The 144,179-nt window shown below is 40.5% G+C and overlaps 1 protein-coding gene across 2 annotated transcripts; it reads right to left on the reverse strand.

The window, feature by feature from the left end:
• Positions 1-31,057: 31,057 nt before the first annotated feature.
• On the reverse strand, positions 31,058-101,238 carry SLC38A1 (solute carrier family 38 member 1). Of its 2 annotated transcripts, none has more exons than XM_045466609.1 (17): positions 100,854-101,238; positions 87,948-88,062; positions 83,779-83,992; positions 72,383-72,458; positions 71,979-72,094; positions 51,101-51,174; positions 49,592-49,684; positions 49,204-49,285; positions 48,101-48,183; positions 46,125-46,183; positions 45,886-46,002; positions 44,418-44,497; positions 42,702-42,802; positions 40,262-40,380; positions 38,911-39,052; positions 38,715-38,812; positions 31,058-36,982 (listed from the first exon to the last, which is right to left on the reverse strand). In XM_045466609.1, the coding sequence occupies exons 3-17, from the start codon at positions 83,898-83,900 to the stop codon at positions 36,881-36,883; spliced, it is 1,464 nt and encodes a 487-aa protein (XP_045322565.1). In that variant the 5' UTR covers positions 83,901-83,992; positions 87,948-88,062; positions 100,854-101,238; the 3' UTR covers positions 31,058-36,880. The 2 variants fall into 2 exon arrangements, with proteins under 2 accessions (XP_045322565.1, XP_045322564.1); XM_045466608.1 differs by having other exon boundaries at positions 100,517-101,215.
• Between the last annotated feature and the right edge of the window lie 42,941 nt (positions 101,239-144,179).

Below are 144,179 nucleotides of genomic sequence, written 5' to 3' on the forward strand. Positions count from 1 at the left end.
GGAAAAAATATCACCACATATTTACTTAAATTAGATAAAAGCCAAAAGTTTCTTGGGAAAGATCTTCAGCAGTTCTGTGAATCTGGGCAGGGGCTGGTCTCTAGTGCGGAATTTGTTACCGTGGTAGAAGCCCGTATAAAAATGATTGAATGGAACACTTACTGTAGGAAAACCAGCCACTCCCTCTCCAGGCATCAGATTTCCCATGCCCCTTCCTTCTGTCAAAATGTCCTGAAAGTTTTGGAACTACTTTCTGTTTTTAGGGGAGTAGACAGCACAGTGGACTCAGAAAGGAATCCAAAGACTTGGATTCTAGAATCTCATCAACTACTATTGTTTGGTCTTGGGCAAGGTGCCTCACTTGTCTAAACTGTTCTTATAAATAAATAAAAGAGTTGGACTAGAATATAGATGACCTCCAAGACCACTTCCAAATCTATAATTCTGGTCAAAGACAATAATAGAGATGTAAATATATATTAACTATATGTTAATTATGCATATTGAACATATATTTAAATACTAAGCAAAGTCTATTATCTCATATAACAGGCAAGGGGATAGGGTGATTACAGGCTTGCTTAATTTAGTAGTCAGTGACATTATCAAGAACGTAGATTGTTTTCTATCTTTCTGCTCTGTCATCTTCACTATCTTGGCTTTTCTCCTTAGGCTTGTTCTTCACATGGTTGCAAAATGACTGCTTTAGTTTCTAGGTGTGGCATGGAGGCATGACCTCATCAAACAGAAGAAGAGCCATTTCATTCTGTGATCTCCTGTTATTAAGAGGGAAAATCTTTCCTTAAAGCACCCCTACTCCCACCCCAGCAGACCTGCTTTCACATATCATATATCATTAGCCAAAATTATACAACACATGTCCATGCCTAAACCATGACTGGCTTAGACCAATAAAAATTCACTTTCTGGGGGAAGAAAGGACTAGATATCCATATTTCAGTGAAATTAGGGTTTATTAACAAGAAAGAGTTGAAGGAAGGAATGACAGGTAGGCTACCAACAGGGCCAGCCACACTGCTAAATAGGGCTTGTTTGATGTCACCAGTCTATAGGCTAAGGTCAGAAATATATCACATGGGTAGAAATATCCTGTACCCATGATAGATATCATTAATTAATAATGGTATGACTGTTTAATGAGTCACATATTCAACATCATATGTTAATTTTGGGGTGGGGCAAGAAAAATAACTCCACCCCACCACCATTTAGTCTTAAATTGCCAACATGATGCCCCATTACTCACAAATACTTTACAGTATAATTCCTACAAACATGGATATTCTCCTACATAATTACAATATGTCCATCAAAATCAGGAAATTAACACTGATACATTACTACCACCTAGTTCTCAGAAATGATTCAAGTTTATTTGTTGTCCCAATAACATTCTTCAAAGTTATAAGATCCAATTCAAGATCATGTGTTGCACTTAGTTGTGTCCTTCAATTTGGAACAGTATTCCTCCGTCTTTCTTTGAGTTTCATGACCTTGACACTTTTGAAGTTTGTAAGCCAGTTATTTTGTAAAGTACTTTTCAGTATGGGTGTGTCTGATGTTGCCTCATGATTAGATGCAGGTGATGCATTTTTGGGACAGAATTCATTTTTTTTTTTTCAAAAAAAAAATGTTTATTTATTTTGAGAGAGAGAGCAGCAGAGGGCCAGAGGGAGAAAGAAAGGGAGTCCCAAGCAGGCTACACACTGTCAGTGCAGAGCCGAATGTGGGGGTTGAACTCATAAAGTGTGAGATCATGACTTGAGCTGAAATTAAGCGTCAAACGCTTAACCAACTGAGCCACCCAGGCTCCCCTTGGCAGGATTATCATAAAAATAATGCTGTAAATCTGAGAGAGACAAAGAATGAGAGAGAGTGAACAACTAAGTGAGAGCTTGATTGTAGGCAATTCTTAAAGTTTCAATATAATTTTGTATCCAAAGTTTAAAGAGAAAAGCAGTTGCTCATTAGTTGTATCCATAATAGTGGTATATATTATATCCACTGTTGGCCAAAATTCTGAGCTTCCCAAGAGACAAACTGCTTAGCAAGAGAAATAAAAACAAGTATATATGATTCTCTTCTTTGAGAAGATTGTGACACATACCTTTTGCAATAGGAATAGATCTAACTGAAGTGGTGAAAAGGTAGAAGTATATTGAGAAGTAATATATCTATATGTAGATGTATGTTTTTTTTCAGAGAGTAGTACTTAGCATACAGTAAACTCCCAGTAAATATTTGTCAAATAACATTGAATTTTAGGGTAGAGCAATGTGAAAAACATCAAATTAAAAGAAACAGGAATAGAGAAATTGCTGTGGCAGAGATCAAAGAATTACTGGCCAAATGGAAGGAAGAGATGATGTGTTCCTACTGCTGATTACAAAACCCAAACTAAGGCATGATATTACAGAAATGATGAATAGGATACACTTTTTCAAGCTTCTCTTGCTAGCCAGCTTTGTCTCTTGGGAGACTCCAAAGACCATCCTGGCCTGAATTCTGACCAGGAAAAAGGAACCTGTGCACGAAGGTGATGCAACAGGAACCTTGTGAGAAAGCAATTGCACCATCTCAAAGTTTTGATGATCAAATAAGGGGTTTCTCTGCATGGTTAGTTGGAATGCATACAAAGCTTGAAGAAAGTGGATTTCATCATCTTCAAAAAAAAATTCATCATCTGAGACATGTCAAAAATAAGGTAGAACTCTGACAAAGTGAAATGTTTCCTAGGAGTGTTCAACCTTGCATTTTATGGAAGAGTGTCAAACTGATAATATTTAGGAACATCAAGGCCCAGTGACTGGGGAGAGTTACTAAAGAGAGCATTAGCAGAATTATGGAATCTGGTAGAAAATCCCACAAAGGGGCAGGTTTCTGGTTAGCAACACCATTCTCTAGGGAAAGAAGAGAATAAGTATCACACTTATCAGAATTCAAGCAGAGTTCTGCTTTGGAATACAAAATTATTTATTCATAGAATGAGATGTGTATACAGAAGGAAAATTAATTTTCATTGAAGAACAATACATTACAGAAGAAATTTTGATCTGTTGGGAAACTGGTCATCAGCAAAGAATCAGTAAAACTTGGGTTATGGGGTTTTACTGGAGCTTGTCCCCCAAATCCTAAGGTACTCCGATTTTTGTAGTGAGACACAGTATTAAAGAATCATGACAACAAGGTTTATTCCATGGGTCACTACATACCTTTCTTTCACAATATCTCTAACCTTTTCAACCAGAGCTGGAAGAAAGCAAAGGGACCACAGCTGAACATATCACATTACCCCACCCAAGCCCAGCAGGCCCCTTTCCCAACTCCCAGGCTGTTGTGTGACAACACTTAGAATATAAATTGTAGTGGATCATAGATCTAAATGTAAAAGCTAAAGCTATAAAAACCCCTAGAGCAAAACAAGAATAAATCTTCATGACTTTGGGTTAGGCAATCACCTCTCAGATACAACACCAAAAGTATATATCTTAGATGATTGATAAATTTGACTTCATAAAAATTAAAAATATTCATGCTTCAAAGGACAATTAAAGGACAACCACATAGGAGAAAATATTTGAAAGTCATATACCTAATAAGACCCTTGTATCTAGAATATATAAAGAACCCTTACAACTCAATAATAATTTAAAAAAATAAATAACCCAATTTAAAAATGGGCAAAGGGCTAGAGTAGACATTTCTCCAAAGAAGGTACATGAATAGCTAATAAGCACATGAAAAGATCTTATCATTACTCACAAGGGAAATACAAATCAAAACCACAATTAAGATACCACTTCAAATGTACTAGAATGTCTGTAATTAAAAAGACAGACATAACAGATCTTGATGAGGATATGAAGAAATTAGAACCCTTGGGGCACTTGGGTGGCTCAGTGGGTTGAGTGTCTGACTTCAGCTCGGGTCATGACCTCATGGTTGGTGAGTTCGAGCCCTATGTTGAGCTCTGTGCTGACAGCTCAGAGTTTGGAGCCTGCCTCGGATTCTGTGTCTCCCTCTCCCTCTGCCCCTCCCCCACTCACGCTCTGTCTCTCTCTGCCTCTCAAAAATAAAGAAATGTAATAAAAAAAATTTTTTTAAAGAACCCTTGCACACTGCTGACAGGGATATAAAATGGTCCAGCCACTTTGGAGAATGAGGGAACAGAGGGTAGAATAGGAATTGACTTAATGGATGAAAGGTTTCTTTTGGGGGCGATGAAATGTTCTAAAATTAGGTTATAGTGATGACAGCACAACTCTGAAAGGATACTAAAGCCATTGGATTGTACACCCTAAATGAGTGAAATTGGTAGTATATAAATTATATCATAATAAAGCTTAAAAACATGTGCATCCATATATGTATACATGTGTATATGCACATACACATATACCTATCTATATAAATTCTAAAGTAGCATGGAGGTCCTGTGATAATTCCTTGGCATTATACCATTGTAGCATGATCTTAGAGCTGTCACATGCATAACATGTTGTAGGAAGGTGTGATTCCTATGAGAAGGAAACGTATGAATATGCAAAACAGTAATCTGATTTTTCAAGTGTCTGGTTTTGAGGCAGGTACTTTGGACAGGACTGGGATCGATATTATCCTTTACTGGAACAAAAGTTATAAGACCAAGGGGTCCCTCCATCTAGGTTGACTTATTCTGAAATAAAACATCCTTCTAAGGGCTTATTTTCATTGCTTTCAATATTTCAGGTAAATTTATAAAAAATGTATAATCTTTGCTTTCTGAGCACAAGCTTCTTTATATATATTAGACCTGCTTTCTAACCATGGTTCAAATCATATGCAATTTACTTTTGGCCAACTTGCTTTATCCATCTCTAAGAGAAGTATGTTAGAGATTTCCACTATAACTGAGGAGTTTTTTGACATCTCTTTGCATGCCCACCAGTCTTTCCCTTATTTATGAATGCTGTAATGTTAGAGACATAATGGATTTATGACTGCTCTACCCTCTTTGTGAATTGTTCTTTCTACTAATGTGAAATATCCCTTGTTCTTCTTCTTGGTACATTGCATCTTGAATGCTATTTTGCTTTATATGAATGTTGCTATACTTGCTTTCTATTTCTTAGTATTTGCCTGGAAAATGCCTTTATTTTCCCTTTTTGTTTCAAATGTGTCTCTTACAAATAACACATAGTTGAGGTCTCTTTCTTTGTTTTATTTTGCTTTGTTTTAGACCAGCCTGAGAATCTCTGCTTTTTAATAAAGGAACTCAATCCATTCAGATTGCTATGACTATTGATTATTATACTCCTTTCTGCCCTATAACTTTATTATTTATTTTTTGTAATAGTTTCATACTTACAGAATACTTGTAAGAATAGTCCAAAGGACTCCAATATACTTTTCACCCAGATTCACCATCTGTTAATATTTTGCCACATGCTTTATCATTCTGTCTCTTGATATATACGTAGCCCTATGTCATGGGTATGTATTATATATTATATAGTTATACATACATCGTTATTTTTCATTTATGAACCATTTGAGAGTACACTGCAAAGATCATATCCCTTTATTCCCGTATACTTCAGTGTGAATATTCTAAGAAAAGGAAAATTATCCTACAGATCACAGTACCATTATTAAAATAAGGATATTAAACATTGTTATGTTACTATTCTCTAATTTACAATCCATCTGCAAATTTTTCCCAGTAATATGCATTATGGCAATTTTTTTCCACCCCTGCTTCTATTCCAGGATTGTGCATTGCATTTAGTTATCATGTTTCTTTAATGTCCTTTAATCCAGAACAGTTCTTTAGCCTTTCTTTTAATTTTCATTATTTTGACATTTTATTTATTTTTTAAAGCTTATTTATTTTGAGAGAATGCGTGTGCACACACGTGAATGGGGGAGGAGCAAAGAGAGAGGACAGAGAGGATCCCAAGCAGGCTCCACACTGCCAGCTCAGAGCCCCACATGGGGCTTGAACTCATGAACCATGAAATCATGACCTGAGCTGAAACCAAGAGTTGAACACTTAACCGACTGAGCCATTCAGGTGCCCCAATTTTGACATTTTGAAGAGCACAGGTCAGTTATATCCTAGAATGTGCCTCGATTTGGATTTCCTATCACATTGTTTTGTGGGTTTTGTATTTTCCATTGCTCGTTTTCTCTTCTTCTTGGTCTTTTATTCAATTGTTGAAGTTTTCTATTTGTTTTGGTTTGGTCTCATTTACATTTAGTTTCTCTAGCTGCTTGGAAGTTAGAAAATCTATTTCTACTTTTCTAATGGTTATTTTTATATGTTTAATATGCCTATTCAGCATAGTTTTAATCTACATCTGGTATGAGGCAGCATTTAACTTTGCCCTTAAATGAGATGAACTTTCATTTACTAGCTTCCTCTGCTCCAGCACTGAGATCATCTGGGATTTTCATTTCTGATGGTTATTTTTTTTATTGCTCCTCCAACAATTATTAAGGTTTAAGTATAATTTATTTTGGTTTCTTAACACACCACCCTTTCTTGTTTTATCTATCCTATAGGTCTTCTCTTTGGGTTTATTTTTCATTATTTGCAATTACATTCTTTACTAATTTTTTCAGAAATGATTTATGGTTGATAAATTTTTTGAGTCTTTACATTTACAAACATGTCTGTGCTTTCAAAGTGAAGTTATACTTTGACTAAGTCAAAATTTGGGGGTCAATTGTTTTCCTTAGAGCTTTGAAGTTGTATAATATCTTCTTGATTTCAGTATTATTGACAAGGTCTGATGTTAATATTATCTTTGTTCTTATGTAGGTTATCTGTTTTTTACTCTCTAAAACCTTCATTATTTTTTTTTTAAAGTAAGCTCTATGTCCAGCATGGGGCTTGAACTCATGACCCTGAGATCAAGAGTTGCATGCTCCACTGACTGAGTCAACCAGGTGCCCCAACTCTCTAGAGCCTTTAGAATGCCTTCTTTATTATTTTTGTTCTGAAATTTCCCAAGAATGGATCTAGATGTAAAGTCTTTTTTCATTTTTCCTGTTTAAATCCCATTAGACACCAATATGAATTTTTTTCTGAGAGAAATTTTATTTTATTAATTCTTCAATTATTTCCTCTCTATGTTCTCTGTTCTCTTTCTGGAATCCCTATTAAATGGCTATGGGAATCTGTGACTCAATCTTTATGTCTGTTAACTTTTCATTCATATTCTCTTTGTCGTTTCCCACCGTGTTTTTTTTTTTTTTAAGTTTATTCATTTATTTTGAGAGAGAGAGAGAGCATGTGAGCAAATGAAGAAGAGGCAGAAAGAGAGAATCCCAGTCAGGCTCCACACCGCCAGTGCAGAGCCTAATGCAGGGCTCAAACCCATGAAGCACGAGACCACATTCTGAGGCGAAGTCAGATGCTCAACCGACTGAGCCATCCAGGCCCCCCTCCTACTATGTTTTGAGACAATCTTCAGCTTGGTATTTCAAAATGCTACTCATTGTGTGTCCATTCTACTATTAACTCCCAAACTGATCCTTTTATTTTAATTATCAAATTTTTTATTTCTACAATATTCAGTTAATTAACTGTTTTAGTTACAGTTTCCTACACTTTTCCAGAGATATTTTTACACTTATTCTGAAACCTTGTGAGTTCTCTTACATCTTATTCTTCAAAATTCTTTATTTGTTGAATTTTGGCCTTTGTTGCAAGGTGTTAACTTTTCCTGAAATGTTTGCATAATCTTGGTTGTTTGTTTGGCTTTTGAGAATCAGTACATTTGTCTGTTCTGTTCAAACGCTGTCTGTGTGGGACAGGCAAGATGTGCTAGGGGTTCAGGTTGGTGCTGGTAGCCTGTCTTCTCCCACCCCTAGAGGGTGCTCTTTTTGGTTTCTTGCCCTGCTTCTCCAGCTCCAGGGCATAGCTTTCTGATTTAGCCAATGGATTGATACTACTACTTTTGTCCTGATTTTGTACATTTCCCTGTATCTTTCAGACCCTTACTTGGCTTGCCCACTGCCCCTTTCCCGCTATTGGCTGAAATTTCCTGAGACGAAGAGAATTGGATGATGAGGTCTTTGCTACCCTCAGATTCATTGTTGTTGTTTTAGCATCTCTTAGGAACTCAGGGAGTTACAAATCTCCACAAACTGGAAGAAAAAAAGAAAGTATGTTTAACCAACAAAGTTGGGATCCCTACCTCAGACTACGTAGTGCTGACTTCTTTAGCCTCCAATGCTAGTTAAAATGCAGGATATGAAATTAGGACAACTGATAGGAGTTTCACTTCTGCCACTTTTTCTAGGTGTTGTGACCCATTTCTGAACCTCAATTTCTTATTTTTTCTTCATCAAGACATTGAGGATAATAAGATTATCTGCTGCATGTGTTCTGTGAGGATGAAATATGGCAGGAAAGTGAACATACTTTGTGAGTGTCAAAGAGCTACTGAAAAGCCATTATTCATTACACTAAATAATGCCTCCTCAGACTCTGGGGTGGGGAGGAGTAGGAAGTACTACATGAAGGAAGGAGAAGAACATGAGAAAGTAGGAGAGCATGAGAAATGACCAAAACAACCAAGATGGGAGAGGAGGAGACTGCCACAAGGTCTTGGCCCAGACTTCTGTTTTATAATCACTACCCTCGATTCCATAGACTTTTTAAAACTAAAATTTTCCATGTGTCAAATCCAGAAAGCCTACTTTCTTTATGGTATAAAATGTAGTCAAAAGAATCACTGCGAAGATTCTCATTTAATCAGAGTTATGGGGGAGAAGAGGGGAAGGGATGGCTATTGATAATAATCCTAGTAGATAGGATTATAAACTCAGATTAACTTTTCCCTAGGACTTTTTCAAAGTGACAGTTTTATATATATCTTGCTCTCTGTGTAAAAGAACTTGGAATTATCTAAAATATGGATCTGAAAATATCTTCTATGAAGTGAGGACTTTGTAGTGGGGTTTTTTCCCCTCAATGATGAAAAACTGGATAGAACCATAAACACTTCAAACAATCTGAAATCCTTGTGGGCTGGACTCATAACCAGAGTCCCCACGAGGATCTCTCTCCTCAGAGGATTCTCATGCTCTTCCTTTCTTTAGGGAATGCAATTTCTTAGGCAGTTCAGCCCAAGATGTGCTACAGTTACAGTACTGACTTTGGGGCTCAATGTTAAGAGGTCCAATGAGAATCGATAATACTACAATGCAATGGATACAGAGATTTCCTTCCAGTGTGCTTTCATTTGGGTTATAACAGATGGCCTTAGCTAAGATTGGAATTCTGTGTTTTACTTCTTGGTTAAAATAATTCTTTGCCAAAACGTTTTCTTTACTAGTGTGAAAATGTCTAGCTGAATCAAAATGATGCTGCCTGCATACAGATTTCTTATGTTGGCTGATTATTGTTTTTTTATTGTTTTTTTTTTTCTTTAGGAAGGAGAGAATATTTGAATATTTGTTTCCCTTCATTTTCATTCAGGGATTATTTTGTCATACAGGTTTCAGCATGGTTTACCCAGCCCTCACTCACTATTCATAAAGGATGAGTTTGGTCCAAAGTTTCCTGTATTTTAAAGGGTGCCTGGGTGGCTCAGTCAGTTAAGTGTCCGACTCTTAATTTCAGCTCAGGTCATGATCTCATGGTTTGTGAGTTCGAGCTCCACATTGGGCTCTGTGCTGACAGTGTGGAGCCTGCTTATGATTCTCTGTCTTTCTCTGCCCCTCCTCTGTTCTCTCTCTCTCTCTCTCTAAGTAAATAAATAAACTTAAAAAAATGGGTTTTTTTAATTAAGGAACCTAGTGATGGTCAGGATTCAGGGAGGGAGTGGATTTAATAGACCAGAAGAATGACAAGAGACTGGACTCCATCTGGGGTCATTTTCAGCCAGATCAGCCAGATTGTTATTAACCTAAAGCTGGCAGCTTTTCTGTGGCCTGCACAGTATGAATATACTGAGCTCAGCCAATTTTCAACTGACTGACTCTCATGTTTCTAGGCATTCCAGCAGTGGTTCCCAGAATGTAGATTACATGGACAAGTGCAATTAAAAAAATAAAAGAAATATGGAGATAAATAGAAGACCAAAATCTTGGAATAAAAGTCAGCCCTTTAAATTTCAAATATATAAAAATTTTCACTGTATATCTTCCATTTTCTCATTTTTTTTTCTTGACCAATGAAAATCAGATCTTGGGTCAGTACTGAGACACACAAACAGATGTGTGAAAACCCCTGTCCCTAGTCCATGGAGTAGCTTGTAACTTTTCAATCTGCAAATCCATTCCAGATGTTTAAACAGCACCTACTATGTGGGAATATGAAAGTGAACAAAAGCTCTCCATTGTGAATACACTTGTGCAACTAATTACTCAGAACACTTCACCAGTACTGTCTTATTTGAGTACACTATTCTTTCAAAAATATTTGTGCAATTATAATCACTCAAATAGCTGTTTTTGGCTATTACTTCAATCACAAATCTGAATGATGCTGAGGTGAATAAAAGGCTAATGTTTAAAAGTTAAAAGTTTTTTGGGAGCGCCTGAGTGGCTCAGTCAGTTGGGCATCTGACTTCGGCTCAAGTCATGATCTCATGGTTCCTTTTGGCCCCGTGTCCTGCCTGAAATTCTCTCTCTTCCTCTCTCTTTGCCCCTCCCCGACTTGCACTCGCTCGCTCTCTCTCAAAATAAAATAAGTAAACTTTAAAAGACAATTAAGAGTGTTTTTGTATTTGAGCTGATGATTTTAAATATCTGCTTGCTGAAAAAGCAAGAAAGGGGAAGTCTGAAGAAGCATGAAGTATGAAAATGAGTATGTATATCTAAGTGAGCTAATTTCTTTGGTGTTAAGTCTGCGTGCCTAAGAAGCTAGAATTTAGATAAATGAATTGCAGTCTTAATAGCATGCTCCTGGAAAACCAAAACTGCATTTCTCTTTTGTCAGGAATGGAAATATGCGTTGTTGCCCAATTAAGGAAAGGTTAACTGAAGGGGAAGAAGTTTTCACTCTTCTGCCCTTACTGCTCAAGGAGCTTGTTTAACAAGCTAAATGCAGAGCTGGGGTGGGGGGACTGCTTCACTCTCAGTATTATTGGGCAGTTGCCAAACACAGTTTAAAAAATAAACTGAAATAAAATTGCTCAAGCATCTAATGCCGTGGAGTACAAGATTGACGTGTTGGGGCTCGCAGTTTTAGTTACAGCCAACTAATTACCACATACGTAATTTCTAGTTATGGATAAGTGGCCATTTGCACAGCATCTAGTACTTTTCATATTATCTCACCCAGGCATCTGCAAATTAATAGGGGTAATATATTATTATGGGAAAAGATTGAATCTGACGATGATCTCAGGCACTGAAGGAACAGGCTGTCCTACAGCACATGTGAATTTTTCATGTTTCTTGGAGACTAGTGTCCTTAAACTTCCACTGGCATTAATTTTTACTGTTAAGCTTTTGCTCTTGTGGCCCTGTTTCTATGGCTCAGCAGACCACAGATCTGATGTTACAGTGTAAGTCTCCCTGTCCTCTGCCAGGAGTCTCTGCTCTGTGCACACTTTCCCAATAAGATTCCACACTGCTTTGACTCTTGACTGCATCAGTCTCTGCCAATTACCCCTGTGAAAAGAACTCCTTCAAAGCGAGCGGTGTGTTTGGCTTTTATACAATGGTCTAGTCACAAACTGTGACAACTCTACCTTGAGTAGCCCATGTGGGAATCCAGAAGAGCTAGGGCTGCATTTGGACTCTCTTTAACTACAACATTCTTTTGGCTTTTCTTCTGGCCTCAAACATGGTATACACAGTGATTTTGTTCTTGCTGAGTAGAGTTTTCTCACTGATTTCTGCCAAAACGTGGAATGCAGGCCCTCAGATAAGATCATCACAATGATAACAGGTAACCTTTGTTACAGGCTTACTATGTGACAGGTACTGCACTGAGCAATGTACAATGTCCCCTCTCTTCCTCACAACCACTCTGTGGAATGGCTATGATTATTCCCATTTTATGACTGAGGAAATTGAGACTGAGAAAGATTAAGGAAACCTGCCCAAAATCACATCGCTTGTATGTGGTAGAGGCCTGATCCCAGCTAAGGTCAGTCTGAGTTCAAAGCCATGTACAGTTTTTCCAAGGCAAGACATTTGTCCTTGTTCTGTGTGGGTAATTCTGGAAGAGAAGATCAGGTATCACACACACACACACACACACACACACACACACACACACACGAGTCTAGGTTTGCTCCCAATCCAACATGGGATTAGTACTTGTACAGTTGACTGAGGGGGAGTCTCCACTCTGCTTAGGGCACCAACTCTCTCCAAAAGACATTCCTTTCCTGAAGCCTCTGCTGGTGGTGGGTGGCCCTGATACACCATTTTGTTCAGGGCAGTTCTCCACCCCAAGAATGAAGCTTTTCTCCTACCCAAACCACCTAAGGACCACTTTCCAAATGGGAGACCCAAGCCAGTTTTCTAAAAAGCAGGGTCTCATGGATCCCTCTTTGGCAACATGGAAGACATGTTTCCTGTGTTATTCTCATTTTCTGTAGAGGTTTGATCTAAGGCTTCTTTGGAGGCAGTATTATAGTACTGATATGTAGGCGACACTGCCTTATGAGGACAACCTCCTTTGTCAATTAACAATTCTCTTTACCAACTTGCCATATAAGATGGACCCTGCCTACCAAATTCCTCTCTGTAGTAACTAGTGTTATGCAACCCTAGATTTAATAAATTTACAAAGTATTCGACCACCTCTCCCAAAGAGAGGAAAATTTTGAGAACTCACAACTAAAACGTGGTACAGAAATAGGGATGCCTGGCTGGCTCAGTCGGTAGAGCATGTAACTCTTAATCCTGGGGTTGTGAGTCAGAGCCCCACCGTGGGCGTAAAGATTACTTAAATAAATAAATAGATAGATAGATAGATAGATAGATAGATAGATAGATAAATAAAATACTAAATAAATAGGAATTCCAAAATCGCAAACATTTCAGTGTACTCTTCTGAAATGGTGATAAAGAGAGCTTTTCTTTCTCAAGACAACTGGGTTCTGCAGAAACAGGGTATGTTGAAAGTTTCCTATTCTCTGAAAGGGTTTTGGCATTCTGCTTGATTGCCAGAGGTAGTTGGAGTATGATTTAGATAGTGAGATAACTCAACACCAAAAATGGGTCTGTTTGGAATTATCCCAGAATCTGCTAAATTCTCTTCAGCCTCAAGGATAAGAGAAATGAACTGGGCAAAAAGAGCTTCCTTTGAATGTCTCTTTGATGAAAGCTGACTTGTTTTATTTTAGAGAAAAGCTAGAATGATAGGAATTTTAGTACATAAATTTCTTCTATTGAACTTCTCTTAAGAATATTTATTCTGGAGGATCTTAAGATTATCCAATTATTTGCTAAAATAAAATTGAGTGTTAGCTTTTGGAGGAACTTTCTTAGATATGACCTTATATCTGTGCTGCTCAGTCCATGGGTTGGTCTGCAAGGGAAGCATAGCCAAGGACTGCGGTTCATGAATACATTGTCGTAAATAATGGATGATGTCACAGATGACAGGCTGCCTAGCATAATTTGATCTTGAGCTAACTGATATCTGGAGTCATATTTTAGCTTTAGTTTCTTCTGTGTTCTTGTATTTGGTGTGAAGCTGTCCACTTTCTCCAAGAGGCAATCCTTAAATTCAAAGGAAGTATTGGTCTGGAGTTAGGGGCAAGGCAATTTAAAAGTTCAACCAGAAGAAAAGAGTAATTTGTATGCCTGGTTAGTATATGGATTGGTGCTTCTACTCCTCCACCTAATAGTAAGCAAAGCAGAATAAAATGGGTCACAGAAATTATTGAATCAAGTCAATTTCATCCGTTAAGCTCCTAACTAATCCCAAACATGGGTTCTTTTCAAAATAAATTCTTCTTTTTTATGTTTTTAAAAGTGAAATAAGAAGTGTGAAACACCAAATAAAAAATTAAACAGCCTAGACACATTAAACTAGGGCAAAATAATCCCCTTCATTTATAGCAGTGTTTCTCAAACTTCAGTATGAATCAAAATTATGTAGGGAGCTTATTGAGTGTACATGTTTCTGGCCTTACCACATGATTTAATAAGTTTGGGAAGAACTCAGGAATTTACATTTTTAAGAGACATCCAACTATTCTGATTCAGGCAACCACAGATCATACTTTGAAAGACATTGAAACAATTCAAGAAAAGATTAATGTCTGTAGATGCTAATATAGTCCTTCAGGGAGAGAAGCTTCAGGGAGAGAAGGCTGAGCAGAGAATCTTGGGAGCAGAGATTTAGATTCCTACTCTAAACCAGCAGGATTAGATTCTTGGGAACCGTCTTTGGTTCATTCCCTCTGGATTAGATAAACCACATCCAGGAAAAAATGGGAGCAACATCAATACACACACACACACACACACACACACACACACACACACCCCTACAATTTCTAGACTTATTAATATTTTCTACAAATATATTCTAAGGTACTTATTTCATCACTAGCAAAGTCTTTCTTTACATTGAATAAACCTTTGACCTTTCTTACTTTCTTCATATCTGGACCGTGTAGAACTCTGCAAACTCCAACCAGGACTGATAAGGGACCTCTCAGCTAACACTTCCACTTCTCCAAGCTTGTGGGGGTGTAAGGGAGCTGCTGACCTTTTTTTTTTTTCCTTTCTGTACACCTACTCCTTTCTTTTTTTTATAAATTTTTTTAATGTTTATTTATTTTTGAAGGAGAGAGAGACAGAGTGTTAATTGGGAAGGGGCAGAGAGAGAAGGAGACACAGAATCTGAAACAGGCTCCAGGATCTGAGCTGTCAGCACAGAGCCGGACACGGGGCTGGAACTCATGAACCACGAGATCATGACCTGAGCTGAAGTCAGATGCTTAACTGACCGAGCCACCTAAGCAACCCTCCTTACACCTACTTCTGCACTGATTAGACTCTCTTGTTCAGATCTGTCAGGTAGACTTCATCTATAAGCTCTGACCTGGCCCAGTTCCCGATCCCATTTTGTCTGAAATAAGCAGGATGTTAACAGATTTAGGTTCCTACTCTAAACCAGCAGGATTAGTTTTTAAATCACTTTCAATTCATTCAACAACATATGAGTGCCTACTCAATATCTGACTGCCTACTATGTGCTAGGCATTGTTCTAAACATTTGGGATACATAGTGAACCCAGCAGAAAGATCGCTAATCTTGTAGAGTTTATATTCCAGTACAGGAGACAGACAGCAAACAACATAATTAAGGCAAGAAGTGCTATGAAAAAATGAAAAAGTAGAGCAGGAGGTTCGCACATGTGTGTGTATGTCTGTGTGTTTTCACATGTTTTGCATGGAGTGATGTGGGTCAGCCTTATTGAGAAATTGAGAATTGTGCAAGGATTAAAGGATGGGAGGGAGTTAAAGGATATGTGTGAGGAAAGCACTGTAGTCAGAGGGATGAGCTAGGGCAAAGACCCTATGGCAGGGGTGTGCCTGACCTGCTCAAAGAATCGTCAGGAAGCCAGTGTCACTGGAACAGATTGAATAAGAGGCTAATAGAAGGAGACAAAATAAGAGATAATGGTAGGGAAAGTCAAGAAAAACGTCAACTGTTTTCTGCCAGTTGCTAGAAGACTGGAGTTGACATCAGCTGACGCAGGGAGGGCTATGGGTAGGAGGGCTGACCTGGAGCGAGTTTAGGGAACAGGGAGAAATCAAGAGGTTTGTTTTGGAAATGTCAGACCTCCAAGTGGAGACTTTGAGTAGGCACTCGAGTTCTTGAGCTTGGAGTTCAAGAGCAATGTAAATATGGAAATCATTAGCATATAGTTTTTATTTAAAGACATGGGACTGATTTAAATTATCAAGATAAAGATAAAGAAGAGGTTCAAATTCTGAGCTTTGGGGAATTCAAACATTAAGAGGATAAACTAAGCAAAGCAAACAGCAACAGAAAGGAAGCAATCAGAGAGATAGGACACAATGAGAAAATGTGGTATGCCAGGAGAATATTAACAGAGAGAGAGCACCATAAGCTGCCAACGGGTCAAGGTCTGAGGTCTGACCATTATAATTAACCACATGAAGGTCATTGATAACGCTGCCGAAAGCAATTTCTGCAGAGTAATGGGGGTAAAACCTGATTGGAGGGGGTTCAAATGGAATAAAAGTAAGGTAAGTGGAGACAAATAAATATACACAATTCTTTCTAGGAATCCTGCTACAAATGGAAAGGAAAAGAAATGAGGTAGGAGCTCATATGGGGTTAAGAGAGGTGTTGTTATCACCCTTGTTTTCAAGTGGGAGAAATATAAATATGCCTATATGACTAATAAGAACGATCCAATAGAGAGAAAAGGGTTGAAAGTGTGGGTGAGACAAAGTAAAATTGCTAGAGTAACATCCTTGATTAGATGAAAGGAGTAGGAATCCCAAAGCCAGAGGGACTGGCTTTGTAAGAGAGTTCACGTAGTTCATCTATGGTAATGGGCAGGAAAGCCAAGCATGTGGGAGATGATGCCATTTGGGCACATGAGATGGTATGAGTTTGGGGAAGTTCTCTTCTGATACTTCCATTTTCTCAGTGAAGTAGGAAATAAAACCATCTATTAAGAATGAAGATGAGGATGAGGTTTTTGGGGTTTAAGAAAAGAAGAGAAGGTGTGAAAATGTTATCTGAGCGGGAGAATGAGTGATCTTGACATATATGGTATGATTGCCTGTAGGTGTCAGGGGCCCAGTTGTGGTTTCTGGGTATGAGGTTAAAGTACAACTTGTCAGGAGTTTGTGGTTTTTCTCCAGTCATATTTAGGTACACAGGTGTAGGCATAGAATAGGCTGATGATTGGGTTTAACCCAGGGAGAAAAGGGAAGGCACTTTCAAGAGGAGTTGATTGAAGAAAATGTAACGGAGGGACAGTTTTCAAAGGCTCCAGCAATGTCAAGGAAATCAGCAAGGGTGGTGCAGCACCTCAGGGTTGACAACAGTAGGAAGCCATTACCACCTCCAGGCTGAAAGGGCAAGAGATGAGTAGTTATCTGAACCCTGTGAGATGTGCAGTTGCAGCAGAAGGACCTGTCAACCCAGGGATGCGGCCTTAGAGAAACACAGCCACTGCTGAACTGCAGCCTGACCTGGAGGGAGCAGAGGATTAATACCTCTTCTCCTTTTTCTCCTCCCCTTTCCTGCTGGCACCTCTCATTGGCTGAACCTAACTGGTAGCTAAAGGGTAAAGGAGCCTCATGGACCCATCTGTAAAGAGCAGCTCTTAACAGACAGAGCAGAGTGGAGAAGGATGGAGAGTGGATCTGGAGGAGCAAACACAGCTGGACCAGAGTTGTGCTTTCGCTGAATGAGTGCACTGGACTAAGAGAGGGGCAAGTGAGTCAAGCCAATATGCAAGGGAGTGATTTTAAGAGTTGGCTATGGAATTCAGATGGGTAAAGAGGGAAAGGAGGACATCAAGGGCATGAGGAATGGTGAGAATACAGAGGAATTGCCATCAGTGAGAGTAAAAGATAGCTGGCCTCCAGGTAATAGAAGGAGTAAAGACAGGAAGTAAAGGTAGAAGGTGGGTGGCGTTCAAAAAGGTCAAAAGTGAGATCATGGAGGTATTGCAGGTATTGACAATGAGATGATCTGGATATTGTGCTGTGAGTGAGTGGTTAGGGTAGGGTGAAAGACGAAGTCATCAAGGGTGGGGATGTCAAGGAACTAAGAGGTCAGACCTGGGATCTGGCGTTATATTGGCCACTGGGCTCAAGAGCTACTCCCAGACCACTGCTTGGTATTATCAGATATGACAGAGAGGTCCTCCTGTTGCTCTGCCTGCTTGCTGCCTCAACCAGTGTCACCTGTTTTTGCCTAAGTACTGGTTTCTAAGTTCCAACGAGTACCCTGTTTAGTACTCTGGTCCCTTCTTGGAGACTTGCCCTGAAGTCCAGGACAGTTGACTCTGGCTCTGTTTTCTTTGGAAAGTTTCCTGGCCAATGCCCATAGTTGTCCTGACCTGGGAATCACTTCTGATTTGCTGTTGTAGAGTTGCACCACTAGGAGGAACCTAGCCACTTTCTTCTTGGACTCCGTAGCTTTGACAGATAGCTGATCATGACTGAAACTGGTACAACACTCCTTCTGGGCCTCCCTCACCTCCCCAAACCTTCGGAGTCAGTTTTGGCAGCTGGGTGTGTTCCCTCAAGAGCCTATCCTCACGCAGAACCTCTTAACCTCCCTGCCTGTTCAGAATGCTACCAGGCCATTTTATAACTTGAGTCAGAGGACTGAGTTATGAAATACTACCAAAGGGGGGATCTATAAATGGACACAGGAAAAATGGCAGGTACTAAACACATAAGTCTTTTTCAGAGGAATCCTAGATCCAACTCCAAATCCTCCACACCTAGAAATCTTTCTCATAAATATTTGGATCACATAACATTCCTTTAGTCCATGGCTAAAAACTAAGCACTATGTGAAACCTTTCTGGTAAAGGAAAATCATATGAGTTATATATAAAGCACGTAATATAAAGCAGAAATAGCTTACCAAATGTACTATAGATTTTCAGATCTAGAATAATGATAATGCTAAAAAGAAAAAAAAATGTCAGTGATAATTTGACAATGCTGGGACTGAGGTGCTTCTAACTGACATAATAAAACAAAGCATCTGGAGTCTGCTAATAATCAGAAATAAGGACAGAAAAATACTCAGTTTAAAATAGTGACAAGGACTATAAAATTCTTAGGAATTAACTTTTTTAAAAAGGAAGGTACAGGACCTATATGAGGCAGACTAGAAAATCCTGCTGAAAGATATAAAATAAGATTCACATGAATTGGGAGATATTTTTGTTCTGGATGGGAGGGAGACTTACTATAAGAAAAATGTCTATTCTTCCCAAATAAATAAGAGTCAAGTATTGGCATTCCAGCTTGAATCCCAGTAAGTTTTTAAAAAGCTGGGCAAAATAATTTAGAGTGAAAATAGAATCTAAAAGTGACCAATAATGTTTTTATTTTTTTCTTTCTTTTTAAATATTTTTAATGTTTATTTATTTTTGAGAGAGAGAGAGTGCGCTAGAGTGAGAGCAGGGGAGGGGCAGAGAGAGAGGGAGATACAGAATCTGAAATAGGCTCCAGGCTCCAAGCCGTCAGCACAGAGCCCAAAGCGGGGCTTGAACTCACAGACTGAGAGATAATGAACTGAGCCAAAGTCGGACACTAAACCGACTGAGCCACCCAGGCGCCCCATCCAATAATGTTTTTAAAAGAAGGACTGAGGGGGCATGCCTCACTGGTTATTAAAATACAATATGAAACAACTGTGACTGTAGTTAACACTGTATTGTGTAATTAAAATTTGCTAAGAGAGTAGAAATTAAATATTTTCAACAACAACAAAAAGATAAATATGTGAGTTGATGGTTGTGTTAATTAACTAGATGGGAGGACCCCTTGTGCAAAGTATATACGTATCAAATCATCATGTCGTACACTTTAAATATCCTACCATTTTGTCAATTACAACACAATAAAGAGGGGCACCTGGGTGGCTCAGGCGGTTAAGTGTCCCAACTCTTGGTTTTGGCTCAGGTCATGATCTCATGGTTCCTAAGATCGAGCCCTGTGTTGGGGGCTCAGCACTGACAGCACAAAACCTGCCTTCAGTTCTCTCTCCCTCTCCCTCTCTCTCTGCCCCTTCCCTAGTTGTGCTCTCTTTCTCTTGATATAAATAAACAGACATTAAAAAAAAAAAAGTACATTAAGTCAATTGAAAACCAAAAAATAAAAATTAAAAAAAGACTGTAATTCAGAAAATTTTAGCACAGGACTACAAACATTGATAGGAAGAATAGAGTCCAGAAACTTCATAAAAAATGGACAAATCGTGGTTTATATAATAAATGGTGCTGAGTTAATTACATATTCATCTATAAGAAAAGTTCTAGTCCCATGTCACATACACAGATATACTACAGATGGATTAAAACCTTGAATATTATAAATAAAATGATAAACATGTTAAATGGAATTAGGAGGATATGTTTATTACTACTAAGAGAGAATTTCTTATAAAGACTATAAATATAGAAACAGGAAAACCAAAACCCGTACAGTAAAGGTAGCTTTATTTGACTGTGTGAAAGCAAAAAAAAAAAAAAAAAAAGGATTCCAGATATCATAAAGTCCCAAAACAAACATGATAGACTGGGGAAAAATTAATATTTTACAACACATGCTGTGAACAAAGCATTCTTTTGTCCCTTTTACACAAATTAATAAGAAAAAGACAAACAATCCTATTGGACAATGGATAAAGAATTTGAATAGGCATTTCATAAGAAAGGAAATGAAAATGGCAATGAATAGGGGGACCTGAGTGGCTCAGTCGGTTAAGTATATGCTTGATTTCCACACAGGTCCTGATCTCATAGTTTGTGGGATGGAGCCCTGCATTGGGATCTGTACTGACAGGTCGGACCTTGCTTGGGATTTCTCTCTCCCTCTGTCTCTGCCCCTCCCCTTGGTCATGCACCCTTTTTCAAAATGGAAAGGTAAACTTTAAAAAAAAAATAAAGAAAATGGCAATAAATATATGAGGACAATGATCAATTTCATTGGTAGTTTAGCAATTTAAAATAAAATAAAAGCAATATCCCATTTTTGGTCATCACTTGACAAAAACTTTCAAAGTGGCACAACTTCCATTTCTAGTGAAGAGGCCGAAAAAGGGGCAGATTGTATATGATTTGTGGGTGTGTGGATTACTACTAATAGTTTAGAAAGTAATTTGGTAATTTCTATTAAAATTCAGTAACAGACCTTTTGGTCCAGCAATCTTAGCTTTGGGATTTTTATCCTAGAGAAATAATACACCAATTTATAAGGTCCTACAGTCATGGATATTTATTGTAGCATATATACTGTAAAAATCTTATGTCTATCATAGGAAAAAGATTGAAAAAATACACATCCCTGGCTAATTCATACCACGGAATGCTAATGTACCTATTCATAGAAGGAGTTTAATCTGTAGGTACTGTGTTGGAGAGATATCCAAGATCTATTGTTAAATGGGGAACAAACTAGATCATTTGCTTAGCATTTACATTATGATGTATACTATTGTGAGTTTCTGTTCCTATTTTAATTAAGTCAGTTAATCCTCACAGCAATTCTCTGGAGAGGTTCTGTTACTACTTCCATTTTACAAAGGCAAAATCAGGCATTAAGATACTAAAGTAACAAGTCTGAGCTCGCAGATCTGATAAGTTTGAATCCACGCAGTCTGACTTCAGAATCCGTGTGTCCAACCACCATGCTGGAAGTCATATTTTGGATGTTTAGTATATCAATCTAGTGTTCCAAAAGGAAACAAACAAAGCCAGTCCTACATCTATGTACATCTGTATGAGCATAGGGAATAAAGGTGATAATTTTGGCTACCTCAAGGTGTGGGATTATGAGAAGATTATTACCCATTTAAAAATTTTGAGTTGATTTGATTTATTTTTCTTTAGAGAGAGATAAAGAGAGTGTGCACCCATAAGTGAGCATGAGCAGGGAAGGGGCAGAGGAAGAAGGAGAGAGAATCATTAACCATTTCTTTTTTATTTTATTTTATTTTATTTTATTTTATTTTATTTTATTTTATTTTATTTATTTTATTTTACTTTATTTTACTTTATTTTATTTTATTTATTTTATTTATTTTACTTTATTTTATTTTATTTTATTTTATTTTATTTTATTTTATTTATTTAGAGAAAGAAAGAGGGCACAATCTGGGAAGGGGAAGTGAGAGAGGGAGACAGAGAATCCCAAGCAGACTCTGTCCTGTCAGCACAGAACCCTGTGCGGGCCTTCAACTCCTGAATTGTGAGATCATGACCTGAGCCAAAATCAAGAGTCAGACACTTGACTTAAAATCAAGAGTCATACTGAGCCACCCAGGCACCTGTCATTAACCATTTCTTAATACATCTCTGTAATGTTTGACTTGTTGCAAGGAGGGGTTTATAAGTTTTTAAAACCCTTATAAAGAAAAACATCTTAAAATTAAACTAAAAAATTTTAAAGGCTTTTAATTGCTATTTTGTACACTTGAAACTAATATAACACTGTACATTAACTAAGGGGAATTAAAATAAAAACTCAAAAAGAAAATTAAAAAAGGGAAGAAAGGGGCGCCTGGGTGGCGCAGTCGGTTAAGCGTCCGATTTCAGCCAGGTCACGATCTCGCGGTCCGTGAGTTCGAGCCCCGCATCAGGCTCTGGGCTGATGGCTCAGAGCCTGGAGCCTGTTTCTGATTCTGTGTCTCCCTCTCTCTCTGCCCCTCCCCCGTTCATGCTCTGTCTCTCTCTGTCCCAAAAATAAATAAACGTTGAAAAAAAAAATTTTTTTTAATGATTTAAAAAAAAAAAAAAAAAGGGAAGAAAAACAAATCTGGGAACATGATGTTGAATCCTGCATCTAATTATTCCACTTACAGAGGGAAAGTAACTTAATGTAAACCCTTTTATTTATTCATTCACTCATTTAACAAATATGTTTTGAACACCTACCCTGTTCCAGGTACTGGGGAATATAGCAGTGAAGAAAATACACATAGACCCTGCTCTGACAGAGTTAAATTCTAGCTAGAAATATACAAATAAACAAGCTACCTAACACATTTCCGATGGAAATAAGGGTTCTAGCAACAAAAATAAAACAAAATAAGGGGTATTGGAAGTGAGGTATCAGTGAGTGCTATAGGTAGGTGAGCTGCTGTCTGTTGTAGAATGGTCAGAGAAGGTCTTAGGGATAAGGTGGTATTTGGGAAGAGAACTGAAGGCAGTGAGGCTAACTGCCATGTAGATAACTGTGGGAATAGTGTGACAGGAGAAAGAACAGCAAGTGCAAATGCTCTGAGGTCAGTGTGCTTGGTATATTCAGGGACTAAGAAGATCATTTTGGGGTGGGGGTGGTAGAGAGGAAGAGATCATGGGAAAACCATGTAAATAAAGGATTTAGCTTTTTCTGTGAGTGGTATGGGAAGCCAATTGGAGGATGTCGAACAGATAATGACATGATGTGACTTACTAACCAATGATGGATATTAGTTGGTCATTTCAAATTTGAAGGTAGTACCGTATTTGCCATTTGCACACACAAATGCTGCAGTGATTGTCTCCTGAGAGCATTATTTGAAAAGAGAATTTTCGAATGGCCTGGGAATGTTTTCAGGGAAGCCTGAGAGGGCAACCAGGTGGGATCCCAGAGAGCGACTAGAAATCCCACCCTCATTTGAATGGGCCCTACTTGACAGAATGTGATGTCCTGTGGCTTGTTTTGTGGTTATCCCATTCAGAGAAAGAATCTTGGAAAATTGATAAGGACATTTTATTCCAGAAGGAGGATTGTTTGTTTGTTTGTTTGTTTGTCTTTCAGCAAAGGTGAGATGGCTTCACAGGACTTATCTAAGGCCTGAATTCTTCCCCCCAAAACGAAAACAAAACAAATAAAACCCCCAGGATTTTGATTTGTCAAGAAAGCTCACAACAATATGGGGGAAATGATTATTTCAAATATGTTTTACACACTGTAGGCCCAGGCAAGCTTAGTGTCTTAGGTTGGGTTCCCCAGAAGCAAATCTTGAGGCTGATTTGTGTAGAAGTTATTTATTGGGGAGTGTTCCTAAGAAGAGCTACAAGAGTGGGGCTGGGAAGGGATGGAACTAAGCAAGGAAACATCTAGTATCAAGTCTGAGGGGAAACAGGCACCATGGCACAGGAGAGTTCTGCAGACAGGAGGCACACCTCCATGTTGGCCCCATCAGGGCAAGTTTGCTGCACTATTTAGCTCACACCTTAACATCAGTGATACCTTATGTCATCATTGGTCAAGTGCTGTAGGAAGGGAGGAAATGCTAAATCCTAAGGCATACAGATCACAGAACGGACTCCACTGAAAATCTCTGAGAGAAAAGGTCCAGGATAAAGACATCATTTGACTGCCATAGGAGTCTTTGAAAACTATTAGTGGAAAGTATATCTCAATCTTTTCCTTTCATGCGCTTCCGAACCATCATGCTTCCACAGGAAAATAAACCTTTGCCTCAAACATCAACTTAGATGTTTGAAGAGTGAAAGCAAGATGCTTCTCTAGCAGAAAAGACAGCTTTTTTTTTTTAACTACTTAGGAGAGCTGTCTTTTCAAAAGGTATAGACAGTATATAATACTTTCTCTGATGCCCAATATCCAAGTTCATGCAGACTTGGTTGCCAATTGCCTGACTGAGGAAAAAGGCACCCACTAGTGGTCAAGAACCTATCCTGCTCTCAGACATGCTTTGTTTGGCTGCTTATGTTTAAAAATTGGAATTGCAATATTTGTCTGCATGTATCTTGCCCCCAAAGAATGTATCAATTTATTCTGTGTTCAGAGTGTTCATATTATGAATAAAAGGCTGAGAATCAAAGATATAAAAGAAGCAATGCTGGTCTGGGTGGCTCAGTCGGTTAAGTGTCTGACTCTTGATTTTGGCTCAGGTCATGAGCCCTCAGTCATGGGATTGAGCCCCAAGTGGCGCTCTATGCTGACAGCATGGAGCCTGCTTGGGATTCTCTCTCTCTCTCTCTCTCTCTCTCTGTCTGTCTCTCTCAGCACATGTGTGTGTGTGTGCACACATGCTCTCTCTCAAATAAATTTTAAAAAAAATCCTTTAAAAAAAAATAACCTATGCTAGGGGACAGTGAGTATGGCAATATAAAATATCACAACAGAGATAGGAATTTCACATCCTTCTGATAGTTTCCTTAAAAAACATAATAAGCCAAAGGTAACACACAGCCAACCTGGAGTAAGATGGTGAAACCAATTTAAGGGGCATTTTGAGGAACTGATTGTTTATTGGCCTTTTAAAAGGGGTGATAGAATAAGATTGCTAAAGTAAATACTAAGTTTTTGAGGTTGTATTTCACTTGGACAAAATCATTTGCATCTCTATTAGACAAAAAACGAGAAGTAAACATTTAACATGCAAAGTACACATCCTAACATGTAATATTTACATAAAAACGTATATGTAATTACGTTATTACATATTACAAACCACATATGTAAATATGTAATTACATATTACATTTAAGTATTACAATATGTAATATCACAACATATAGGTTTATCACAAAACCTGGGCCTTTAGTCAATAGTAAACAGTGCATCAAACAAAAGTACATTACTCTAGGGGAGCCTGGGTGGCTCAGTCTGTTAAGGGTCCAACTTTGGCTCAGGGCAGGATCTCACAGCTGGTGAGTTCGAGCCCCACATTGGGTTCTGTGTTAACAACCTGGAGCCTGTTTCAGATTCTGTGTCTTCCTCTCTCTCTGCCCCTCCCCTGCTCGTGCTCTCTATCTGTCTCTCAAAAATGAATAAATGTTAAAAAAAAATAATAGTAAGTTAAAAAAAAAAAAGTACATTCCTCTAGATGATTAAATAATGTATGGGTGGGATTGGTAAATAATGTCCTGGTCCAATATTATATCCTTCCTTTGTCTTATTTTTAAATTTGGGGGTAGTTTTTAAAACATTTCTGGCCATGCCACTGGAGATTATAATTTAATTGGTCTGAAGAAGGACCCTGGCATAATTATTTTTTAAAAGCTATCCTAAATTCATAAAATACATAAAACCCTACCCACCACCATTTGGAACTGACTATGAAGAGCCAAGCTGTGGTTGAGCAGGGATCTACCAACAAAAATTTTCTGATGCATAAGGCCAGGAAATGTCTCCAGTTTCTATCTATGATATGGAGCTAAGCTAACTGGGAGTCTGAGTATGGAAAATAAGGGCTGGGGGCTGGGTTTATGTGGGGGGAATGTTAACATACGGACTGTCCTAGGGCTTATTAAGAGAAGAGATGAAGAAACAGAATAAAGGACAACAGAAACAGTAGAAGAAAGACCGGAGTATGAATTGAGATAAAGAGAGAGGAAGAGAATCTGACAGTATATTGTTCACATATTTTTGTACCTTCTGAGTTAGAAAAATTCACAGACAGAATTGATAGGGCAAAAGTTAAGAGCATTTACAATATTAATAGATTTTGCCAAGTTTCTCTCCAAAAAAGTTGTAACAGTTTACACTCCCATTGGCCAAATATGAAAATGGATGTTTCTTAAATCCTTACCAGAACTATAAGAGCAACTGTTTTGATTTTTGCCAATATGAAAGGAATAACTTTAAAAGGCATACACAGATGTTCTAATTTTCATTGATTTGATATAAACTTTTTAAAATGTTTGTTTATTTTAGACAGAGAGAGAGAGAGAGAGAGAGAGCAGGAGAGATAAACAGAGAGACGGAGACACAGAATCCAAAGCAGGCCCCAGGCTCTGAGCTGTCAGCACAGAGCCCAACGTGGGGCTCAAACCCATGAGTGTGAGATCATGACCTGAGCTGAAGTTGGACATTTAACCAACTGAGCCACTCAGGTGCCCCCTCTAATTTCCGTCTGTTTACCTATGACTTAGACTGTTAGATTGAATATCTTTTCAAGTGTTTCTTTTTCTGTCAGCTTTTTATATCTGTGGATCCCATTTTTCTACTGGGCTTTAAATTGCTTTTTTCTTAGTGATTTTTAAAACTTGATTTATTAAGGAGATTAGCTCTATGCTGTGTAGTCAAGGACTGTGTGGGCAGAACCTTGAGAAGCTTCTCAGTACTTCTTTTTGAAGACAATTTAGTCACTCTTAAACAAGGAAGACTCAACTGAATGGCACTTCTTAAGTTCTATATAGGAGCCAAACTGGCAGGCATCACCCCTAGGGAAAGATGTAACTGGAACATTTTGTGGTTTAACTATGACTGTCCAAAACCACACATCCCTTGGTGTGTTGACACAGGAACTGTTGAAAGGGTCAGGCAAATTTGCAGAGGCACCAGGAAACCTCCTGGGAAGATAGTTTTGTATCTTCTACCCAGTTCCTTCCCTTTTGAGTTTTACTAGTTTTCAAACCCCTCTTATAGATTGAGATGGTCTCAGAAGGGGCAGGAAACAGTCCTAAGAGTCTCAAAGGGAAACTCACCATAAGGAACATTTGGAATTGAGACCTGAGATCAATATCAGGTTTAAATGCCCATGGATTCCGAAAGGGGAAGGGTTGGCTCTGATACAGTGAGCAGCTCTAATTGGAGCCCCTTTTGAGCCAGATGGCCTGGAGGGCATGAACTGGGAGGAGATTTCTGGCAAACTGAGGAGCTATTCATTGCTTGAGCTCTCAAGGTGACAGCTACCATAGCACTGCATGGATTAAAACCATCCTTCCTCCTTCCTATGAGGTGATGGAAGGTGACATTGTTGCAGTAGACACATGTAACAAACTGTGCAGTGCTGGTGTTCAACAGTGACCCCATGTGGCAGCAACAGAAGCTGCACTGCAGTGGGGAAAGGGGCCTGATGTGAACGGATTAAATTCACCAGTTCTCTTTTGCCTGGAATTTGGAAGCAGGCAACTCTGGGATCAAATGCCTCAAGGGTTTTTAGACAATTTGGAGGTAGGAATATCAAGAAAGAGATGTTGAATAATCTGGTAATTTGACCGAGGGAATATTTCGAATAATTTTGACCTTAAACTTGAGAGACGTCTTACCTAGTGCAGCATATGTGTGGCGAATGTGTTTCACCTCTAATCTGGGATTTTTGTTTTTGTTTTTGTTTTTGCACTTTGGCACTTTTATAATCGTAGAGAGTTTTAAAATATTTATTAGTCAGTTACTTCCTTTGTGACTCTTGTGTTTTGTACCAAGAAAGGCCTTCCCTTCTTCTAAGATTTTATATATATGAGATACAGAATGATAGTGCCAGGAAAATTGTGAAAGACCTTGAAATGAGTAAAAAAGATTACTGAATGATCTTTCAGTGGCACATTGCCCGGCTTTTCAAGGTGATGTGGAAGAATACCTATGATAGAATCGATGCCCATTAATTATCATAGTATGTTAGCCATAGCATTCAGTCTCATTATCAAATAGGTTTCTGCTTCCTGAAACTTTGCCTGAAGTTCTGTAACTAACTACAGGCCAAAATCTGGTTCTCAAGCAAAGACAGACTCCCCCAGAATCTCATGGAGTTGGACTGTACCAAGTACATTAAATTATTGATGCTTCAAAGAGTAGACCCTTGGGTACAAGCTTGAGCAGCCACAGCTCTGACAACTTTCAGTCTGTACCTGTGGCAGGAGTGTGGACATCCAGGACTCTATTCCAGAAGCGGACAACTTGAGCAGAATGCTGAACCCAAGATCCCACGGAATAGAATTTCACAGGATGAAATGAGCTGATGAGGGAAATTTTATTGTGGTTGTGTTGAGGCTGTTTCAATGCTCTATTTTCTGTATATATGAGGAGGCCATTCCTCTTCTTAAGAGATTTTTAATCTACAATCCAGTAGACTCAGCTTTTGTAAAGTGACATTAAAATTTTTTTCTGCCTCTCACTGAACTTCTTACCACTCCTAAATTAAAAAGCTCTGAGTTCCCTTACTTTTTCACAGCAATACACTTATTTGCATAGGTTCAACAAGAATATTTTCCTTTCTACTGGTACATAATTGGAAAAAATTGATGGTATAACCATGGCCTTTCTTGGAATGTCATTTTTGAGAATGATGCACATGTAATCAGTTATGTCCAACAACTCAAAGGAACAAAGGTTGATTTTACTTATGGAGCCAATGCCTACAAAACCATTCCGGGAAAACTGGCCCAGTACCGCCCTTAAAGGTGGTAAGAAGTAGGGGGGTACTTTTTTGAGGGACTCAAGTAGAGAGGAATTCACCCAAATTTACAGATACTGCAAGTGAAATATGGTAGAGTTTCTTGGGCTTGCTTCCCAAGTCTTGAGCTGGCAAACAATGGAAACTTTTAAAAATGCAATTAGCTGTAGCTCCAGTAGCTGTTCAATACTGCATTGGCTCTCAGTTTTCAAAGCAAAACCAGGGAATCCTATATGATTAATTAATACTTGTTGCACCTATGAAAATTATCAGGCCAAACCAAATGAGTCCAGCCTTTTTTTATGACCAAAAATAATCTTTGGGATTTTTATGGTCACAAAAGGGGAAGTTGTTAGGAAAATTGGAGACTTTGAAAGGGGCAAAAAAAAAAAATTACTGGGAATACTTTGATGGTATACCAGATATCTCTTCTCTCTTCTGGGTTATCTGATTCTATACACATTTTGCTTTTTTTTTTTTTTGGCCTTTAAGTTATTTTATAGCCCTGTAAATTACAGAAAATTGATGTAGAAATGAGCATTGCCCAGAGAAGTAAAAGAATTCTGCTGGTGGAGATACAATTGATTTCACTGTGGAGGCCTGTTTTGCATCTATTAGCAAATTCATTTCAGCTCCTGATTGCTTATGTATGTGTCTGTTCTTTGAATTCTCCTTTGAACCATTTTGTTAAACATCTTGTTCCTTCATTAATAATGAGCTAAATAAAATTTCCAATACATGGCTGCTTTATGAGAGTCATAGATTTACACTTGTGAAAAGACATATTTAATGCATGTGTTGTGTTTAAAGTCTTAAATATATTTGAGCTCTTTAGATATAAGGGGTAAAACAGGGACCTAGATTTACTTTTCTTCTAAAAGCTAGTCCTTTTTTCAGTATTTATTGAGTAACCCTTACTTTCCCTATTGATTTAAAGGCCACTGTTCTGATGTTATTTGGGCCATTTATGTGCTGTTATGACCCAGTCATTTATTTCCACATCAGTAAAAATCTGTTGTAAGTGCAGTAGCTTTATAATATGCTTTGATAATCTGACAGGTTATTTTGATGTTGCACTGAGCCCATAGAGGAAGAAGAGATTACCCTGCCGATTTGGATTAGTCTAAAATGTAAACCATTTAAAGATAAAACGTTGGTATACAAAAAGTTGGCCCAGTTATTTGGGCCTCATAACTCCTTCCAGACTATCCTACTCAGACAGAATACAACTAGAGGTCCAGAAGGTAGGCGAACAGGTCTTCTGAGTTGCAGGGTTAGTAAACCCGTAGTTTATTCCCTAGGGGAGGTAGAGAATAACTCTTACCCCAACAATTATATATAAAACAGAGCAGACTAGAACGGTAATGGCAGACATTCATGGATAGTGGAAGAAGTCAGAACTATCAAAACCACTAGTGGATTAGACCTTTTGATTTAGAACAAAACCAGCTCGTGCACTCAATGGCCTTTTGGGTGTTCATACTTTTAACGACTGCTTGAGTTTGAAAAGTAATAATTACTTACACCCTTTACCTTTGGAGTTTTGATCAATTAAGATATAGAGACAAGAGGCTCATATGCATAAAAATATCAACTTTATTGTTGATGAAGCTAAATTGGAATGCACAGCTTGGACTCCTGTGCCCCAAATTTCCACCTTGAGATCCACATGTGCTCTGCAGAATTGGCTATCAACCAGGCAGCTCAGGGAGAGTCAAGAAGGGCCTCATACCCAGTCATATGAGGTTGTTTTTGCCGTAACCCTGTCCAAAAATGGAATTTGGGTACCAGACTCTGGCCATGTTGCTGATCTGATAAAACTTTCCTAAGATCATGGAGAGGAGGAGTAAGTGATCGACAAAGCAAAGGCCAGGCTGCAGAAGCTTTTCTCTTAATAGTTCCTGGAGAAATGGAAGTACTGATAGAAGTTTCTGTTTTATGGTGGCTACAATATGAGTAGAGGAAGACTAAAGTCTCGATTACAACATACCACAGAAATTAATATTCATAAAGAAGAACCTGAGTTTAAAAAGAAAGAATTATGTTCAACCTACTCTGATTACAAGGAATGGAGAAATATGTAATGTTTCAGATCAGATAGATTTCTATCAGAAGTACTTTAAGTTTGGGGAGGTAAATATAAGCTCTCATGAACATACAGTGTTCTAGAACACTGACGAATGTGTGCAAATCTGTCTCCAACAACCAAATGCCCCCCCATTTTAGTATTGCATCCCAAAAGAATGAAGGCAAGTTCAAAAATACTTTTAGTTCACATTTTTAATGTTTAAAAACTATGTTAACAGAACAATTATAGAACAGAACTTCTTATATTTCTTTATTTACACCACATCCTGGGGGGAAAATAAACTATTTGATTAACCATGAATAGCAAAATTTTGTGACTTGTGACATTCACTTCTATCACCCATCTGAAAGTCATTTACAAGTTTTTACATTAATAAAACTGTGGTGTGCTACATATATTGGACTTATATGAAGTCTAAAATACAACTGGACTCTGGAGAGTGGATTAAGTACCAATGATCAAGATTCAAATGTTTTGGGTGAAAATGGCTTCAGACAGTCTATGTTGGCGTCAACACTGAAAATGAAAGGCAGACATGCGAGATTTTCAAAAACTTGATAAAATGGTCCTTCCCCCCCCCGCCCCTTCAAATTCATGTTCATAGTCAATGTGCAGGTTTTTCCCCCCTTTCAAAGATCCCAAAGTTTGGGAAATGCAGCAATTCAATTTTGGAAAAAATTCTCCCCAACTTCTGTTTTTATAAACACTGTATAGTGGTATCAGTGTTAACAGTGAAAGAGCAGTATGAAGAAACAATTTGTCATTTTGAGTATATCTATATGACAATAACTTGGGTATAATTATTCCTTATTTGTAGCTCAGAGGATTATCTCTTAAATAACTGAGCTTAATACCAGTATAAGAAATCATTACAGCTATTTCTCAGACATTTTGCTTTCTAAAACAATTAAGATTTTTAGATTCCAAGTTTACACTGAGAGAACAATGTTACCTGGGAGAGAATGTAAATTTGTCTAGTTCCCAAACAAAACCACTAATATCTAGGACAACATTTATTCTTGATATGTAGACTAGATTCTTGATATGCAGACTTCTATTTCAGTGTGGACCAACGACTGAAAAAATATACAGCCTCCTGTTTATTTACAACATATTTACATACAAACGAAGTACTTCCTACAATAAACCTCAGCTGCATAGATTCTTCCTTTTAAAAACACAAATTCAAACTTGTAGACAGCCAGGCCCAGTTCAAAGCCCTTCCTCTGAGAAAACCCTAAAGAAGGAGAGTGTCTGAGCCTTGTGAATTTTACAATTTTCAAGAACTTTCCCTTCTAGATTTAGTGGTATTTTTCAGTTGTTAGCCACCCCATTCCCAATTTGTACCTGAAAGCCCTATGTCATCATAAATAATCCACTGTGTGTATTTTAGAGGAAGTGTGTTCTTCGCTAAAGGATTCTCAGATCTGCCATCCCTAAGGAAAACCATGTATTAGCATTGCTAAATGATATAGCCTGTACCTTCTTTGTTTTGAGAGCAGCTACAAGTTTACACAACCAGAATGGAGGAATTCTATTCTTAAAGCTTCCGCCCTTTCTAAGCCTCAAGCCATTTACATTGATAAACTGAGGGAAACTAATGGCTTTTGCTCTAAGGCATAAAATCAAATCTGATCTTATCATCAACTTCCTCTCCACTCCAATAAATGTGCCCTTCAGCATTCCGATCTATTGAAATGGACTGGGCTCTACATCCTTTTCCGAGCAGCTTGGAGATGCTTATGAAGTGCAGAACTTTCTAGAGAATTCAATTTAAAAGAGGGACAGAATGGGTCATTACACAACGCACACCAACACTGTGGAGAGCTTACTCATGACACGAATTCAGTATCCAAGAATGCATGTACAGAGTGTGTTTTCTTTTCATTCTCCACACACACACACACACACACACACACCTCACCTCCTTCGCAGCTTCAAAAAATGTAATCTCAGCGTGCCTCAGCCCAGATACCCCCGAGTGCAGGCAGCCTTCCTTTATGATTGTACACCTGCACCAGCGTTTCCTAGGTAACATACTCTGAGGTAGGACTAATGGGGAGAACAAATGAAAGACAAAGTGACCTGGAGTGGTTCTCAAACTTGATGTGTATCAAGATTGCCCAAAGGGCTCATTCAAACCCGGACTGCTGAAGGCTTCCACCCTGACAACTTCTGATTTCATTAGTTCTGGGGTGGGGCCCAAGAACCTGCATTCTGACAAGGCCTCAGGTGATGCTGTCGCTGCTGATCTGGGGGCCATACTTTGAGAACCACTGGCTTAGAGGCCTGAGTCCAACTCCAGAAAGAAGTCCGTTGCAGGGCAACTGTCTCACGTGCCCCCTGAGACACTGAGGAATCTTACCACAGCTTCTTGTCCACCCCCAGCCCCATGACCATCACCCATGTGCACCTTTCTCAACACGGTCTGGAAGTATAAAGAAGGAAGGTCAGCAGAGAGCTTTTTTACACCGATCTGATTACTAGGCAGTTAAACAATGGTTTGTAAGCACTAAACCCATTAAAAGTGCTGTGTGCTTCAACGACTGGCATATAGGAGAAGCTAGGCAGCAGCATCCTGTTCTGTAATGGGCAGGGAAGGAGACAAACGATAGGAGCAACAGGTCCTATGAACAGAAGAGTCAGGCCAAGCCTGAGAACTCCAGGCAAAAGAAAGGATAGCAGGGGAGGCACGTCCCTGGTGGTTTCCAGCCCACAAGAGGTCCCCTCATCCTCCTTCATCCTCCTTCTACCACCAGGCTCTCTGGTGCCTCGCTGGTGGCCCTGGATTTATTCTCCCCCTCCTGTGCTGGACACCCTGCTTCAGGCCACTGTGGTCACCACTAACTGGTGGTGGCTCTACCCCCACCACCCAGCATCTGGTGTGTGGCTGGCGTGGGCAGTCCAGACTTCATTCACAGGAATGACATATTCTTGGCAACTCTGAACAAATACTCCTTAGAAACAATATTATTTTTGGTGGTTAGGCTTTTTAGCAATCATGTTACATTATCCTATTCTGCTAAACCATGGGTCTGATCATCTTTCCTAGCTGCTCTGGGAGCCTAAACACCATGTATAACATAGTTCCTGGAGGAAAATACATTCTGGCTTGCAAACAACCAACTAACAGGGCTTTGTAACATGATCTGCTTATAAATTGGGGACAGCCCGTGTTTAACAAGACTAGATTTCTTTCCTGTACACAGTTTACTACTCCACTCCCAGTAAGTAACGTTAAGTAAATTAGGGATTTACAGTATATTGTGTTATAAGAACTAGAGAACAGTTCTAAATCCAAAGTATGAAACTGGCACTGTTCACTAGTGTTAAGGTTCTATCTACCAAAGGAAAACGTGCTGCTCCCAATGGCTAAGGTATAATATTCTTTAGTCTACTAATTTAGCAGAAAAAACTTCTATAGCACTTGACTGTTGTTTAAATTCTACCTAACATCTGTGATACATGTATTTTTGGCTACCAGTTCACTATTCTGAACAAGAATTATTGCAGTACATTGACAGCTAATCCCACACAAATGATGTAATTAATCAGCGGTATATAACAAATGAACAGTGGGGTCTATTATATTCAGTCGATAATGAACTTAGATCACACACAAAGAAGATTTTAAAAACCCATGGTATCACAGACATCAACAACGTGCCTCCTCTAAATAAATATTTTAAATAATAATAAAAATTCCTTGTGCTGACACATAAAATCCAGAGATCCAAAAATACCACTACACATCCCAAGAGTTCATGATAATTTTCTAAACTGACTTTGTGAGTGTAAAAGAAATTGTTATAAATTAATGAGGAAAATACAAAGTAGCCTAATATTGCTTGTAAACTAAACTATGTATTTTTTTATGGAGGGTCAGTCCACTACCTGGCTATTTCACTACTCGGGAAGATACTGCTGAAAGGGACAGAGGTGGCTGTGGATTTTACTAGGTTAGGTATTCATGTATAGGTAGGCATTCATATCTAATTACCTGGACTCTGTCTGACCTAATGTGGATGTAATTCAGGAGCATTACATTAAAAGCTATAATGATCCTACCAGGAAATGCAGGAAACAACCTTTCCTTCTCCCAAAGAGGATCACAACAAGGTACTTTGATGATGCCTTTTCTATGGGACATTAGTCTGTAAAGGGGGAACGGACAGTTCCTTGTTACTTCCAGTGAATGGTGAGCAGAGGCCTTTGGGGATTTGAGTGAAGGAGGAACAGAACTCAGAGCTAAGTGCTTGGAAATCCTGCTAAGAGTCTGCAGTTAGATTCTGATCTCTGGATAAGAAATCCGTGCTCGGTGAACTTAGGTGTTTGAGAAATTCAACCAGAATATAAATGAAATACAAATCCTGTTTCAAGAGACCAGCTCACAGAACACAAACATTTCTTACTGTGTGATATAGACTGTCCAATCACAGGTGATTGTCCAGCTTAGGGAACATGTGGTTCTAGGTTTCCTTACTTTCCCCCAACTTTCCAAGCTGTGTGACTTGTCCCCAACTCTCTTCTTTTTCAGTCTCTGTGGATTTTCCCTCTACCCTGTTTAGGGGACAGTGGGGCTGGGATAAGAGTGTGAGGCAACTCTGTCCTCTGTGTGGGTCACGTCAGGCAGGCAGTAATGGCCCACTCCTTGGTTAGGGACAAGAAGAAGAAACAGCACAGGCACCAGAGTCCCCATCTGAGGGAAGGAAGGTACACTGATTTTGTCACAAGTTCTTCTCAAAGGCTATTTCTGAGGGTGCTGTGTTTCTTTTCTTTTTTTCGTTTTTTTTTTTTTTTTCAAGACTCTGGGTGGATTGTTAATGGAGAAGAAATAGGAATGAGGCTTATATTTAAGGTACAAAAATCTTATATTTGTAATAACCTAAATTTATAGATATAAAACAAGTCTTTTAAAGACCCCCCTGAAGTACCCAATATAAAACAGGAATTACTTCTCTTAGATCGTCCTTGGCTAGATACACATTATTCCCTGTGCAAAAAGCTGGTGGACATGAGTAAAAGCTGCTGGGTTCATAATTTAAGAAAATGTTTTTTCTCCTTTCAACAATACAGGTGTAGGGTTGAAGGCTATTTGTATCAGAGGAATATTTTCTTAAGCATTTTGGATACTCTTGCTTCTCAATTTATTACAAAGGTGTCATGGGTCTCCCTCAGTGGAAGGTGACTCAGCTTAGAGTAACTTTGACACAATTTGCCAAGAGAGAAACAAAACTTCACTTGCTAGGTAACCCAAATGTGTGGTTTAATATGTTTACCAAGGTAAGAAGTCATTCTCACCCCCTTCCCAGCTGAGAACACTCATTGGAGAATGTCTCTGCATAAAGCAGGATGTAGTACCAATGAGGCCACTGGACTGCTAGAGCCCCCGGCTGCCGGGTGATCAGAGCCACCTCAAATATTGGGCAGGTTCTGATCCAGCAATGGTACACACCCTGTCACTCTCTTACAAGTATCCCTGTGTGCTATGTTAACCAAAGTAGGCAAAATACTTATGAAACCATTTTTTTTTTTTCTGTAAAGCAAAATAACTATATACAATTCAAGATTCTTTTCTAAAAAGGTACAGATGATGTGAGTGGAACATCGGCAGGAAAATTATTACAGAATCTGGATGTGTAATAAATAAACATGATTGATGATCATGTTTTCAAAGTTTTAAGGGACCAGGAAGTCACAAAAAAATACAGTTAGAAGAGTGAAAAATAACTGTGAAGAGCACGGAGATACACAATTGCATGAAACTTAAAAAAAAAAAAAATATCCACAATCCTTAAATTGATCTGAAATCTTAGAGGGACTGGAACCATTATAGAAACTGGTTTCTGTTTTGCTACCAAAATGTTATTCCATTTTAAGTATCTTGTGAATTTCTGTTTGCTTCTGTAAACTTGCAAAAGAAGTGATGAAGATTGCTGATGTGGGGTGACATGGCCGAGCAGCGGTCTGGAAATGTCTCCTGTCCTCAGCTGGTCTCAGTGGCCTTCGTCACTATTTGATGAGCAGGCCCAGTCATAGATGACCAATGGGATGCTGACCAGGGAAAACAACACCCCCAGGCCCAAGAAGAGGGCAGCCTGGAGCAACACAAAGGCAAGGATATTTTCAGTGAAGCCAACCACATACACCTGGGAAAAAAATAGAAATGCCTTCCCTCTCTTTTTGTGTCCCCTTGTATTTGGGGTTTGTTAAAGCCATTGCTGACCTGTGAGAATCATTCCAAGGCTGTATGGATCTGATTCTCCAAGGATGGGGAAACAAGGACTAAGCTATGCAGGCCATCCTCTCCATTCTAGTTCTTTGACTTCATGGTCACCTCAGAATGAATCCATTCTGTAACGCACTGGGTATCCTTACAGTTTCTTTCAAACTCAGACTACAACTAAAAGGGGAAAATGGCCTTTAAAACCATACACGTCATTTTGTTGCTTTTTATCAACCAACCTAGGTTATCACTGGCAGGCAAACATTTCTGTTTGAAAAAGTGGGGGGAAAAGATATAAAAGAGCAAAGTAGATTTGATCAAGTGAAATAGGAAATGAGTATCCACAACTAAGTTATTTTAAGGGTTGAGGAAGGCCAGCGTGGGGATAGGTTACTAAATCCAGAATCTGAAGAACATGAGATTAGAAATTGCTTGGCCTTAAAAGTGTCCAATGAGAGCTTTGCAGGGAGAAGGATAAAGCAACAGAAGAGCCAAGGGGCTGGACTGGAGCCTGGAGGACAGAGCTAAGGGAAGGAGAAAAGGTGAATGGTGCAGTTGTACAGACTTTACCGTCAGAGAGCTGGTCTGACTCCCAGTGGGGCCCCACATGGACAGGATCCCTTGTCTAATGCTATCTGGTAGATCCTATGCCCAGCTTTAACAGGGGAGCAGGGTTGGGGAGGCCCAGCAAATTCATGGGCAACAGGCCTCTACCATTTTCTGATTTAATCTGAGTATATTTTACTGCTGTGCCAAAGTGACTGCTCCTTCTCTGTCCTTGTGAAACCCCTACTGGGAAGGTTTAGAAGGGTTTGGGACTTACGGCTTCAGGGATAATCCTGTTGGGGAGGTAGGTGCTGTATCAGCATCAATGCTGCCTCTCCTAAATGTACAAGGATGATCCCTCCTGCCTACATCTCTGCTGACTCTGTAATACGTGCAGTTGGAGCGCTTACACTATTTGGGAGGGCAGCTGAGAAGCCTTCTCCGAGGCCAAACAAAATGGTGCTCCAGAAGGTACTCATGTAGCAGCCACTTCACCCCTGCTTCCCTCACTTTCTCCAAGTGCACCACCTCCAAGATGCCTTTGAACTTCACCAGACCTGGAAACAAGAATCCCAATATAGAAAGGTAGTTTCTGAATCCAGGTCTGTTGTTCCAAAGCATTTTTGTCAAATCATAAAAAGGCTCTTTAAGCTAACTCAGCCACCTTAATTAAGGTGTCCCATGTTCCCTGGGTTGTCGGAAGGAGTTGCATGACTAGGAATTCTACAGAAAACAGTGGGCTACATGAAATCTTTGAGTCTCTTTCCCTTTCCTGTCTTGATAAAGACAAAGCATTGCCTTACAGAGAAATAGGATGACAGCTGGCCCTAACCCTAGTTCAGAGCAAAAGCTAAGGCACAGTAAGAGTAACACATTTTGAGAGAACAGAGAAGATTCTGATGTGATATTTTAAATCTCCCAAAGGGGAAAACTATAGGACTGGTGTCCCCTTTTGAGGTCACTAACAGTAGGATTAGGTGGTGGAGATGGACTATTAATTTGGTAAATTTAAATGAAAAACTAATCAGAAAACTTAGAGTAGCCGGCATGAGACATACCCAAATTCTTTGAGTCCCTTTATCTCCATCCTGACTTGTGATTTTTAAATAAAGAGATGAAGGAAGAATGAAAATAAGCATATTAGCAGATGTAACTCCTGTAAAATAAGAAAAAAAAAAGTTTGAAGTTGTTACGGTGAAACTGTAGCATTCTAAGCAGCTGTTGTAGAATGAGGAGCATAAAATAAAGCCATACCTACGACTCCAAAAATATCCTTCATGGAGGGTATGAAGATCACCAACAAGTTGATAATAACCAAGAGTATGAAGGTAACCAAGACATGACGACATAAATTAAACTTTGTTTTCTTAGCCAGTTCAAATAAAGATGAACGAACCTACAGGATCAAAAAACAAAGATTCTGTGAGGGCCTCTGGCCCGGCAACCCTCACATTCTCAGCAGAAACGAACATACTGGTGCATGGGAATCTGTGAAGTGTTTTCTAAGACCTTGTGCAGTATTACAACCAGGGGTCTTGATTTCAGGCAGGTATTTTTATTTATAAATAGGTAGTTTTCTTTTGTGGGGAATAATTTCTGTGTGTGTGTGTGTTTTTAAGTTTATTTATTTATTTTGAGATAGAGAGAGTAGGGGGAGGGGCAGAGAGAGAGGGAGAGGGTGTGAGCCTCATGAGGGGCTCAAACTCATGAACCATGAAGTCATGGCCTGAGCCGAAATCAAGAGTCAGAAGCTTAACTGACTGAGCTACCCAGGGGCCCTGATAAATATATTTTTTTAATATTTATTCATTTTTGAGAGACAGAGTGCAAGAGGGGGAGGGTCAGAGAGAGAGGAAGACACAGAATCTGACAGGCTCCAGGCTCTGAGCTGTCAGCACAGAGCCTGATGTGGGGCTTGAACCCATGAAGCACGAGATCATGACCTGAGCTGAAGCCAGACACTTAACCAACTGAGCCACCCAGGTGCCCCCCACTTTTTAAAAACATTTTTTTAATGTTTATTTATTTTTGATAGAGAGAGAGAGAGACAGAGCACAAGTGGGGGAGAGGCCGAGAGAGAGAGAGAGAGAAAAAGAGAGAGAGAGAGAGAGACAGGGAGGGAGAGGTAGAATCTGAAGCAGGCTCCAGGCTCTGAGCTGTCAGCACAGAGCCCAACACAGGGCTCAAACTCACGAACCATGATGAGATCATGCATGACCTGAGCCGAAGTTGGACACTTAACCGACTGAGCCACCCAGGCACCCCTGGTAATTTCTGTTTTTATCTATGACTAAGTATTCTCTTCTGGTCCTTTTATGTTCTCTCATCATGGACAATCAAGATTCAAACATTCTATCTACATTTCTCTGTAAAGGAGGAACAGATTAATTAGAATTAAGATTAATTCCATCAAAGGCTACCCTATCTCACTGATCCTACTTTCTTTCTGAAGAGCCTCAACCGAGTCTCGGGGTCCTTTCCTGATACAGTTTCAGTGACACAGGATAGTTACCTGCAGCAGGCTTTCTCTGGAACAGCCTCCTTAACACAGAAGGAAAGGCGAGACCTCAACTTTTCTCATATTGCACCGAGGCCTTTTACTCACCGTGAAGAATAACACCGGCACTGTGAGGATGACAGCAACAATTACAGCCAGCCGCACTGTCAGGATGAGAATGTCATCTTTACTCTGGTACTTGTGAAGGAGGTCTGATTGCACATTTTCTAAACCGAGGAAAAGAGAGTATTAGAAAGAAAGCACATGGCCGAATGACAGTTTTTCTGAACATCAAAGAATTTATAAACTAAAGGGCAAGGAAAGCAATGTTCTGGGTGTTGAAATAACTATTAAAACAATTTATAAAGTTGAAAAGAAAAATCCCCGGTGTGAGACATGCTCCACCTGTCCATATGTAACTTCAAAAGGAATTTATAGTAATCACTAGAAAGAAGCTACACAGTGTAGGGATGCTTAATTTATACTAAATTCAACCTAGGTGTGAACTGGGATTAAAAATAACATACAGCTGAAGAACAAAACCCTTCTGGAGCACCTGAGTGGCTCAGTCAGTTAAGCGTCCGACTTTGGCTCAGCTCATGACCTTAGAGTTTGTGGGTTTGCGTCCCGTGTTGGGCTCTCTGCTCTCAGTGCAGAGCCCACGCCGGATCCTCTGTCTCCCTCTCTCTCTCTGCCCCTGCCTCACTCACACGCACTCCCTCTCTCTCAAAAATTAATATTTTAAAAAATGTTTTAAAATGCTTTAAAACCCCTTCTAATAATCTAGATTTTCCCTCCCTTGTTGCCGCTCATCAAACAATGCCAAATTGCTGCAGTCTTGCTGAGGGGACTATGTATGGGCTACATAGAGCGTTTTTCAAACCCTCCTCTTTTCACACAACTTCCAGTGGCCAAGCAACAGAGGTTCTAATGGAACTTCACCACAATCAGGAAGTAATTCTCTTTCATGTTATGGTTTTCTTATTTAAAAAAAGTATTTAGCTTCTGTACCACTTTGAACTTTTTCTTAACTCTGAGCTTCTGAATGTTATTTCAAAGACAACCAAAGCTAGAATGAACCAATCTCAAGAGTCTGGGGGTGGGATTCCAATTCTATGCTGGGCCATAGACTGGCCTCAGTTTTGGAAAAAGGAGCCTAGGTTGTAATAAAAATCTCATTGGTTTTAATTTTCTTGATTTAAAACTCATAACCATCTAAAAATAGCTGAGCCTTTCGCTTTAACCTAAGAGTATGAAAGGGTTTGTATTCTACTTTATGTGGAAAAAGAAATGGATTTGCAAAGAAAACTCAAAGCTTGAACAAGATAACAGTGAGACTGTTCAACTAACATGAAGCTCTCCCTCCCTCCCTTTACCACCCCCTCTCCCAGGCCTGCAACTCTGCAGGAAACTAAGAAACACCATTTTTATGCAAAAATTTAATGTGGCATTTATGGATTCATCAGACAATGCTGTCTGCCACTGCTTGTGAAAATGGTAATAATACAACTATATAATCAGGGTAGCCTTTCTCTCCAGGCTGAATTAATCATCTCTAAACATGTTTAAATTTTGAGGCGTTTGTGTTTATGAAAAAAAAAAAATGTCCCAGAGAAATATTATTTAATAGAGAACAATGTGAAATATATGTATTCAAATTTAAATCAGGTCCCAAATTATAATAATAATGAAACATGTTAAATACAGCTGGAGGATAATTTGAATAGGAGAGGATGAAGACTTAGTAAAAGAAGGTAAACTATTCATACAAGGTCAATAAATTACAAATGAAATACAGTATATCTCTTTTTCAGGTTTCATTCCTTTTAACCTTCTCTGCCATTCCTTCAAATCTTTGCAGGGCTCCAAATTGCAGCGAACAGTCAGGCATTTTATTTTTAATTAACACAAGTGTCAGGAGGGTAGCGCCCTGCTCTTTCTCACTTGCAAAATCTGTCTCTGTCTCTTTTCTATTAATGGAATCTGACCCAATTCGCAATAGCAATTAAGAAAGCCTCCTCTGGTATAGTTTTAAACTTTCCTCGGTAAAGGTAGAATACTTATAAAATGCAATTTCTTTTAAAGACAGTAGTAGGAGAAAAAAAATACAGTATCTTGTTTCAGTAATTATTCTACTGTGCAGTCTGCACAGATATATAAAGGAGTCATCACCATTTGTATAAGGAAAGACCAGCAAAATCAATGGGTAGATTTGTGGCTTTTTTGGGCTATCATGTTAAAAGTTATTTGGGGGGCGCCTGGGTGGCTCAGTCGGTTAAGCGTCCGACTTCAGCTCAGGTCACGATCTCGCGGTTCGTGAGTTCGAGCCCCGCGTTGGGCTCTGGGCTGATGACTCAGAGCCTGGAGCCTGCTTACGATTCTGGGTCTCCCTCTCTCTCTACCCCTCCCCCATTCATGCTCTGTCTCTCTCTGTCTCAAAAATAAATAAAACGTTAAAAAAAAATTTTTTTTTAAAGTTATTTGGATACTAATTTTCGCTGATTTATTTACAAACACCTCTATTTATGTGCTAACAGAAGCCACTTACCATAGAATGTCAAGTAGCCAAAAATGGCAGTCAGGAAGTACATAACAAACATGGCGAAAAAGGAGATGTTGGAAACCATCTGCATCTTTTTCTGTGATCGACTATGAACAAAGATAAAGGAATTTTAAAAATTAACAACCATGTTACTGAATTTAAGCGCCAATGTTAATACTGAAGAATAATAACAGCCTTCTATCAGGCTAGGACAGATCTGACCAGCTGAAATTACCTCCCTTTCCCGAACCCTCCCCTGCCCCCTGCAATTTCGCCAGCTTAGAATAACGTCTTTTATACCAAATGGGTATTGTGACAGAGAGATTCATGGAACTAACAATCCCTTGAGTGTTCTTCCCCATTCTTTTGAAAGAATATCAGGTTCTCATCTGAAGGGCAGAGAATATTTTTTAGTATTTGTTTTTGATATTATCTCCATACTCAGCATGTACGAGGAAAAGGGCAGAATAAATTCAGATGCTGTTCTCCCAGCCCCAGAGATCAGGGGCAAAGCTGGAACTTGAACTCAGGTGTTCTGTTGCTAAAGCTGCAGTTTAGGTTCCTTTTTTCCCACTGAGTAGCCCAGGGATGCACCAGAAAGTCTCCGTTTCCAGAGCGATTAGTACACAAGTGGTCATGGATACGATGATGAAGGGCTCCTAACTCTTAGGTCAAGTTTACCCTGAGAGTTTGGACAAACCTGTAAGTTGCTTTAATGGCCCAAATAATTAATCTACAAGACTTGTGCTCAATAAGAGACCACGACAGTCCTAACTTTTGTTTGTGTCATAACAGGAAATACGGCAAACAAGAAAAATTAAGAATTACACACATCAGAAAATTACAAATTAAAAGCTGGACTATTAAATTTAAAAGATGTTAAAGACATATGTAAATACCCTAAGTATAGGATCATAAAGTATGATTGATGTACATTATGATTGATGTACACATAGGTAGCTGTAGGTATTTCAAAATTTACCCATATATCAATTAAATATGAAAGAGTCCTGAGTGAATCAATGCTAAATGACATCTATTTTATTTTTGTTTCAAAATGGAAATAGACAGCTATATTGTATACATTTGCTGAGCTTAAGACTATGCCATGATGACTATTTTTGTATGGAAAGTCTGCTGACAGTGGGCTAAAAAGAGAACCCAGGATGGAATTTATAAGCAGGACTTTAATTTTCTCAAGAACAGCAATCAAAAACATATCTATAGAATCATCTTAAGAGTTTAAAATGAATAATAATATACTTTTGTCCAGTTTGTGGCCTTGACATTAATTTCTTTCTGCCTGATTGAGCAGCCTTTTCCATCTAAACCAAGAGGCAAATCAGACACAGCGCATTTTGCAACCTGATTATTATTATACACTTATAAAATAAGCATAAGTTACGTAAAGCAACACAAATACTTGAACTCGCCTAAGTAACACAGTATCTGAAAAATCAATTTAACAAAAAAGTCCACACACTTGGCCGCTTTATATATTTATGGTCAAAATATGCTGCAGCTTTCTGATGTTTCTTTCTCTTTTTTTTTTTTTTTTAAATATACTACTTGCTCAAGAATGTGAGAAAGTAAATGCTGAAGCTGGGTGATGAGTCTGTGGGGTTCATTATACAAGTCTATTTATTTTAATATAGGATTTTCCCATTAATGAGGGAGATTATGGGGAGAAAAATGATTAAGGGGAGAAAAAAAATCTCTTACTCTTTAAGTTCACTGTAAATCGGCAGGACTGATGGGTGGCAGACAAAAGCAAACGCAATGGTTGGCAAAGCATACACGGTCTATTGGGAAGAGAGAAATAAACATTAAGAAAAAGCATTCTTACCATAAACATTATTCAGCTCCAGTATTTTTTATTATTATTAATATGTTTAGTTATTTTTGAGAGACAGACAGAGAGTGGGTTGGAGAGGGGCAGAGAGAGAGGGAGACACAGAATCTGAAGCAGGATCCAGGCTCTGAGCTGTCAGCACAGAACCCGACCCGGGGCTCGAACCCATGCATCGTGAGATCATGACCTGAGCCCAAGTCGGATGTCTAACAGACTGAGCCACCCAGATGCCCCTTTCTGAGCTATCTTTTTGTCTGATAGCTCTTCAGAATGCCTGGATTATTTGGTTATTAGGAGGGCTTTGATCTCTAAAATAGAAGCAGCTTTTCTAAGAGGTCTTATCTAGCTGGAGACATTAGGCACTTGGCACAGAGGGGTTCGAGGTTCACCTCACCTATAGCATATATCACATACTTCAGGCATAGCATCGTGCTGGCTGGTCACACAGCATGTTTCCTACGTTATTTCACTGAGTCTCTACAACCACACTGATTAGTAGACAGACCACTGCTTTTCTCCTTACTCCCTCCAACAGGTTAGGTGACATGCCCAGGACTTCCGCCTCTATTTCACTGCTCTTTGCTTTATAGGGCATGTCAATCAGACATAAAAGATGGCTCTAAAAAGAAAACTACTTCCACATTCACTACTTTGGCTGTATCATTAGAGTTGAGAGAGAGAGATCTATTTAGTTTTCTTAGATAAGACTTTTTAAAACTCAAACTCAGTGAGACTTCTTATGCAAAAAGAAGGAAGAAAAGTAACAATATATCATGCTCCAATTCTGCCCGAGCACTATACCAGGCACATTCTAAAAAATCCCGTAAGATACAGAACAGAATCCTATTTTTCACAGGGTTTGGTAACTTGCCTAAGGATTTAGATCCAAGCCTGACTGGTTCTATAGTCCACTGTTCCCCATACTATTAACAATATCTCAACAGTATGCAAGTTTCTTAAATGCCAGTTTGTGGTGGTATCTGTATTTCTGCCACCAGCAGATAAGGCGCAGTGGGCTAAAGATGTTATTTATCATTTTTAAAGATCTACAAGCAAGAGAGGAGCTGAGACAATTATCCAGAGAGAGATTTTCGCAGAGAAAGCTTAAAGTTGCCCTATGTGTAAACTGGACAAAAACATGTCTGGACAAAGACAGAGCATGAAATATAATATTTGTCTATTTCCCAAAGGTCTCTAGATTGTGGGAATTTGGAAGTACTGGTATGCTGTTCTATCGAGAATGAATATTTTCATCAAGGCAATTTAACTACAAATATGAAAAATATAATTCCCTCAATAAAATGCTCTTTATTATATTTAAAAGATAGGGAAACTTACCTTTGAATTGAAGGTAACATATTTTGGTGTACACATGTCAGGATTGGTTAAATTAGCACTTGTTGTTGAATTTAGCTCTGGAACAATGCAGGGAATTTGAAATTTCTTGTAGATAACCTGGTATTAAGAAATATGGGAAAAACAATATAGACTTTATCAAATAAAGCCAAACAATGAAAAATTGCTGTGTGGCCTTGTACTATGGCAAAACCAAGCCAACCATTTTCGTCAGCACTTACCACTATTAGGAAAAAAACCATACAGCTCAAAGAAAATCCACTGGTATAGCCAAGATACCCTAAAAGAAAAGTTGAAAAAATTTATTGTTATTATTTCACATATCACCTTGTTTCCTCCAATGCATCATTTCAAGCATAGTTCCAATAATATGCAAATATGCTTATGTAAATATAAGGCTTATTGAGAGTGCTACTTGATTTGGCAATATAATGGTGACTTTAAATAAAAACATCATATTAATGTTTTGATTCCAGTTTTCGCTGATAACACCAGACAACGCAGATTCCCAGATCTAGGGAAAAAGAGACTCCCAAATGTGGTCATTGCTCTCTTTTGCTATACTCTGATGGATTCCAATTGCCAAATCTATTTACTCTTTGACTCTGATCTACTCAATAGTTCTTTACTATGCACCTATTGTGCACATACTGAATATCAGCTATAATGCTTCTCTTCTCAGATGAGGGGGATGCACAGAGGAGATGAAGTGATTTGTAGGAATAAACTGAGCATCTGGGGATCTTCACTCTGGCTGCCCTTGGAATCCCCCAACCCCTGTAACCTCCACATGGGCAGAGTTAAGTTGTTTCTGGGAGGATGCGCTATTCTTATCCCTGGAGAAGAAGAGGCCTTCCCTCCTTAAACTGCAAAGAGCTATGTGTATATACATAGAAAAGCCAAAACACAGACCTCGAAACCAGAAAATTAAGTCATTTTTTAAGAAATATACCTATTTATAGGGGCACCTGGGTGGTCAAGTGGTTAAGCGTCCAACTCTCAATTTTGGCTCTGGTCATGATCTCACAGTTCTTGAGATCGAGCCCTGCAGTGGGCTCTGCGCTATCAGCAGATTGGGATTCTTTCTCCTTTCTTTCTGCCCCTCTCTGGCTTGCGTTCTCAATCTCCCTCTCTCTCTCTCTCTCTCTCTGTCTCTCACAACAAATAAAAACATTAAAAAAAAAGAGAGAAATATCTATTTATAGATTTTACAGAACAGCTACAGAGGCTTGATATTTTTCATACAAAACACTATGGTTAGCAATCATTTGGGGGAGAACGTTAATCTAAAAATGTCTGCCTTGAGGGGTGCCTGGATGGCTCAGTCGGTTGCATGTCGACTTTGGCTCAGGTCACGATTTCACAGTTGGTGGGTTTGAGCCCCGCATCGGGCTCTGTGCTGACAGTTCGGAGCCTGGAGCCTGCTTCAGATTCTGTGTCTTCCTCTCTCTCTGCCCCTCCCCTGCTCACACTCTGTCTCTCTCAAAAATAAATATAAACATTAAAAAAAAAATGTTTTTAAAGGTAAATGTCTGCCTTGAGTTAGCCCAGAATTAAAGGAAATGCATTTTGGATTGGATAGCAGTTTGGCCACATTACTCAATGTGTAAAATTCCCATAACATCAGGCACATTTGTCTCTGAATACACACAAAAAAATGTCAGAACCAAATGGATGGGACTTACTGATTATCTATTGAGTTTGACTTTTCACTTCTCCCTTCCTCCTCAGTAAAGCAAATAATTGAAAATGGTTAGACTGATAATTTAAGAGTGATTCAGAATACTTTTGGGGATAAATATAAGCAACTTTCTGTCTTGATAACAGATTTTAAAATCTACGTATCTAAATAATCAGGATATATAAGATCTTGTGTAAGGAGAATGCCATTTTTGGAACTTTTCTCAGAGGAGCCTGTAGGTTATGCTATTGGACATAGCACTGTGTGTGTTCCTGACCCCAGAACCTCCCTTTTCCCTCCACAGCCCGGTAGAGGGATTGCTGAGGAGGTCACATATTGACCAGTGTTTTTATCTCATATTAAAGTAAAGCCTGATTAATACTTGTAATTTATCACTCACTTAATCTTGACCCTACAAGGGAAAGTAGAGGGCAAAGTTGTTCATTTGTATTAGGTTTCTGATTCATCTGGGTTGGGCACTGTAGAGACTATGATAAAAGCAAGATCGTTCCTTACCTAAGTTCTTCAAGAGACACAGAGGGAGGATTATGCCAAAGGTAACTACCACCACCAAAACACGGCCATCCACATACCAGGCTCTGAAAAAGGCGTTTAAGCGGTTGGGTCATATTTTCTTAGAAAGTATTATTTTTTCTCAAATGTAACATTTCACAATTTTACTAATTTTTTTGCTATCATTATTTTCTATTATTGCTATTATTATTTTGCCTTTTTTTGCTATTATTAATTTTTACCATGAATTTCTATCATTATTCAGGTTTACCCAAACACTATAACCCAACCAACCACTCCTGTTTACTACAGTCTCTTCCAAGTGGTGGAAGAAAGGGATTATTTCCCCTCCCCCCATCCGCTAACTGTGGCATTCCTTTGAATTATTTACCTGGTTTCAAAGCTGAATGCATACACTGCATTCAGTCAGATTACAACATGTCTGATCAATTATTTAAGGAGAAGTTCCTTTTTGTTGTGTTTGGCTAATACCATTGAAAAACAAGTCACCACAGGTAGGCATTGCTTTCTCCCTAATCTCTTGTACTTGACCTTGAGCCCTGGTGCTACACCACTAGGAACTCTGGCTTCTAGGATTCTCCCTTGAAAGAAAACAGAGAAACTAAGACTAACTAACAAGAGCAGTCAAAAAGGAAGTCAAAACAAGGGATATGTCAGGTGCAGCGGTAGCATTTTCCAGTTGGCTCATGTAAATTTCGCTCTCCAAGACAGAGACTAGGGTCTTCATGTTGTTGCATGTTCCACTTCTGTGTTAAATATACTTCTGTGTTAAAAATACTCCCTATCTGTTCTATTTTCTAGAAACCAGACGTAGATTTTAGGCGCTTGGGGAGATGTAGCATCTATTGTTTGCAGCATGACAGATAAATCTACCTTTTAAATGTTCATATTCAAATAGCTTTCCCTGCTTCTTTCATTTACATAACCCCAGGGAAATTTGTTGGAGCTAGGAAGAAAGAGAAAAACAACCTAGGGAAAGCTAGGGTTTCTGCGGTTTTCAGAAGACACAAACTTTGGTCAGTCCACATTTAAGTTAAAAATATTTTAGTTATCTCACAAAGGGAAAAAAATGGTCCGTAACTTACGAAAATGCCTCTTCCTTTCCCATCAGAAACTTTATGGCAGAGGGTAGTTCATTTTTTACGATGAAGAGGTAGCTCAGCATTGCTAGAGGAAGATGAGAACATTTTTAGAAAGGAGATACTAAGGCTCACGTTGCAGGCTGCATAAAAGGCTAACAGCCTGTTCTTACACTGACCTTCAATAGGACACAAAGACAGTTTTAGATACTCAGTATACTTGGTTTTGAGTAAGTGCTCTCTCTGCTTCACTTTCCATGTGCCATTTAAGCAATGAGAAGGACACTGCTTCCATTTTGTTAAAATTCATGTGGCCACCCAACCACCAGAATTAGAAAAGATAATAATATTCACATACTTCAAAGTTATGTATAGAAAAGCGAGTTCTTTTTACCTCCAGTGTTCTGTAGAGAGGTGGCTCCGAAGATTACGAGCTTCCCTGTGGTGCCAAAGACCTGTTCTCCCAGCTTCTCATAAACCATGCAGCCTATTTAAAAATCATAGTTGAGGACACAAGAAATGACAGCATTCTAAAAGCTAAAGAAAGCCAAGATTTCATCGTTCTATTGACTATTCCCCAAGTTATCCTGTGTCTTTTTCAAAATTACACAAATGGCCTTTATGGCTTTGTAAGGGTTAAGGTGTTGCAACCTCTTGACATTTTAAAATGTCAGACATGACCACTATTTCTCCTTTTTCAGGTTGGCTTTTTACAAAAGCATTCCAATTAAATTGTTACGTCGTAAGGCTTATTTTTGACTATCTCAAAGAGTCTTCCTACTTTACTGGGGGGAAATTCCTACTCTGACCTCATTCTCAGGTTTGGTGCATATCATTAAAATATAGATTTGATTTAAAAATAAAAATCCTGATGACTGGGATGAAAGTTTCCTTTTGAATTAATTACATGAACTGATTAGGCTAACAAGGAATTATCTTAATAATATTCCATGAATGCCTCATGTGTCCTAAATAGAGTAACAAACTTAGAAACATTCTATAATAGTCAACACCAGAATTTTGATCATTTGTAAAATTTACTTCAAAGATATGCCACTCACTAAAGAGACCAATAGATAAATCTGTCAAAAGAATAATTTGGCTACAGCAAAATCCTTAAGTGTTCAACTGGCTCATCTCAGTAAATACTGAACTGTTAAACCATTCATTAAAAAAACATGTTTATATTTCTTTATGACGGTTCAGCTCATGTTTTCAAAATGTTTACAGAAAGCAATATGGGTCAGACTATAATTAAACCTTTGTTTAATCCTTCATAAGACTGGTGTTTAAACTAGACAATGGTAGATCCTCCATCTATTACAAAATGTCCCAGTTAAATGGAGCCGTCTATGTACAATATAGCTGGCCAATGTGGTTTTAGCCAATGTAAAAGTCAGAGTATTACAAACAGAATCCATTCGTCCCAGGAATAGAAAATAAACACTTCAGGTAGGACACTGCCCAGAACTTGGAGCCTTTCCACAGTACCCTCACTCCCACGTTGCCTTGGGAGTAACATTTTCTCCTTGGAATATACACAAAAAAAGAATGAAAGCTCTGTTTACTTTTAAAATCGTGAAGGTTATAATATCAAAACATGGGATCCTTGTTCTGAATTTACAAAGAACTAAGGAAAAACTGAAGCCTTTCACATGGAGTCATCTTAAACTAGAAAAACAGGTATAATTGAGGGTTCACTTTAAATGGCAACGCTATTTTCTCAATGTTCATGACAATTTAATTTCTATGGTGCTGTATCTATTTCTCTGGGTAAATACCACTAGAGGTTTTCAAGTGACTGTAAGCCAAAGTGCTCTTCAATAATCAGTGGCTGAACTGGGAGGGTATCATTTGTTCATAGTACCCTGGCTTTCACAAAATAGACGTATTATCAGCTTACCTGTTTCCTTTGAACAGATCAAAAGAAGGTTTATTGAATATATAGACAGCAGTGTCACAGAAGTCAAAAGTATCCTAAAGCAAAGAAAATAAATCTTGTAATAACTATAAAAGAACATACTCTGACCTTACATTTTTTAGAAGGGCAAAGGCTTGTTTATATTGTTAACACTATTCGTTAGTAGCACCCAAATTTTGGGAACTATTAGTCATGCCCTCTTTAAAATCCTGAATAAAAATGTTCTACCCGGGGCGCCTGGGCAGTCGGTTAAGCGTCCGGCTTCAGCCAGGTCACGATCTCGCGGTCCGTGAGTTCGAGCCCCGCGTCAGGCTCTGGGCTGATGGCTCGGAGCCTGGAGCCTGTTTCCGATTCTGTGTCTCCCTCTCTCTCTGCCCCTCCCCTGTTCATGCTCTGTCTCTCTCTGTCCCAAAAATAAATAAACGTTGAAAAAAAAAAATTAAAAAAAAAAAAATGTTCTACCCAATAAAGAACTGCTATTTAGAATCAGAGTAGCCCTAACAGTGCAAATCCCCTACATAATTCAAAGTCTAAATAGCTCTCTGAGGTCATTTCAGTTGAGATTACTTTCAAACAATATTATGAAAGATAGCTTTTATGGTCTATGATGCACTTTCTGTTACATCCGAGGGAGAAAATGTGAGAAAGGGGTGAGGGGATAGGGTGAGGGTGGGGGCTGAGGAAAAGGCTTTTGTGACTCTTAGGTCAATGACTATGTGACTTTAGGCAACTTGCTCAATTTCTCCCATCCCTAGATTCCTTACCTATAGCATAGACACAGGCTCAATGATGTCTAAGGTACTTTTCATCTAATTACTCTAATGACTCTGTGGCTACTTTTGAATCTATACACTGGACCACGAAGATAATCCACTTTTTTTTGCACCTGGTACCTTACTCTTAAAGAAAAAGCACTTCTTTTAACTGATGGGAAAACTTTGATAAGAAAAATAAAAAGACTTTTTTGAATGACAACCTCATGTTTTTGTTTTAGTACATCCGGCTCATTATCAAACCCTCCTCAAGAAAAAGCACAGTTAAAATGATGCAGGAGATTACACAGATTATTTCTGAATCATTTGGTTCATATTTAGTAATTGAAAATAAGCCTATTTACTAAAAAGAAAAAAATTCTAGTCCCCGAAGTGAAACCACTCACTTTCCTGAGGTAGGGAAATATAACCTTAGAACAATACATAACTGCAGTTGATTCAACATTTGAGTAATTAAGGCAATGATTTTTCTAGCAAGTGCCATTGAGAGGTACTTGGCACATCATGTGTGGGCTCTCTCTTCCCAACCCTTCCCCCACCTTGCACACCCTCTGAACCACTGGCCTTGGGCCCAGCTCAGATGTCACCTCCTTGGGTGCCTTCCCTTGCCCCCCGCAGAAAGACAGCTCTGTGGCTCTCTCTTGTCTTACATCTCTCAGGGCAGTTTGCTTCTCTTGTGTGCAGTGTGGCCATCAGGAGATAAGTGGGGACTACAGAATGGTTAACTGCAAAGTAGATGGAATGCCAGAGATTGGCCACAAAACATAAAAGAGGGACAGAGCTCAGTAGAGGTAAAACAAAATACTGGGAGAAATAATAGAAAAACCTAACACTTTGGGTGAAGACCAAACTGACCAGCTAATAAAAAGGGGAATTTAGGTTAAGATACGATTGTAAGAAAGTGCATTCAGACACAGATTGACCTAGCTAAGATCCTTGAGTAGGAGGGTGATTAAGAGGGTAAGTCCCTTATTATCTATTCTGGCTGAGGGACTCGAGAAATAGATAGTTTCTCAAGAAACTGAGAGCAAGCATTTATTAACCAATCCAGTAGTTTTGAGATATGGTAATGGAACATGATTTTGTATGCTCTGCCAGATAGGAAGATATAGGACACAATTGTGGTATGACTTTTCTTTCATCTTGAAGAGATAAACAATATTTATTTTAAAGAAGCAAGCTATGAAATTCACTCAGAGCTCACTCATACTTTTTGGGACACTGAACACACACTGGTAACTCCTACATGAGCATGAAACAAGCCACAGAGAAATTCTGTGTGACACAGAATAGCATGGACTTCCAGTTGGGGACAGGATAGATGTCATTTTAGGAATCGCCATGGAGTGACTGACATGTCCCCCATTGAGTCTGTTATCCCGCAACTGACCTGGGGAGGAGAGGGGATATTGCCACTGAGCCCCAGGCTAATGAGTAAAGAGCATGGCCTTGCAGGAACTGTGTGCCTAGCAGGCGAGAGACTTACCAACGTCTACATAATGATTAACCAAAGACCCTAAGCCTAGAAGAACTGGGTATTAGCAAAAGAAACATTATCAGGAAACATCGGTTACTCAGCTAAGTAGCCCCTGGGACCACATGGTTCTCACACATGGTTGCCTCTTAACATGTTCTACTTGGTTGAATCTCTTTGTAGGTGATGCTCGGCTGGCCTGTGGCCCTTGGCAAGAAGAAAAGGATTTCTTCATAAACTCCTATCACCTCTTTTTCTTTTGCAAGTGGGAGAAAAGTGTTGGTCAGGGAAGATATTAGCAGGGAGTTCACCTATTTTTTTCCCCACACTGAACAGCAGCACAGTGAGGTCCTCCCACGGTGAAGGAAACGACCCTCCCACTCCCATGTTTAAGAGACATAGCATTGCACCCCCACAAAAGGACCTGTAGTAAGAGCCTGACAACCTCTGCCTTTAACCACCCAAGTCTCTAAGACTATCTTCTCCATTCCTCCCAAAATATAAATCTTCCCTTCGAAAACTGAAAACTAACATAAAACAAAGCCCTTTTTCTATCAGGTCATAAGAGACAAATTCTGTATGTAAAATGTTAAGACTGCTTTAGGCTGTAAGAGAATCTGGTGGTATTCACAGAATTAAAATTTAGAGAAGGACACCTTCTTGTCTAGATTCTTAGAAACACTAAGTTGTATAATTGGCTGTCATAGATCCTAGAATAGTGTAAGGGGATCCAGAGATGTCAAAGACACAAAACATAACATCAACAAGAGTAGGAAGAATGAGTTGGGAGAGAATGTAATGACTTATTTGAACATTTCTCCTGTCTTGAGCATTGTGATTGTGCCTCTGTTTGTCCAGTTAGATATTTGTATACAGTTGTGGTTTGTTGGAAGAGAAATATAAGCTGGAATTCGTGTTCTGAGAGGAACATGTGATGCATTGTTTTCGTCTCATGTGGATATCTAGACACACTTCTCATATTGACCAAAAGTTTTAACATGGTTATGGCAAAAGCTGCATGCTGAAAAAGGTGTTCCAGTGGGAACTAAACCTCAGCAATAGGAACTGAGCTGTCAATGTTGATATTTCAGTCTTATGTTTAGCCCTGAAGAGAAGGGGATTCAGAACATGTGGCTGGCTGGACGTGGGCACTGGGGAAGCAGTGGCAGGAGAGTTCTCTTGTTAAGAATGTGGTCAGGAACTTCTGAGAACCCTTGTGTCATTAACACTTTGAAGATATGTATGGTGTGGGGACATCCTCGGAGAGTTTGTGTCCCCTGAGAAGAAAGAGGCCTGTTAGGAAACAATTCTAGACTCCTGGATCAGGGAGACAGCTTAGAGGCCACCCTGTCCAGCTTTGCACCCAGCACAGGAAACATCTATGCTCCATCCAACACACAGACATCCAGATCTATAGAGTTATCTTACAGAGGACACATATGCAACCCATCGTGTTCCTGGAAAGTGCCATGCACGGGAAATGAGGCTGAGCCTCATTTCATCCCGTAAACCTACTTGAATCTACTTGAAACCCTCTCCCACCAAACGGTCCATCTGATGGGCACTCATTTTAAGACTGTACCCTTTGACCCAAACCTCTCCAGTTCTTCCAGCTTTTGTCCTGTGATGGAGTGCTCGGGCTCTACATCTCAGTCATGGTCCAGTTCCTCCACTGTACTTTTTAATGGCTGTATGCCAAGAAAAGCACAATGCTGTCACCTCAGTTTCGGGCCCAACAGTACAAAGCATGTTAAGATTATTAACTTGAGTTGGACATCATGCTTTCTTTAAGGCAACCTATTTCAGTGTTTGTTTTTATGGTGGCCATGCCACATTCTTCATTCTTGAGCTTCTGCTGTAAACTGCTATTAGGCTACTCTTCCTGGTTCTATCCTATGTACTTTTTTTGAAAGCTAAGTGCAGGACTCTGCACTTATTTCCACTACATTTTAGCTTTCCAGTCTTGTGACATCTTTTAGAATCGTTGATCCTTTCTCCTTATGTGCCAACTATCTCATCAAGCTTCCTATCTTGAATTTGCCTTCATCCAAGTCACTGGTACCAACTTTGAATAGAACAAGACCATCTAGAAAACGGTCCACCATCCAGTCAACTGCTCAAGCCAGAAACCTGGGAGTCACCCTTGATCTTTTATCAACCCTCTTATCCCTCATACCTAATTCACTGGCAAATGTCCTATCACTTCTACCTCCAAAACATATCCTAAATCCATATGCTTTTTCCCCCCAATCTCCATGGCCACTACTCCAATCCAAGTCTATCACCCATAATTTCTGGGCAATTACAGTAGTCTCTATCTGTCTCCTGTTTCTTGCCCTCAATGATCCATCCTCTACCCAAGCACCCAAGTAATCTTTTTATTTCATTGCTTTATTATGTTCCTCCATTACTGGACAGGCCATGACAGTTTAATTTGGAGTCATGGCCTATCCTCTTTGCCTGTTTACATACAATACCAAACGAAGCACACTCTTAACTAAGAATAAGTGCATTTACAAAATATTAGAATCTCATTTGTAAGTCATGTGAGATTATGCCAAATGTCCTGCTAAAATCAAGATACACTTTGCCTAAGACAGTCCTGTGACCTACTAGTTCACTGTTGTCTCAAAAGATGAAGCTAGTTTAACACAACTATTTAGGAAAACACTACTGGCCTCTGTGGAGCAATATTTTCTGCGGTATTTGCACATAAACAAGCTATTTAATAAATTTCCCTAGAATATTACTTGGGATCTACTTTTTACCACTTCTGAAAGCTGGGATGAAACTTGCCTGTTTCTAGTTCTCTGGCGATACTACTGTTCTCCATGGTCCACGATATATTTACTGTATTTGGTGCAAGAAAATTTTGACTCCTACCTTAAACAGTAACATCTAAACATCTATTTCAAAAACACTTATTGATTGTTTTGAATCACATTGATAAGACAGTAATTCTTTGTTCTTCCATAACTTACCCAAAGATTACACGGGTGACCTTATAATAATTTCATTTCTTAAAGCACTGTATGCTTAGAAAATGGAAAACCATGAGAATAAACGGAACCAAAACATTCAAGGCAATTGAAATGTTCTATCCCATGACTGTGGTGGTGATTTCACAACTGGATTTGGGCAAACTTATCAAATCCTATCCTTTAAATTGGAAAATTTTCTTGTACATAAACTATACCTAAAACAAAACAAAACAAAGGACCAACGCCACATCACTTTAAGGATGATGAGATTATCTTTTAAAAGCCTAGCTGAATAACAAGAAATCATATGACACACTCCCCACCCAGCACCAGAGCCCTGGAAAGAGGTGGAGATGAGGCAGCAGTCACTGCTGCGGATCCAGAAATAGCACTGATGGGGGTGTGCAGAAGGGGGTGTTCGGGGCTGCCGTGCAGGTGAGCGCTTTCAACTCCTCCAGGACCCACCCACTCCTCTTAAAACATAAGGGAACCCTTCCCAGTTACTCTCCCCACATTACTCTCCCTGTCCTCTTCCCTTGCCAAAGTTTAAGGCAGCTGTCCTCAGACTTTAATGCTCTATACAGATCTCCTTAGGATCTTGTTAAAATGAAGGTTCTAACTCAGTCGGTCTGGGGTGGGACCCGAGATTCTGCATTTCTCCCAAGCTACCAGGTATTGCGGATGCTGCTGGTCCAGCACGTATCTAAATCTGCAAGCTCTGGCCCTGTGGCATACACCATTCAGCGTTTCTGTTTCTCACAACCGTGGAACTGGTGCCGCATCGCCTGCCACACTGTCTGGGTGAGGGGCCATGCCAGCACCACAACGTGATTAGCTGTAACACGGACCCCATGGCTGTCCAGGTGAGACTGCAGTGAAGGGGAGCATTTACAGCTGAATCATTATTGTTCCCGTGGCACACTGACTGGCTCTCGGTGTGAATGCAAGATCTGGTCGACTTCCTCAGGGCATTAGGGCATCACTTACTTGACCAACATGTATATTTTTAAGTGATTTTCAATGCCAGACCTCTCCCCCCGACCCCACCCCCCAGCCAGGTCTCTTCCCTTCCAAAAGGGATCTGAGGCTCACCACACTTTTTAATTCTTCCTCTTCTAAACCAGGTTAAAAGTATAAAACTTTGGCGGCACCTGGGTGGCTCAGTCGGTTGAGCGTCCGACTCTTGATTTTGGCTCAGGTCATGATCTCACCTTTTGAGTTCGAGCCCCACATCGTGCTCTGTGCACTGACCATGTGGAGCCTGCTTGGGATTCTCTCTCTGCCCCTCCCCTGATCGCACTCTCTCTCTCTCTCAAAATTAATTAATTTTTTTAAAAAAGCTTAAAACTTTTACTGTCCTCATGGCTAGAACAGTCCATATAAAAACTCCCAGCACTGGAAGAAAAGTAGTCTTTAGTATTAGTCTTGCTTTTACCTACCATCATCTCCCGCCAAATCCACAGCCCCTCTCTCCAAAACTCAGAGACATGTAAGCTGGTTGAGGCAGAATACTTACAAGAAAATTTAAAACTCCAATACAAGGGAATTGGACAAACTGTAGGAAACATATTGTTTTCTGGCCCGCCATCTTTCTCCAGTCCTTATCCTTATTACTGGTCTCTCCCTCCCTCTCTTCTACCCCTTCCCTTGGTCCTACCTTTCCAAACTGTCTCCCCCTTCCTGTCTTCCCCCTCTCCACTTTTCCCTCATCTCTAATCTCCACTAACTCTCCCTACTCTTCCATCTTCTCCCTGCCAACTCCTCCGAAGGGAAGTATCAAAATGAGGTGAGTAAGGATTTAAAAACACAGAGAGCAGAGCGGTAGCTGGGGATGAGGGAAGGGTTGGGCAGCATGGAGAACCCAACTGAGGAGGAATTGAAAGTGTTACCCATCTGTGCGGTTAGATAGAGCTCAGTTTCGGGGGGTTTCCAACTAGTGTGACAGAGAGCCAGTGGAGAAGGGAATTTTAGCGTGTGGGAAAGAGAGGGGTTTTCAAGTGAAGGGCTTGTGACAGCTACATGGGACAGGAAAAGCAGCACAGTCCAGAGGTTCTCCATGACAGTAGAGGACAGGCACAGTGGCAATATCCAAGGGAGGAGCCTGGAACTGGAGGGGGCTGTGGTCAGTAGTAGGATGTCCGGCGGGTAACTGCAGAGGTAGGGTGGTGCATGCCAGCAGAAGGAGACAAGAGGAAGGATTGTCTATTTAAACTTTTTTTTTTTTTTTCAACGTTTATTTATTTATGGGACAGAGAGAGACAGAGCATGAACGGGGGAGGGGCAGAGAGAGAGGGAGACACAGAATCAGAAACAGGCTCCAGGCTCTGAGCCATCAGCCCAGAGCCCGACGCGGGGCTCGAACTCACGGATCGCAAGATCGTGACCTGGCTGAAGTCGGACGCTTAACCGACTGCGCCACCCAGGCGCCCCAAGGATTGTCTATTTAATGAGAGCCCAGATGGAAGGAGACATCCCTGAAAGTGAGGAGAGAAGAATGAGGTGTCTGAGTCCCTAATTCAGTGAAAATTTTAAATATTTTGGAAAATTCAAAATTATCTTTTGTATACAAATGCATTTCCTAGAACTTTAATAGGGACTCAATATAATTACTAAAACACTTCACTGATCATTACTAATAATAAATTTAGCATATTTCCACTATGTCAGGCCCACACTAAGCCCTTTTTTATTAAATATTTCACTTATGGGTAGTACTATTACTACTTTACAGATAAGGAAATCGAAGTTCAGAGAGGGTAAATATTTGTCTAAGGTCACACAGCTGGCATCAGAGCCCCAAACCCTCATAGTCTGATTCCAAAGTCCTTACCCACTATGCTATATTGTCTGCCAAAGTCAAATGTCCACATAAGAATGAGAGTATAAAAGGTAAAACCTAAGCAAAGACAAAAAAACTTGGAATGAAATACGCCACAGTGTTACCAGAGCCTGTTCTAACAGTGAGACTAGGTGATTTCTTTACACTTAATTTATTTTATGTACTTTCAAAATGGTCTTTAATGATTATCTTACTTTTACAGTAATAGCATTAAAATGAAAAATATTTCAAATGATAGTATTATTATTTGAAACTTTTTTTGTGGGGGAGGGGGAAGAGTTGCATTTGTTTAAACCCTCAAGGTCATTCATTAATATTGTCCCTATTTCATTTAAAGAGCTCACAAAATACTTTAAAGGAGAAGAGGGGCGCCTGGGTGGCTCAGTCAGTTAAACATCCAACTCTTGATTTTTTTCAGCTCAGGTCATGATCCCACAGTTCATGAGTTCGAGCCCTGCCCTGGGCTAACAGAATGGAGCCTATTGGGATTCTCCTGTCTCTCTCTCTTTGCCCCTTTCTTGCTCATGTGCTCTCTTTTGCTCTCTCTCTCTCTCAAATTAAATACATAAACATGAAAAAGAAAAGGAAGGAAGGAAGGAAGGAAGGAAGGAAGGAAGGAAGGAAGGAAGGAAGAAAGAAAAGACAAGAAAAGACAAGAAAAGAAAAAGAAGTAAAAATGTAAATATTCAGTCCCAAAGTGCACTTTTTATCATTAGATCCTGATTGACTTTCAACATTCTAAGGAGCAGAGGACCAGCACACCAGGTCTGATAGCATGCAATTATTTGTAATATTTACACATTAAACTAGGGAATGAAAGGGATGGTTTTTAAAGGGTGAGCCAGGAACAGGCAGGAATAAATTCTTTGTACAATTCCTTCCATTTATTTCCTCGTGGGTAAGACTAAATTGGTGCAAAGTTGCTCTTAAACTAACCTCACTGCTGGTTAAGTATTTTGTTTTGTCTAATGAAAGAAATATGTCTCACTGATGACCAAATCAAATAATATCTAGTATAATCCTAAAAAAAAAAAAAAAGAAGTATTGAAAAGAGGTATGCAGATAGAACTTGTCGGTTTAGTTAGTGCTTTAAGAGGTAAAAAATTTAGGAGGAGGTCTGAGTTTAAATGAGGAAGCTGTACTGGTAAGAAAGAAAACTGTGCACCAGCACCACTTCCTGTTTTTGCCTCCAGTCCTTAGAGGGGGTTGTGGGTTTTATGAGCTCTCCCTTTATAACTTGACATGTCCTCCTTCCTCTTCTTCCACTCCACAAGAATAACTAGCTTCCTTTCCCCTCAAACCTAGATCCTTACTTTTCAAAGTGATGCCCTCTTTATCACATTCTTAAAATGTATCTCCTGAGTGACAGAAAAATGCCATATAACCATTAAATAAAGGTGTGTGCTGTTTTGGGTGGGTATTTTGGACTTCCACTCCAGCAGGAATGGTGGATCTGGGGTTCATTCATACTTTCCTACTCTTTTTTTTTTTTTAATGTTTATCCACTTGAGAGAGAGAGAGAGAAAGAGAGAGAGGGAAGGAGGGGGGGGGAGGGGGAGGGGCAGTGAGAGGGAGACACAGAGTCCCCAGCAGGCTCCGGGCTCTGAGCTGTCAGCACAGAGCCCAACATGGGGCTCAAACCCATGAACTGCAAGATTGTGACCTGAGTTGAAGTCGGAGGCTTAACCTACTGAGCCACCCAGGCGCCCCTCTCTCTCTTTTTTTTTTAATGTTTATTTCTTTATTCTGTAACGTGGGAGTGAGCAGATGAGGGGCAGAGAGAGAGAAAGAGACAGAATCCCAAACAGGCCCCACATTCAGGGCAGAGCCCTATGTGGGGCTCTATCCCACGACCATGAAGTCATGACTTGAGCGGATGTCAAGAGTCAGACCCAAAATAGACTGAGCCCCCCGGGTGCCCCCCCATTATTCTGTTTCCTTGGTAACAATGCACATTTAAGGAGAGATGGAAGAGTTCAGAGGACTACACCAGGGGCTTGTTCCCCTCCCTCCCCAGCCCCACCACCAATCACACTGTCATCCTAACAAGTTCCTTAGCCTCGTGAGTTCTTAAGTTTCTTTACCTATAAAACAGGAATGATAACTAGGGGTTGTTCTAAAGATCCCATGACACATGTATACTTTATAACTAGCTTCTTTTTTTTTCTAACTCTTAAAAAAAATAAAAGCTATTCTCAGTCAGCAAGCCACGCAAAAAAAAAGAGGCTGCAGGTCAAAAGAGGTTTTGGTCAGTATGTTGTAGTTTGCCAACCCCTGGGTATAGACGTAGATCACTGATACGAGGTACCTGATGTGAGGTGAAGCTTGTGGTCATAGAACAAGGCAAAACTAACTGGCCCACACAAGGGCAGTTTTCCACTCTACTAAACCAGCTACCACTCTGAGTAGTAAAAGTTCAAGCTAACTCGGAAATCCCAATTTCTGAACTATGCTGACCTGCAGTGCGGATACACATCTGGGCTACTGCAACCCAGGAAAGTGAACGAAAAGGCCGTGTGCATCATAGAGGTATTAACACCGGTAAGACCTTAGAGAGTACACTTAAGTTGCCTCTTGCAGGCTACGAAAAACTCAGTGCTACAAAATAGAGGCCATGCTCTTCTCCTTGGGTCCTCGTCCTTGCCCGACAGCAGGTGCAACTCAGCGTCGATAGGACGGAGCCCACTCTCCGCACATGCTCTTGCGCCCGCGCTGCACACACACGCCCACCTCTCTGGGGCCCCGAGAACTGCCTTCTCGGAACCCCTTATCAGACACATCTTAGATGACTCACCAACTAAGCATAACTGCTCAACTTTTAAAAACAATGGGTGGGACTCCTCTCCTACGCTTGCCAACGCTCTCCGTTTAGAAAAGAGGCACTCGTTTTAAGCACAACATTAACCACTTTCCTATTTCCCTATTTCTGAAAAGCTTCTTAATCCAATGCATTTCAATAGAGTTCAATGGCACTGCCACTGTCCTTTCTACATGTATTTCAAATGTTGGCAAGCCTGAATGTGCCACTTCTCCCCTTCCAGCATTATTATTCCCAAACAAGAGGCTCTGATGCCAGTGATTTTCCCTGCCAGCTGAAGGGCAACAATTTTCTCTTCAGATCATTTCTAAGGAACGGTGACTATAACTCAAAGAATTTTAAAAACAAGTAACTGATTGACAAGAGGGTAGATGAATGTGACTATACGGATGGGCCTCCCAGGATCACTGGAAGAGCAGGGCTTCCCTATTGACTTCCTCTTTAATCGCATCATTTTTATATCACAAGATCCAGCGTCGTCTCTCCTCAAGAGGCAAAGAACTGCCGGCTTAGGAGCGCACAGGGGAAGACAACTTAACATTTACAAGGAAGAACCTGATAAATAGCCACACAGACCATCTTCATTACTGCTAAGAGCAAAGTGACCCTCTTGGCGAATGTGATTCGTACTTTTGGAATCTACATAAAGTAACGAAGCAATGGCGGTTCTTGAACGTGCAGAGTACATATTTGTGAAGCTGTGCTGCAATCTCACCCGACCTCATAGAATTTGCTGGAAAAGATGCAGACTTCAGAGCTATGCTGAGGCACTTATGTAAGCCTTATGCAAGCCTCCTGATATCAGGAGAAGCCCATTTTTGGTGACAGGATAATAACGATGAAATACCTGTAAGACATGAACAGGACTTAGGGCACTGTGCTGATGGGTCTCTGGTTCCAATTCCATTTCTGTCTTCCTTTATGTAGGCGAAGGCCCCTGGAAGTCTGATCTTGGTTTACAGAGATCCTTATATTTTAGATTTACCCTTACTGGCATGGCTATTTACTGGTATGTTTGTAAACACTGTAATTATAGGTAATACAATGTTGCATCTTTTTGGTGGAAGGATAATGAAAAAAACGCTCCACAAAGGTAAATAGTAAGAAATAGACAGAGAGAATTCACCTACAATTGAGGCAAACACTCAACCACAAAGTGAAGGTAATTGCTGTAAACTAAAAATGACAATTACTGTCCTTTTTGCAAGTAGCAATTTAACAACAAATGCCCTTTTAGCAACGCAATACCAACCTCTTACAGTATTTAACAGCCTCTGAACTATTTAGAATTTTCACATGAAGGAGGCAATCCCAGGAAAGTAACCAAGTAACCACTTGTGGTGAGTCCCGTGCTAACCTTGTTATTATCATTACATCTCCAAAGCCCATTTCAAATTTGAGGGTGAACTAAGGGTTTTGGTTGATATTTTCCCTCTGATAAGTCTGCAATAATTATGAGAGCCCTTGTTTTGCCCTAAAGCCTTGTTTTTTGTTTTGCAAAATCTAATTCTTATATATTCATTCATTCGTTCATTCATTCATTTCAATGAAACTTTATTGAGCATCATCTTATATGCAAGCAACTATTCTAGATCTTGTCGGGGCAGAGGGGATGTTTGAACAAGGAAGAATTAGACATTAGTCCTGCTCTTGTAGGGCTCAGAGTTCAATTGGGAAGGTAAAATATATGCCTAATTAATGGAAGTAATACTTGTAATTAGAAAGGTAGAGATTACACTGGAAACACAAGAGAGGGAGAGCTTCCCCTGCACGTAGGAGGATCAGGGAAACATTTTTGGAGATGGCATCCATCTGGGCTTTACAGGCCTATTGGCATTCAGCAGCAGAGATGGGGACGGGAATAGGGAGGTGAAAAAATCAAGGTGACAAGGACAGTGCAGGTGACCTTTACAGAAAAGAAGGGGATTAGTGTAGCTGAAAGGGAGGCAATCTAAAGGGAGATGGGGTTGAAAATATAGTTTGGAATGGGTGGCACAGCACCAACAGCTTATTCTCGCTCTCGTGGTCTAAACATCAACACTGAAAATCTGTTTTTCCTCAAGTTTTCTGTAGGCAAGAGGGAAGAAAAAAAGCTTTATTGCATTGGTTTTAAGTTCTCTAAAACACAAGGTTTTTTTCCAACTAGATTCGTCCCCCAAAAACACATGGTAGAAAAGAGAATACAGGGGCACCTGGGTGTCTTAGCTGGTTAAGAATCCAAATCTTGGTTTCAGCTCCAGTCATGATCTCATGGTTCATGAGTTCAAGCCCTGCATCAGGCTCTGTGCTGACAGCTTGGAGCCTGCTTGGGATTCTCTCCCTCTGTGCCCTTCCCCCCATTCTCTCTGTCTCTCACAGGATAAATAAACTTTACTTTAAAAAAAAAAAAAAGAGAGAGAGAAAGAAAATACAAAGAGTGTAAACTTTGCACTTCTGCTCCACCCTAGACCCCGTGTCACTCTCCGGAAGTATCCACTGTCCACAGCTTGCTTATGTGCCCTCCCGACTAGTCTGTAGGGTATACACGTATACAGTCTCCCTCTCTGCTCACTTCCACCCAGCATTCAGGTTTTTTCACATAATAATATTCCGGGGAAATCTTTCCACACCAGTACATATAAATCTAGTTTACTCTTTGACATAGTAGTCTAATATTTTATTTTATAGAACTACTATGATTATGTAAGCAATTCCCTAATAATGGACTTGGCATCAACTGACATTGCTCGTACTTGTGTTTTAATTCTCAGTAAGAAAATTTAAATCTTTGGAAGGAATTAAATTCAAGGGCTCATGAAGACAGTGGGGAATCTTAAATAGCCACAGGAGACCAAGTCGGGTGTAGATATGACAAATATGAAGCAGTTCAGAAGTTATACTGGTTTTATAATATACTTTAGGCATATATTTTACTAGCTGTGACCAGGAACTTGACCACTGCTGATCTACAATTTGGTGCATTTGATATTACAGAACTATTTCCATTACAATGGTTCTTTTCGAAACAGTAAAATAATCCAAGAATACTGACAGATTATACAAGATGACTTTATTTTTTTTTTCTTCCAAGATTTTACTTAAATTCAAGTTAGTTAACATATAGTATTGGTTTCAGGAGTAGAATTTAGTGATTCGTTACTTACATATAACACCCAGTGCTCATCACAACAAGTGCCCTCCTATACAAAGTGATTTTAAAGCTAAAATATTAACTTGCTAGTATCTATTGATAAGAATAAAATTTCTCTTGTGATGTACAGTAATAACACAAATTTGGTTATGGAAGAGGCATCATTAAAAGTCAGTATAGTGTTTTGTCCCTTTTTCTTTTTAATGTTTATTTTTGACAGAGAGAGAGAGCACACGAGGAGAAGAGGGGGGTGCAGAGAAAGAGGAGGACAGAGGGTCCAAAGCAAGCTCTGTGCTGACAGGAGAGAGCCTAATGTGGATCTCGAACTCATGAACCATGATATCATGACCTAAGCGGAAGTCAGACACTTTAATAACTAAGCCAGCCAGGCACCCAAGCAGTATATAGTTTTAGTTTTATAGTATATAGTTTTAGATCACACAGGTTCTAGAGTCAAGAAAGCCTGGATGGAACCCTGGTTCCCCAACTTGCTAAGTAGTTATTAAGCCTCAGTTACTTCATCTGTAAAATGGAGCTAATACTTCTGAGTGGTGATGAAGATTAAATGAGATAATATGGCAAGTAGAATAGTGTTCAATAAATGTTAACCGTTATTTAGTGACTACCTAATTAATACTTCAGCAAATACTTACTATATAGTGCTACTGAATACCAGGTGTTACATTACTGGTACTCTCTTCGTCTCTTTCTCTCCCTCACACACACACTCACAACATACACACCCACACCCACACACCCACATGCTCTCTCATAGCAGCCCTATGAGGTTGGAACAGTACATAATCTTCTTGCGTGCCACTTTTCAAAGTGTTTTTAGCTATTTATCTTTTGTATCCTTACAGCCATAGAAAATAGAAAACAAGACTCAAAAAAGTCTGGAGTTGTAATGAACCATAATAAAATTTAAACTATTGTCTACATAGATTGTTATGTTGTTTTAGAATTATATTTCAAACAGATGGCTTAAAAACGCACTGTTTACAATAAATGATGACATCACTGAGCTCTCAGAAGTATCATGAATTACATTCTCCTTTTTCGTGGTTTTATACCTAAGGGCTACATTATTAAAATAATAATAAACAAAAACACCTGCTAAGAAGTTATGGGAAAACATAAAGCATTTATTGCTTTGTCAGATTCTGTGTCGTTTAATAAACCTCTCATTTACCTACTACTATGAGATGATACGTTCTAAAGACATTAACTTTCTATATAATGTATGCCTTTAATAGATATCTTTAGAAATGTAACTTTCCTGTTTTGGGCCAGAGTGAGGGAGACGGTAAAGTGAAATAAAAACAAAACCTGCCATTCTTACATGCCAACATTTACTTTTGATGCCACTTTGGCTATGACACAGTTAAGGAGAAACTATGTAAAAAAAAAAAATCAGTGGTAGAACAGGAAGTTACAGTGGAAGATCCTTCAGCACCCATTGCATTTTCCTAGGATACCCACTCTTAGGAAAACTCACTTCACTGGGTGCATTTTACCCTGAGATACTTGTGCCTCAGCACATCCCCAAACAGCTGCCTCTGGGTACGGCCCCGTTTTGTTTCCAACAGAGAACACCTACTGTCAGAACAACGGTCAGCTGAGATTCCCCATTCCCATACCTCCTGTTCCTCAGATGGAATTATAGGGCTTCGGAATTCAGGAAAACACAAAACTGAACTGTATTCTTACAACAGGGCAGAGTTCGCCGAATCCAACTGAATCAGATGTGTGTTAAACAGGGATGACAGCCATTATGGTTAGGTCAAAAAAAAAAATGAGCCCCAAACTCATCCAAGAAAAAGAAATCACTCCCGCAAGTTTTCAGATGACTCCAGTGAAGAGCTCTGCACCCAGCCTCAGGGAGACTCGGAGGAGCCTTCCGGCTGCTTTTCTAAAGAAGTTTGGACAGGCTTGGACTCTTTTTCCATGTTGGCTAATATGAGTCTGGAACAGGGCCTTGTACCAGATGAAATATCTTGATCCTGCCAACTGCTTCTTGGCTTTGAGCAGCTGTAGGAGCAGCTGGTTTTACAACACACAGAGTGAGTCCTTGTTCTGCATTTTGTGAAAAACTTTAAGTTTGGGTCTTTATACAGCTACCTTCATGAGCTTTCACTTGATGATTTGTTGCGCCCGCTTTTCATGCATCTTGCAAATAACCGAATGATCTATAATAATTTTATGTAGGGGAAGTCTTCCTGCAACCATAAGAGTCAAGTTTTTCCACTTCTTTGCTTCAGTTGGAAACTAAAGAGTCATGAGACAAGAGATCAATTATCCCTGAATCACTATAATTAAAAGTCAACTGAATTCTAGGAATGGTAGATTGAATACAAGAACTTACTCCGGCTCCCTCCTAAGAGCATGAGAGGACAATAACAACAAAATTTCAGAACTGGAAAGCAGACAAAGCTGAACCTTAAATTAGCAGTGGAGAAAGCCAAGACCAATCTAATTTTCACCACAGAATTCCCAAAAGGCCCTGAGAGCATTACTGGAAATAGGGAACACTGGAAGGGATGAGCTAGAATAAAGGGGATCTTCAAGAGATAATGAGATTCCCCAGACCAGACCCCTGTTCTGTAAAGCTATGATTGCTCCCCCTCCATCTGGCAGAAGTATATACGTGAAGATACATTCTCTGGAAAGTATAAAATATAGGTCTCTGGGTGAGGGACTCAATACAACTTGTTGGGGAGTGGGTACTGTCATGAAAGCAGGGATTCGGTGAACACATGCAAGTGAGATATTCACCACAAGCCCTACCCCCACCTTGGTTCCCAGAAAGATGGCAGAAATGCTCAGACCCTCCGGCAGGAGACAGGAAGATGCTGGGCAATCTGAAACAGCCGAAGAGTTACTGACACTGGTGGTTCCCCAAGTAGAGGGCTGTAGACAACCCTTTTAAGTGAAGCTATTGCCAACAAGCTCCCACTCACCTGTGCCGGGCTTGAATTAGGCTGGTTTCCCCCATCCCTTATTTTTAAATATAACAGACAAAGAAAGACCACCTGATATCCAAGGAAGGATTCCAAAATGAAAGATAGAGTCCAAAGCCAACAAACAAACCAAAAATGAACTTGTAACAGAGATACAATCAGCACAATTCAGACTGTGGGACCTCTATAGGACAAATGGCCCAGTTTCTTCAACAAATATATGGAATAGAATACAAAGGAGAGAGAGAATTGGGGGAACCTATAGATTAAAAGAAATTAGAACACATGTCAACCAATTGCACTATATGGACTTTATCTGAGTACTCATTTGGAAAATCCAATTGGTTTTTTTAAAATGAGATAAACAGGCGATTGATTCAAATATTGTTTGGCTATTTGATGATATTAAGGAACTGTTGATAATTTTTAGGTACGACTATTATGGTTATGTTTTAGTAGTCCATTATATATGTGTGTGTATACATATATATACATATATATATATATATACACATACATATATACATATATATACACACACACATATATATGTAATACATATGTATGTAATAAATATACATATGTATACATATGTAATACATACATATATGTAATACACATATATATATAATGAGAAATATACTGAAATATTTATGGATGAAATGATATGAGAGCTGGGATTTGCTTTGAGAGAATCTAGGTGAGGTGGATGATTAAATAAGTGAGGCCAGGAGATGACGGGAACATGGGAATCTCATACTATTCTTTCTACTTTATGTTCAAAATTTTTAGTAAAAGAGGAAAACTGTCATTAGAATCCTTGGAGAATACACTGAAATCATAAAACAAAATAATAGAATATCAAAAAAGAACATTCCAAGAATTTTTTAAAAGCTCCTGTAAATAAAAAAATAATAACAGAAATAATATTCAGTAAAGAGCTGGGAAAAAATTTGAGCACATATTCCAGAAACTACAGAGAAAAATTATCGAAATGAAAATTTAAGAAAAGAATAAAAATTAGAGGACAAGTCCAGAAAGGTCCAGAATCTGGGGAGTAGTTCCAGAAAGAGTAAAAAGGGGAAAGAGGAGGAAGAAATTCATTAACACAATAGTGTATAAGAAAATGTCCCCTGGGGCACCTGGGTGGCTCAGTCAGTTAGGCTTCCGACTTTGGCTCAGGTCATGATCTCACAGTTTTTGAGTACAAGCCCCATGTCGGGCTCTGTGCTGACAGCTCAGAGCCTGGAGCCTGTTTCAGATTCTGTGTCTCCCTCTCTCTCTCTCTGCCCCTCCCTCCCTAGCCTCTGTCTCTCTCTCTCAAAAATAGATAAACGTTAAAAACATATTAGAAAATGTCCCCAAACTGAAGACCATGAACTTCCAAAAGAAAAGGATGTACCAACAGCCTGACACGATGGATGAAAACAGGCCCACATCAAGACACATCACTGTAAAGCTGCAGAACATGGGGGACAAAGAGATTCAACAAGTTTCCAGAAACAAAATAAAATAAAACAAAAACTCTGGCTATACAAGGACCGGGAATCAGGAGGATATGGGACTTCACACCAGAAGAGACCAGAAAACGAGGGAGCAATACGTTCAAAATTCTGAAAGGAACTTACTGCCAATATAGAGTTCTATATCCAGCCAAACTGCCAATCAAAGGTGAAGTCAGAATAAAGTCATGTTGCAGACATGGAGGCCTCAAAAAATTATTTCTATTCATCCCTTCTCAGCAACAAAAGGAAGAACATTCAGAAAGAGGAAGAAATGGAACATGGGGAAAAAGGGAAGGGATCTAGCAGAGAAGAGAGGTGAAGGGGATTCCCAGAATGGTGACAAAGAGAGATTCCAAACTAAAAGTCTGTTCTCTCTGTCTTGGTTCCCTCATCCATCAAGCAGGGAAGTACTAATAGGACCTATCTCACAAACTTGCAAGGATTCAGCAGAGAACACTTAAGAATAGTACCTGCTACAAAGTAAGAGCTGCAAGAGTTGCTGTTGTTACCACCATCAAAGAATGGACCCTTCACTATGTTAAACATAGAACTAACTACTTGATATACTGCAGTAACTAAAAAAAAAAAAAAAAAAAAAAAAAAGTAAATCAATGTAAAACACATTTCTGAGCTGAACATATTTCCAGCTTTGGAATAACTAAAATTAGTCACAGAACCATAGGGTTTCGGAGGTTGGCAGGGTTCTGAGATTTTTCTAGGGCAATTTCCTTGTTTTACAGAATAGGAAACTGAAGCTCAGAGTGGCCAAGTCCCTTGCTTAAGACTACACAGCCATTTAGAAGAGGAATTGGGACTAGCAGTCAGGTGTCTCCTGCCACTGCTCTGAAAACCACAAGCGCAGCTGCACAAGCCACCCCATGGCATCGTCAGAGGGTCAGAATTCCACAGATACCAATAAAAAAATCACCAGAGAAATATTTTGTCCAACTCTTATCATTTTACCCTAAAACCTGGCACTTGGCTCAAGATATACATAAACAGAAAGGCTACATAGAAAGATCCACCCAGGGCAATAAAGAGAAGAGGCTACAGTTGGATTTACTGAGTTGGATGGACAATAAAGAAGAAATGCATTGAATTCACTGTCCTATACAGAGTTTTAAGTCTAGGAAGGACATCTTTAGTGATTTACACATAACAGTATTAATCCCTAGAGGCGCCTGCGTGGCTCAGTCGGTTGAGCGTCTGACTTCGGCTCAGATCAAGATCTCACGGTTCACGAGTTCCAGGAGTTTGAGCCCCGCATCGGACTCTGTGCTGAGAGCTCAGAGCCTGAAGCCTGCTTCGGATTCTGTGTCTCCCTCTCTCTCTGCCCCTCCCCAGCTAGTGCTCTATCTCTCAAAAATAAATAAAAACATTTTTTTTTTTAATTTATAAAGAGTATTAATCCCTAGTGCTACTGACCAGTATGGCACAGCATGGCTGGACATCACTGATCCCTGAGTAATGGAATGGGTAACAATGTACTTTCACTGCAGTTTTCTAAGTCTTTCTAAAGGTGTATACACAATTTGTAGGATTACTAGCCATTTCGGTCACTGCTTCCAAGCATAGATGATGCTCCTATCTAAACGACCCAGGGATACAGACTACTCAGCAAGGCCAACAAAGACGTGAGTGTAGTCTTGTGGGAAAAAGGCTGGAAGAAGAGAATGTCCTCCTTGCCTCATCAGGCAAAACACCCCTGACACTCCTTAGAGGTTTGAGAAGGGAATCAGGCTGGGTGAGAATTTTCCTGGTATAAATTCTATGTCTGTTTTCATCTTGTTCCAACTAAAAATAAGCTCTCTGTACATTTGCAGAAAATCCCATTCAACAGTGTGAGAAAAAGTTATTTAAAAACAAAATTGCCTAATTTCTTTTAACTAACTCTCAGAGAAAAGTACATGCTAATTTCTCATCTGTGCTTCTTGGCTATTTATTACAAACAAATTTACAATCACCTTTGGATAGTACATGTTCCACTGCAATCCAAACACCGAAGTGGTGAGTGGTTGGATTAAATACCTCTTAATATTTTGACCTTTTAGCTGAGATTTAAAATGACAGGTAAAGAATCCAAAAATACCAAAAAAATGCTATCTTGAAATCTTTTAACCCTTTTTATAAATGCTTATTTTGGTGTTTTTGATTAATGAAAAGATTTTCTCCTTCCACTTTCTTATAAACATTAGGTGCAACTTGGAAAATCATTCCAATAAACAATATAAAAGTATGTACTCACAACTTAGCCAAGTTAGTAAAAACATAAAATGAAATAAAAACTACTCGGAAATATTTCCAGTGTCTTCTGTACATGAACAGGAACATACAGAAAATACAGTTTTAAAATGGAAATTACAGCACTGTCAACACTCACAGAAAAAGTAGAATTCCGGTGTTTGCCAGGGCAAAGGCGAGTCCCAAAATCCCACTGCCCATAATGGCATTGCTTAGGTTAAAAACAGACATGCCTAAGGAGGTTGTTCCTGGAATCTAAACACAGAGACAAACATAAGCAAAACCGTCCCCAAGAAAGTTCATCATGTCAAAGTCTTTAAAGCACTATTAGGAACCAGTGCAGAAATAAAATTCAAGAAATACTTGTTTAGTGGTCTGGTTATTTTCCAAAATGGCTTTCAGGAGAAAACACACAGGGTCCATGGAATATCCTGGGGAATATAAATAGCTATACTTTTGGTAGGATGCTACATGCATTAAAAACATCTGTCCCAATTTATGGGATTCAAACAAATAAGCAAACTTTATTATAATGACACTTACATAGTCATCACATTTCTTTTTTTCCAAGTGGCTGTTAGTGAGACTTCTTCTACTTTCGCGATCAGAAATAAATTTGCTGTAAAGACATGCAGAATAATTTAATTTCACAATAATGATTGAAGGTTAACATTATTACTTATCAAAACATCACACAGGGAAAGTTATCAGTCAATTACTTAAGAGTTTACAGCCCTATTCAACCACCTGTTTTATTTTGCTTTGTCCCTTGCCAGTATTAGTTGTTTACACTCTTGTTTTACCAAGTGAACTATGAGTGTCCCAAGGGCAGATACTTTGCCTCATTTGTTTTTAAATTTTTTTTTAATGTTTATTTATTTTTGACACAGAGAGCATGAGCAGGGGAGGGGCAGAGAGAGAGGGAGACACAGAATCCGAAGCAGGCTCCAGGCTCTGAGCTGTCAGCACAGAGCCCAACAAAGGGCTCGAACTCACAGACCACGAGACCATGACCTGAGCCGAAGTCAGACGCTCAACTGACCGAGCCACCCAGGGGCCCCACCTCATTTGTTTTTATACCCCTCACTGTACTTAGTACAAAACACTATTAACAGCAGGTGCTCATCCTGAGATGAAATGAAAGACAACCCTAAATCAAAAAGAACTATAATCTCAAATCATTCAGATTCGAATCATTCAATACTAATAAATGACTATACACAATACAAGTTAACTTTTATGTAGATTTTTCTCTAACTGAAAATTAGGTAATGTCAAGGATACTATAAAGCTGGCATTTATTTTTTTAAATGATTATTTATTTTTGAGAGTGGGGGAGGGGCTGAGAGAGAGAGAGAGAGAGAGGGAGAGGGAGACAGAGGGTCCAAAGTGGGCTCCGCACTGACAGCAGAGAGCCCGATGTGGGGTTCGAACTCACAAACCGTGAGACGATGAGTCGGATGCTTAACCAACAGCCACCCAGATGCCCTATAAAGCTGGCATTTAAAAGAATACTGGAGCGGCGCCTGGGTGATTCAGTTGGTTAAGTGTCTGACTCTTAATTTTGGCTCAGGGCATGATCTCAAGGTTTGTGAGTTCGAGCCTTGTGTTGGGCTCCTAGCTAACAGCCTGCTTGGGATTCTCTCTCCCTCTCTCTACCCCTCCCCCACTCGCACACACACACTCTCTCTCAAAATACATAAAAACATTTCAAAAAAAATAAAAATAGGGGCGCCTGTGGGGCTCAGTCAGTTAAGCATCTGACTTTGGCTCAGGTCATGACCTGGCAGTCTGAGGGTTCAAGCCCCACGTCAGGCTCTGTGCTGATAGCTCAGAGCCTGGAGCCTGCTTCAGATTCTGTGTGTCTCTCTCTCTGCCCCTTCCCTGCTCATGCTCTGTCTCTCTCTTAAAAATTAAAAAAAAAAAAACTTGACCCTCCCCCACTCACGCTCTGTCTCTCTGTCTCAAAAATAAATAAACGTTAAAAAAAAAAAAAAAAAAGAGGGGCGCCTGGGTGGCTCAGTCGGTTAAGCGGCCGACTTCGGCTCAGGTCAAGATCTCGCGGTCCGTGAGTTTGAGCCCCGCGTCGGGCTCTGTGCTGACAGTGCAGAGCCTGGAGCCTGTTTCAGATTCTGTGTCTCCCTCTCTCTCTCTGACCCTCCCCCACTCATGCTCTGTCTCAAAAATAAATAAACGTTAAAAAATAAATAAATAAATAAATAAATAAATAAATAAATAAATAAATAAAACTAAAAAATTAATAAATAAAATTTTAAAAAGTATGTTTTAAAAAATTGAAGCAGGAATTCAGAAAGCTCTAAGAATCATCAAATATATTCCGGGTTAATATGAGAACTTTATGGCCTAAATTTCTAATTAAAAAAGAAAATTCCCCATTAAGAAAACAAACATTATTGTCAAAGAAAGGGCCATTCATAGGTAAACTGTTGTATGTATTAGTAAAACACGTTAGGGATGCTTTTAGGCTCTTCTTCTGAAAATGTCATTGTCCGGTCTCAGCAAGAACTAGTCACAGTAAATTTTTTCACTAATAAACATGAAGCCGCTTGAACTGGACTATTTTCAAGCAGGTATCTTTAAACCGTACACTAGATTTTCATAAGCTGCTTTGAATGATGTGGTATTTCACAATAAAACATTTTTAAACGAAAGACAGATATCGTCAATGTTGGTTTACTATAGCTACATACCTTTTTCATCTTTAATCTAAGAGGTCTGGCTTCTCCCTGGCATTACTTCTCCGAGTTTGCTTCATTTTGCCCTGACAAACTAAAGACAAGTAATATACATACTATGAACTTCCTCTGGGACCATCACCTCATATAAGCAGCACAATCTCTGGCTTATTCCCTTCAGCATCTGCCTGTGTCTACAACCTGTCCAGTTACCGTGAGAGAGCGAAAGGAGGTAGAAGGAAACCTCGGTCTCCTGAAACTCAGGAGAAACTGTGCCACTAAAACCAGAATAGGTTTGACTGTGCAAACCTGAGATGAGATCAGGAATCCAGAGAAGGAAACGCTTCTTCTATTGGGTGGGACCAGCCAGAGGAAACTTAAAGGCAGACGCCTTTAGAAATAGTATTGCAGGCTCTTAGCAAGAGAACGACATAATGAAAGTATCTTTGAAGACCAATCTGGCAGCTGGATAGCATTGTTATTAATGATTGGTGTGGCCCTTCTTTTGCCCTTAACATTTTAAATCTTTACACAGAACTGAGGTTTACAGATCTGGCTGAAGAGGGGCAAGGGAAAGGTGTCTTCCTTTTCACACAGGCAGCCCAAAGAAAGTGGGTGCTGGACTTGCCAGGGTGAAATGGACTCCTATTTAGCGTTGCTATTAAGTAAAAGGCTCTATTTAATCAGGTTAATTTTAATAACTCAATTCTAACCAAATCTTCATCTAGAAGCTCCCCCATTTGCCTTTCTTGTGGAGGGACCTGTTTTCCAAATAGAATTTCCATTATTTTTTTAATGTTTACTTATTTATTTTGAGAGAGAGAGAGCGCACGTGTGCGCAAGTGAGCACACAAGCAGGGGAGGGGCAGAGAGAGAGAGAGAGAGAGAGAGAGGGAGAGAGAGAATCCCAAGCAGGCTCTGTGCCATCAGCACAGAACCCAATGCAGGGCTTGAACTCACAAACCATGAGATCATGACCTGAGCTGAAATAGAGTCGGATGCTTAACTGACTGAGCCACCCAGGTGCCCCCAAGAATTTCTATTATTTTTAAGTCAAAAGAAAAACCCCAACATTTTCAAAGAAACCAAACCAAACACCGATAAAACGCCTGTGACAGCAGATCTAAGTTCCTAGCCTGGCGGCACTCAGAGCTGGTGGCAGAGGACTGGTGGGCAGGGGATGGACCGCAGACATCTTGACACCAGGGGCATTCAGTAGGGTCAAACACTGTGCAACGTAAAAGGATAAAGAATAAAGTCCCTGCATGATTGCTGGGTCTTTCCTACGGAACTTCTACAGGGGAAGTATGATAAACTGACTTACAGTAGCAAGTAACCATTAAAAAGCACATTAGAAAACATTGTGTATCAAGTGTCTCCCTGATTCTGCCTCTTCCAGTCTACTTTCTGCGGAGGTTAGGCTTAATAGGTTTTCCCAAAAATCTTCACTGGCTCCCCACTGAAAAAGCTTCAAGTACGGATTCCCTGTACTGCTTAATTTAATTTTGTCTCAATGTCCCAATCTTAGCTCCCCCTGCTTCTCAAAATGATCTTCCTAAGAGGGGTGAGGCCTGAGACAAGACCAGTGCATTTTGAGAACAGAGACTGAAAACTCTGAAAAACAAGTACAGTTGACCCTTGAACAACACAGGGGTTAAGAATGCTGACCTCCTGTGCAGTTGGAAATCTGTGGGGAAACAGGTTTTGCTTACATAAATGGGTTAGAAGTTTAGGACAGAAAGCCGCCACCATGGGGTGAAAGCACCCAAGGTTAGCTAGCAAGATATTATAATGGGATCACGAGTACCTTGTTATATCACTTGCAGGAAATTACTTTCCATCTGATGCCAATATACTATTGTGCTTTGATCACAAACTCCACTTGTCCCCCAGACCCTTTGCTTCTTACACACATAAGTTAATGATTACTGTCTGACTGTTTTCTCCATGCTCACGTGTGTAATATCTGGTTTTCTTCATGCTCACCATGTGTCTAATATCCTGTGAGCTCAATAAATACGGAGACAAAACACCTGTTTGGGGCTCTTGTCTCCTCCCTGACATTAGCCTCTCTTGTATTCAATTCTGCATCTGCTCTCTTTCTGGACAAGAGGGCACTCCAGACTCATAGTCTGCAACAGAAATCCACGTATCACTTTTGACTCCCCCAACACTTAACTAGTAATAGCCTACTGGAAGACTTACCGATAACACAAACAATGGATTACACATACTTTGTATGTTACATGTATTATATACTGTATTCTTACACTGAAGTGAGCTAGGGAAAAGAAAACTGTATTAAGAAAATTATTTCCAGGGGTGTCTGGGTGGCTTAGTCAGTTAAGCGTCCGACTCATGGCTTTGGCTTAGGTCATGATCTCACAGTTTGTGAGTTCGAGCCCTGCATCAGGCTCTGCACTGACAGTGTGGAGCCTGCTTGGGATTCTCTCTCTGTCCCTCTCTCTCTGCCCCTCCCCTGCTCTCTCTCTCTTTCTCTCAAAAACAAATAAAAACTTCTAAAAAATTAAAAAAAAAATTATTGCCAGTACTGTACTGTATTTGCTAAAAAAATTGGACCCATGCAGTTCAAACCTGTGTTGTTCGAGGGTCAACTATAGTCGGAATCCACTCTCTCTTCAGGAGACCCTCCTCTCAGCCAGTGCAGTTCTGCCTGTTCAAAATACATTTTTTTTCTTTTTTTAAGATTTTAAAAAGTATATTTATTTATTTATTTATTTATTTATTTATTTATTTAGAGAGACAAAGAGAGAGACTGCAGGAGGGAAAGAGAGAGAGAGAGAAAGGCAGAGACAGAATCCCAAGCAGGCTCTGCACTGATAGCACAGAGACTGACGCAGGGCTCAAACTCAAGAACCTTGATATCATGACCTGAGCTGAAATCAAGAGCTGGACACTTAACTGACTGAGCCACCCAGGCACCCCTGTCCTCCCAGTTCAAAGCCCTCTTCTTCCATGAGTCTTCTTATACTCTGGTCTGAATGGAGTTTTCTGACTCTGACCTATTTACTATTTTTCTGTGGCACAGACTGAGCCATGAGGTCACTTTGCATCCCGAGCGGTTATGTGGTGTCCTCACTCCCTCTCCTTCCAAATGTACCTGCCCATGCAGTAGCAACTCAGAAGACCCTCCACAAACCAAATATGCATCTTCTTTTTAGGAATTATGGAGTAGCTTAGGCTGCAGGGAAATCTAGCTCAGTAAGAATGAAGTACTGAAAGAACGCCTCTTTATTCTCTTTGTGTTGTTCCAAAATGTTCTCCTCTTTATATCTCTTTATATCTTTGTATTTCTGTAAACTATTTTCTAAAAACAAATAAAGCCAACCTTTTTTGTAATGGAAAAGTCTATTCAAAATAACTAGGTCATGCAGCTTATCACAAGTTTCTGTTATCTCACCATTTAAAAAATGCAATTGCGTGTTAAAAAGCACTGACCTCTGGCAAAGAAACTGAAATAAAATTTCTATTTACTGACTTAAAAATGGGCTATGGGCAAGGGTGCCTTTGACATGTGGTCTCAGATGATAAAGGTATTATTAAAAAAAGAGTTTCCACAGGGTCGGTCTGTACCCACAAAGCAGAATTCAACCAACTCTTAGGTAGCCAATTGTTCTGCAAACAAAACAAAACAAAACAAAAACCTACAGTGTCTGTCGTGGTGACCTTCAATAGACAAAGCCTTAAAGAGGATGTAGGCGTTATACTGAGGTAGTGTGAAAGGAGGAGAGAAACATAGAACAGTTATTTAAAACCAAAAATAAATCAGCAACAACAACAATCCAGTTAAGGATGGGTTGTACAACAAGAAGAAAATCTTCCTATTGTAATCTCCACCAATCAGGTTCTTACTAGATTATAGTGTTTCATTTGAAGATTCGTCACACAAAAGGGATGAGTGGTTGAACTTAAATGACCTTTGTGAGTTCCTTCCCTGAAATGTTAACAATCTATTAAAAAGGAAAAGGAAAAAAGAACAAGAGCAAAGAAGCAGGTAACAAAGAGACTGGAAAACATGAAAGAATGAAAGACACAGGAAGGCATTTCAAGAGAAGACTGATACAGATGGTCAACGACACATGGAAAGATGATCAACATCACTCATCATCAGGGAAATGCAAATCAAAGCCACAGATATCACTCCACACTTGTCAGAATGGCTTAAATTAAAAAACACAAGAAACAATAAGTGTTGGTGAAGATGTGAAAACAAAGGAACCCTTTTGTACTGTTGGTGGGAATGCAAGCTGGTGCAGCCACTGTGGGAAACAGTACAGAAGTTCCTCAAAAAGTTAAAGACAGAAATACCATACGATCCAGTAATTCCACTACCAGGTATTTACCCCAAGAATATGAAAACACTAATTTGAAAAGATATATGCGCCCCTATGTTTATTGCAGCATAATTTATAATAGCCAAATTATGGAAGCCACCCCAGTATCCATTCACAGATGAATGGATAAAGAAAATGTGGTATATATCTACAATGGAATATTTCTCAGCCACAAAAAAGAATGAAATCTTGCCATTCACAACAACATGAATGGACCTAGAGGGTATTGTGCTAAGTACAATGTCAGTCACTGAAAGACAAACACCATGATTTCACTCATACGTGGAATTTAAGTAACAAAACAAATGAATAAAGAAAAAAAGAGACAAAAAAACAGTCTCTTAACTATAAAGAACAAACTGATGGTTACCAGAGGGCAGGTGGGTGGGGGGATAGGGGAAATAGGGGACTGGGATCAAAGAGTGCACTTACTGTGATGAGCACTGAGTAATGTACAAAATGTATACAACCGTTGAATCACTATATTGCACACCTGAAACTAATATTACACTGTATGTAATTAAAAAATACATACATACATACATACATAAAAATACTGGAATTAAATACATACATAAAAATACTGGAATTAAAAAATAAATTAATGAAAAATTAAAAATAAATAAAGAGAAGACTGAGAAGTAAACAAAGCCTTACTTGATGGGTAAACTCTACTGAAAAGAGAAAAAAAGGAGGGGAAGGAGACTTTAACTGGAACAGGATCCATTAAAGAAAGGAAAGAATTTTCTGACATGAAAATTGAATTCAAGAAGTTATGGAATCTCCTTCCCTAAGGTTTAGACAAGATCATTAAATTTTCAAGGGTCCTTCCAAGTGATACATATTTAGTACATAAATTCTGAAAGATACAGAGGGACCAAAACAAAGGCTAGTACAGGGCATAGTGACAAGAGTTGTCCCAGATTCTTTTAAGAAAAATCTTAGTAAGACACTCAAATTTTGTTAGATGCTTCTAGGGTCGTAACAACACTAACTCTACATCGAGATGAGAATAGCAGTAGATAGATATTAAAATACATGAATATGTGCATGGACACAGAATAATCTACTAATATTTCGACAACTTTAACATTTCAACAGCTTTAAGGTAACAATAACCGGCCACCATGCAAAACCTTAAGCAATGCTGTTATTCCTTGGGGTGGAGAAGACAGACGTGCTTACCAAAGAAAGAGGGTTGCACTGTTATTGATACATACTTTTCTCATACTAAAAGCTTACTATTGCCGGACACTGCCAAGTACTTTACATGGGTTTTCTCATCTGTTTTCACAATAATTACACGGGCTAGTACTATTATTAGCTCCATTTTAGAGAAATTAAGTAACTTGACCAAAGTCACATTGCTAACAACTAAAACTCTTGAGCCAGGATTTGAATATGAGCTGGCTGAATGCAGAGCCTGAATTTTAACCTACAAACAGTATAACAGTATTGCATTTAATATTCCCCAACGATCCCATGAGGTAAGGTATTATTATTATCCCTGTCCCACAGGGATGGCACTAAGGTTTGAAGCACCAGACCACACAACATCTATTGATGGAGCCAGGATTCAATACAAGTCTAAATCCAAACCATGCACTAACTGTTGTGTGTGTGTGTGTGTGTGTGTGTGTGTGTGTGTGTCTTTGTCTGTCTCTCTCTCATTTAACGGATATTTTGTAACATCCACCCTGTACCAGGCACTATTATCATACCATATCATACCATTACAAGGTATAAGAAATAGAAAGATGATTAAGATGGCTCTTTCTCTTAATACACCTAGAAAGTTTAGAGCTTGCTACTACTAAAGTGTAGTCCATGGATCAACAATAAGGCATCACCTGGGAGCTAGCTGGAAATTAGAATGTCAGGACCCATCCCAGACTTCCTGAACCAGAATCTGCATTTTAACAAGGTTTCCAGGTGTTTCATACGCACGTTAAAATATCACCACTACTGGTCTAGTGGACATTTTGAAAGGATTTGCTGTTTCAGGTATAGTTTAATATGACTACAACCCAAAAATTAGGGCATGAAAGAAAACAAATGAACTGGAATAAGGGCAGGTGTCCTAATACCAAAATGGCTCTACTCTATTTTTAACTAAACTTAAAAAGACTAGTCTTTTTTTTTTTTTTAAGTTTATTTTTTTTATTTTTTGAGAGAGACAAAGACAGTGCTAGCTGGGGAGGCGCAGAGATAGGGAGGAGACAGAGAATCCCAAGCAGGCTCTTCAATGCCAATGCAGGGCCTGATGCAGGGCTTGAACTCATGAAACCATGAGATCATGACCTGTGCCAAAACCAAGAGTCGGATGCTTAACCAACTGAGCCACCAGGTGCCCCAAAAAAGATGATTCTCATAGTATCCTAGCGGGGAGTTTCTGGGCAAAGTTACCAGTTACATGCCAGGTAAGGAGAGACCAACATTTGTTTTCAACATTCTCTCTAGCTTCCTAAAAAGAGGCAGTGTGACCTAAAAACTCACTCCTTTGGGAGTTGGCTCTCTTAGATTCATATAATTGAGCCTACTTTCCTCTCACCAATGTGAAAAAGCCACAAGAAGTGTGAAAGGTATTTAGGTACAGCTTTTGCAGGAATCATGATGGGTGTCTTTTTTGTTTTTTTGTTTTTAATTTGCCTTTTTTTTTTTTTTTTTTTTTGGCTTCTCGTTGTCATATCCTGTTTTTAATTTGAATTGTCCTAGAGCCAGGAATGAAGCAAGATTCATGAACTGTGTCAGTGAAAGAGAGGATATTAAAGAAAGAAATGCCTCACACTGTATTTGCAGCAGCGGAACCAAATTCCACAAAGCAAGCGGTCAGCACCAGCCAGCTCTCCCGCTGTAGCTGCTTACTGCCTGAGTCACAGCCTGTGAGGAAGTGAGCTCACCCAGGCAAGGTGCCCAAGCCACAGGCGAGAATGGATATTTCCAGTCACTGCAAGCTGTAACCTCCTCAAAAACTTAGTATTTTCAGTTTAGTAAGTACAACATTTAAAGATCTGGCTCAGATTCTAAACTGAATATTATCAATGACTCACTTGAAGGTCCTCCAGGTTTGCACTGCTTTGGGAATGAAGCTTCATTACCAAACCAAAGTGTCCTAGTTGTGAAATGGTTAGAATCCCATGCACCATTAAGTGGAGGTCAGCAGTGACTGCGGGACGCTCCAGGTATACAGAGCTTAAAATAGCACTGGTAGAGTTAAATAAAACCAGTAAAGACGATCTTTTTCATTAATGCCCCAGCATTATAGTCAGAGGCGGCAGGAGGAGAGGAGCAGAATGACAGGGATTTCTCACAGTCCTGCGTGTGCCCTTGGGCAAGTTACTTTATTTCTCGGAGCCTGAGTTTCCTTATTTGTAAAACGCATTTTTAAACCATCCTTATTTGCAAAAGAATGCATTGCATGATGTTATAAGGAAAAATGGCAATATATGTAAAAACACCTGACGCTCAAGAAATGGTAATTATTATTGATAATTACTCAGAAGAGGTGCAAGAAGCAAATTTGCATCCAACAATAAGAAACATCATAACACAGTGAACTTGGATAATAACGAGGAAGTGTCTGGGTTGCAGACTTAACCTCTAAGAACATTTAAGGAAGGGAAAAGGGAGATGAGGCAGGGTCGGAATTTCTGAGTTTGTAAATGATGGCAGCTGAGTCCTTTGCTGGACTTCCAACTGTACACCGTATCAGAACACAGAGCAGATTTCCAGAAACACTTTCCACAAAGATGCCTGGTGAGCTGACATGTTTTCATTTTCCTCAATCCCAATTTCCTTCTGACCACCCACCCCCCAAATGTGTAGATCGGTGGTGTTCTAATAAGGGGTCGTGTCTACTCTGCTCTCTTCCCCTGGTCTTTTAGGAGGGCTGCATTCTTCAAGCAAACCACAACACTGAGCCCCAAGCTGGAGAGCGTCCTGCTAAGGGATCTACATATGCTGGCTATAAAATCAGTATGTCAGAGAATGCCTCAGATCACTTTTTTAAAAAAGACACTGGTCCTGGGACACCTGGGTGGTTCAGTTGGTTAAGCGTCTGCACTCAGCTCAGGTCATGATCTCACAGTTCGTGGGTTAGAGCCCTATGTCAGGCCCTGTGCTGACAGATTCTCTCTTCTTTCTCTGCCCCTATACTGCTTGCACTCTCTCTCTCTCTCTCTCAAAATAAATAAATAAATAAACAAACCAAAAAGAAAAAAGACACTGGTCCTACTCTTCTAACTTAAGAAACATAGGACCCGAGAGCTGCAAGGATATGCTGAGGTCACAACTGGGGCCGAGAACTCTGAGGGCAGACTCTTCCCATCTGCCTCCCTACTTTCTCTCACTCGTGCTCTGTTTTCTTTCTGTTTCATGTACTAATTCTCTACTACATTTTCTCAGAGAGCCACTGGGGCTAACCCATTGTTATTATTATTTAAAAGCTGTGTCATAAATGATGCTTGCAATAATGTGTTTGCAGTTTTAAAATGGGAACATTGGCAAATAAGACGTGGACCACTGTTGATTAGTATGTGGGTGAGGGCAGACGAGAGTGTTACACACTCAGATACGGGATGCGGCGAAATTCCAGTAGTCTGTCTAATTCACAAGCACAGAGCTTTGAAAAGTTAGGGCTGGTTGGGGTCCAGTGTATTGACATTTTTTTATTAGACTCAATTGAAAGGATGAATAAATTACTTTCCTATTTGTTTCATCTGCTATTGCATACTGTGCCCAACAGATGTCACGTAAGAAATTCAGATTAGATTTTCAAATGGAGCATAACTTTAGTAATGAATAATTCAAGGGAAAAACTGAAAACCAGAATAATATTTTAGAGACATTTCTTTCATTGGATAGAAAGTGTTAGTGGAAAAATACTCACCTATTTATCTGACCATTTTCTACTTCAGTGAAGTCATTGGAATCGTTGCTAATGTTATCATCTTCAGGCACGGTCATGTTTTGCAACTCTGTTAATTCGAGTCCACTTTTGAAATGCATCATGTTTAGAAAGTATCTGTGGTCAAAAAATTAGTCCAAATTCTGCTCTGAGTGTATTACAAAGGGATAGCAGCAAAAATAGAAGCTTGACACCCCTAAAATACAACACAAGAAAACATTATTAAACATATGAATACCGTCACTGATTAAAGATAAACTATTACAAGCAAAAAAAAAAAAGTTTACCGATAATTTAACACATTTTGCTATCTAATGCATTAAAGCAATCTTTGTACATCTAGTTATAGAGGCTTATCTCTAAATTTTATGCCTGTCATAAATCTCTCTCCATCTCAACTACAGAGGGAATCATGTGCTGTAATCTTTGTGTTCACGTTTATAGGAACACCATGTCAGCTGCAGGCAATACCGATGCCCTTTTATGAAACAGTGTGTTTAAAATGAAAGCGACTCAGTTATTTTAGTGCATCTGATCACAGGGCACACACATCGTGGGTGCAGACGACAAAGACACAAAAGCACCTCTGATTTAGCAATCCCAGTTTAATAACAATGCAAATCCTCAATAAATGGCATCATGAGGGATCAACTACCCAACCTGGAGGTCAAGCAGCAAAGGACAAATCTGTGTTTTGAAATTTAGCAAACACTTTATCCATCAACTGCAAGAGATTAAATCAATCTCTTCAATGAAATCACTCCATGTCAGGGAATTAGGGAATTAAAAACTCATACTCTGGGGATTTAGGTTAATCCACCTAAAACTATATTTCTTCTCCAGAAACGAAAGACTTGCAGAGTTCATATTCTCCCCCACATGGATGAGCAGAACTTACATTTCAATGGTGTAGAAGGAGGAAAAGAGTTTCAGACACACAACATCACAAATTAAGAAGCAGATGGCAGAGTGCCTGGGTGGCTCAGTCGGTTATGCAGCCGACTCTTGATTTCAGCTCAGGTCATGATCTCGTGGTCCACGGAGTCAAGCCCTGTGTTGGGCTCTATGCTTAGGATTCTCTTTCTCCCTCTCTCTCTGCCCCTCCCTCATTCACTCTCTCTTTCAAAATAAATAAATAAACGTTAAAAAAATAAAAAAAAGAAACGCAACCTAAAAAGCCAGGCCTATGCACATAGAGGAGCCTCAGCAGGATCATCCCAGTGAGGGGATAGAGACCATGGAATGAAGCAGAATGCCAATAAGTTTGTTCTTCTTTTTACCTCCAATGGTAAACGCTTTTGGATGACATTTTGTCTGATCCGGAATCCTGTAAGATGACGGTAGCCTAGTTAAGAGTCAAAACTCTAGGGGCTCCTAGGTGGCTCAGTTGGTTCAGCGTCTGGCTCTTGATTTGGGCTCAGGTCATGATCTTGCGGTTTGTGGGTTTGAGCCCTGCATCCGGCTCTGCGTTGACAATGTGGAGCCTGCTTGGGATTCTCTGTCTCTCCCTCTCTCTCTCTGCCCCTCCCCACTCACACACATACTCTCTCTCAAAATAAGTAAATAAACTTAAAAAAAATAAAGGGTCAAAACTCTAATGTGCCCAGCTAAGCATCCTAGTATATCCCAAGAAGCATTTTGCGAATTGATAAAATTTTCAAGACCCACAGAAAGTACCTTAGAATGATACCTTTTTTAGAAATTTTCTTCTTCTCTTTCCCACAACCAGGCCACACAGTATTCTCGTTTGTTCATGCAGACTCACATCTAGAATGAAACTTTCCTGGCTCCAGAATCCTTTACAACTTCCAGCAGGGAGATTCCCCCAGTGCTGGGGACCTTCTGTTCCCCTTTGTACCTGTCCTCTTGAGCCTGGACCCCCAAAAGGATGGGGAGAACCTTAGACACCAGGCATGGATGGGGATCCATGGGGCCAGGGTAAATGGACCCCGGAGTGGGGGCCTGGAGCTTCCTCCCACGCCCCCAGAGAGAGGGGGACATCTTTGTCCTCTGCTTGTGAAGACACTCTCACTGCCCACTAGCAGTGAGACTGGGGAAGGTAGGCTTCAAAAAAAAAAAAAGGAAAAAAACATTTCCTAATGCCTCATGTTTTGAGAGCCTCACCTGCCTGCAGGGCAGGGCCTCTCCTGGAAAACAGGAAGCCAGGACAGGGAGAGTTGAGTGCCATGTCTCCTGGGCTAAGGCAAACCTGGCAGCTCAGGGCTGATTCTTCTAGCCAGCTAGCAACAGGGCCTCTCTGTTTTCTGTGCCTTCACACAGCAGCAATGTTTACAACTGCCTTTACTTCATAAAAGCTGAAGTGCGTTAACATGTGCTCTTACTTGCTGACCGCCTTAACGAAAGCTGCACGGATGGGCTAGACTGGGCACTTCCCAGGAGTCTTGCCACACTAGCTGTCTCCTGTGCAACTTCCTCAGAGTCTGAAGTGACATGAAGTGATACCGATTCAGATACTGAAGTGACACTACAGGGCTGGTAGAAAGTTGATTCACTGGATGGCGTTTCCAATTTGGGTTGAGTCCTTTTCTCTCTCCAAATTGGTAGAAAATAGGACGCTGGACAAAAATTTTCTGGGGACAGAAAAGATGGACTGATAATAGATCTAAAGTCTCCTGTTTGAATTTCAACTTTCATATCAATATATGTGTGTGTGTGTGTGTGTGTGTGTGTATACAAATCATTTAATAAATGGGCATAAAAGCAAAAGAATAAAAAGACTAGAGGAAGTCCTGGCCACGAAAATATGTATTAGGCAAATCCCAGTACAAAGTTAATCACACAGAATTAATCCCCCCCCCCCCCCCCCCCCCCGCCCACTTTGGCTTAAAGAGAAAATATTCTTTCACAGTTCTGGAGACCAGAAGTCCAAGATTAAGGTGTCAGCAAGTTTGGTTTCTCCTGAGGCCTTTGTCCACGGCTTCTGGCCAGCTGCCTTCTCTCTGTGTCCTCACGTGGTCTTCCCACTGTCTGTGTGTTGTCTGTGTCTTAATCTCCTTTCTTTCTTTTTTTTTTTTAGAATAAATTTTTATTGTTATGAAATAACCTATCTGAAATCTAACTTGTTCTTGAAAATGAAAACTGGAAAATGGGGTAAATTAACAAAGTTAGTGACACCTCTCACCAAGGCTGAGGTCACATTTAGAAATTACTCTCTATTCAGTTTATTTATTGAGGCTAGATGATTAAGGAATTTAAAAGGTTGAAAAAGGTCAAATTCAGGGATCTGAGGCAGCTTTGTAGAAAGTCACATTTGGACTGCCTCTTGAAAAAGAATTTTTTTTTTTTTTCTGATTCTAAAACTAATACATACTCACTGTATAATCTTTAGAACAGAACTTGCAAAAGAAATCCCACCTGCGGGGGAGCCTGAGTGACTCAGTAGGTTGAGCATCCAACTCTTGATTTTGGCTCAGGTCATGATCTCACAGGCTTGTGAGTTCAAGCCCCTCTGTGCTGATCTCTCTCTGCCCCTCCTCTGCTCTCTATATCCCTCTCTGCCCCTCGCCTTGCCCTCTAACTTTCTCTCAAAATAAATAAAAATAAACTTAAAATAACATTAAAAAAAAAAAAAAAAGAAATCCCACCATCCATAATTGGGCCACTGTTAGATACTGGTGTGTTTCCTCTCTTCTTTTCTTCTTTTTTATTCCCCTTTCCTTCTTTTTCTTTTTCCCTCTCTAGCTCCCTCTCCTCCTCTTTCTCTTTTATTAACATTGGGATTTTAGACTCTTTTTAACCCACTTTTCTTCATGTAGCATTACATTATAGGCATTTTGGAGAATAGAAATGTTTTTTTAAAAACATTACTTCCTGGGGCGCCTGGGTGGCGCAGTCGGTTAAGCGTCTGACTTCAGCCAGGTCACCATCTCGCGGTCCGTGAGTTCGAGCCCCGCGTCAGGCTCTGGGCTGATGGCTCGGAGCCTGGAGCCTGTTTCCAATTCTGTGTCTCCCTCTCTCTCTGCCCCTCCCCCGTTCATGCTCTGTCTCTCTCTGTCCCAAAAATAAATAAACGTTGAAAAAAAAAATTAAAAAAAAAAAAAACATTACTTCCTTATTAACAAATAATATAAACCTTTATAGAAAAATTAGAAAATACATGTTTGTTACACAAGTAAAAAGAAAAAAGTCACCTCGTATCTCAGCAAACAGAGATGGTCACTGTACATATACAGGAGTATGACCTTCCAGGGCTTTTCTATGCACATAGATACAGTGCCTGGCATACAGCAGGCACTCAATAAATACCTGTGAAATGAAAAGAATGAATACAAATAAAAAATAGGTATACATTTACAAACATGGAAATTGTACCAGAGTTTTTAAAACGTATTTTTTCACTTAACAAGATATGATCTCCTACCCTGAGTTATGTTGAGAAAGTAAACACGGGCCTACACCATTACTGCAAATGCTTGCTTATCTGCTTGACTGTGCCATAAACTGACATCCAACCTTTACTGCTGGACAGTCACACTGCTTGACAGACAAGTGACTGACTAGAGATGGGGCCTGAGCTGAGACGTCTCAGTAAAGGAGAACATGGTCAATGGCACAGAGGCAGGAAGTGCAAGTTGAGCTCAAGAAGCAAAAAATTACAATTTCACTGAAATACAGAGGCGATTATCAGATCACATACAATTAATTAAAAGACCTAATAGGATCATTGTGTGAAGATCATGATGTTAGCCCAACCATAATTACTATCTCTCAACTTTTATAATAGCTTATAAATTAAAATTTACTCAGCACAGAACATCTTTTATCCTTTACCACAATCTTGTGAGGTACTCTTAAGCAAGCATTATCTTGGTATGCTTATTGGTACATTTTACTAATAGTACCAACATAAAATACATAAACTTATTCTCTATTCTTCATAGTGTTATATATCAAAGGAGAAGATCTACAGAAAAACTTGTCTGGCCTTACATTGCTTAGACCCTGTTTAAGCAAGCAAGACCATCCCATATAAAGTGACAGTATACTATAAAATATCTGCATGATAGAGACCAAACTATATGGCAGAATAAAGAAAAAATCCAGAAAGATTTCAGAGATATACAGACATATCGATGTACAGAAGGAAGGAAGGAAGGAAGGAAGGAAGGAAGGAAGGAAGGAAAGAAGGGAGGGAAGAAGGAAGGAAGGAAGGAAGGAAGGAAGGAAGGGAGGAAGGGAGGAAGGGAGGAAGGAAGGAAGGAAGGAAGGAAGGAAGGAAGGAAGGGGAGAGTTAGAGAGTGGGAGGGAAGGAAGGCGGCAAGAAAGAGAGAGGAGAGAGGAAGGAAGGAAGGGAGGAAAGGAGGGAGGGATGGAGAGAAGGAAGAAGGAAGGAAAGAAGGAAGGAAGGAAGGAAGGAAGGAGGGAAGGAAGAAGGGAGATGGGAAGGTGGATAGGAAGGGAAGGAGGGAAGGAGACAGGTATGAAGGGAGGGACGGAAGGAGAGAGGGATGGAGGGAGGGAGAGAGGGAGGGAGGGAAGGAAGAAGGAAGGAAGGAGGGAAGGAAGGAAGGAAGGAAGGAAGGAAGGAAGGAAGGAAGGAAGGAAAATAAATGGTTGCCTGGAGAAATTGCTAAGGTTTTACAAAGAGTTAGAACTTGAACTATGTCTAAAAACAGGTGGATTTAGACCAGGGGGTTGGGAAGGCATTGCTTGTACTGGGAACAACACAGGCCAAATGTACACAGAACAGCCCTGAGTGACCATTTAGATGAACCTACCTAGAGTAAAGGGAGCAAGGTACATGTTTTTAAGTAGTAGAAGTTTTATAGGTTTGGTAAAAGCCAACTGAAAGAAAACCAAACCAAAGAATATATTGTAACTTAAACAATGTCCAAAATCACTTTTAGGGATAAATACAATTTCAATTGCTCATGTACTTTGTGGTGGATCCTGCTCAATATTTGCTCCTACTTCTTTCTAGTCTAGTTCTGTAGATGATGGAAAGTTGATGGCATCCATTCTGCTGGTACAATTCTAACAGGTGCAGCAGAGAGTTCTGGAGCCAACAGTGTGGCTATGGATTCCTGATCATTGGATGTGGCTCAAGCGACGTGTTCCTGGAGCACGCAGTTGAGACAATAAGAAACTGGCTTCATGGTTTCCTGCCTTCCTGACAGAGGCACAAGTAGCAGTTCCCTTAGCAGACTGTATTTAAGTGGTGGTATTCTGGTAATTATTTCTAAAGACCCAGCCTCAGGCCATCTGCCATCTCTTCTAACCATCTTACAGGTATTTAGTTGTCTGTATTAAATCTCTTTCACTTAACATACATAGGAAGATCTCTGTTACATGCAACTAAACCCTGATTGATATTCTTATTTTTATTTCCCCCCTTTCAAACTTTTATGATGGGAACTTCTAAATACATATACAGAATAGTAGACAGAATAGAATAGTGAACCCTCATGTACCAACTTCAACAATTATCAGGTCAGGCCAATCTTACTGAAGCTTTACCCCCAACCATCACATAGAATTATTTTAAAGCATTCTGATATCGTATCATCTGTAAAATATTTTAGCACATATTTGTAAAAGAATGCTTTTATAAAACAATACCAACAGATCACTATCAAACCTAAAAACTAACAATAATTCCTTAATATCACTAAATGTCTGGTCACACATACTTAATTCTAAAATTGTTATGAATCCCTCTTGTTTTTTTTATTATTATTATTCTGAAAAACTAATTAGATCAAACCTTTCCTAGTTCAACTCCTGAGAATCAATTATAATAACTGGGCCAATAGTTTTGAGAGAGTGTTAGGCCTTCAGGCCAGTGATGGTCCTCTTCCTCCTGCCGTCTCTTCCCGGGCCTGAGCCAGTTTACTTACCCACCTGGGATCCTTGGATCACCTGGCTCTTAGCTGGTAATAATGCGAACCCATGAGCTGCTTTTGTGTATCTCAAAAGGCCTCAAACATGCCAAACAGGTTGACTAAATGTCAGGTATCCTTGCTTTTAAGTAGATTGCATTAACTTGGTGTGATGATCCTAAATTCTAACTGGCAATTTTATGTTTCTTTGAATAACAAAAATAGGAAATAAATTCATATATTAAGGTTGTAGTCAAAACCCATTAAACAGTATCCTTAAGATCTAGATATTGTATCTCATATAAATTATATTTCAATTAAAACAAAAGCTTAAAGGGGTGCCTGGGTGGCTCAGTTGGTTAAGCGTCCAACTTCAGCTCAGGTCATGATCTCATGGTTTGTGGGTTCGAGCCCACGTCGGGCTCTGTACTGAGAGCTCAGAGCCTGGAGCCTGCTTCGGATTCTGTATCTCCCTCTCTCTCTGCCCCTCCCTTGCTCACACTCCGTATCTCTTTGTCTCTCAAAAATGAATAAATATTTTTTAAAAATTTAAAAAAAGAAAAGCTTAAAACTGATAGAATCTTTGAAAACCTGTGATCTTTGGACCATGGGGAATAATACAAGTGCCTTTTGGTAGTGAACAGGCTGGGAGCCAGTAAGCAATCTCAAACTGTAGATGTTTTCTCTCTTTCTTACTCAAGACTCACGTCTTAACCAAGTGCAAGTGGCCTCAGCCGTGCCAGCACTTTGAATCACCACTTCCTCTCCGCCGGTTTCCCTGACTTCCGCCAGTTACTCTCAGCTCCATATCTGGGAAGTGACTTTGTCTATAACCTTGAAATACCACCCCCACCCCCTTTACTGCCAACAGTCTGAACAACTTGCTCCTGTCTTCATCACTCCCCTGAAACCACACTGAAGTGGCAAATTCTGGCTCTACCAATTAGGAGCTGTGGACCCTGGGCAAGTAGGTTTTCTCTTTGCCTCAGTTTCTTCATCTGCAGACAGGAGACGCAGAATACCCACCTCATTAGGTCGTTATAAAGATTCTACGATCGGCGGGGGGGGGGGCCTGGGTGGCTCAGTCAATTGAGCGTCCAACTCTCGGTTTAGGCTCAGGTCATGATCTCACGACTTCATGAGTTCGGGGCCCACATCGGGCTCTGTGCTGAGCGTGCAGAGCCTACTTGGGATTCTCTCTCTCTCTCTCTCTCTCTCTCTCTTCCCCTCCCCAGCTCACACTGTCTCTCTCAAAATAAATAAGTAAACTTAAAATTAAAAAGAAAAAAAAAAGGAGATTCCACTATCGGGCACATGGGCAGCACATACACCAGTACCTGGCCTGGTGCCTACAGGCTACTGTGACTATGCTTGCTACCACTGCTATGACTTCTAGTCAAGGCAGGTGGCCTTGTCTCAGTCCTCATTTTCCTCAACTCCTTCCACGACAGGGAGCACTGCTTCCTGACCTCCACCAACATGCTCCGGAGCACTGCCTCCAGGCCTCCTTTACCAGCCCCCTCGCTCCTCCCTTATGCAGGAAGAGGGGTAGCTCTTCGGGCACACGCTCCAAATTCTTTCCTTCTTAAGGTTTCAAGCTCGTAGTGTCAGGCTTCATCCCACAAAGGCATCTTTCCGATTTCTTTCCCCAGTCTTTTTCATCTTATAAAACTAGCATTCCTTTGCATTACGCAATAGGATCTCCCTTGTAAATACTACTTGATAATGATCGAGTCACTTAACATGTCACATGTTTCTTCATCTGTAAAATGAGAAGGCTGGAGGGAAAGTGGATCTCTCAAGCTCCTTCCTGCTCAGAAAAATTTCCACAAGTTCTTTGTAGACTCCAGCTGCCCGCTGGACTTCTCCACGTGGATGTTTGCCATTACCTCAAACTCTGCATGCCGAGCTGAACACATCACTGACCTCACGCATCAGCTGTCCTATTCCTGTTAAAGATAACGTTCCCTCTCCTCATCACTCAGACTTGGAGTCTGGGTATTACTTTAATGCTGCTGAGTATCTAATCAGTCACCAGCCCCCATCAACATTCTTTCATACGTGCCCCCATCCTCTCTGCCCCTCATTCCTCTCCGCCCACAATCCTAACTTGCAGAGTTCAGTGCCTCTGTGCTACCTGTTGACTCTACCCTCTCCCTGCTGCAGACACACGTTCTGGCCCACTTCTCTTCCCCTCTTGCCAACTGTAACTTCCCAATGTCTGCAGGATGAAGTCTAATCTCTGGACCCTTACAATGCAACACGGATTGCTCATAACAATCTTTCTAATTTTCTCTCCCGTGATGTTCCTCCTGAACTTTCCGTTCCCCACCACGGATCTAGTTGTACGCAGTCTTCTGCTTTGTTCACACCATTCCTTTGGCCCTGAACATGCTTCCTTCCCCCTTCCCGTGAAGCCCATGCTTACTTAAGGACAACATTTCTTTCAAAGCCCAGCTTGTTGACTTTCATGCTTTTTTTTTTCTTTTTAATTTCAAACCAACCTTCTCTGTGATATCTTTTTCCCATGACCAACCCACGACAGATTGTTTACCTGTGATGAATTCTTTCAGGACTTTTGTATAGATTACTCATTGGCTTACACAAGGATTCTTATATATCTTAATAGTCTTCTTGCATTCTATCATCCTTCCTAATTATAATCTCAACTCCTTGAGGCAGGGACCATAAACCTCACAGCTCCCTAGCACATGGTAGCAGCAAATATGTTAACAGTAATAATGATAACTAAATTTAAAAAGCAAGCTATGATCATCTGTCTGCAGATAATGTATCAGTGATCCCCACAAACACACTTTCTCAGGAAAACAAAATAACAAGTTGACCCCTGTGCATCCTACCTTGTTCACAGTATCCCAATCCTTGCTCTCACGGCTCCCAGAATTCCTCTTCTGTTCTGGTTCCTATATGCTCTTTCAAATGTCTGTTATCAAAATGCCCAGCCTATGATGTCCGGGAATTAACCTAATCCACATTCAGATGTTTTGAAACTACTGTGATTCTCTAAGACAGAAAATACTGATAAACTTCAGAAGTCAATGAAGTCTCTGTATTTAACTGTAACTCTGGATTTAAGAGGACAAACTGTATGTTACATTAAGGAAAATCCACTTGAAACTTAATTTAATGAGAACAGCGAGTGTATCTGAGCAGTGTGTATACCACAAAATTAAAAATCTTCCTCAATGGGTTCCTGGGTGGCTCAGTAGGTTAACATCAGACTCTTGATCTCTGCTCAGGTCATGGAGATCAAGCCCCGAGTGGACTCCATGCTGATAGCATGGAGCCTGCTTGGGATTCTCTCTCCCTCTCTACCCTTCCTCCGCACGTGTATTCTCTCTCTCTCAAAACAAATAAATAAACATTTAAAAAAATCTTCCTCATCTACTGAAAATTCATACATGTAAGTAATTCCTAAAAACACAGAGTTGAAAGCAACCTGCAATAGTTCAGCCTTTGAGAAAATTCTCTTTCTTTGCACATGTATATTTTTGCTCTAATGATATTTTTGATTATGGTTGAACTAAAAACACTGGATGGGATTTTCTTTGTTATTAAGGCTTAGCTAAGCTATGACAGCTAGCTCCCAACAAAAATACTCAAGAAATAATAGAAATAAGGAGAATTTTAAAGCATCACAAAGTGGTACATGTAAAAAGGATCATTTGTAAAAGAAAAAAAAATTTACAAATATGCCTTTACATGAAAATAGAAAATGGAGGGGCGCCTGGGTGGCGCAGTCGGTTAAGCGTCCGACTTCAGCCAGGTCACGATCTCGCGGTCCGTGAGTTCGAGCCCCGCGTCGGGCTCTGGGCTGATGGCTCAGAGCCTGGAGCCTGCTTCCGATTCTGTGTCTCCCTCTCTCTCTGCCCCTCCCCTGTTCATGCTCTGTCTCTCTCTGTCCCAAAAATAAATAAACGTTGAAAAAAAAAAATTAAAAAAAAAAAAAAGAAAATAGAAAATGGAAAACACACTATACCCTAATACCAAATGATGTAATAATCCTTGGACAAGTTTTTCTTCCCTCTAGGCCTGTTTTCTCACTTTAAAATAGGAAGATCACATTAACTGATGCTCTCTCAAAGATATCCTCCAGTTTTAAAACCCCCTGGATTTATGATTCTATAATGTTTCTTAATGGATCACTTTCAGAGATAAGAAATGGGCTTGTGGACAAATCTTCTGAATAGGTGACTTAGGCTAGAAGTTGTCAGTTCTAGACAGAGAGGAATCACCTTGGGAGTTTTTTTTATTTTATAAATAACCTAACACACACCAGTTTCTGATTTAATTGGTCTAGGGTGGGATCAAGCATGGATATTTTAAATGCTTCCAGGAGAGTGTAACGTGCAGCCAGTACTAAGGTCTACAGATGCAGACCAAGGGTTGCAAATGCAAACAGTGCCCAGGTCCACGAGAAAATGGGCAAGACAGACTGACATAAGGAACCGGAGAACATGTACCCTATCTAGTTCAGTGGGAATAAGCCAGATCGTCCTTTTTTTTTTTTTTTTTTTCCAACAGATGCAGATTTTAAGTGAAAATCTGATGTTTAAATGCTGACAACTAATTCCAAACAATTTTAAGAGAAAGTGTAGGTCACACAAAATGTACTCACAGACTTTATTTGGCTTTATAGTCACCAGTGTACAACCTCAACAAAATGAGTCCCATCAATCAAACACAACTTTTTCTCTGCACTCTGTCTTGTCTCTCCTGCTCAGAGCCTCTTCCTCCTATACCTGGGTCAGAACCTATCCCTTTCCTTTTCCTTTCCATTGTCTCTTTCTTTTCCAATCTTCTTCATCACTCCTAAAACAAGGAAACTGAGATCCACACATTTAATCTTTTATGTGTGGCCCTGGCTGTATCACTGGACAGGATTTTGTGCCTGGGAAAATTCAGGTTGTAAATTGTAACCTAAGGCTATGGTCCCATGATGTCAAAACTGGTTGGGTTAGTCAAATCAGGGAAAAAGTCAGTCAAGCTCACAATTCTGCATTACTTAGGCTTTATCAAGGAACATACGGAGGTCTTCATTTGATTTCTGACTTTGTTTTGTTTGCTTTAAAATCTAAGCCACTCAGTCAACTCAGTCAGTTGAGCATCTGACCTTTGATTTGGGCTCAGGTCACGACCCCAGGGTCATGGGATCAAGCTTTGCGTCAAGCTCGCGAGGAGCATGGAGGCTGCTTAAGATTTTGTCTCTCTCCCCTCTGTCCCTCCCCTGCTCATGCATGCATTCTCTCTCTCTAAAATTAAAAAAAAAAATTAATAAAATAAAATCTAAGCCACTGTGATTAGAATCATCCTTGGTGTTTTTAAAAAGCTCCTAAGTCTGGGCTCCACCCCAGGTCAACTAAATCTAAAGATCTAGAAATGGAATCTGGGCATTCACTGGTAGCTTTTCAAAGACCCCAAGTAGGTCTAATAGGAAACCAGAGTTGAGAATCACTAATCTAACTCATCCCCTAAAGCGGTGGATTAGCAGCACATTTAACTCCAGATAACTGGTCATCTTGGATGACATCTTGAATAGATCTTTTAACTTGTTCAAGGGTTTCCTCAGCAATATTTTCATTGTTATCTTCACAACTTTGCGAGTCAGGGAGCTCAAAAACTATTACTAGCATTGGAGAGATGAGAAAATGAGGCATAAAAACGTTAAATGATTTGCCCAAGTGTGCCCAGCTAGTTAATTGGCAAAGACACATTGTAACTTTACTTGAGGCAGAGTTCCTGGATTGTGAACTTGGTGCTCGCTAAATTTCCCCAAAACATAGTGCCTTCCTGATCACCAAATTCCTTCACTCTCAGTAGGTAACCCTAACACATAGGTGGGCACTAGAAAGTCAGTGACTATAATGTGGTCCGATTTCAGAAATAAGTATAACAATGTTTTTAAAAGCCTCGGTCTAGGGTCAGTGGTCCAAGGTGTCTTTTTCTGAAGTCTATGATGTGATTTTGAAAGTGCTTACTTCTACACGCACCCTTCCCCCCACCCCCACATCCCCTCTCAGAGTTTCCATTAAGGTATTATTTTGAGAAAAGCATTTTGAATGATTATGCACACAATTTCAGAGGTAAGGGGAGCTTTGCTGATCAACTTTCCCAGCACCTCTGATAGATGACAAACCGAAAGTCCCTTTTAATTCAATACATACGCAACACTAACATGGTACCAAGCACTTCATACCCGTTATCTTAACTACATCGTCAGGCTAACTCAATGAGATGGGTACCACTACCACCACCATTGTCATTCTCCTCATTCCCATTTAACAAACAGAAAACAAGGCAGAAACCCTGAAGTTTAGAGATGCTAAACAAGCTGCCCAATATCCCTGGGCAGGTACGTTGGGATCTGGAATTCATATCTGACTCAAACCCTCTGGCCTCATCCCCTACCTTCCATCACCAGGAGTGACAAAAGTGCAAGAAGTAAAAGATAAATCCTACGTAAAAAGTAAAAGGAAATGCTAAGAGATGATCAGTGAACACTTATTTGAAAGGGCAGAGAAGTGGTATTTGGGCTAGGCCTTCACAGATCCGTAGGATTTTAGTAGGCATTCCAGTCCAGAATCAACACCGATATTGAAGCAGAAAAGCAACAGGAAGAGCACTGGGTGAACTGAGAGAAAGAGAGGGAAAGATTCAAGGAGTCAGATCATGGAGGGTCCTGAGTGTCCAGCTAAGGAATTGAGACTGATTTTAGGCAATGGGAACCCCCTGAAGGTTTTTTTTTTTTTTTAATTTTTTTTTTAACGTTTTATTTATTTTTGAGACAGAGAGAGACAGAGCCTGAATGGGGGAGGGCCAGAGAGAGAGGGAGACACAGAATCGGAAGCAGGCTCCAGGCTCTGAGCCATCAGCCCAGAGCTGACACGGGGCTCGAACTCACGGACCGCAAGATCGTGACCTGAGCCGAAGTCGGACGCCCAACCGACTGAGCCACCTAGGCGCCCCGAGAACCCCATGAAGGTTTTTAGAAGCAAAGTCATTAGGAAAGCAAACTGAGTTTTAGAAATACAGATTTCATGGAAATGTGGAGATTGAATTAGGGGAGCAGAGCTTGGTACTGGAAGAGAGCAACCAGAAAGCTGTTAACACCTCATTCATTCCCTGCTTCACTCTTAACCACGTGTCGCACTTCCATGAAGCACTGGTTTCTTCAGGGCACCTCCACATCTGTTTCATGGTCTTCATATCCCAACACACTACTCGAATTGCCATGTCTAGGTCAGGTGACAGGAACCTGAACTTGGGCAAGTGGGAATGGAGATGAGAAGACAGGTTGGAGAGGCATTTGCAAGGGCCTGGTAACCCAGGGGATAGGGGAGTGGGTAAGAAAGAAGGAGAAGCAGGCGAGCCTAGTTGGCTCAGTTGGTTGGGCATCCAACTTCAGCTCAGGTCAAGATCTCACAGTTCGTGAGTTCGAGCCCTGCGTCAGGCTCTGTGCTGACAGCTGGGAGCCTGGAGCCTGCTTCAGATTCTGTGTCTCCCACTCTCTCTGCCCCTCCCCCACTCACGCTCTGTCTCTCCCTCTCCCTCAAAAATAAACAAACATTAAAAAACCTTTTTTTAAAAGAAAGAGCAGAGTTTAAAGAAAAGAAGAAAAAAAATTCTCATATTTAAACTTGGGAGAAAAGGGAACAAATGAGATAGAAAAAGGAAGGGATGGTCACCAGTAGCATAAAGAAATGAATGAGGTGGCTAAGGTCTCAATCCAAGAGGCATTTATTAAGCTGCTGCTCTGTGCTGGGCACTAGGGAAACAACAGTGAGTAAGATTGGTTTTTGTCCTCAACTATCACCAGGGGGGAGGAAAATATAAAACTAGAATAACCAGATGCCTGGCCTCCGAGTCTCTGGACAAATGTCACCCTCCCACACAGGCCCCGATAGAGGGTTATCTATTTCAAGCACCCATCCCTATCATGTGATCCTGTTTTACTTCTTCAATGCGCTAACAAAGATCTGAAATTCATTGTATGTGCGTTTATTGTATATTTCCCCCACAGAAGCAGGAACTTTATACAGTTACAAATAGTTAAGTCCTCAGTAAGATATATTTATTGAATGTGCTGGGGGGGGTGGGGAGAGTAAATAAACCTCATCAAGGTTTCAAGACCTCAAACCAAACTAGGCAAGCCTCCTAGATGCCGAGAATTGAAGCCACTCTGAAGAGTAAAACCCGTTTTGAAGTTGGGACCCACAACCGGTCGGTGCCCCAGCTGGACTGTTTCACATAGCTTTCAACCCACCCCGCGTGAGATGTTTAAGAATGAGGCCGGCCGGTCACCTAGCTCAGGTTTTATTTCCGTTGTTCCTCTGACGTCAGAAAAAGCACGAGTTGCCGCACAGTTTCTTCTATCAAGGTGACAATTACAGCCTCACTGTGCCCCGCGGTCTGCAAACCATACATTTATTCTCTCCTCCCCCTTATGTTAAAAAAAAAGAAAAGAAAAGAAAAAAATTTAAACTCCACTGCAGAGATGTCAAATCCCCATTTGCGTGTAAATAAATACCGTTTCTTAGTGCTGGGGGTCTTTTTCACTCTTAACTACCTAACATCGCCACGGATTCGTCAGAGAAAGTACGTGATCCTGGCGGCTCTAAGGTTTCCACGGGAGAAGCAGTGCTATAAAAACCGGGTCCGCGCCGCAGAGCGAGACACAAAGGACTCTCAACTGTAGCACCACCTTCTCAAGCCCCAGACAGCCTGTGAAAGGCATCCCGAAATGCGGTGACGCTGTGACCGCGAAATTCCTTTTGCCGCCATAGGCTCTTGTACACCCTGATTACAGTTCACCCCAAACCCAGGGGCGGGCGATTCCGCAGGGAAGCAGCGCCCATGCAGCCCCGTAACCTGTGGGGTCGCAGTGGGTGCTGAGCAGTTCGACGCTAGGGAAGCGGATTATGGGGGGGTGGACGGGCGCCCCAGGGCGTGCATTAGGACCGAGGAGCGCTTTCCTTCCGGCACCGACGCGGCGAGTTCAAAGGCCTTTTGTGGCAACATTTAGGAACGCGAGCGAGGTGCCGGGGACTGGGGGGGGAGGCGGGAGGAGAGGAGGCGAGGGCAGTCCGCGCCCGGGCCCCGCGCGAGCGGTAGCCTTTTGTTCGCCAGCGGAATCCAGCTCTCAGAACAGCACTTCTCTTTCTCCCCTTCTTCATTTAGGAAAGCACCTCTTCGGGGCGGGAAAGGGCAGTGAATCACCGCCGGCATCCTTTAGTAACCTTCCCCCCGCATCCTCCTACTCTAGTCTCCCTACAGAGAGAGGCAGACCTGGAGGAGAGACTGCAAACGTGCTCCTGTTTACTCGCGCTCGGCGGCTCGGTTCCCCGGCGGCGCCCAGGCCTCCAGCCCCAGCCGGACGCACGCATACCCCCGGGGGCATCACCTGCCCTCCTCTGGGCCAAGCGGACGCAGGAAATTCCCCCCAAAAGTCCAGGATTCGAGCACTTCTCGCGTACGCAGCAGCGCCCTCACGCCCGCTATACTCCTCGCCCTCCTCCCCCCAGACCCGCGTGGTCCCTGACCCCTCGCGTTTAACTAGATAACTAGATCTGGAGCCACACTCTCCCGCTATGAAAACAGACCCAAAAAGTAAGCCACAGCTCACGCAAAGGTGAAATCAGAGGCCCCTGCGCCTCCTTAGCTGCCGAGTGCGTCTGAAAGAACAGAGGACCTGGACTTTTCCAAAAAGCAAAATCCGAACGCATCCGGTAGAGCCGCACACTCATTCCTTCCATGCCCGCATGGGTGCCTTGTACGTTACCGCCTCCTCTCACATCTAAAACATCCCTTTCCTTCCCGCCGCCGCTCCCTCAAGCTCCCCTAGAAAAGCAAAATCGCCTTACCTCGGGCAATAAAGGGAAAAGTGGCCAAAGGAGACCAGGTGTCCGCCCTTCCGGGATTCCCCCCCGGCCGTGTGATGTCCTTTGTATCAAGGTCTGGCCGTCTCGGCCGGGAAAAGGTGGCCTCCGTCAGCAAGGGCTGGGCGGGGAAGCTTGGCGTGGCGTGGCGGATTTCCGAGGAAGGTGAAGGGCGGAGGTTCCCGGCGACCTTCAGGCAGAGCGGCGTGGCCACCCCAGCCCGCGCTCTCTGGCTCTCCTCCTCCTTTCTGGGCCGATTGCATCAGAGTCTCCCCCCACCGCCAACCCCCACCCACACTGTGCTCGCCAGCCTCGCACTTACATCCACACGCTAGGGCGCGGAGGGTCTCGAATCGCAGTCATTCTCCTACTGGGGGGCGCGTCGCCTTTGCGCATCCATGGCTCGTGATGGTTTAAAGGGGGAAAGTCAGGCCATTCCTCCGCGTCCCGCGTCCCGCCGCCTCCCCTCCCGCGCGCCCGCTCTTTAACCAAAGCTGCGTGTCACTGAGCGGTGCCCGTCACATGGTGTCTCCGCTGGCGGCCGCGCCTGGCGACCTCCCTCTTGCCGCTCTCAGAGGATGCAGCGACTGCGACTGGCGGAGACCGAGCATCGGGGAAGGGGCGAGGGAGGGGTTGCGGGGCGTGCGTGTGCCGGGCGCACTGACGGCGGCACCGGGAGCGGAGGCGGCGAGCAGCCTGGACACCTGCCCCACGCCCCCCTGGGGCCTGGCAGCGGGCCCAGAACCCGGCTGCGGGGCCGGATGGAGACCCGGAGCCCTTGGGAATGGAAGTGGGGGCGGCTAAGAGGGCGCCGGCGGAGGAAGGCTGTGTTAGCGGGCCGCATTTCGGGGTACGCCAGAGAGCAGATGGGCCGAGGGAGCCAGGGGAGTTGCATTGTGGGAAGGGCGCAGCGTGAGGATGGCCGCGGGAGTGGCTGGTCCGCGCGCAGCCCTGCAGGCGTCTGGAGCTGCGGGTGGCGATGGAGCGGTGTGTTGGCTCGGGGGACCGCACCGAGACGGGCCGGATCGGTTGGGGACGGGGGTGGGGGGCAGCAAGGGCACCTTTGGAAACCCTTTGTCCCTACCCCGCGGTGGGAGGCGCCTCCCCTCTTCCGGATCCAGCACCCGCAGACCTAGCCAGTCTTCCCTGAGACCTGTGCTTTGGCGCTCTGTTTGGGGGTCTGGGTGTGACGCGACCCCATAGATTTGCCGAGCTCGCAACGCGCACCTGCCTGGGCGCGAAGGGGCGCTCTTAATTCAGGGGCAGTGGGGAGCGAGGGATCAGGATGCAGGGGAGTGGGCAATTCGGCCAGTTTCCCTTTCTTTTGCTTCCTCTTTGTTTCAGGCACAGACCCTTTTAACTGGGCACTTCCCTGCAGGGGAGTTGTGTTTCCTTAAAATGGCGACAGGAAATCCCACCTGCGTCCCAGCCAATTAGGCTGTCATTATAGAGCGAAGTTGCGGGGTGGAAACTCGAGCTTTTTATTGACAGGAATCGTTCAGTCTCCGTGTTCCATCAAAACAGGAAAGGGAAGGTGAATCATAATTCTGAAATTAATCTACCTGGAGCGTTTCAACCGGGCAGACTGAATACGCCCTTATAGTAGTGGAGTGGCTATCACTTTTTTATTTTTTATTTTTTAATCACTGCTGCAAAAGTGAGAGGACAACCAAATTTCAGACTCTTGACAACTAAAATCCTTTTTCCCTTCGAGCGGCAGTAAATGGGTTTCGTTAATATAGCAGTAGCCTCCTGAGAACCCTATTTCGTAGGTAATGTTCTTGCATAAACCCGAGAAATTGAAAATGCAGTGCAAACAGAAGGGGGCAGAATGATGGCCGCTTACCTCCCATGGACCTGTGTTCAAATTCTGCCTCTGACAGTGCTGCCCTCCCAGGCCTCACTTTTGTCCTAGCCCTGTTTTCCCAACTTGTTGACAGAGGGTTAATTGTACCCACATCATAGTAATGTTCTACAGGTCCTCAAAAAGTTGATTTCTTTCCTACAGGAAGCTAATTTAGTATGGACTTACTAATTTGAAGTAGTGTGTGCATCTTGCCTGGCAAAATAATTCTGATAAATAAGGAAAGAAATCCGAATAGGCAAGATAGGTTAAACCGTGAGCATGGTTCTATAAGTCTCTTGAAATCTTTACTGTATAGGACAGAAGGTATATTCACCAATATTTGTTCGGAGAGCATATGATCTCAAGCTCATCCTTTGATTAACTTATTTGCCAGTTTCAGGGTACCAAAAATGCTGCAATTACCTGGCATTTTTTTTAATTGGATTCAAGAGTGATGTATTGAATTCTACTCCTTGCCAGCCTCTGTGCTATCACTTTACACATAAATATTATCTCATTTAATCCCTTCAACCACTCAATTAATTGGGTATTATCCTCTTTGTTTAAACAAGAAAGCAGGTTCAAAGAGGCTGAATTGGCCTTGTTCACTGAAGGCAGAACAAGGTGAAGGTGGAAACCGGGAAGTGGTCCCTGGTCAGGTCTCAACTGAAAGTCTGTGCTCGAGTCTTAGCCTTTTGCAACTGGACACTCTTGGTCCTGGAATTGAGAAAGATCTTTGGCCTCATCTGGATGTTAGTTGACAACCTGGAAGGGGAGTGCAGGCATCAACATGGAAGCTGAAATGAAGGACTTCTGCTGTGTGGAGAGCTTGGGGAAAGGAGGGAAGAGGTAGTGTTCAGGACAAGCGACCAGTCACTGCAGTTAGTGTGTTTTTCTTCAGGACTGCTTGTAGGTGAAACTTCCTTTGAGTAGCTTAGCACTTAAACCCAAAAGCTGTGGCCTCAAATGGGGACCAAGGGTGTCATGGGGACAACTCCCCCATTCACTTGATGCTTACTGAGAGATCAGCATCAGGATAAGCACTTTACAGATGGTTTCTTATTTAATCCTCGAGACATTCCTAAGACGTACAGACCATCTGAATCTCTGATTCAGATGTTCAGCAAATCATCGCCAAGTTCACACAGGTCTAATTGGCACATCTAGCTCTAGAATCCCAAGCTGACTCCAAAGCTGATTCTCCTTGTGTGTCTGGCTCTAACATGTTCCCCGACATGTGAACAGCTTTCTTTGGAGGGCCAGGAGGTGGGACAGGCCCCAGGCCACTCCACCTTCAGGTCCTTATGACGGCCCTGTTTCTGGAGAGCTCAGGGAGTCAGTTTGCTCTGACGGCTTTCTGAGTTCCAAGGGCATTGTTCCCAAACGGTACTAAGGTGGTCAGGACACATTAACGGTAGTATTGTGGGCTGCCCTATGGAACTGAGAAAATAAAAATTCTCTGTCTGCCCTGAATGTAATGCCGGAGAAGGAATCTATACTGTGAAGGGAGAGTTTAGTCCTCTCGGGTCACCTGGGAGTTTTCTAGTACCCCATGGGTCCTTTCTGGATGGTTCCAGGAAGGAGGGGTGGCTTTGTGAAGAAAGGTCCCCAAAGGAGATTCAGCCTGAACTTGAGTCACATCTGCTCTCAATCCAGCTTCACCCCGTACTCACCTGGGCTACAGGTTGCCCAGGAGGACAGTGGGAAGGGTCACCACTAGCTGCTCACTTACAGAGACACTATGCCTTCCTCCATGCATTTCCAGAGCTTTCCAATATTTCTTATGGATGAATTTTGAGTAATGGGATAAAAACTGTCTTCTGAATATGTAGTTTTTCTTTTTAATCTGTAAAGAACTGTTTTAGGACAGTCTGAATTTTAAGAATGGCGAAACCAGAAAAGTCAACTGGTGAGGTTAATTCAGTCTAAGCGTCCCGTACTTTTTCTGCTTGTAACAGAAGCAGTACAGCCATCTGTGAACAAACCTTACCTTGTTAGAAAATGAGTTATTTATTCTGAAATCAGTTTTTTGTTCCTATGTATAGGGTCCACTCTAAAATAACAGATGGTCCTTAACATTACTGGTCTTTCTTTTGACTGATGTAATCACATTTCTTTGCCTCATTAACCCTTTTTACCATCGTTGGTCTTTGGATCTTATCCATAGATGACAATATTTTGACACTAGGAATTAGTTAAGCAGCCACAGCAAAAAGCAATTTGCAACTGAAGTTCCCAGTTGTCTTAGCCATCTTTCTGCAGATACATAGCACTGTGTGTTCTAACCCCTCTCCACAGCACTGTGACAGGGCCTGCTGTCACCTCTTCCAGCAGTGAAATGAACATTCTACCTCTTTGGATTTGTAATTGATTGGTCCTGGCAGGAGGTCAACAATCCCCCTGACTCTAAACTGAATTTAAATTAAAATCTCTGAGTGGGCCTCTTTCAAAGTGTGTATTGTCTCTGATTTTGGCCCAGGGCACCTTAGTGGGGTCGTTTGTTTGTTTGTTTGTTTATCTTGGGGAAGCAGGGAGTAGGACTCATTAAGTATTGTGACTGTATGGCAAGCTGATAGAGAACCAGGGCTGAGATCAGTGTAAATGATGTGTAATTTACCTGACACTTATGCATCATTGTACAGGTCAGCCGTGAGTGTATCTCCCTAGCTTGTTGCCAAATGGGGTAATGATACCCATCTTATGGTCAAATGCTTCAGTGTGTACAGAGTACTTACCACGATGCTTAGTACATAGTAAATGCTGAATAAATGGTATCTGTTATTATTTTCACACTTTGCAGAAAAAAGCACGGAGCAATGACTTTTCAAAGCCTGAGTTTAGAGGCACAAACTATCAAGCCCACACCTCTACGCCCATTTGTCCCACTGTGGGAATGGGGAGACAGACAGTGTCAGAGAATAGTTAGCCCTCCGTTTCAACTCTCAACCTTATCTTTAAGGTGAGGAAGCAAAGTTTAGGGTCTACCTAATAATGTATTAATTAAAAAGTAGAAGTGTTCCCAAACAGTATGGTCTCTACTTACTAATGGTACCAGTGTAAATTGGTACCACTTTTTGTAAGGTAGTAAGTTAGGTGGTTGAGGGTAGGCTCTGGGCCAGATTTCCTGTGTTCTAATTCTGACTCCATAGCTTACTAGCTCTGTGACACTGGGGAAGTTACTTAATGTCTTTGTGCCTCAGTTTCCTCTTCTTTAAAATAGTAATGAACAATAATACCTATCTCACAAGGTTATGTGAAATTTGTATGTTAATAAGTGTAAACACTTAAAATAGTTCACCACATATCTTAAGTATTCAACAAATAATGAAAATTGTTAGTGGAAAACAGTATGGCAATAAATAGAACTTGGATTTCATTGATGTCACTTCTGAGACCCTGTATCCTAAGAAAAATGCACAAAGATGTTCACTACTAGCACAGAGGGCATGGGCACAGGCAAGTAAAGGTTAAAAGCTTGTTTACAAATATTCATTTAAAGCAAGGATGACATAGGGACGCCTGGGTGGTTCAGTCGGTTAAGCAACTGACTTCGGCTCAGGTCATGATCTCACAGTTTGTGGGTTTGAGCCCTGCTTCGGGCTCTGTGCTGACAGCTAAGAGCATGGAACCTGCTTCCGATTCTGTGTCTCCCTCTCTCTCTGCCCCTCCCCCTGCTTGCAGTGTGCCTCTCTCTCAAAAATAAACACTAAAAATTTTTGTTTTAATAAAATAAAGCAAGGATGACATAAATTCATAAATGACCTATTGAAATAAAATACTCTACTGGCTAGGTTTGGACAGAGCTATAAACCCTCCATAAGCCCTTAGAGATACTTTGGGAAAGAGGATACAGGGCTGACCTGTCCTTTATCCTGATCCAATGTGATCCTTCTTTCTTTCTTATCAGTTTGGGTGCCCAAAGGCAATAGACCTAGAGAGAGGATCTGCATCCAAGAGTGAGGGTTGAAAGGCATCAGGGAAAGATTAGAAAGATAAGAAAATGAGAAAATGAATGACAAGATCAGGAGACGGGAATGTCTGAAACAAGTCACGTGGCAGGGCAGGACTAGAGCTGGGCTCATCTCAGGATGTTGGAGGCTTTCATGCTGCTATTTGATGCTACAATCTTATGGGGAGAAATAAGGGTTTTTGTCTTTTCTGATGACAAGATAGCTTTGAGAAGGAGGGGCTGTTTTTTGTTTTTATTTTATGTTATTTTATTTTTTACTGCTGGCAGTACTTAGGGGGAAGAGTCCTATTCATTACTTGAGTAGAGTAACACGCTTTACTAAAATAAGATTCTATTCTAAATGATTGTTCTTAAAATAGGAAATACCCAGAAATATCCATTTTGAAGGACTCTTTATTCAGTTATATTTTAGGCACACGAAGCTACTTCATAATCACAAAGGGGATAATTTTAACAAGAGATTTAAAACTGATAGTCCTCTGTTGATAAGTATTTATAGTTTTTTATACCAACATATATTTATGTGCTTCTAAAATAAAATGCTCAAGGTTTTTATTCAAATATAACATGTCCGAGATTGAACTCATCATTTCTTTCCCCGACCCAAAGGGCCTTCTCCTCCTGTAGACGCCACCTTGGGAAACAGCACCACCATGGACACCATCACTCAAGCTAGGAGAAGGGGAGTATCTTGGCTGTCTCCCTCATTCTTCATATTAAGTTAATTAATTCTTCGAATTAACATTTACTAAGTGTCAGGCATTTTGCTGGTCTATCATGGAGCTTGGAGTTAGAGTGGGAGGCCAATATTCCTGAGGTGGTTTTGGCAGTGGATGTGAAAATTACAGATGGAAAGGAGTGCTCAGAGGAAAAGAGCATGACCCTGTGAGCATAACAGAGGAACATGTACTGGCCTGGGAGTCAGGGAGGCTCCCCTGAGGATGTGAGCCTTCTTGGATTCTGTCCTCTTCTTACTAAGGTGGGTGTTTTTTTTTAAATTTTTTTTAGTGTTTATGTATTTTTGAGAGAGAGAGAGAGACAGAGCATGATTGGGGGAGGGGCAGAGAGAGAGGGAGACACAGAATCTGAAGCAGGCTCCAGGCTCTGAGCTGTGGGCACAGAGCCCAACATCGGGCTCGAACTCACAAACGGTGAGATCATGACTTGAACCGAAGTTGGACACTAAACTGACTGAGATGCCCATGTGACCCTTTACTAAGGGTTTTAATAGGGAAGGGGTGATGAACATGGTCCAGTGTGCATTTTCAAAGGAATAATTGCCAGTCCCATTGCTCTGCTGCCTAAATACTTCTGGCATCTGTTCCTTTTTCTCTATCCTCATGGCCATCACTAGCGTGAGCTTCCATCAACTCACTCCTGGCCAAGTTCCTTCCAAAGAACATTGATTATGTACCTAATCATTAAAAAGATCTGGATTATACTTACTCAACACAATATGTACATGTACGTATTTCTCAATAACATATATGTATTACTGTCCCATTTATTATGTACCTTAAAAACGTTCCCCCACATTTTTAACAATTAAATAGGATTTTACATTTTGTATTTATTTGTTAGCAATATTTTATTCTATTACTAAAAAGATTCCTAATGGTCATTAAAACATTAACATTTAACTTTAAAATTTTTTTTCAATCTTTATTTTTGAAAGAGACAAAGCATGAGCGGGGGAGGGGCAGAGAGCGAGGGAGATACAGAATCTGAAGCAGGATCCAGGCTCTGAGCTGTCAGCACGCAGCCTTACACAGGGCTCAAACCCATGAACCGTGAGATCATGACCTGAGCTGAAGTCAGACGCTCAACTGACCAGGTGCCCCAAAATATTAACATTTTAATGATGTAAATTGATTTAGTATACTTTATTTTTATTTTTTAAATATTTATTTATTTATTTTTGAGAGAGAGAGAGCAAGCAGGGGAGGGGCAGAGAGAGAGATAGAGGAAGACAGAATCCCAAACAAGCTTCGTGCTGTGAGCACAGAGCCGGATGGAGGGCTCAATCCCACAAACAGTGACATCATGACCTGAGCCAAAATCAAAAGCCAGATGCCCAACTGACTGCACCACCCAGGCACCCCAGTATACTTCACTTTTTAAATTGTGTTTAACACTCTGTGATACAGCAATTCACAAGTCTGGTTCCAGATTTGATTTATTTTGACTCTGAATTTAGTGGCTGTGGCAGCTAGAAAAGAAACCTCATAGACACATGTGGACCCAGTGGAGACAGTGCAGAGATGGCTGCACTTACCAGATGAAGCCAGTCATTTCTTCATCCCATCCGCTAATTTACAAAGATGTATTTTATTCATTGTTCATCTACAAATGTATGCTTAGATGAGGGTCATCATTAATAACTACGGAAGTGAGCCCATAAACCCTACTTGATACTTCCGTATTGGTTTTGATGGACTTCTTAACACCTTTGTTTAGATGGGCATTTCTTTACCTTGCAATGTGGCCAAAGAGCCCTTATGAGAAGTGAAAGTGTCAGCTCTACTTTTTCTTATTTCCTTATGCTTGTATTGTCCATTTTTGGAGGACAAGTTAAACTAAAACGTAATTTAAAATTTTAATCAACTAAGCACACAGAAATGCAATATATCACAATATGCCAAAAGGTGACAAATTAACAAGGGCATCATTGTCACCCCCCTGGGTTCCTTCCTCAAGATACCCTGAGTGCTGCAAGTGACAGGGGGCCATCTAATGTGTGGGCTGAGGGAGGGTCACCAATGATCTATGTATTAATCTAAAGAGGAGTTCCAATATTTTCTCCCTGCAGTCTACTTTGTTACTCCATGTCAGCCTTCCCCCAGAGCCTTCTAGCAACAACTTCTCCCTTCTCTTGATCACCTAATCTCTCCGCTGCAGTTTAGAAGCTATTGCCACTTCTGAAATCCAAACTAGCTTAAATGCTTCTTTGAAATTATGTATTCAAAGACCACCTTCCCCACTAGTCGACAAGCGTCATAAAGGCAGATAGCGTGTTTTCAACTGTTTCCAAGTTCCTCAGACATAATGGAAGTTCAATACATATTATTTGTCCAATTAATGAATGTATGAATGACTAAATAGAATATCTCTATAGCTAAATAGCTCTAATTCTTTCATATTAACTTTAAATGTCAGGTCCCTAAAAGGACAAGGAATATAACAAAAATACAAAATATGTATCAAATGTACATTTAACTAAGTTTTGAAAGTTTAGCAGTCTGTATATGTGTATCAAGTGAATAGCCTTATTTATTTATTTAGATTTATTTATTTAGATTTATTTATTTTTGAGAGAGTGAGCATTCAAATGGGGAAGGGGCAGAGGGGGGGTGGGGACAGAAGATTCAAAGCAGGCTCCGTGGTGACAGCAGCTAGACCAATGTGGGGCTTGAACCCACGAACTGTAAGATCATGACCTGAGCTAAAGTTGGACACTCAACCAACTGAGTAACCCAGGTGCCCCTGAAGAGCCATTTTTAGAATCTTGTGATGAATAAATTGCAATTTTAAAATGCCAAGGGTGTCTATTGAACGTCATTCTTAAAAGGGAAAAAAGAAACCTCAGCCTATGTTTAAAAAAATAATATATTTAGGGGTACCTGGGTGACTCAGTCGGTTAAGCATCTGACTTTGGCTCAGGTCATGATCTCACAGTTGGTGGGTTCGAGCCCCGCATCTGGCTCTGTGCTGTCAGCTCGGAGCCTGGACCCTGCTTCATATTCTGTGTCTCCCTCTCTCTCTGCCCATCCCCCACTCATGCTCTGTCTCTTTCTCTCTCAAAAATAAAAAAACATTAAAAAAATTTTTTTAAGTAATATATTTGGCTTAACAGTTTTCTAGTTTATGTGAATTATCTGGGAAATTCAGAACCCCAACCACTTCCTTAATAATAAGTATCGTTTTTACTTCCAGAATTTTCTGGATATGTGCCAGTGTTCTCCAAGTCACATTCTCTGCATGATATTAACATTTGTAAACGCAGTCTAATTAAATTTTGTGCTAAAAAAAAAACAGTTACAGTTTGTTCTGTTTTTCCTTCTTGCTTTTCATATAAAAATGAGAATTTAGACATAATCCTATAGTTAAGATAGAAACCATTCAGCAATATCAATTTAATGATGAATATGATAGTTCTTTGTCTATATTCAGATTCTCATTTTTAATCTACTGATCTCAATTTTGAAAAAGAGCAGAATTATAGAAAACAGTCTTATTACTGCTTGGCATTTGTTCGTTCATTCATTCGTGTGTTCAACGGATGTGTTCAAAGTTACTTCCTTTTAAAGGCAGCATTCTTTATTGGGTTCTCTCACCTCCTTTGGAAACTTGCTCCTGAATTTATTTTTTTACTACTGTATTTTCATTCCCTTCTCTACTGAGAGGGTAAAATATTCAAACTTCTCATCATTAAAAAAATAGGATAGAAAGGAAGGAAAGGCGAGGAAACAAGAGAAGACAGGAAGACAGGGAAAAAGAAAGGGAGTAAATGTCCCTGGATTTTACTTCTCTCTAAGTACAGCTTTTATCTTCCTTCTCTTTAAGAACAAGTTTCCCCCAAGAATAGCTAACAATATGTTTCCAAGTTTTTACCTCCCATTCATTCTTTAAACACACACACATAGGGGCACCTGGGTGGTTCAGTTGGTTGAGCGTCTGACTTTGGCTCAGGTCATGATCTCGTGGCCTGTGAGTTCACAGCCCGCTTGGGGCTCTGTGCTGACAACTCAGAGCCTGGAGCCTGCTTCGGATTCTGTGTCTCCCTGTCTCTTTGCAATCCCCCCCCCCCCCCTCATGCTGTGTCTCTCTCTCTCTCTGTCAAAAATAAATAAACATTTAAAAAAAAATTAACACACACATGTACACACACAAAATTGCAAAATTGTTTCTCACTGTAAAAAAGTTGGAAAATGCAGTAAAATCTAAAAAAACCCAAACTCATCTCTAAGTTCATAGACCATTAAATAAACACTATTGATATTTGGTTAATTTTGTATATGTGCCCATCTTTTTAAAATTCAGAATCATGTCCAGTTTTGCATTTTTTAGCAACATTAAATTATGATCATTTTACTATATCATTAATGATTCTTCAAAAACATAAAGTTTAATGACTACAAAATATCCTATCATATGGTTTTTGCATTCTCATTAACTTCAGATTTTTATTTTATTTTATGCACATAATACTTTTCCCCCATCTCTGATTATTTCTTTTTTTATGTTTATTTATTTATTTTGAAGGGGGTATGGGAACATGCGCATGGGCAGGAAAGGGACAGAGGGAGAGGGAAACAGAGAATCCCAGGAAGGATCCATGCTCTCAGCACAGAGCTGACACCAGGCTGGAACTCAGGAACTGTGAGATCACAACCTGAGCCAAAATCAAGAGTTGGATGCTTAACCGACTGAGACACCCAAGCACCCTTGACTATTTCCGTAGATAAATTTCTAGAAGTAGAATCAAAGGGTTTAAGTGTAGCAATATTTTAAAATATTTGATATAAATTTAAAATCACTTTCTAGAAAAAGTATGCATTAAAACATTGATAGTATGTGAAGGTGCTTGTGACGTTGCATCTTTAGCAGTCTTGAGTATTATAATTTCACTCATTTTTATTAACTTAGTAAGTGAAAAAGAATTTCTGGATTGAATTTGCATTTCTTTTGTTACTGATTTTATTGAACTTTTAAAATGTGCTTATTAGACCTTTTATTTCTTCTATGAATTGTGTATCATATGCTTTACTCATTGTTCTAATATTTTGATGTTTTAAAATCTATTTGTGCAAGCTTTTTATACTTCAAAAGACATAATTGTAGCTAATTATACATCTTTTCAATTTTTGCTTTTTATTTTTTATCTTCAGAAGTTTAAACTTTTTATGTCAATGAACTGTTGAATTTTTTTCGTACATGTACAAGTTTATTTCTCATACAGACACAATATTCACCAGAATTTGGCCTTAGTTCCTATGACTTGGGTTCCCTTCCTCCATTTGTTTCATCCACCTAGGAGTAAGAGTTAAGAATCTAAATTGAGGGGCGCCTGGGTGGCGCAGTCGGCGTCCGACTTTGGCCAGGTCACGATCTCGCGGTCCGTGAGTTCGAGCCCCGTGTCGGGCTCTGGGCTGATGGCTCAGAGCCTGGAGCCTGTTTCCGATTCTGTGTCTCCCTCTCTCTCTGCCCCTCCCCCGTTCATGCTCTGTCTCTCTCTGTCCCAAAAATAAATAAACGTTGGAAAAAAAAAAAAATTAAAAAAAAAAAAAGAATCTAAATTGATTTGTTCCAAATCACTAACCAATTATTTCAGTACCAGTTGTGAAAATTCCTTCTCTTTTCCCCTCAGCTGTGGTGCCTCCTTTATCAGATTTTATTATATTTTAATATATATATATGTAATAAGGTTCTACTCCTGATCTAACTATTCTGTCTGCTGATCTGTCCACTCTTTTATCACCTATATGTATTTAGTAGACCCTTATTGTGTGTTTTAATATCAATTAGGGCACAAGTCTTTTTATATTTTTCTTAGCTCTTCTTCTCTGTTTATTATTCCGGGTGAATTTTAGGATCATTACGAAGACAATAAAACAAAACCCTTAGATTTGGACTTTTATTATGTCTATAAGTCAATGCAAACACACACATAAAACATTTACAATAAAAACACATAAAAATATAGGAATTCCCATGAAAAGAAATGTGTAGGCTCTCTTTCTGTAATTTTGAACATATAGGGGTGCTGGCTCATAGCCAGCTGACTGGCATAGCCAGCCGGCTGGCTCAGTTGGTAAGGCATGTGGTTCTTGATCTTGGGGTTGTAAATCCTGGAACCCACATTGGGCCTAGAGATTACAAACAAACAAACAAATAAATAAAATACACTTTAAAAAGTGAACATGAAAATTGTCTAATATGTAAATGAAGTACTGCATACATTGAGAAATATACCATACAATCAGAAGGTAACGAATTTTCCTAAATTAATTCATAGAAAATTAACTTTGCACCAAGATACTTTTTATTTTTTTAAGATTTCATTTTTAAGTGATACGATACTTAAAGGTGGGGCTTGAACTCACAACCCGGAAATCAAGAGTTGAGTGCTGTAGGGACTGAGCCAGCCAGCCCCGCCCCCCTAGCCCCATAAATACTTAAAAAAAAAAATAATAAAATGAATTATGTTAACCGTTCTCAACTAAGGCAGCCAGTTTTAGGTAAATTACATTTCTATATTAGGAAAGCATAAATCATAAATAAGAACCTTATGTGCATGGGTTCTTTTTTTTTTTTTTTTTTTTGGTTTTTGAGTTTTGGATTTTGGTTTTGTTTTTGTTGCAAAAAGCTTCATTGTTTCCCCTCAATCCACGGTTGTCGGAGGGGCTCCAAGTGGCTGAAAAGCTGCCTCGCGGCCGCCCAGAAAGACTCGGGCAGAAGCCCGGACCCAGGCGGAGGCCCGAGGGGCCCCCAAAGGCTGCCGGGCTCCTCGTCGTGCTTGGGGGGCACCTAGGGCAGGGCCCCGCGCCCAGGCCCGCGGTCGTGCTGGCAGAGAGGAGCCGGGCGCGTGTGCGGGCGGCCCCGGGCCTGCACTAGCTGCACGAGGGCCTCCGCGGGCGCTACTCCGGGGCCACGGGCGCTCCCACGGCGTCCAGGCTTCGGGCCCTCGCGGCTCGGGGAGCAGGGGGCTTCCGCACGCCCTCCGGGTCTGCACGCTGAGGGGCCGCGGGCGCCGTCGGGTTTCTCCCGGGCCACTCGGGGGACGAGGCGCCCGCCGTCCGGAGCCCGGGCCTGGCGGCGGACGGGGGCCCGAAGACAGGTGAGTAGGGGGCCGCGGTGCGCGTGCAGCGGGTGGTTGTCCCGGGGAACGATTCCGGCGAGTCTGGGAGCTCGGGGTGACCGGCAGTCCGGAGCCCGGCTGAAAACAGGGTGCTAGCTGGTCCCCGGGGCCGAGGGTGGCTGAGAAGATGGTGGCGTGGGTTGTGACCGGAAAGGAGGTTGGAGGGTGGCGGGAGGCTGGATGAAGGGGCGTCCCTGGGGTCTGTTGACCCAAGAGACAGATCCGGGACTGCCAGGGACATAGCCCTTAAATATGCTTAAGTTTTAACCATCTACAATACATTTGTTGCCATTCTTACTATATAGGTTGAAATGAAAGACACCCCTTGTGTTTGCTGTATAAAGAGAATCTTGGTCCAAGTTACCAAAAATGTTTAATAATCAACCAATTAGGTTATCTGTCGAGGGTTGGGTTTTCTGGGGAGGAATCCAAGACCGAGATTAATGAGCAGAAAGTTTATTAGGGAGTGCTCTTGGGATCCACATTTGAAGAAGGTAAGGAAGCAATACTAGGGAACAGATAAGTGGGACTATGGCACAGTCTCAGAGAGGGCCTAAGCAACCCCTTAGGGAGCCCTGAGGTTGTGATGGCCCTTCAGAGTTGTCTTGAGTTAGGGTGAGGGGCTATCTTTTTACCGGCTTGTGGCCCAGTCATTGGATGCCGAACGTGGCGGGAACAGAGTGTGACCTTGGGAGAATCCGCTTTCTGTAGCTGAGCTATTTCTGTAAGACAGCAGATAAATGAGGGCTTCTGCGGGCCTCTAAAGGGGGACATGGACAGTGTCCCATGGTGTCCTCTGCAGTACGGACTTAAAGTAGGCCTTACAATTCCACATCATGTATCAGTGCATACTCAATAAATATAAATATAAATATAAATATAAATATAAATATAAATATAAATATAAATGCAGAAGTAGAAAATCCTTGGGAGAATTATTTTTAAATACAGCCCAGTGTGCTTCATGTCATAAACAGGAAGGAATATAAAAGGAAGGATTCTAGGGTTCTCATCGTTCTGACTTGTCTGACTCTTGAGCTTGCAAAACTAGAATGGAAGAATTTGAATCTCATTTCCTTTGCTTTCCAGTCATTCTTTTCTTTAGTGAAGCAGCAAAATAAAAAGAAGCCAGGAGACATAGTGAGGGATCAAAGTTCACCATACATTCTTAAACAGGCGGGGAGGGGTTGGGGCAGTCAAGATTTCCTAGACAGCAGCTAAGCTGAATTCAAACTCAGACCCGTCTGCTTGTACTGCCTGTGTTTCTTTTTCTGTATGCTATAAATATTTGAAATAGAACAGGACAAAACAATTAGAAACTATTCCTCCATTCTAGCATAACTCCGTTTTGTCATTCACTGGTTTAATAAATGTTGATGGAGTGCTTACCAGGCACTCTACTATTTGTTTAAAAAGAGATATAGTAGGCACTTTACTGCTTGATTAAAAAGAGATGGATGAAATACAGTTTTAGTCATGAAGATCTTCCGAGCTTATAAGTCCCGTTAATTATTAGAGTGTTTGTTTTGCTATTTTGTTCCTATGCAAGTGGCAAAGTGACTGAAATAGTTATCCAGTTAATTCCTTTGATAGCTTGCCCGAGTTACCTAAATCCATGTTGAGTGGGCATCTGAAAGCCATTAAAAACATAAGGTACACGCTGAAGTAGATTCTTGGAGATGAAAGGTGGATATGCTAGCATGGGGAGGGGGGACACAGGCAACCCATTTTTTAAATAGAAACAAAGTAAAAGAATGTCCTATAATGGGAGTAAAAATGCCAGCGAAGAGGGACATTCCTGAATTGTTTGTTGACTTTAATGAAGAACCTAAAATAGTAAGTTAGATGCCATTTATTCTTTCTTTTTGTATAGGGTCCTGCTTACAAGCATGGGCTTTGTTAACTAAATATACCCAAATTCTAGTCTTATCCACGCAAGATGCATGTGTGGGCAAGTAACTTAACCTCCTCAGTCTTGTATCATCACTTGTAAGACAGGGATGATAGTACCAATCTCATAGGATTGTTGTGTGGATTACATGAGATACAAGCTTAAATAGAGCCTGGCACTTACTGCTTACTACTTCTTAGCTCTTGTTAAGGATTCGTATTCTTGGGGCACCTGGATGGCTCAGTAGGTTAAGCGATGAACTCTTGATTTTGGCTTATGATGGTCTCATAGTTGGTGAGTTCAAGCCCCACTTCGGGCTCTGTGCTGACAGTGTGGAGCCTGCTTGGGATTTTCTCTCTCCCTCTCTCTTTGTCCCCCCCCCTGCTCATGTGTGCGCACTCTCTCTCTCTCTCAAAATAAATAAATAAACTTTCAGCCAAAAAAAAAAAAAATTGGTATTCCTTACTTGAACACCTATTTAACTCTGTTTGTAGTTAATATAGGAGATGGTAAAGCCTGATGGTTACAAAAATGGTCTCTAGAACCAGACAGCCAGAGTTCGAACCCAGTTTCTGCCTTTGGCAGGCTGCATGACTTTGAACAAGTTACTTACCCACGTTGTTCCTCAATTCCATTGTCTGCAAAGTGGAGATTATACAGTTCCTACTCATAGCGTTGTTGTGAAGACTGAGTGAGTAAATGTCTGTAAAGCCTCTAGCATACTACCGTGTAGAAAGAGCGTGTAGAGGAGCCTGGGTGGTTCAGCGGGTTAAGTGCCTGACTCTGGGTTTCAGCTCAGGTCATGATTTCACGGTTTGGTGAGTTCAAGCCCCACATTGCTTGGGATTCTCTCTCTCCCACTATCTGTCCTGCCCCCACTCTCACTGTCTCTGTCTCTCTCAAATAAAATGAAATAAAACTTAAAAATTTTTCAAAAAAAGAAAGAGCCACGTAAATATTAGCTATCATCATCACTGCTTGGGTTGTTAAAGACAATAAACAATAAAACAATAAACAAAACTAAAAGGCAAACGATGGAATGGGAGAAGATATTTGCAGAAGCTATATTGGATAAAGGGTTAATATCCAAAATCTATAAATAACTTATCAAACTCAACACCCCAGAACAAATAATCCAGTGAAGAAATGGGCAGAGGACATGAATAGACACTTTTCCAAAGAAGCCAGATGGCTAACAGACACATGAAAAGGTGCTCATCGCCACTCATCATCAGGGAAATACAAATCAAAACCACAATGAGATATCACCTCACACCTGTCAGAATGGCAAAAAATGAACAACTCAGGAAACAACAGATGTTGGCCAGGATGTGGAGGAAGGGGAATCCTTTTGAACTGTTGGTGGGGATGGAAAACTGGTGTAGCCATTCTGGAAAACGGTATGGAAGTTACTTAAAAAGTTAAAAATAGAACTACCCTAGGAGCCAGCAATTGCACTTCTAGGTATTTATCCAAAGGATACAAAAATGCTGATTTAAAGGGGCACATACCCCAATGTTTATATAGCAGCACTATTGACAATAGCCAAATTATGGAAAGAGCCCAAATGTCCATTGATGGATGAATGGGTAAAGAAGATGTGGTATGTATATACAATGGACTATTACTCGGCAGTCGAAAAGAATGAAATCTTGCCATTTGCAACAACGTGGATGGAACTTGAGGGTATTAAGCAAAATAAGTCAGAGAAAGACAAATATATGATTTCACTTGTATATGGAATTTAAGAAACAAAACAGATGAACATAGGGAAAGGGAAGGAAAAATAAGATAAAACCAGAAAGGGAGGCAGACTCTTAAATATAGAGAACAAACTGAGGGTTGCTGGAGGGGTGTTAGGTAGAAGTTGGGCTAATTGGGTGATGGGCATTAAGGAGGACACTTGATGGGATGAGCACTGGGTGTTATATGTAAGTGACAAATTACTAAATTCTACTCCTGAAACCAATATTATATGCTATATTATATGATAACTGCAATCTAAATTCAAAAAATAGAATTAAAAATTTAGAAAAATTTAAAAAAAGACGTGTGCTTCTCTAGATTAGTTGATGTTGCAAGACACGCAGCCCTCAGACATCCACCAACACACTGGAATGCACACAAAGGCAAACACACCCCAGCTACAAATAGCCCAAGCTGCTACACACCGTTCTCTGGGGAGACTAGCAGAGCACTTATCCTCTACTGAATTTCTCTGGGAAAGGGAACCAACTTCTCTAACAGTGTAAGGGCAAGATAAGACAGGAGGAATGAACTGCCAGCCCTGGGGCAAAGGGTAACCCTGGTGCCCTTCTCACCTCCCTTATCAGCCTCCTTTCCTTCCTTCTGCCACTCCCACCCTCTACTGCCCTCCCCCCTGCCCCCCCAGGGCCTCTCCTGTGTCTAGTCCTCAGTTTCAGTGACTTTCAACAATGAGCTCTTGCCAAAGTGTGAACTCTATTTAATGTATTTGCTGAGAACTTCAGGTACAAAACCTCCCAGAGGGCCTTTTCTTTTTTTTTACAGGAGGAAGGGGCAGTCCCTGCTTTGTTTCTTCCACCTCTCCAACTCTCCCTCTTCGTAACATCTGTTAGGGTCTTAGTGAGAGCCCACAGCAGGTGGAGCAGTGGGACTGTTCATTCAGAACAGTGCCGGAGATGCTGGGTTATGTGTGCAAGGTTTGCCGGACACAACCCACGTCAGCTCTTCCACTCCCTTACCAGATTATGAGTCAACGCAGGGGTTCCTACCTTTGGTTCAGAAAATGTTGTCATCAGTCAGTCTCTCTGACTTGTCTCCCATAAGAAACGTTCCCACTTTTAGTTGGAAAAAAGAAGGGAGCCATTAAAAAGAGGAAGGAGAAAGAAGTTTAAGCGAGGGCTTTGACAGGTTCCTCAAACCAGCTAGACCTGCCTGAGTATGCCAGTGGCCAAGCAGGTGTCGCTGAATGTGTGAGCAGACAGATCTTGGAAGCATCATAGAAACACAGCATTCCAAGCTGGCACTCTGGAATTTCCTTTATAACATCCCTGATAAGTGGATAGGTCTAGCCAGTTGGGTTATTTATTTTGTTTTCAGGTTATTCTGTTTCTCCTGACTCTGTCCTTCACCACCCCACTCCCCTCTTCCCTCTGCCACATGACAGACACTAGAGCAGCCTCTCATGCATTCTTTCTTTAGCCACCATCTCACCCAGGCCAACCCCACCCCAATCTGTCTTGTCTTCTCTTCGTCAGCATGAGTATTTCTAGTTCCCTTGATCATCCCATATATGTGTGTTGACAATATGTTCTGCACTTAAAATTTTCTTGTGTTTTTTTTTTTAATTTTTTTTTCAATGTTTATTTATTTTTGGGACAGAGAGAGACAGAGCATGAATGGGGGAGGGGCAGAGAGAGAGGGAGACACAGAATCGGAAACAGGCTCCAGGCTCTGAGCCATCAGCCCAGAGCCTGACGTGGGGCTCGAACTCATGGACCGCGAGATCGTGACCTGGCTGAAGTCGGACGCTTAACCGACTGCGCCACCCAGGCGCCCCTGCACTTAAAATTTTCTAATGTGTGATCTGTGCTCACTTTGGCTATTCCATTGTCAGACCACATGTTCTAAATATTGTTTGGAGAAGATGTGGCTCTGGACCACTAGGTTATTCCTCCAAATCCTCTAACTCTGACTCCTGATCTTGCTCTCTTCCTCTCCCTTCAACACATTACAGCTTCCTAAATACTTTGCACAGGTACCTGTAAAAGTTGCTGATCCCTAAAGAACCCTAAACATTATCTGAAGGTAGTGGTGCATGTGCAATTCAGGAATGACCAGGATGTATTAGGAGGGGTACAAGTAAATCTTAGATGGTGGAGGGGAACACAGAGTTAGGGTCTAAAGCTCATATAAAAGAAAAAAAAAGGACATCTAGTCAAGCTTATACTCCCTTTAAACTTTGGGTCTTTCTTTCCTTAATAAATATTTGCCTTTTGTAAATGATTTTTGTTTCTTTATCTCTTTATTCGTTGATAGTTTTCTATGGGCTTCAATTAATTCTTCATTTTCTTCCTGGAGAATATCTACCCAGCCCTTGCTACACAAGAATCAACAATGTGGGCATCTCATGGGAGTTTGTTAGAAATGCAGAACCTTAGGTTCTTCTTCAGACCTATCAGAGTCTGCATTGTGAACAGATCCCTAAGTGGTATTACCTTGCACACTGAAGTCTGAGAAGCGCTGTACTAAGCCATCACAGCCACCTGCAAATATACTACTGTTCTTTGTCAGTCGCTGGAAAGTCTTAAAATAATGATACTTTGTCCCAAAATTCCACCAGTATACACTAATCATTTTATCCATGATACATGCATTGGTTTTTTTTTTTAAAAGGCGAGTACAGTTAAATTCAGGGCCTTCACTATAATTCTAGGAAACGATAGACATTTAAATCCTTGACTTTTGATAAAAATGGTGATGAGGAAAGAAAGGGGTATGAATAGAATCAAAAGCAACCTCAGGACTGGAGCTGTTTTCAGGAGTAGACCTGGGATGACCATGTTTGCTTGCAATGAGAGTGAGTTAACGGGCACTAACACAATCCCCATGATTGGAAAGCTGAAGCCATGTGGGGGCAGTTAATAGAACATCTTGTGGACAGTTGAGCAAAGAAATCATGTGACTAAAAAGGGTTTTGCCATTTTTTTAGGGGGCTGTAAAGGATGGGCTGGAACTTCTCTAAGCCTTAGTTTCCCCACCTGGAAAATGGAGGGTAATTTCCAGTGTACAGATTGTTGTAAACCATGCAAAGAGCTTAGACCAGGATCAGCACATAGGAAGCCCTCCACAGGCACAGAGGTGGTTGTAATTATTCAGGCATGGGGGATGAGAGACTGAAAGCAGAGAATACATATGGGAGGCTCTTCCAATAGTAATAATGATAGCAACAGTGCTTAGGTGCTCCCTGTGGCAGGGCACTATTCTAAAAGCACTTTACAGGGGCGCCTGAGTGGCTCAGTCGGTTAAGTGTCCAATTTCTGCTCAGGTCATGATATCACAGTTCATGGGTTCGAGCCCCGCATCGAGTTCTGTGCTGACGGCTCGGAGCCTGGAGCCTGCTTGGGATTCTGTGTCCCTCTCTCTGCCCCTCCCCTGTTCACACTCTCTCTGTCTCTCTCAAAAATAAACAAACATTTTAAAAAGCGCACACATACTTTTCACCATAGTCCTATGAGGTGGAGATTGTTATTCCCATTTGTCAGATTGGAAACTGAGGGACAGAGAGTCTAAGTGACTTAAGTTTCCACAGACAATTCAAATGCACAGTGTGACTTCATGTCTGACACTCCTGACCACCGTGCTATTCTTTTCCTGGTGTCTCCGTGAAGACAAGGAGGAGGGGTGTGATGGGAGAACTAGAAAAGAAAGGGAGGAGCAAATGCCCATCGGTGAGGAGAGATGGCAGTGTGTGAGCAAACAGCCCTGGATGAATAAAGTCCAAAATAACTCTGAGCTGGTAAGCAGAGCCGGAAGGAAAACGGCACCAATGCCAGAGATGGAGGCTTGTTTTGTTTTTGGCTTACTCTCCTTGAAATGTTTAAGGTTTGATTTAAAATGCTGGGATCCTTTTGGAGCTATAAAAAATTATTTCTGAAAAATAGCATTGCTTTTGTTTTTTGAACAAAGAACACTTCATTCACCTGAAGCCTGTGTGTTCAGTGATTAGTTCTGTACACAGGTGAGAATTTCTCTCAAGTAGCTTATATTTAAAGAGCATAAGTGGCTTTTTTTCACACCCCATTTAATTTACACTGGTTTTACCTTCCTGCACAGATGGCCTGCTTTTCCTCTTCCTGTGCTTAATTCTCACTGAAGCCAGAGAATGCTAAATGCCCATGAGGATTCAGCGGAGTTAAGGAATACAGGAAAAGGAGTCATATAGTGCTAATATTACAACACAACTGCAGGGAATGGTCCCTAACGTTCCGATTTTATGCATAAAGCATTGAAAGCATTTTTGCCACACAGTCAGTAAAATGGCAGAGATATAAGTAATGTGAAATAAAAGAGAAAACTCAATAGTATCTGCAGTATGATTCTCAAATGGTAAAATTAAAAAGCGTTTATAAGTGTATGTATTTTTTAAAGGCCAGGAGTTTATTTCAAAAAACCATTAGTGGTAATTTTGGTCGAAAAGACTTAGGGTGATTTTATTTTATTCTTTAAATTCATTTTCAATTTTCCATGCTGAGTATGTATTCATTTTATAATCAGAAGAATCCCATATTTTCAAAAAAAGAAAAACGGCATTTAGAATCTGTTTTTACTGTTAGGTGTTTGAATCTAAATTAAGGCTGCAGTTTCAGCTGAGTTTCAGCTGAGTTTTTTGCCTGGTGGGGGCAGTATTGGTCCCCAAGATTTCTGCAGTTACCATGTTCTCCGTGCGACTGGGAGAGCCTGAAGTGCAGGGAAGAAATGAGGCTCCTCTTCCATCACCAGTTGTTAATTGATTAGCAGCACTAACTAGAATTGTTCTTCCTATTAAGGGGAAGAGTCAGCCTGGAAGAACAGAAAGAGGGGGTGGTGGTGAAGGAAGAACCTTCAGGAGAGCTTCCTCTTCAGCATTTTTCAGTGATGATTACTCCAGGGTCTCAGCCAGCTGCAGCATGCAGCTGTGTTTCCAGCTGTGCCTAGTGGGGCTGGATAATGTGTTTGGCAAGTGCCCCAGTGGCCCTTCTCAGGGGCATGTAGACCAGCCAGTAGCTGTGGTAGAGCTGTGACCACACTGAAACTCTAGAGAGCGAGCTCTCCGGACAGCCCTCATAAGGTTGAAGGTGTACCTTTCAGGTGTCAAAAAGATCAAGTGAGCCGATATACATAAAATTGAAACCTACAAAGCACAATTGTGATGTGTTTGTATGAGGTTACAATTATTTCTCTCCTTAAGCTCTAAAACTTTAAAGCTTAACCATTGTTATTTTCATAAGACATCATTTTTTATTACTAAGCATATTTTAAAATTCCGAAAACAATATTATAATGATCATAAAGAATGCTTGAGAACAAGAAAAGGATCCATGATTTAAGAATCCAATTAGTTTGGGGCGCCTGGGTGGCTCAGACGGTTGAGCGTCTGACTTCGGCTCAGGTCATGATCTCACAGCTTGTGAGTTCGAGCCCCGCGTCAGGCCCTGTGCTGACAGCTCAGAGCCTGGAGCCTGCTTCGGATTCTGTGCCTCCCTCTCTCTCTGCCCCAACCCACTCGCATTCCGTCTCTGTCTCTCTCAAAAATAAACATTAAAAAAAAAAGAATCCAATTATTTTCATTTGGGGGGGCCTTGAAGTATTTATATGCTTATAAGAATAATGAAACTATAGGGGCGCCTGGGTGGCTCAGTAGGTTGAGCGTCTGACTTTGGCTCAGACCATGATCTCAAGGTTCCTGAGTTCAAGCTCCACCATGGGCTTGCTGCTGTCAGTGAGGAGCCCCACTCCAGATCCTCTGTCTCCCCTTCTCTCTGTCTCTCTCATTCAAGTGCACGGTGGGTGCGCATACGTGTTCTCTGTCTCTCAAAAGATAAACATTTAAAAAAAAGAATAATGAAACTATATTACAGAAAATTTGGGGGAAAAATGTTATCCCCCTGAGATTATACTACCCTAAGACAACTGTCACCAATTCTGTGTATTATTTTTTTAATGTCTTTTTATTCATTTATTTATTTGAGAGAGAGGGAGAGCATGCGTGAGTATGTGGCAGGGGCAGAGAGAGAGGGAGACAGAGAATCCCAAGCAGGCTCTTCACTGTCAGCACAGAGCCCCACGTGGGGCTCGATCTCATGATCCATGAGATCATGACCCAACCAGAGATCAAGAGTTCAATGCTTAACCGACTGATCCATTCAGGCTCCCCCAATTCTGCCTATTTTCTTCCAAGTTTTTTTGTAGAGGCAACATCTTTAAGTTATAGTGGATATAATAATTTTGTAACCTGATTTCTTTTTGCTTTTCTGTTTAACACGATATTAAATAGGAGATAGTTTAGGGTAATGGTTAAAAATGGCTAAAACTCCATGCTCTGAAGTCAGGTGAGACCTTCTTTAAGGAATTCTCTGTTAAGTAGAAAGGGAAGTCAGGGTGGAGAGATAATTGAAAGAAAAGGGGAGATAAAAAAGAACCTTCAAAAGAACTTTCAATAGAAGTAATACCTACATCACAGAATTATTGTGAAATAGAAATGATATCCACTATATAGCTACTATATGGCCTGGGACATACTGAGTATTCAGTGAATGGTAGCTATTGTACTGTACATATATTGTTTTATAGACTTCATAATTATTTTAATACCAATATCATTATTTTAATTTCAATATGGAATTTCAGCAGATACATAATATGATAATATCTTTATTGGTAACCATTAATTTTCTTACAATTTTTCAGCATAAATAATGCAAGACATGGCTTTTTTCACATTTTAGATTATTTTTTGAGACTATATATAATTTAATAGAATTATTGTGTCAATGAACATTTTTATAGTTCTCAATACATTTTGTTTTATTGATTTTTAAACATGTTCCAATTTACAATGCCATCATCAATATTTAAAAGCAATAGTTTTAGCGTACCGTTGCCAGGATTGAATATTAAAGTTAATGTATGTGTGTGTGCGCATGCTTGCATGCATGAGCACACATTGTGTATTTGTGTATGCTTACTAACATGGTGAAAAGCTAATGATGATACAGGAGTATTTTTGCTAAGCCACAGCAAAGCCTCTGATAGGCTGGCACGTGGAATTAGGAAGCACTATTCCCCTAAAGGTACTCTGCAGGATCTGGGTGAATTAACTTTTTAACTGCATTAGAAAGTTCCAGAAATTTAACTCCCACAGGATATGTGGGACAGATGCCCAAGTATATTTCCCAATTTGCATTGGTCCAGGAATGTAATGGGAATGAATTAAAATTTAGCTTACAAATGGGGCTCAGATGTAGAAAGTTTTAATGGTAAAAGAGAGATTTTCCGGGGCGCCTGGGTGGCTCAATTGGTTAAGTGTCTGACTTTGGCTCAGGTCATGATCTCGCGGTCCGTGAGTTTGAGCCCCGCGTGGGGCTCTGTGCTGACAGAGCCTGGAGCCTGTTTCAGAGTCTGTGTCTCCCTCTCTCTTTGACCCTCCCCCGTTCATGCTCTGTCTCTGTCTGTCTCAAAAATAAATAAACGTTAAAAAAAAGAGATTTTCCAAAAAAATGAAAGATATATTACAGTTCAGGAAGATGCAATGGAGAGTTTGAGGAAAAAGTTTCTTGGAATAAAGATATATTCTCACAAAGTGGCTCGGGCTCAGCAGCAGGAACTAACTGCTGAAAGGAGCTGGCGTGCTTCTGAGCTCTTAGAAAGAGAAGATGATAATAAAAAGAAAAAATATCACCTAGGGTACAATATCTCTGCTGTGGCAACCTTTCTCTGAAACAGCTGGTTAGGAAAAGCAGGTGTGTCCCACTAGCTGGAGAGTTATAAAAGCCCTAGAATGGAAGGAGAGGCAATGTGTATGTGAGGGGGAGCAGAGCAGTAACCATCAGTGGAACAGGGATAGCTGAGACCCCAAACACTGAGTTGGTTGGGGGGAGCAGCAATGCTTTGGCACCACTGAAGATACGTTAGACTGTGGGCCTGCCTGTAGCTGCTCACTTTCCTCTTTCTAAATTGCTGCTGCTTATCTACTATGGGCTTGGAAACCAGATACCTAATCTTGTCAGAATTGTGGGTAAAATAACAATAAAAAGTTTCTGGGATGATGGTGGAATACCAAGTGCCAGAAATCTGTTTCCCTACCTAGACAAAAATTGTACTGGCAGAATCTGTGTGATGTAACTATTTTGGAAGTGTGGAATCTGTGGAAGGCTTGTAACTTTCAGAGGAAGGCTTGGATGGTAAATTGCAGTAAATTTTGGTCACTTTCAGCTTTTAGCACAGTATCAGCTACCCAGCCCTCACCCTCTAGATCCATGACAGGCAGCCATGTATGCATTCCAGAAGAAGTTTGTATGCAGCTTACAGGAGCCAGGGTAGGCAAATGTTGGGGATCTGCATTCCAATTGCTAATTACTGCTCTGATCACACAGATGCAGACAAAGAAGGTGATGGCCATTGTTGTTGCACCTCCCCCCATTGTTGCAAGCCCCTCCTCCTCTGTCTGACATGACTTCCAGAGAACTTAAAGGGCCAGTGACCTTTTTTGCCTTCATTTTTCTTTTTCCCCTTCCATGAGCCAGACATTAAAAACCAAGACATTAAAAAACAAAAAAGACCCCAAGATTTTTCAAAAGCAACTGCAGGGGTGCCTGGCTGGCTTAGTCAATAAAGCATGTGACTCTTGATCTTGGGCATCTTGATCTGAACTCATGTTCAGGCCCCATGTTGGGCATAGAACTTACTTAAAAAAAAAAAAAGGCAACTACATATATGGGGACATTGGAAAGTCACTGCACACACCGAGGAAAGAGCACAAGCACAGAAAAGACCTGAGAAGACATTAATATTATTCCTCAGGTCAATCCCTGGCATAGAGATAGCTCACATCAATCGAAATAAAAACAAAAACAAAAAATAAAAACAAAACAAAACCGAGCAAACCCTGGGAAAAGGTGAGAATTTGATCTTCAGAGTTACTATATTATTAGATTCAAATGTTAAGTTTTCAATAACAACAAAAAAATCACAAGACTACAAAGAAACTGAATAAGGCCCATTCAAAGGGAAAAAAAACATAAATCAAAGAAAAAATTGTCCTTGAAAAAACCCTGATGGAAGATCTTCTAGACAAAGTCTTTCAACAACTGTCTTAAAAGGCTCAAAGAACTAAAAGAATATGTGGAGAAAGTCACAGAAACAATGCATGAACAAAATGAAAATAAATCAAACACAGCAATATACACATTGTGGGAGTTCCAGAAGGAGAGGAGAGAAAGAGGCAGAGAGAATATTTGAAGAAATAATAGCTAAAACTCCCCCAATTTGATGAAGGCATGAATATAACCAGACAAGAAACTCCATGACTCCAAATAGGATGAACCCAAAAACACTTACACTAAGATACATTATAATGAAACTATCAAATTATCAAACTATCAAAACACAGGTATCAAAACCCAAGAGTGAGAATCTTGAAAGCAGCAAGAGAGAGGTGACTTGTCACATATAAGGGATCCTCAATAAGATTATAAGCAGATTTCTCCTCAGAAACTTTGGAGGCCATAAGGCAGTGGTCTGATATAGTCAAAGTGCTAAAAGAAAAAAATTACCAACCAAGAATCCTATCCTATCCAGCAAAACTATTTTTTTTTAATTTTTTTTTTTTCAACGTTTATTTATTTTTGGGACAGAGAGAGACAGAGCATGAACGGGGGAGGGGCAGAGAGAGAGGGAGACACAGAATCAGAAACAGGCTCCAGGCTCTGAGCCATCAGCCCAGAGCCTGACGCGGGGCTCGAACTCACGGACTGCGAGATCGTGACCTGGCTGAAGTCGGACGCTTAACCGACTGCGCCACCCAGGCGCCCCTCCAGCAAAACTATTTGTCAGAAGTAAGGGGAGAAATTAAGTCATAGCCAAATAAAATCTGAGGGAATTCGTTACCACTAGACCTGCTTTACTAGAAATGTTAAAGTGAGTCCTGCGGGTTAAAATGGAAGGACAGTAGACAGTAACTCAAAGCTGTATGAAGAAATAAAAAGCTCAGTAAAGGTAAATACATGGGCAATTATAAAATCTAGTATTTTCATAACAATGGTATGTAACTCCATTTGTGTTCTGTGTGATTTAAGAGACTGATATATTTTAAAAAACAACAATTATTAGTCTAAATGCTAGTATCATTGTGACTTTGCTCTATAACTTCACATTTTGTTTTTTACATAATTTTAAGAGACTAACACATTTTTAAAAATTGTCAGTTTATGTTTTGGGACACACAACATATAAAGATGTAATTTTATGACATCAATAACTGAAAGGGCAGGAGCAGAAATGTAAAGGAGCAGTTTTTGTATGTTAATGACATTATGCTGTTATAAATGCAAATGTCATAAATGCTGTTAAAAATGCAAATAAATGACATTATGCTGTGTTGTAATGTTAGGATGTTAAATGTAATCTCCATGGTAACCACTAATAAAATAAAACAATTCAAAAATAGGCAAAGGACCTGAATAAACATTTTCCCAAAGAAGATATACACATGGCCAACAAGCACTTGGAAAGATGCTCAACATCACTAATCACTAGGGAAATGCAAATCAAAACTACAGTGAGATACCACCTCAACTCACTAAGATGGCTACTGAGAAAAAAAAATAACAGAAATTAACAAGTGTTGGCTAGGGTATGGAAAAATTGGAACCCTTGTGCCCTGTTGGTGGGAATGTAAAATGGAACAGCGGCTGTGAAAAACCATCTGGCAATTCCTCAAAAAATTAAAAATTAAATTTCAGTTTGATCCATTAAACCCCATTTCTAATTTTTTTTTTTTTTTAAGAATTCAATTACATTTTATTCCACTGGCGGTTTCATTCCTCCCCTCCCTCCCCCACCCGCTCCTTCATTTCCTCTCTAATTCTTTGCGGGACTGCAGGGTGTACCGTGTCTTCCAAAATGATTAAGGAGGACTATTCCATCCATCCCCAGACTGGCAGAGTTGGAAGGGATCTTGGAGGTGATGTCAGGCTGCCATTTACAAGTTCTAGTAGATGAATCAGTTGTGCTTCAGAACCACAACTGGAAATTCTGATTGTGTGGGTCTCAGCAGGGCTTGGGAATCTGTATGTGCCTCTGTGAGTTTCTCTACCAGTTCCTGTTCAGTCCCTGTTCGGCCTTGCTGTCCCCTGAGTTGTCCGATCTCAGTTACTCCTTGGTAAAAGTGATGCACCTGAGGTACCCAGAATTCCCGGCAGGGCTGTGACCAGGACCCGCCTCTCTCCACCCTGATAGCAGTGCTCCTGGTCTTGGAGCCTATTTCTAAATTTGAAGGCCGAGTCTTGAAGAGATATTTGTTCACCATGTTCATAACAGCATTATTCACAATAGCTAAAATGTGGAAACAAACCAAGTGCTCATTGACAAATAAATGGACAAAAAGAATGTGATATATACATACAATGGAATATTAATCAGCCTTAAATGGGAAGGAAATTCTGACGCATGGTGCAACATGCATGAACCTTGAGGACATTATGCTAAGTGAAATAAGTCGGTCACAGAGAGACAAATGCTGTGTGAATCTATATATGAGGCACTTAGAGTAGTCAGATCATAAAAACAGAAAGTAGAATGGTGGTTTCCGGGGCCTGAGGGGAGGAGGGAATGGGGAGTTACTGTTTAATGGGCATAGAGTTTCAGTTTTGCAAGATGAAAATAGTTCTGGAAATGGATGGTGGTGATGGTTGCACAACAGTATGAATGGACTTAATACCACTAGGCTGTACACTTAAAGATGGTTAAGATGGTAAATTTTACACTATGTATATTTTAGCACAATAAAAAGTCTCTGAGAACCTGAGGAATTATCATATAAACAATGTGTGTGTATTTTAGTGTACAAGGTTTATAAATTCCATTTTGACTACTTACTCTTTTTGGTTTTTTCCTTGATTCTCTGCTCTGTTTTATGCAAAAGAGTTTGTCTAATAGCTGAGTTCGATATAGGTGAAGTCCTTTGACAAATTTTATATAGGGTTTTTTTGCCCTCATTCAGGTTCATAATATATAAAGGCACTTTAACAGAATGGATAAAATTTTAGGCTCTGGAGTCAGAAAAAGTCAGGAAGACCTGGGTTTGAATGTGAGTTCCACAGTGACTACTTAAGTGACTTTAGGAAGTTATGCAGCCTGTGTCAAAGTTTATTCATTCATGAAATGGAGATAATAAGTTACCTGTGGGGTTCCTTGGGAAGATTAATGAGAAAATGGTTGTGTAATGGTACAGTGCATGATGCCAGATACCAGTCAGGGTCAAGGTGTATTAACACTATTCTGAGAAGCTCCAGCAGGATGAGGGCGAGGCGGGGAGTCTCTCTTGTTCATTCTGCTTGGTGGTGAGTGACCATTTCAGCCAGTTCACTTTACAATGTGGAGGGGGAATTACACCCAGAGCATTGCTTTATTATTAGATGTTATCAACAATATACAGATTTGTAATGATAAAATTTGTAAAACTTCTTTTATAAAAGAAAAAAATGATTTTTCAATTAAATTTAGAAAATGGGCAATGAGAAAAAAACTTATTTCACATGAGTTTATCCTATGATCACAAAGTGGGCCTGAGTGAGCATATGGCCTCTTAGAATAAGGGTAAAATAAAGTCTTTCAAGACCCAGTGGGGCACATTGGTTTTCCCTAAAAGGCCTAGGGACCAGATATTCAAAAGAGACATAACCATATTTAAGTTTGAAAGCCTTCTTTCTCACTTTTTATTTGCCTTTTGGATGGAAGCCTTTATACATACACATACAGGTGCACACACACACACACACACACACACACTGTGTGTGTGTATTCTTAGTTTGCCTACTTGTATTTCTTTTTACAGAAAAAAAAAAAAGAAACATACAGTTGCCGGATAACCTTGGTGAATACACTTCTTCATTTGGAACCAGGAAAGGGATGTTTGGGGTTCCAGGTCACCCTCCTTTTACCTCTCTTACCTATTCTCTTCTTTATTCAGACTTAAAGACAATGTGAGAGCATAATTGATGATAAAGTGTCTTTCTTTCAGAAGCAGGCACGCAGAAGGAAAAAAGTATATGTCAATAAGCTATACAGATGTATACTGGGATTGAAAGCATACGTCCAAAGACTTGGACATGAAAGCTCACAGCAGCATTATTCATAATAGCCAAAAAGTTGACATAACCCAAATGTCTATTCCCTGATGAATGGAGAAAATGTGGTGTGTCCGTACAATGGAATATATCTGTGTATATATAAGTATATACATATTTGTATTTAGTTTATTCAGCTTTGTTGTATTCACCGAGTTGTATACCTTAAAAGTGTAAATCTTAACAGTATGTGGATTATATCTCAATAAAGCAGTTTTCAAAAAAGGAAAAGCCTCCAAAAAAAAAAAAAAAGGAAAAGAAAGGCATGACTAGATTCTCATAGAACTGTTGGTTTTATGACATCTGTATGTAACTTCACCATAGCAGAGTTATAACATTTTCATGAATAATCTGAAGGTTATTTACATAGAGCCAATTTATTCTGGAAAAAAAAAAAAAAAAAAAAAAAAGAGTTTCCCAGGAAAAGCAGGCAACATTAATGGTAAATTAGCTCCAACTCTCTTGGAGGATTATGGAAATATTTGCACTCTGTATTCACATTCATCAGTTGAAGCTTCTGAGGCAGTGTTTGTTTTCTGAATGTTTCACGCTTCCTGGAGAGGTTGAAAAATTCTTATTATTAGGAGTAATACCAAAACAGCATTACGCATTTGACGTGAAAAATTCAAGAGAATGACTAACAAAGTTCTAGCAAAGCTGCTTTTACATTCTACCTCTGTTCTCTGCTAATGTGTGTAAGTCTTGTTTTCCGATGCCTGTTTATTTAAGCAATGAATTTCTTCCAGAAATGGAAAACCCAGTAAGCAATGATAAAGTCCACTCTAAAAACAAAGTTGAGAAGTTGAGTTTTTCATTGCTTTTCCATTTGATCTTCTTTAATGATTAAAATGAACAATGTCCTCAATGTGCTAAAGTAAGGAATTAGATGGAAATAATATTACAGGCTTTAAGTTGTGCAATGCTTTTAATCTTAATGGTATGGCAACTGATATTTTGGGGCTAGGGATCATTCCTTAACTATCAATAGAAAAATTATTTTACAGAAGAAAAGTACATTATGTGGTTAGATTTAGAGCTTATTTGGATCATACATTTAATTATGCTTTTTGAAAAAAAAGAAATTCTAATCTATAAAACAGATTAGAAATAACAGCGCAAATCCTTTTAGCCTGCAAGCCAGTTTTATTGTCAGTTATTATCAGAAATTATCTATAACATTCAGTGAGCCAGTCCACTGACAGCTCCTCTAAGAACATAGATTCCAAAATAAAACAAAAATAAATTAAATGAGAAATAGAGACAGAGTCTTTCATTTGCAACCTCCTTAAAGTCAAATGAAATGATTCCTCCCTGGGTCCAAACAGCTTTCTTTTCAGCTGATGTCACTAAAGAATTCCACACCCAGCAGTGCCTGAGGGTTATAGTGGAAGTGAAGGGCAAAGATACCCTGGTTTCCAGGGACAGCTTCCTGGACTAGAGACATTGGAAAAACTGCCCCCTAACAAGTCTTTATTACACATTTTTAAAGTTCTGAAGTCATTCTTGGTGGCCCTACTCTTGATATGACCCATCCAGCAATGAGGCGCCCATGGCATCTGATCAGGAAGTAGGGACCACTGCACTCACATCTGATACCTCGGGAATCACTCCAGTAGACTTACGTTTTCATCAGTGTCTCTCCCATACCATTTAAAAATCTGTAGCTCACCAAAGTGATACACTGTTCCTCTACACAGCAATCCCATTTGCCTTAATTCTCACTACCTCTGCTTTGCTTGTCAAGGCATACATTTTCTCTCCATGTAAACAATCTCTGTGCATGCCAATTTTGGAAAAAATTCCAAATCTCCACTGAACACTCACCACCCACAGATTGGTGGAGCATATTAAGCTGGACCTAGCAGAACAGCTCTATCTGTTGCTAGACATTCTACAGACAGCTGGGCTAGCAGAGTACTGAGCCACTGTGGTATTTACAAACAAGGTACCACTTCTCCCACAGTACATTCACTTACACACCAATTGTCTGTTCTCCCCACCTGACTCCTGAGCTTCCCTGCACCATAGTTTCTCCAGCACCTGGCTAATGTCTGAAAGAACGACAGGCAAGTCATGAGAACTTTCAGAAGAACTTCCAGAGGCCCAAAGAGCACAAAGAATACAACAACTGGCTGAGAATGTCCAAATGGGAGAGACTATTAGGTTCTGCTTCCAGCACACATGTCCTCTGCATATATCCTGCATTGGAAAACCAAAGCAAGGAAGTCATCAGATTCATCACCTCCTTGAGTCATCTATCCCAGGCTATTTGCAGTGACCTCTCTGCAGGTATTTTCTCTCTGCAGGTACCTCTCTGAGGTATTTTCCCCACCAAGACCTCTATCCTTTCATATCCCAGGGCCCACTTCAATAATCTGATAGTAGAAACCCAAGTACCTTATCAAAAAGATTCTGAAAGAATGGAAATAATAAAAAACATGGACAACAAAAAGTGTTGCTGAGAATATGAAGAAATCAGAACTGTGCTAATGGTGTAGCCACATTGGCATACGATTTAGCAGTTCCTCAAGAAGTTAAAAGTAGAATTGCCATATAACCTGACAGTTTTACTCCTGGGTACATACCCCAAAGAACTGAAAACATATGGCCACACAAAAACTTGTTAACAAATGTTTACCACAGTATTATTCATAATAACCAAAAGGTGGAAACAGCCCAATCATCCATCAGCTGATGGATGGATGAACAAAATGTAGTAAGTCCATGTGATGGAATATTATTCAGTCATAAAAAGGAATGAGGTACTGATACATGCTACAACATGTATGGACCTTGAAAACATTATGCTAAGTGTAAGAAACTAGTCACAAAGGACCACATATTGTAGGATTCCATTTATATGAAATGTCTAGAGTAGGCAAATTCATGGAGACAGAAACTAGATTAATAGTTGCCTAGGGTGAGAAGAAATGAGAAGTGATGGGCTCTGGGATATGATAAGATAGAGGTCTTGGTGGGGTTAATGCCTCAGAGAGGTGTTAGCGTTAGGGTCATTGCACATAGCCTGGGGTAGTTGGCTTGGTGAGGTAATGAAGCTGATGACTTCTATACTTTGGTCTTCCAATGTGGGATATATGCAGGGGAGCAGGGATATATATGTGTTGGGAGCAGAGCCTGATAGTGTCTCCCATCTGGATATTCTTAGGGTGATGAAAACATTGTAAAACTAGATAGTGGTGATGGTTATACAATGAATTACTTAATTGTATACTTCAAAAGGATGACTTTTGGGACGCCTGAGTGGCTCAGTTGGTTAAGTGTCCAACTTCAGCTCAGGTCATGACCTCACGGTTTGTGGGTTTGAGCCTCGCATTGGGCTCTGTGCTGACAGCTCAGAGCCTGGAGCCTGCTTCAGATTCTGTGTTTCCCTCTCTCTCTGCCCCTTCCCCAGTCATGCTGTCTCTCTCTCTCTCTCAAAAATAAATAAGCATTTAAAAAAAAAAAAGGATGAATTTTATGTTATGTGAATTATATCTCAATTTCAAAAAGATACTAGATTCCTGGTGAAATGTCCAGTTCTAACATCTGGTTCACTGAGAAGCATATAGGCCAAAAGAAATGGGAACTTGCCTTCTACCTCAGGAAAGTCTTAAGTCTAATTTATTAAGACTGTCCACCCATGATGAGATGAATCAGAGAAGTGCCAGTGCAGACAGGGCAGAGGTTGCATTCATGTAAAGCCAGCTCCTAGCTGTCTTTGCCCAAGTTTATCTTCCTCTTTGTTTCTTCAACCCACCTATACTTGTTAGTCTGCATTTGCCCCACCCCCAACCTCAGCCCATTATCTATTCTTTTCCACCCTGAACTGTGCTTTTCCAGATTGACCTTCACTGATGCAGCTTCTGGGTTTTTGGCTTTTTGGAGTCCAGTTGGATTTGGCCAATGGGAGGCACCAGAAGTTAGATTGGAGGGCGAAGGTGGAGAGGATGGGATATTAATTCTTCTGGTCTTCCTTTCTCCCCAACTCCCATTCTTTGCCTCCTTGGGATCCTGGTAATGGCTTCATCCCTCTATAGCCATAGACCCTTCTTCCACATCTCCTGCTCTCAGTAGGCATTTCCCTCCCTTTGCCTTTTCAGACCGCATTGTGATAATGGCTTCCTGCTAGTGCTTGCTGCAGATGCTTCATCTTCCCTTGTTAGTTTCTTTAATCCTGACCCAACTGTTTCTTGTTGGGACAGTGGCTGGTATCCTACTCCTTTCCCTGTGTATCTCCCTGATTTCTAAGTCTGAGGCTTCTTGGTGCAGCTCCTACTTCTGAACGCCGTCCTTATTCTCTAGGAATAACCACATTGGTGATGGGGAGTGGAGAAAGAATTGCAGATTTATAATTCCCTTCCTTCTATTTTATTCTCCAAATATTATTGAGAGATGGCAGCTACCTGTAACACAGTGCAGGGCTTTCCTATATCCAGAACATTAGTGTCTTAGAGGGATAGGGACAGAAGGGGGCTCAGTGGACAGTCTGTGCACCAGTGGAATTTTTAGAGACAGCCTGGGACCCAAGTTGCCCTGAACCATTAAGGACTTCATCCATTTTTATTTCTAAACTCCGCAGCTTTTGAATGAGGGTTTGTGTTATATAGACCCTGGCTTCATTTTTCCAGGAAAGGGGCAATCTTTAGAAAGTTAAGACAGTTTTTAGAGTTAAGGTAGGGCCTGACAAGAACCTCCAATTGTTTCATTATATAAAATACAGATCTTCCAATGCCAAAAGTTTATAGTGAGTTGAACATTTTCTCTTAGTCCGATCAGCTCCAAACCACTAAAATCAAATCCTTTATTAGGCAAATCAGGTTTTTTTGACCCATTGCTATGGGGCAAACTACAAGGCATCTCACTAAACAAAGGAAAAAAGAGTTAGAATTGATAGAATTTTGGAAGAGTAGAGTTTGGGTAAAATTTAAATAAATCAGTGTTTTGATGGGTTCCAAGCAAAGCAAGGCTGCATAAAGTGATTAATATCAGATCCCGAATGCAAAGTAGACCAAGGGCCTTATTTCCTTGCGGGGGGAGGGGCAGGGGGAAGTTGAGATAGATGTGGAATGTTGTGTGTTAAAACTCCTTATCTGAAGGTCTGCACCTGGGCTGTAAATCCAGATTGCTTCTCTGTGTCCAAGTAACTTACCCCCAACCCTGGGCAAGTGGGTTGTTTCATTCTTACTGACATCATTTCAAACAATTTAAATCAAAGTATTTAAAATTTCGATAGTCTCTGATTGCAGGCAATAGTTTCTCAGTGAGTGAGAAAGCAGTAGTCTTTTAAAGGAGGAGGGTGCTATGACAGTTTACAGCTGCAGTGTGTCCTCGGGGGAAATATTGTTTCCTGTTAACTCTGCAGCTGGCTTTATCTGTGTCTTTTATTCCAATCTGATGAATGGCGGACAGATTTTTACAGTCCTAGCTATTTTTACTTTCTCATTACCTTGATGAACTGCACTGGACACGTAGCATAAGAAAGAAATAAACTTTTGTAAGATTAAGCTGCTGACATTCTGAGGTTTTTGCTTTGTTTTGTTTTACCAGAGCATAACCTAGCCTATTCGGGATGTTACAGAAATTTCTATTTTAATTAAATTTCCATAAAATGAAGTATTGGCTTAGGGGTTGGTAGCAGGTGGTAGAAAACTATTACTGGAAAATGGAAGGATGTATATCCGTATTATGCAGGAGCAAAACATTTGGTACAGTTGTCAGCTGAAGTAATTTGTAAGGCACATTGAATTTCTAATAATTTGAGGTTTGAGAAGAAGAGGTTGTAAAATAGAATGTTTATAGCCTGTGTTGGTTGCTGATGATTATGTTTGGCAAAGTGTTATAAGAAATAGATAAGCTCAGGAAAGAATTGGCCAGTTTGCAGACGGGAAAGGGAATAGTGTCCACAAATTTGGGAATTTATAAGGGTTGCAGAGGGCAACCATTTTGGAACCTCAGACAGCAAAAAGCATTGAGAAATGCTCTAATGACAGAGTCTGATTAAAACTCAAACCTGTGGGGCGCCTGGGTGGCGCAGTCGGTTAAGCGTCCGACTTCAGCCAGGTCACGATCTCGCGGTCTGTGAGTTCGAGCCCCGCGTCGGGCTCTGGGCTGATGGCTCAGAGCCTGGAGCCTGTTTCCGGTTCTGTGTCTCCCTCTCTCTCTGCCCCTCCCCCGTTCGTGCTCTGTCTCTCTCTGTCCCAAAAATAAATAAACGTTGAAAAAAAAAAATAAAAAAAAAATAAAAAAAAAAAAAAAACAAAACTCAAACCTGTGGCAAGGATCAAATCAAGGTTAGCCATGGGACATATTGTTAAAATCTCTGTATGTGTCGAAGTGGCACTTGCTGTATCTTTTCAGTTGGACAGATTAGCTCTGGGTAAATGTGGCTGTCCCATCAAAGACAGGCCCAAAGTAATGGCAATTGAGAGCAAGAGAGAGAGACAGAGAGAGAGAGAGAGGAGCGGTGTGTGTGTGTATGTGGTGGGGGGTGTCAATAAAACAAAGAAATGTGGAAAATTCAAGAAGTATGACTAAAGAGAAATGAAAACATATGTCCATTCAAAAACTTGTACACAAGCATTTATAGCAGTATTCTTCATAATAGCCAAAATGTGAAAACTACCCAAATGTGTGTCATTTAATGAATAAATCAAATACATGTATCCATACAGTGGAATATTATTCATTAGTAAAAAGAAATGAAGTACAGATACATGCTACAACATGGATGAACCTTGAAAACGTGCTACATGGAAGAAGCCAGTCACAGTAATTGACGGCCCACTTCTCTTTTTTTTAATTTAATTTAATTTTTTAAATTTAATTTTTTAAATTTACATCCAAATTAGTTAGCATATAGTGCAACAATGATTTCAGGAGTAGATTCCTTAATGCCCCTTACCCATTTTGCCCATCACTCCTCCCACACCCCCTTCAGCAATCCTCTGTTTGTTCTCCATATTTATGAGTCTCTTATGCTTTGTCCCCCTCCCTGTTTTCATATTATTTTTGTTTCCCTTCCCTTATGTTCATCTGTTTTGTCTCTTAAAGTCCTCATATGAGTAAAGTCATATGATATTTGTCTTTCTCTGACTAATTTCACTTAGCATAATAGCCTCCGGTTCCATCCACGTAGTTGCAATGGCAAGATTTTATTCTTTCTGATTGCTGAGTAATACTCCATTGTATAGATATACACCACATCTTCTTTATCCATTCATCCATTGATGGACATTTGGGCTCTTTCCATACTTTGGCTATTGTTGATGGTGCTGCTGTAAACATTGGGGTGCATATGTCCCTTTGAAACAGCATACCTGTATCCCTTGGATAAATACCTAGTAGTACAATTGCTGGGTCATAGGGTAGTCATAGTTTTAGTTTTTTGAGAAACCTCCATACTGTTTTCCAGAGTGACTGCACTAGCTTGCATTCCCACCAACAATGCAAAAGAGATCCTCTTTCTCCGCATCCTCGCCAACATCTGTTGTTGCCTGAGTTGTTAGTTAGCCATTCTGAGAGGTGTGAGGTGGTATCTCATCGTGGTTTTGAGTTATATTTCCCTGATGATGAATGATGTTGAGCATTTTCTCATGTGTTGGTTGGCCATCTGGATGTCTTCTTTGGAGAAGTGTCTATTCATGACTTCTGCCCATTTCTTCACTGGATTATTTGATTTTTGGGTGTTGAATTTGATAAGTTCTTTATAGATTTGGGATACTAACCCTTTATCTGATATTTTGTTTGCAAATATCTTCTCCCATTCTGTCAGTTGCCTTTTAGTTTTGCTGATTGTTTCCTTCGCTGTGCAGAAGCTTTTTATATTGACGAGGTCCCAATAGTTCATTTTTGCTTTTGTTTCCCTTGCCTCCAAAGACGTGTTGAGTAAGAAGTTGCTGCGGCCAAGACCAAAGAGGTTTTTGTCTGCTTTCTCCTCAAGGATTTTGATGGCTTCCTGTCTTACATTGAGGCCTTGCATCCATTTTGAGTTTATTTTTGTGTATGGTGTAAGAAAGTGGTCCAGGTTCATTCTTCTGCATGTTGTTGTCCAGTTTTCCCAGCACCACTTGCTGAGAGACTGTCTTTATTCCCTTGGGTATTCTTTCCTGCTTTGTCAAAGATTAGTTGGCCATATGTTTGTGGGTCCATTTCTGGGTTCTCTATTCTGTTCCATTGATCTGAGTGTCTGTTCTTGTGCCACTACTATACTGTCTTGATGATTGAAGCTTTGTAGTATAGCTTGAAGTCCGGGATTGTGATGCCTCCTGCTTCGGTTTTCTTTTTCAAGATTGCTTTGGCTATTTGGGGTCTTTTCTGGTTCCGTACAAATTTTAGGATTGTTTGCTCTAGCTCTGTGAAGAATGCTGGTGTTATTTTGATAGGGATTGCATTGAATATGTAGATTAATTTGGGTAGTATCGACATTTTAACAATATTTGTTCTTCCTATCCAGGAGCATGGAATCTTTTTCCATTTTTTTGTGTCTTCTTCAATTTCTTTCATAAGCTTTCTATAGTTTTCAGTGTATGGATTTTTCACCTCTTTGGTTAGATTTATTCCTAGGTATTTTATGATTTTTTGTGCAATTGTAAATGGGATCAATTCCTTGATTTCTCTTTCTGTTGCTTCATTGTTGGTGTATAGGAATGCAACTGATTTGTGTGTGTTGATTTTATATCCTGCAACTTTGCTGAATTCATTAATCAGTTCTAGCAGTTTTTTGGTAGATTCTTGAGGGTTTTCCATATAGAGTATTATGTCATCTGCGAAGAGTGAAAGTTTGACTTCCTCCTGGCCGATTTGGATGCCTTTTATTTCTTTGTGTTGTCTGATTGCAGAGGCTAAGACTTCCAATACTATGTTGAATAACAATGACGAGAGTGGACATCCCTGTCTTGTTCCTGACCTTAGGGGGAAAGCTCTCAGTTTTTCCCCATTGAGGATGATATTAGTGTTGGGTCATTCATATATGGCTTTTATGATCTTGAGGTATGATCTTTGATCCCTACTTTCTCAAGGTTTTTTTTTTTTTTTTTATCAAGAAAGGATGCTGTATTTTGTCAAATGCTTTCTCTGCATCTATTGAGAGGATCATATGGTTCTTCTCCTCTCTTTTATTGATGTGATGAATCACATTAATTGTTTTTTGGGTATTGAACCAGCCCCTGCATCCCAGGTGTAAATCCCACTTGGTTGTGGTGAATAATTTTTTTAATGTATTGTTGGATCCGGTTGGCTAATATCTTGTTGAGGATTTTTACATCCATGTTCATCAGGGAAATTGGTCTATAGTTCTCCTTTTTAATAGGGTCTCTGTCTGGTTTTGGAATCAAGGTAATGCTAGCTTCAATGAGTTTGGAAGTTTTCCTTCCATTTCTATTTTTTGGAACAGTTCAAGAGAATAGGTGTTAACTCTTCCTTAAATGTTTGGTAGAATTCCCCTGGAAAGCCATCTGGCCCTGGACTCTTGTTTTTTGGGAGATTTTTGATTAATAATTTGATTTCCTTACTGGTTATGGGTCTGTTCAAATTTTCTATTTCTTCCTGTTTCAGTTTTGGTAGTGTATATGTTTCTAGGAATTTGTCCATTTCTTACAGATTGCCCATTTTATTGGTATATAATTGCTCATAATATTCTCTTATTGTTGTTTTTATTTCTGCTGTTGGTTGTGATCTCTCCCCTTTCATTCTTGATTTTATTTCTTTAATTAATTAATTAATTAATTTTAATTTATACCATGGGCTTTTGTTTTCTTTTCAAGAAAACAAGAACAAAAACAATTTATAAAATTGTTTTTCGGATTATTACATTACTCTTGTTAAAAGTCCCTTTCCTTTTTCTTTTTGATCAAACTGGCTAGTGGTTTATCAATTTTGTTAATTTTTTCAAAGAACCAGCTTCTGGTTTCATTGATCTGTTCTATTGTTTTTTTGGTTTTGATAGCATTAATTTCTTCTCTAATCTTTATTATTTCCTGTCTTCTTCTGGTTTTGGGTTTTATTTTTTTATTTTTTTTTTTCCAACGTTTATTTATTTTTGGGACAGAGAGAGACAGAGCATGAACGGGGGAGGGGCAGAGAGAGAGGGAGACACAGAATCGGAAACAGGCTCCAGGCTCTGAGCCATCAGCCCATCGGACCGCGAGATCGTGACCTGGCTGAAGTCGGACACTTAACCGACTGCGCCACCCAGGCGCCCCTGGTTTTGGGTTTTATTTGCCATTCTTTTTCCAGCTCTTTAAGGCATAAGGTTAGGTTGTGTATCTGAGATCTTTCTTCCTTCTTTAGGAAGGCCTGGATTGCTATATACTTTCCTCTTGTGACCACCTTTGCTGCATCCCAGAGGTTTGGGGTTGTGGTGTTATCATTTTCTTTGGCTTCCATATACTTTTTAATTTCCTCTTTAACTTATTGGTTAGCCCATTCATTCTTTAGTAGGATGTTCTTCAGTCTCCAAGTATTTGTTATCTTTCCAAATTTTTTCTGGTGGTTGATTTCGAGTTTCGTAGTGTTGTGGTCTGAAAATACGCATGGTATGATCTCAGTCTTTTTGTACTTGCTGAGGGCTGATTTGTGCCCTGGTATGTGGTCTGTTCTGGAGAACATTCCATGTGCACTGGAGAAGAATGTATATTCTGCTTCCTTAGGATGAAATGTTCTGAATGTATCTGTTAAGTCCATCTGGTCCAGTGTGTCATTCAAAGCCATTGTTTCCTTGTTGATTTTTTGATGATCCACTTATCTGTTATCCTCACCAGTCTGAGTTCTTTAAGGGCACTATATCTTTGTATTCCCTGCTTCTGCAAATAACAAATAATAAATGATGATGACAACAAATGTAACTTATGGAAGGCTTACTATCTATCTGTGCTAAGGTAAAGGCTTTACCCACATTATTTCATTTAATCCTGATAAGTCATGTGTAGGACTGTTTAACACAAATCTGGTTGAATGAACCTCCCCAAGTCTTCCGGGAGTCCGGGATCTTTGTGTCGTTAGCACACAAGTCAATATCATGTGAACCCTTACCATAACTGTCTGCGCCCTTCTGAGAGCTTGTTTTTTTTTTTCATAGTGTCTTCTTGCTTTTATTTTTCCATTCCTCCTGAATTCCTGACCTCAGGAATCTTTCCTCTTGGATCTTTCCTCTTGCCTGTGTCATCTCTCAGCTTTATATCAAACATGGAACATAGGCCTTTTCTTTCACTTCACCACACTCATTAGCATAAGGTAGTTGCAGGTAGCAGATTTTTTACCAAAGTCTTGAGAAAAACAAAGTGGCATATTGCATTGCAGCACAGCATGCACTATAAAATTGATCATTATGCCAAATATCTCTGAAGGGATGCACAAGAAACTGCTAATTGCAGATGCCTAAAGAGAAGGGAACTGGAGGGTTAGGGCTCAGGAGTGAAAGATGGGCTTTTAATTTATACCATGGACGTTTGTTTTCTTTTCAAGAAAACAACAACAACAACAAAAGCAACTTATAAAATTGTTTTTCAGATTATTACTTTGCTCTTGTGAAAAGTCCCGTGGCCATTCTCATCCTCAGAACATGTCCTCTGGCTGCCTCTTGTAGTACCTCAGCTTTCTGAGGTGGGCTCTCTCCTTTCTCCCGACTCCCTTTACTCTTAACCCTTCCTTTATTCTCCACTTCCGCACCTCTTTCTTGGTTCTCCCTTAATTGTACCTTTTTTTCCAATTTTCCAGACTAGGCCCAGAAGGATAGAGAAGGAGGAGTCCTATCTTTCATGTCCAAAGAGACCATCTAGCTTCTCCATGAATCATGCATCAAGTATAGGAAGCTGCAGTCTGTTCTTATTTGAAGTCACACCTGCCAAAATGACTATAATTTTTTAAAAATGAAAACAACGAGTGAAGATTGTGAAGATTAGGGAAATTGGAAACCTCGGGCATTGCTCACAGGGGTGTAAAATGGTACAGCCACTGTGGAAAACGGTTTGACAGTTTCTCAAAAGGTTAAACTTAGAATTATCATATAACCCAGCAATCCCACTTCTAGGTATATATCCACAAGAATTGAAAGCAGGGACTTAAACAGATATTTGTATGCCCATGTTCATAACATAGTAGCCAAAAAGGTGGAAACAACCAGTATCTACCGGATACAGATAAACAAAATGTGGTATATATGTACAATAGAATATTATTTAACCATAAAAAGGAATGAAATTTTGTTATGTGCTACAACATAGATAGACCCAAAAAACATTATGCTTAGTGAAATGAGCCTGACACAGAAGGACAGATATTATATGGTTCCACTTATATGTGGTCCCTAGAATAAACAAATTTATAGAAATGGAAAGTGGGATAAAGGTTACTAGGGACTGAGGGGAGGGGATAGGGAGAGCTATTGTTTAATGGATATAGAGATAATGAAATGGGGATATTGAAAACGTTTTGAGTACAGAGAGAGGTGATGGTTACACAACATTGTGCATGTATTTAGTGGCACTGAATTGCACCCTTAGGAATAGTTAAAATGATAAATATTACGTTATGTAAATTTTACCATGGTAACTCTCCCTCCAAATACCATATTTTCTATACCTGCTATGTACAATTTCCCCCATGACAGAGATGCTAACTCGGGCTGAAGAAAATAACATTGTCAAGGACACACATCTAGGAAGTGCAGATTGGAATGCAAATCCAGTTGTGGACTCAGGCCTTCTCTTAATCCTAAACCACTAAATCATTATCTCTTATTTACTGTACTGGTTTGTGATAACACTTTTAATGTTAAATTGCAGTTAACTGTTGGTTTGTTCCCCTGGCTTGATTGTGAACTTCTTAAAGGAAGGAAAAGCTTTCTCCATATTTGAATGCTTAATGATTAACTCAGAGGCTGACAACATGGAGTCTTCTGGAAGCTGAAGGTGTTGCTAAGGGTTAGGCCAAGACCCAGCCAAGGACTTGATCTGAAATGGGGCTGTGATGGATTCTATTAAGGAACTCTGCAAATGTGAACATAGCACTTATGCCAGGTACTGTTAGATGTTGGGGTGCAGGGCCAAGGAACACAGTCTCCGACCTCAGGAAACTTGAGTCTAGTGGCCCAGGTGTGGACAGTGAGACAGTCTTAGAGAACCACCAGACACATGCTCAGAGAGCACATAAGGTACAATGGAGGAGGCAGCGCCTGATCTGAGTCTTGATGAAAAGACGGGGAGAAGAAGAGCAGGAAACA

This window comes from Leopardus geoffroyi, chromosome B4 (genome assembly GCF_018350155.1).
Source record: "Leopardus geoffroyi isolate Oge1 chromosome B4, O.geoffroyi_Oge1_pat1.0, whole genome shotgun sequence".
Lineage (NCBI taxonomy): Eukaryota > Metazoa > Chordata > Mammalia > Carnivora > Felidae > Leopardus > Leopardus geoffroyi.

Coding starts and splice junctions, on each gene's coding strand:
- SLC38A1 (XM_045466609.1), bottom strand. CDS start 83,900: ATGATGCATTTCAAAAGTGGACTCGAATTAACAGAGTTGCAAAACATG. Junction 46,003..46,124: donor TGGTTTTTTTCCTAATAGTG/GTAAGTGCTGAC, acceptor TCTTAATACCAG/GTTATCTACAAGAAATTTCA. Junction 40,381..42,701: donor TGGCTACTTGACATTCTATG/GTAAGTGGCTTC, acceptor TCCTCGGTTTAG/AAAATGTGCAATCAGACCTC.